This window comes from Harpegnathos saltator, unplaced genomic scaffold (genome assembly GCF_003227715.2).
Source record: "Harpegnathos saltator strain DR-91 unplaced genomic scaffold, Hsal_v8.6 scaffold828, whole genome shotgun sequence".
NCBI lineage: Eukaryota > Metazoa > Arthropoda > Insecta > Hymenoptera > Formicidae > Harpegnathos > Harpegnathos saltator.
In genome coordinates, this window is record NW_020230680.1 from 44,542 (window position 1) to 188,720 (window position 144,179).

General features: G+C 43.7%; 3 protein-coding genes across 15 annotated transcripts; all 3 read right to left on the reverse strand.

The window, feature by feature from the left end:
* Positions 1 to 5,788: 5,788 nt before the first annotated feature.
* LOC105186194 (uncharacterized) lies at positions 5,789 to 11,431 on the reverse strand. 7 transcript variants are annotated; one of them, XM_025307023.1, is made up of 7 exons: positions 11,267 to 11,431; positions 10,970 to 11,050; positions 8,489 to 8,656; positions 8,219 to 8,411; positions 7,505 to 7,740; positions 7,251 to 7,407; positions 5,789 to 6,269 (listed from the first exon to the last, which is right to left on the reverse strand). In XM_025307023.1, exons 3-7 carry the CDS (start codon positions 8,501 to 8,503, stop codon positions 6,163 to 6,165), a joined length of 708 nt encoding a protein of 235 aa, XP_025162808.1. In that variant the 5' UTR covers positions 8,504 to 8,656; positions 10,970 to 11,050; positions 11,267 to 11,431; the 3' UTR covers positions 5,789 to 6,162. The 7 variants fall into 7 exon arrangements, with proteins under 7 accessions (XP_025162808.1, XP_025162810.1, XP_025162809.1 ...); XM_025307025.1 differs by having other exon boundaries at positions 11,295 to 11,380; XM_025307024.1 differs by having other exon boundaries at positions 11,251 to 11,269.
* A 902-nt stretch (positions 11,432 to 12,333) lies between these two features.
* Positions 12,334 to 13,956, reverse strand: LOC105186196 (THAP domain-containing protein 2-like). 2 transcript variants are annotated; one of them, XM_025307020.1, is made up of 4 exons: positions 13,676 to 13,956; positions 13,306 to 13,523; positions 13,174 to 13,242; positions 12,334 to 12,482 (listed from the first exon to the last, which is right to left on the reverse strand). In XM_025307020.1, the coding sequence occupies exons 1-3, from the start codon at positions 13,772 to 13,774 to the stop codon at positions 13,233 to 13,235; spliced, it is 327 nt and encodes a 108-aa protein (XP_025162805.1). In that variant the 5' UTR covers positions 13,775 to 13,956; the 3' UTR covers positions 12,334 to 12,482; positions 13,174 to 13,232. The 2 variants fall into 2 exon arrangements, with proteins under 2 accessions (XP_025162805.1, XP_025162806.1); XM_025307021.1 differs by having other exon boundaries at positions 13,321 to 13,523; positions 13,676 to 13,954.
* A 5,253-nt stretch (positions 13,957 to 19,209) lies between these two features.
* Positions 19,210 to 88,910, reverse strand: LOC105186197 (visual system homeobox 1). Of its 6 annotated transcripts, none has more exons than XM_025307019.1 (8): positions 88,404 to 88,910; positions 76,242 to 76,283; positions 50,815 to 50,905; positions 48,035 to 48,158; positions 22,343 to 22,517; positions 21,528 to 21,704; positions 21,140 to 21,175; positions 19,210 to 20,761 (listed from the first exon to the last, which is right to left on the reverse strand). In XM_025307019.1, exons 1-8 carry the CDS (start codon positions 88,885 to 88,887, stop codon positions 20,598 to 20,600), a joined length of 1,293 nt encoding a protein of 430 aa, XP_025162804.1. In that variant the 5' UTR covers positions 88,888 to 88,910; the 3' UTR covers positions 19,210 to 20,597. The 6 variants fall into 6 exon arrangements, with proteins under 6 accessions (XP_025162804.1, XP_025162801.1, XP_025162803.1 ...); XM_025307016.1 differs by having other exon boundaries at positions 21,528 to 21,779; XM_025307018.1 differs by having other exon boundaries at positions 48,035 to 48,164.
* Between the last annotated feature and the right edge of the window lie 55,269 nt (positions 88,911 to 144,179).

Consider the following 144,179-nt stretch of genomic DNA (forward strand, 5'->3'; position numbering starts at 1 on the left):
GTTTGCTCTCTCTCTCTCTCTCTCTCTCTCTCTCTCTCTCTCTTTCTCTTTCCCTTTCTCTCTCTCCCCTCTCCCTCTCTCTCTCTCTCTCTCTCTCTCTCTTTCTCTCTAATTGCGAAGGTCAGTTTTTAAAGTTTTAACGTAATACAATATATATATACTTTTTTTTCTAATAGTGTACGTTGCGTTGTTCGTATTGGTTCTTTTGTCTTGCTAATACCATCATGGAGCTCCAATTTTTTATTTATTCTGCGAATATAGCATTGGTACTGTCCGGGTAAGTAATTTACAGCTCCTACGAGTTTGAATGTTTCATTTTGTATTTTTATATCTGTTGATAATGTAGCAAGTGTTAATATTGTAGCACATGCTTCATTGGCGCGAAAAATTTTTTGCTCATCTTTCCATTCTAAAGCTTCAATGTCGATAAAAACATGATTGCCGGTTTTATACGTGTAAGTAAGGTTTTTACCTTTGCATCGAAAGCAGTTTTTAACAGTTTTGACGAAATGTTATTCTACTGCTTTTTGCAAGACTTGCATGTCTTCAGTGCATATCGGCTGTATATCAATGCTTATTACGGGATCAACTGTAACTTTTCGGTAATGACAATCCTCACAATTTTTCTCCTATATCATGGAAAGCTCGTTTTTTAACAATTTTTGTATTAACACACCTATATTCATTTCACAATCTAATTCTCCATTTTTACAAATACGAACTGTAATAGGATATTTGCTCTCATCGTATATATTTTATTAGCTATATGGGACTGACATATATTTTTAGTCAAGTCGAAAACGACATTTTTTTTCTGATTGACATAATCGTTGTACGATACTCAATCGTGATAAGCAGTAATAATGCACTGCAATGCTGAATCAAAGAGACAGGTATTTCTTATTTTTAGATGCCCTCTATTTATTTTAATGAGTGGTAAACTATTGTTATCAAAGCCGAACTATTGTTATCAAACTATTGTTACCATTGATCAACAAAGGTAACTTTGTCTGTATACGTGGTCGCTTATGCATATTTTCTATATCTGCACATGGTGTTAGATATTTTCCACGTTTGGTAGTAATTTTATTAATTCCTCTTCACCCCTCCTTTTCGTTCAGGTAATCTTTACTTTCAAGTTCAGCTGATACAGATGGCGGCGCCGTTTGTTCTTCAGCAACAGAGTCTTCCTTTCTCGAGAGGATTTTATCGTCAGCATTGTTCAGATAATCATCAGTTTCAAGTTCAGTTGCATGTTTAACCGGTGACGTTTGATCCTTAGTAACGGAATCTTTTATTTTTGAGAGGATTTCATCGTCGATAAGTACTTTTAAACAATCAGTTTTGTTATCATCCTTTGAAACATTTAGTTTGACACTCTCATTGTCATTCATACTGTCTAATAAATTTTGACTGCTAGACGGATGATTGTCATGATTGTCAAGAGGCTGACACGATGCATGTAATAATTTTGTTGTTCCGACTAACGATCGTAAGTGAATAATAATGAATTTATCATTGAAGATACACCCACCCTTTATACAAAAATTGCTGCCATTTCTATTCTAGACACAAACGAACTACAAACGAAAATTCCTTCATTACAAATCTCTATGCATTATTTGGCTTCGATTTAGTCGGTTTAGAATGCAGTCCCCCCGATAGGGTTGAAGATACACCCACCTTTCTTACAAAAATTGCTGCCATTTCTATTGTAAACAACTACAAACGAAAATTCCTTCACTACAAACCTCTACGCATTGTTTTCGATTTAGTTGGTTTAGAACGCAGCCCCCCCGATAGGGTTGAAGATACACCCACCCTTATTATAAAAATTGCTGCCATTTCTATTCTAGACAACTACAAACGAAAATTATTTCACTACAAACCTCTACGCATTATTTGGCTTCGATTTAGTCGGTTTAGAATGCAACTCCCCTGAAACTCTCAAAAATGCTACCCTGGTTACATAAGGGGTTGTAACTCTTTTCCTGGGCAACTACAAATGAAAATTCTTTTACTACATATTTCTACAAACGATTTGGCTTCGATTAAATCTGGTTTTAAGTCAGCCCCCCATTGTGAGGGGCTGACCATTTTTTCAACCCCTCGTAACTTGTTTAATTTTTTACTACAAACGAAAAGTCTTTCACTACAAATTTCTACAAATACGATTTGGCGCAATTTTATGCAAAAAAAATTTTTTTATTAAAAGTCGGGGGCTAACTTCACATAGGTGTCAAAGAGCCACTTTGGCGAAATAGCGCCAAACCTGGCAACCCTGGACTCAACAGTTGGACAACATTACTAGATTTTCCACTGAATCTCGCTCCTGATTGGTAAATACTTCTGGGTCTATGAAGAATCTAAAAGAATGCTCCAATCACAGACAATAATCACTAAGCGCTCTCTGATCATTTTGTTCTATTGAACGCGGCCATTGTTTCACCGAACTAAATAAAAATATCATACAATGCTAATAACCTAACAGGCACGCATGAAAGAAACCATCTTGCTTTTTAGCATTTGTGGGCAAATCCTGATTGGTTAAAGAGCAGACGCTATTTTGAACCACTGCGCATCCTCGGGAATGGCTCACCTTTCTTATTACACCATGGGTGCGTTCACGACACTCAACGGTTGAGCAACTGTTGAATTTGTCAACGTTATTGGTCTGAATGTAAGGATCTAACAGTAAGGACCAATAGTCACTAATCGTTCATTGAGCGGTTTTCTCCGCTAGCCGCAATGATTGGCCGCGTTCAGTAGAACAAAGTGATTAGAGAGCGCTTAGTGATTATTGTCTGTGATTGGAGCATTCTTTTAGATTCTTCATAGACCCAGATGTGTTTACCAATCAGGAGCGAGATTCAATGGAAAATCTAGTAATGTTGTCCAACTGTTGAGTCTGCTGAATGCAGCCATTGGCTGCATTCAGAAAACACAACGGTTTCATAACGATTGAATAATTCGTCAACGTTATTGGTCTGAATGTAAGGATCTAACAGTAAGGACCAATAGTTACTAAGCGCTCAGTGAGCGCTTTGTTTTCTGAACGCAACCACTGGATGCATCCAGAACCACGAATGCTCACTGAGCGCTCAATGAGCTTTTACATTTGATTGGTATATTCTTTTAGATTTAAGAATATACACCAATCAGATGCAAGAGCTCACAGTGAGCATTCGTGGTTCTGGATGCACCCATTGTTGACATACCCAGATAGCACAAACACCTTCTAGAAATATTCTAGAAATATTTTTTAAAAATATTAGAATATTCTCAGAAAATACTAATATAATGAAAGTATCTTTTATAGATATATATAGAATATTTATTTGTGACCACTTTTAATATTCTGTAAACGTGAAAGAAATGTTCTTCTGTATATTCATGTAATATGAAAAAGATTATTATAATAATGTAAAGAACATATATAGAATATTCCATAGAATATTTCAGTTATACAAAAGCGAGCATCAGTTATATAAGTCTATGTTATAATTTTGCGTTCAACAATGTAAATGTAATACAACACCCCAGTAAACAAGTAACAGTTATATAACTTAGTTGTAATTTCCCCACTCAACAATGTAACTATTACATAACACGAGTGTTATATAATAGTTACATTCTTGAGTGAGAAATTACAAGTAACAATTATATAACTTACTTGGTGTTTGCTGGGACATGTTTACATTGTTGAGTACAAAATTACAACATAGTGATACATAATTAATACTGAGTATTAATTGATATTTAACATAGACAATTAATGTAATTTTATTTAGATTTTGCTTTTTTGTATAGAAAAAGTTTTAGTTTTATATATAAAATAAGTAGAAAGATGTGACGAAATAAACTATTATGTAGAAATTAAAATTTTCTATATTTATATAATATTAAAGGGTTTCTATTATGTATTAATTTCTATTATGTATAATATAGTTGACGTATAATATAATTATTATAAATAATGTATAATATAGTTATAATAGTATAATATAATATAATATAATATTAGTATAATATAATATAATATAATTGTTATAAATAATGTATAATATAGTTGATGTTAGTAATATTCTTTTCGCAAATTTATAACAAAAATGTATTTAAAAATATAATTTTTAAAAAAATATATTTGTACAAACACCATTCATAAAATAATATTTATGTTAAAAATTCTAAATAAACAGAACATTCATTTTCAGACCGTTCCAAAAATAATGGATGTCTACTATTGAATAGGGTTTTTGACAATATATGGAAAACAACTTATTGCCATTTATGTGTTAAACAAAAATCATTTTGAAGTTCATATACTCAGTATACTACAAAACAAATAATATAAATATATTTAATATTAAATTTTTATGGTATAATCTGTATTATCTTATAAATCTAATAAATCTTATAAATCTGTGAAAAACAATTCTGCACTATACTGGTAGAGTTAAATTTCATACGTGAATGTTTATCCTACGAAGTGATTTATTGACGATATCAACAAAAAAAAACTGAATTGAATAGCAACTAATAAATAACCTTTTTATTGCGACTCTTGCGATAAAAATACTTATTTTGTATATGCGTCTATTTTACCATCATTTTCGGTAACTCGTATCTTTGTAATTCACTTTAAATGTTCACGTATGAAATAAAACTTTTCCAATATATACACATACTATTTGGTATAAAAGAAATATCCTCAATATAATTAATAAATGTGTTATACCTGAACACATTTTACATCATAAAAATAAAATACCTCAGAACAAAAAAAAATTAAGAAATGATAATTAAATACTAATTATTCTGTAAGAAACCACTAGTAAAATATAAATAAAAGAACAGTTTTACGTAAATTGCAGTCTTCTAATAAGTAATATTTCTCGTAGCAAGTCACAATAAAGTCACCACATTTGTCACAATTAAGTAATACTGACATCATAATGACGTGCGAATGTTCGCTTTATATTGGGAGTACAAATTAGTTCGGTCCGTTTTTTTGTATTAAAAGATGTATTTATTTCAAACAAAACAGATCAATTAAAGTATTTTCCATCGCTGGCTACTACTTTCTCCCATTTCTCAGGCAATTTTCGAATTCCACTTCGAAAAAATGACTCGTCTTTTAAGGCGATCCAAGTTTGGAGCCAATTTTCGATATCTGCAAAAGAAATGAACCGGTGACCTGCCAAATCGTGCTATATCCTTCGAAACAACCAGTAATCAGAAGGAGCAATGTCCGGAGAATACGGCGGGTGCGATAAAACATCCCATTTGAGCATTTCCAAATATTTTTTTACGACTTTTGCGACATGAAGCCGAGCGTCTCTCGGTTTCAGTTCATAAGGCACTCAATTTCCTTGTTTTTGAATAATTCCCATGTCTCTCAATCGTACGGAAACGGCTTGTTAAGTCACTCCCAATGATTCTGCAAGCTCTTCTTGCGTTTGACTCTGATCTTCTTCGAGTAATGCCTCTAATTCTTTGTCCTCGAATTTTTTTGGCTGTCCAAAGCGAGGCTTATCTTCGACGCTGAAATCTCTATCCTTGAAACGTCGAAACCATTCCCTACATGATTTATCAGTTGGAGCAACGTCACCATAAACTTCAACAAGTATTCGATCAGCTTCAGCTGCACTTTTCTTCCAATTAAAGCAGAAAATTAAAACCTCCCGCAAATGCTGCTTGGTTAACACAAAATTCGACATTTTCAACACTGTAAAAAGCAAGGTTTTTATATGAAACTCAAAACGATATAAACTGAATATTATTGGCAGATGTCTAACTTCTCTGAAACCGCCAAAATTGGCAGTTACTATGAGCCATTCATAACAGCCGGAGCCATCTTTTGAAAACGGATTGAACTAATTTGTACACCCAATAATATATGAGATGTTGCTGACATCATGATGAAGTAAGAAAGTCTATTGTTCGACCAAGATTTTACTTGATAACGATATAGCGATATTCCTGTAATAAAACGGACATTCGCACATCGCCGTGATGTCGTTATTAGAAAATGCCGTGGTGTTATTAGAATAAAGTAAATTTCTTTATGACCTATTTTGCTATGTGGGATAATTAATGCAAAAAAATGGACACGATTTAATAGATCATAATCAGTAGATATTGCCATAAATAAATATTCTATTATAGTGCTTTTTTTGCATTTCTAAACTTTGCTTTTACAAGCCACATTTTCATTGCTGTTTCGATGTCACATAGTGTAATTGTACCATGTGTCTTTTGTACTGCCTCTATAACAAATATATGTTGTATTTATTATATTTATATGTATATATAATATATAAGGGTGTCCCAAAAGTAACGGACCACCCTAATAACTCTTCAGTATTGAGGTTTTAAGGAAAATGACCTGAATAAAAGTTGTAAGGATTTAAGTGAGCTACCTTATGATGACCTTGACTTTGACCTTGACCTCCATTTTCAAGGTCATTTGAAGGTAAACTTGCGTTTTTTAAATGGGAACCCTTGTTTTTATTACACTGTTTTTTTTCTACTAGTCAATTTGAACAACTTATGCCTAAAATATTTTTTATTTGTCTAATATTTTTTTAGATATTTGAGGAAAACTTGATAACTTTTTCAATATTTAACTTACGATATTTCGCTAACTATTTGGAAGAAAAAGTGGTACTAGACTTTCTTGCTTTATTTAGTCTCAAGAATATATTGTTACAATAGCACCCTGACTCTTGTAAGTTACTGACTTTTGGAAATTCCAAAATCATAAAATTAACAAAAATCAGGGCGCTATTGTAACAATATATTCTTGAGACTAAATAAAGCAAAAAAGTCTAGTACCACTTTTGTTTTCGACAAATAGTTAGCGAGATATCGTAAGTTAAATATTGAAGAAGTTATCAAGTTTTCCTCAAATATCTCAAAAAATAGACAAATAAAAAATGTTTTAGATAAAAGTTGTACAAATTGACTAATAGAAAAGAACAGTGTAATAAAAAATAAGGATTCCCATTTAAAAAACGCAAGTTGACCTTCAAATGACTTTGAAAATAGAAGTCAAGGTCAAAGTCAAAGTCATCATAAGGTAGCTCACTTAAATCTCTACAACTATTATTCAGATCATTTTCCTTGAAACTTCAATACTGAAGAGTTATTAGGGTGGTCCGTTACTTTTGGAACACCCTATAATGTTATATGTTTAACGTTATTGAGTAAAAAATGTTACATATAAATACGTATTTATGAAAATATACTTATTATAACAGCTGCAATACGTAAAAGAGAGAATTTATTTTTTCCTTTAAATCCAATCCAACTGTAGTTTTCTATTACTTCGTTTGAAAATAACAAACTCATTCTTTTTATGGTTTGCTTGTATGTAGTTCCGCCAATTTTTGTGAATTCTTTGATCTATTTGTAATAACTTTTGTAAAACTTTTGTAAAAAAATAACTTTTGTATAACAAAACCAAAAAATGATGTGTAAAAGTTGTATTATATATATATACCATCATAATAGCGTTGTTGTCATCTGCCAAGTAATGTTTTACAGAGTTTAATTCACTTATATTTTTTAGAGGAAAGTCAAACTTATGAAAAATAGTTTCCTCGTCGTTCATCAGTAACAAGTTATCGCCTTGTCCCGCAATTTTTGTTAAAATTGTTTGTATATCCTCAGACATTTGCGTGTGTTTAAAATTAAGTAATTGCAACTGACACAAAACTTGTTTTTTAAATGCAGCATCTAAAAGAATATTAATTAATTTTGTGTGTGTGTGTGTGTGTGTCTGTCTGTCTGTGTGTGTGTATGTGTGTGTGTGTGTGTGTGTGTGTGTGTGTGTGTGTGTGTGTATGTCTGTACTATATTAATTTATGTTATAATTACAAGAAAATAATGTGAAATAATAACGAATAAAATACCTTTATCATCTGTCTCATCGATACAACTCATAACATTTTGATTAAAATTTTGTGCGACTTTTGTCGTTTTTTCACACAATAACTTGTTTTTGTAACTGTTACATGTTAATGGTTCTATTATATCCTCTTTTGCCTTCAGATTATTAATTTTAGATTGAACATATGTTGTTGTAGATGTAAATGGTTTCGGATAAGATATAAATGGATCTGCTTGTATTTATGTGTCACTATCTATTTTTAAAGCAAAAATTATCATAACATTTAGATATTAATCAATGTTATTTAAAAAGAATTAAAAATACCTTGGCAGTTGGGTGGAGTAGGAAATTTTGTAGGAATTGTAACTTCATCATCTGATGAATTCTCATTGGATGGTGCACTTTGTGTTTCATTTATATCATACAAGTTTCTTTTTCTTTTTAATTCTTGTACCTTCAAAATCCGATGCCAAATCTTCTGCTCTAGAAGCTTTCGCCTTTGCCTTTTGTAAATTATCTAAAATAAGCAGCATATACATTTACTATGTATATATATGCGAAATATTTACTATAATAATAATATTAAATATTTACCATAACTATCTCCATTCCCCAACTGTCAGATTTTAAATAAAGGCCATGAACCAAATATTAGTTTCTCGCATATAGTTATGGCATGCGTTCATCTTTTGCCAGTGTATGGTGGCCAATAGCATAAATTATCATGTAACCATGATTTCGGTACAGCTTCAACCACATTTTCTGTAGTAAAAAACATTACAATCCATTCCATAGCGAGTATACCTTATTCTCTATAATCTTATGTTACTTAATATTATAAACATAAAATTTTTTATAATTAGATCAATAATATTATTATATTTAATATTAAATAAATAATAAAATACTGCTTTAATTGCTATCAAACTGTATGACAAAGAGGAAGCATAATATAAATATCATTGTACGGTAAAATCACAAATTTTAAAGAAATATCTTCTACTGGTAACATTAATAATTCGCTGAGATGTTTACAGAATATATATCTAACATAGAAGACTGAAATGGTTCATGAATAAAATTTGTTAGTGACAAATTTTCCTCCAATAATATAATAATTATTGCTTTGTCTTACAAAATTTTCTGCTAGTACTATATCTTCATTTTTTAGATAACAATTATCTCCAAAACGAGTACTGAGTAAAATATTATTAATAGTTAGTTTCTTGTATTGAGCTGAACAGTTTTCTGCTATTAAAGGACCTTCACAATGTTCTTGTTGGACATGTAATTCTGTGTTTTGTTTTTTCTAATATGTTTTGCGATTCATAAATTTTTCAATATTTGTGCTAATGGAATATCAGGTTTTCTGACTAATTTCTTCAAGTGTTGTAGATAATTCTCGAAAGGAAATGCACTATAGTTATTTAGATTTCCAAGATATCTGCAGTCATCGACAATATGAATCAACCCATGCACATTATGCGAAACATATTCCACTCCGTATATAACAATAAATTCTTTGACAACATATTTTAACAATGACTGTGCATAATTGAAATATTTTAAACATAAATTAGCACTTAATAGAATTCGAATAGCACAGTGTAAGGACATAAAATATAAATATTTATCAGTTGGCATGCTTTAAGATAATTGAGCCACAATATAATAAAAAAAATCAAAATTCTACTGCTTTCCAACGTTTAAGTTTATCTAAAGAACGAGTTTTTCTTACAAAATCAGATGGAATAAATGATTTTATGCAAATGAGATAATTTGAAGTATCTTGTGTACATGTTTTTGATAATCTATATGAAATAGGACTAAAAAGTCATATAATCACGATAAGCTTTTTTACAACGCCGAGGCAAATCAAATGCATGTATTCCAAGAGAAAACTGCGTACCATGAAGGTATTGTTTCTAAAACTGAATTTCCTATATGATGTTCAGGTTGAATTTGATCATGAAAATTTTTGTCTGTTCTTTTAATACAGTTATTTTTATGATAACAAACTCTTCCTCTTATGTACTTTCCTTTTTGCATGCATTTAGTACAAGAAAAATATCCAGCATGATTTTTGCAATAAGTTATAAAAGACTTTGCTGGAGCATCGCAAATAAATGCTTTAATTTTATATGGTACGATTGTTGTAAGTAACACCTTTTTGTGATAATTCTATAGCTCCTGTTGTAAAGTCTGATAAAAAGTCATTAGCATCCTTAGGTTTCTCATAACCATAATATATACCAATGATAGATATATTTTGTGGATAGTCAGATACTGAACATAATATAGGATATATTTGGCTACTCGAGCTCTTGCTAAGAGGCAAACCATCAATATTAATTAACAAATCAATCTTTTCCAGTGGTTTGCCTGTTAACTTGATAAGTTGATTGACAGAATTTTCAAATCCGATATGTGAATAAACACCTGGAGCTACAGATTTATATGATGTATGTCGAGGAGTTATGCAGTAAGTTCTAGGGTCTTGAGGTAAATTACTAAGTCCTTTTATTGATTGTAACAATTGTAATAAATCTCGTAAAGCATTGTGTGGAATTTTATGAAATATTGCCCATGTTTGTAGTTTATTGCTAAAACTTTCTTCAGTATTTACTATTTCATTTTGTTTTAAATGTGCAAAATTATTATCTTCATTATTGCCTTCAACGTTATTATTAAAACTATCACAAGACTGTTCACTGGCATCATTATTACCGAAGTGATTGGAAATATTGTGTGTCAAGTTATTAAAATGACTTGAAGTATTAGAAGGACTTATAATATTAATAATTTCAGATTCTTCGATATTTTCCTGATGTTACATTACATTTAGAAATTTTACTAACATTAACAGTGGATGTTGGTAATTTATTGCAGAAATCAGGACAATCATATAATAACTTTAAAGATGTAATTGTTGCTTTTTTTACTTTTCTGTAAAATGTTGCTTTAGAATATCTATTCATTATTATTAGGTGTTTGTTTTCTTTTTAAAATTTACGTATGCCTGAAAGCTACTTCTAATTCTATTTTGGCAAATTTCGACATTGATGTAAAACTAACCTTCTTTTAATAGACCATTCTTTAATGCTGGATTCTTTTTCTTCGTTCGTTTCGTTCGATATTGGCTCTTGCTGTCTAATTCTTCAGAATAAAAATAGATATTACGATTTAAACATAAAACTTAGGTAGATTGATTAAAATTCAACTTTAAAGGTCATTCTACAATGAGGTTGTAGTAGTATGCAGTAGGCAAATTGACCAATCACAGTCGATTATTCTTTGATCGTAAAGAGAACAATCGATCGTGATTGGTCAATTTGCCTACTGCATACTATTACAACCTCATTGTAGAATGACCTTAATAGCTCGAGTGCAGAATAAGGACTTGATTCTCTTCTTCTGTTATGGGAAGTACACACTGGACGCGATGAACAATGTCCAATAAGACCCAGTTCCACAATTTGCTTTAAACTCCGTTTAAAGCAAGTTGTGGAACTGGGCCTAAGAGTATGGGTGCATTCAAAACTGGGCACGATCCATTAAGCCAGCGGCACACGGTGCTTGTTTTCGTGCTGGATTACTTGCTGGATGAAAATACTGCGTTCTGATTGGTACATTTCCGAAGATGGATGGAAATGCACCAATCAGAATGCAGTATTTTCATCCAGCAAGCAATCCAGCACGAAAACAAACACCGTGTGCCGCTGGCTTTACACATTGCAATCGCTTCAAAGTGCCATATGAACCAATCGTGGCTTTCTCTCGGGTGCTTCGAAATGTTCGCAACGTCTAATGGATCGCACTCTACAACCGCTCACTGAGCGCTCAATGAGCGGGTGTAGTACTGATGCACCAATTGTTTAAAAAAATAGAGTTCTTATTAGATATCGCTCATCGCTCGTCGTTAATCGCGTCCAGTGTTAATTCAGCAAAAGGCTCTTGCAAACCAGCGCGATGCGCGACGCGACACGCGATGTCCAATGAGCGTACAGCTTTTTCGAACGTCACATCCGTCGCACGATAGATCGCGACATCGCAAAAAAGTTAACCAAGTTTGAAGATTTGTCGCGTGCGATGAGCGATGCCGACCTAGACTGTGTTCCGATATTTATTGTCAGTACTGAAAATCTATAGTATACGTGACACAAACTATATATTTTCAGTACTGGCAGTGAATATCGGAACTCAGCCCTAGAGTCCCTATAAGATAGAGTCTGGCTAGAGACCATTGAATTAGAGTCTGGCCATAAGGATTCCACTTTTGATTGGTCCGCCAGTTTTGGCAACTCCCGCTCATATTTGAATGACCTTACCATGCGCTTGCTATTAGCGTAAGTATAATTTAACAATACACATAGTTATACGAAATAAGTATACAAATTATGTATTAAAATATTTTCTATATTGTAATATATTGTTGTAATATCTTATCATTGTTGTAAATCATTAATTCTAAATTCGACATTTTTGCTATTACATTTTTATTAAAAGGAGAAATCGCAATAGTTTTAGACATTTTCTTACCAGTAGATGTTTTTTTCTTGTTTCTGGCTTGATAAATATTTAAGAAATCCTGTAAGATATTGCCAGTCATCATTATCATAATTAGTATTTTTAATATCATTAATGAATATTGCAATTAAAAGCTACTGCTGATATGAATGTATCATAAATAGCTATGACAAGAACAAAAGTAACAACGTAAAGTGACATTTATGAAAATTGTAAGAATCTATTTCAAATTAAGAGAAGCATTTAAGAAAAGCATTTTTATATATTTATTAACGATTATTTATGCGTATACATGTTAACAATGGTTTCAAATTTTGACAGTTGAATTCTGAATGTTGCAAATTCATTTGATAAAAAATGTGCAAACCGCATTTAATAATCGAGTGTACAGAATAAAATAAACACGCGCGTATACTCACAAGAAATGCAGTCTTTGCAAATGTGACAAATATGATCGAACAAATAACAACGTTCGCAATATAACAAAATTTTCGTGAGACCGTAATCGTTGTAACCAAATAAAATTTTGTTATTTAAATTTATGCTTAAATCTAATAATCCGTGCAGTAATAATCCGTGCAGATAATAGTGTAATATCATGATATTATCATATATAAATATTTTTAACAAAATATAAAATATATATCTTCGATATGTCATCTATAGTAACTTAGACAAATTGTATATAAGTAATTGTTATATCACACTTTTCTACAATATACTTACAATATACTTCTATAATATATATTTACGTTTTCCATATTAATCTCTTCAGTTTCAATGTCATTAGATGTAGACTCCAAAACATCATTTATAATAACCTGGAAAGAGAGATTGTACAACATAAATTGTTATATCATACATTTGTTCTATGATATACTTATATTTTCCATATCAACCTCTTCATTTGTAACGTCATTAGCTGCTTGTCCATTTGTATCTTCACTTGTGTGTCATTGGTTATTTTATTAACAGTACCATTATCATCTTCCAGGTCTTTCATTACTTGCTTCTTCATGAAAAACCCAATAATCGTTGGTACTGCATCTCGTTTTAATTTCCGTTTGCGGCCAAGTTTCCACATTTCTGGGGCAAAATGAACCTACATATATATATTATAACAATAAGTTACTTATACACTTTAATCATGATTGTAAGAAAAACACAGAAACTTCAGAAAGTTATTAGTTTAAACGTGACAGATTCAATTAACATTACTATTATTTAGTTATAATAAACTAATATATTACTAACCTCGCAAAGAAAACAATTATTTGTTGGTATCCAATTTTCTCGAGGTACATTTTGTACCCAAATAGCCCGGCGTATTGGATCTCGTGGAAATATTTTCATTGATATAACCTTTTGTCGAGGAATTATTACAAAATGGTGCTGCACATCCACCCATTTTTACAAGTTTTACAAGTTTTATAAATGCTTTATATTTACACTTCTTGTTGCATATATATAAGCACATCTGACAAAGCTAGGTTAAAAGAAAGAGATAGCGAATGTATATGTATATAGCTTTCTTTCTCGCAGGATTTTGCCAAAATCTCCTTGTGGCCAGACTCTAATTCTAGGGTCTCTAGCCGAGCCCAGTGTGTGGCGCCCTCTGTACAACCGTGCACATGAACTACGATGGCTGCGTTCAGAAGAACAAAATGATCAGTGAGCGCTTAATGATTCTCGCTCCTGATTGGTAAATACTTCTGGGTCTATGAAGAATCTAAAAGAATACCCCAATCACAGACAATAATCATTAAGCGCTCACTGATCACTTTGTTCTGCTGAACGCAGCCGATACCCATGTTCACGACTCATTACTGATTTCCCCCACTACGCACGCACACATAGCCGGCTCAGTCTATCCATGTGGACCACACGCTCGGCAATCGTCGGCGCGCCGAGCGACAGAGAGATATCATTCCCTCCTCCTCGCTCTCGTGTTCGCTCAGCCACGCGAGTGAGAATATCTTTCCTTCTTTCTCGCTCAGCGACACGAGAGCGAGGCATATTCTTTTTGGGCTATAATCTGACAAGGGCTGCTACTAAACTTGGAGTCACTGATTTTGACGAGCTTTAACAGAAATATAGTATAGGTCCAGCAAAAGCTACTGTTAACCGGAGACGATGCAACACTCAAGCATTTGAGGGAAATTACAAGTTGAAATTTCGCGATTTTAAGTATGCTCAGTTATTCCAACATTTGTAGAGTTATTTCCAAATGACGGTGTAGTGCAGCAGACTGGGCGCGGTGCTGGTATTCGCCAGGTTGCGTGTTCCCGCTTAGTTATGTCTTGTTATTTTTTTAATTTATGTGTTTTTTACTCTTACGAATAAAAATATACATATTACAGAAGATAGGAAGATAAATTCATTATACAAATAACCTTTTCTATGTTTTATGAAGGAGAATTCTCGCATTATAATTTTTATATATTATATTTTCATATATTATGTTATATACTTCAATATCTATATATTACGTGTCTTTATATAACATTACATATATATATATATAAATTTTATATATATACATACAAATGTATTATATATATACAAACAACATACATACAAACGTATTAATTAAAAAATACATGCAATAAACACTAATTATATATAATATACAGGGTGTCCCATTTTAAAGTCCCACCCCAAATAACTCTTCAGTATTGAAATTTCAAGGAAAATGATCTGAATAAAAGTTGTAGAGATTTAAGTGAGCTACCTTATGATGACCTTGACTTTGACCTCCATTTTCAATTTGAAAGTCAACTTGCGTTTTTTAAATGGGAATCCTTATTTGTTATTACACTGTTTTTACCTACTAGTTAATTTGAACAACTTTTGTCTAAAACATTTTTTTATTTGCCTAATATTTTTTTAGATGTTTGAGGAAAATTTGATAATTTTTTCAATATTTAACTTACAATATCTCGCTAATTATTTGTCGGAAGAAAAAGTGGTACAAGACTTTCTTGCTTTATTTAGTCTTAAGAATATATTGTTACAATAGCGCCCTGATTTTTGTTAATTTGATGATTTCGAAATTTCCAAAAATCAATAAGTTAACAAAAGTCCAAGCGCTATTGTAACAATATATTCTTGAGACTAAATAAACTAAGAAAGTCTTGTACCACTTTTTCTTCCGACAAATAGTTAGCGAGATATCGTAAGTTAAATATTGAAAAAGTTATCAAGTTTTCCTCAAATATCTAAAAAATATTAGACAAATAAAAAAATGTTTTAGACAAAAGTTGTTCAAATTAACTAGTAAAGAAAAACAGTGTAATAAAAAATAAGGGTTTCTATTTAAAAAACGCAAGTTGACCTTCAAATGACCTTGAAAATAGAGGTCAAGGTCAAAGTCAAGGTCATCATAAGGTAGCTTACATAAATTCCTACAACTTTTATTTAGATTATTTTCCTTGAAACTTCAATATTATTGAGTTATTTGGGATAGGACATTAAAATGGGACACCCTGTATACCTCTTTTTGAATTGTGTGTCCATTCTTTTTCATAAAACATAGAAAAGGCTGTTTGTATAATGAATTTATCTTCCTATTCTTGTGTAATATATATATTTTTATTCCTAAGAGTAAAAAAGACATAAATAAAAAAAATAAGACGTAGCTAGGCGCAAACACGCAACCTGGCGAATACCAGCACTGCGCCCAGTCTGCTGCACTACACCGTTATTTAGAAATAACTTTGCAAATGTTGAAATAACTGAGCATACTTAAAATCGCGAAATTACAATTTGTAATTTCCCCCAAATGCTTGAGTGTTGCATCGTCTCCGGTTAACAGTAGCTTTTGTTGGACCTATACTATATTTCTGTTAAAGCTCGTCAAAATCAGTGACCTCAAGTTTAGCAGCAGCCCTTGTCAGATTATAGCCCAAAAAAATATGCCTCGCTCTCGTGTCGCTGAGCGAGAAAGAAGGAAAGATATTCTCACTCGCGTGGCTGAGCGAACACGAGAGCGAGAAGGAGGGAATGATATCTCTCTGTCGCTCGGCGCGCCGACGGTTGCCGAGCGCATGGTCCACACGGATAGACTGAGCCGGCTACGATACGTGCGTAGTGGGGGAAATCAGAAAAGAATCGTGGACATCGTAGTTCATGTGCACGGTTGTAGAGAGGGCGCCTCACACTGGGCTCGGCTAAAAGCGGCCCATGACACTTGTCCTTCTTCTTTCTGGTAATAGAATGGTCTGATATCCCCTTCAAAAAATTTAGTATTATTTTAACCCAATATGATAATTACAACTGCTGGAAAGTTCTAATTATAGTTTGAGTCTTGACGAAATATATCGGAGATTGGTAAATTATAGTTCGAGTCTCGGCTAAAATCAAGTTTAGTGACTAAATCAGGTGTTTTTAACTTTCTAGAAGCTAGACCAGGTGTTTCCCATAAACTTTAGAATTCGAATAGTATTCGTCGAATTATGTAAAATTGTGAAACCCTCGAATTTTTCCCTGCATTAGAAATGCTCCAAAATAATTACCTTTTAGTTTTCTAGTAATATATATATATATATATTAAATTAAACTATACATACATATTATACTAAATTAAAATTAAAAAGTAAATTAAAGGAAAATTAGAAGAGGTAATTATTTTTAGATTTTTCTTTTATTTTCATCGATTATTTTCTTTAATGTAATTCATCCCTATTCCTGACTATGATTTATGTTACTTCAGTTGAGGAGTGAAATCACACTTAATATAACGATGTAAGGGAATCACTTAACTTTGTTGTGAAAAAAGGAGCAGTAACAACATATATTTGTTCAGAAACTTTATTTATTACGTATACTAGTCGACTACTATGCATGCGTTAGGGCATTCGGATACAGAGCGATCGCTGATCCAAAGCCTATCGTTAAGTATCTTCACAATAACAGCGGTGTCCATTTCGTAACTCTTGATTTGCTCTCTCTCTCTCTCTCTCTCTCTCTCTCTCTCTCTCTCTCTCTCTCTCTCTCTCTCTCTTCCCCCCTTTCTCTCTCTCTCTCTCTCTCTCTCTCTCTCTCTCTCTCTCTCTCTTTCTCTCTCCCTCTCTCATCTGTGAGAAACGTGTGATTACCGTTCTCATGATCGAGTTTTTTTTAAATTATAGTGCGTTACGTGTGCGTGTATGTATAGCTGGGTGGATCGAAGTCAGACGTAACGTACGCTTCGCTCGATCATTAGCCACGTGGGTACTTGCGGAGATCCCGTTCGAGAACAAGCGAAGATTCCCGACGCGATTTGTCTTTGTCTCGTTTCATGGAGATTCACGTTTATCGTAAGTACGCATACGTCTCTCGAGTTCCATCGGAATAAAATGATAATAATAATGCTCCCAAATAGACTTCTTAACAATTTCCTAACCACCTGCATATGAGGAAATGAACGAGTTCCTTAGCCCGCGCTAATAGTCTTTTAACTGCTCCGCTATAATATTTATTATATGATCATATTTTAAAACGAATGATCGGGGAACGATAAACTTCTTACGTCGAGTTGAAAAATTCCTGGCGAACTTTTTTCAGGGAAGCAAAACACTGCACAAATAGTAGAAAAGAATGAGAATCAAGAATGTCGTGTCGATCAACTTAGGTTTCGTTTTCGCTTGTGAATCTCCGTGAGATGACGAGAATACATAATACATAATTTTTTTCGAGGGTTCTTTCGGGGAGAAAATGTAATAAAGCAATATACTCTTCTTTCGGTTGCCTTTCTCACTCTCAAGATCTCGCCAACTCTCGAATGCGCATACTCGTAGAGGGATCTCCGTTTAGCTCGGCGTATCTCGCGCGCAACCACATTTTATACTTTAATATCATCTTTTTTTCTCTTTATATATATTCGTACATATATATATATATATATTTATATCTTATTTATATTTTTTTATTTATATATTTATATACAGCGGGCGGGCGCCGAGACGACGGCACAACGCGGTAATGACGCGGAGTTCACTCGCGATGGAAATGGAGAGGATTAAGGAAGAAATTAGACCAACGAGTCAAAGCTCTCACGAGATGGTCGTGTAGATTCGTTTCTCGCGACCATGTGCATCTGACCAATGCATCTGACGAGACGCCGTCATTTCGTCACAACCGCCTCGCGTAGAACGTATCTGTTAGTAAAGTATACCTTATCGAGCTAAAACTTATATCGATATATTGCACATTTGACAACAGTTACGTTTCTCTTTAAGTACTTGGATATAGGAAGTTTTCGCTAATAAATCTTTGACTCGCATGCTTCTTTCGTTCTCTCCTTCGCACACACGCACACATACTTCTTTTTGCCGTTTATCGCTTCTCTTTCCTTCATTATCTTCTTCTGCCGTACACATTTGCACCCGTTCGTACTTACCACACGCACACGCTTGCTTTCTTTTTCCCTCCCTCCCCTCCTCCTTCTCTCTCTCTCTCTCTCTCTCTCTCTCTCTCTCTCTCTCTCTCTCATATCACGCGCGCAAATTTAGCGGTCGAAACAGCTTTCGATGCTTGTGTATTGCCTTAAACTTGTAAGTCTTATATAGGGGCGCCTTTTTATGTATGTATAATAGAAGTCTTTGACCTCGTTTCTTCGATGTGTGTCTATATGATCCGTTTATACTTCGTTAAATATCCCGCGGCTTCTCACTTTCTATTTCTCTTACTGTCTGCGTTGTTCAACGTTCGTTGCTGGTAAACGCTCGGAAGGCGATATCTTCGTTTGTCCTGTCACGTTTTACTCTCACACACACACACACACACACACACATACACACACACACACACACACACATACACACCACGCACGCCGCACGCATACATACACACGCGCTCGTACGCAATAGCGCGCTATTGAAAGCGAATATAGCTCCTAATTAGGTATTTTCATCCGTTAATCCATTCGGACTATCGGCCGAATCGAATAATTACGTCTGTCCTTCGCTGACGACCTTACTCGAGAGGAGATTTTCCTCCTTACGAGGAGGCGTGGCCGTGCGCGTTCGTCGACGACGAGATCATCCGCCACAGCTGGTCGATCGATGATTCTTCATTGTATATACGTTGCATCGTCGATAGGCTACTGCTTCGTTGATGAGGATTAAGCTTAACAATTAGTTTCATTGTTCCGTTCCTGCGGCGTTTGCTCGTTCCGCTCGGTGTTTCATTTCATCTCGCTTGGTCTCGTCTCTCGTACCGAGACGCCTCGCGGGTATCGTTCGTTACTATATGTATATGCAATTCGTCAAGTCGTTGTTAAGGATCCGTTCGCGTGAATCTGTGACAAGTCAAAACCCACGCATCCGGCTTGATCGACTCGCGAGATGCGCGAACGTATCTCTGCATTACGGCTGATGGGGGACTTGCTTCGTTTATGCTTCGTTGTGCTCGTGCTTGTACTTGTGCTCGTGTGCGTATATGTGTGTGTATGTATGTGTGTACATGTGAATTTATATGTGTGTACACGCGTCCACGATCTCCACGATCCAGCCTACAAGTGCGGAAACGCGACAGGAGAGTGTGGACATCGAAGACGAGACCGCTCGTCGTTGCGATGATCACCCGCCGCTTCCTGGCCGCGAGATCGACTCCGGATTACTCTGGTGACGTTGCGTTTTCGTCTGCCACGTGTCATCCGTGCGTCGCCGGTGAGGAACTCGTCCACGAGTGAGCTTAGATTAGCGTACTAGTTTATTGTCGGTTGACCAGTCTCAGCGGAGATAAATCAAGAGCAAAGTCTCTAATAATTCTCTCCCCTGGGACGAATCTGCCGACGAGCTGCATCTCCGATCGCAGCGGCTCCGGATAGAATTTGCCTCCGGAGGAGGAGAACGTCAGGAGCTGGAAGGGGGAGGTAGAGGAGAGAACGGAAGAGGTAATTGGGAGCTAATCTCCGCCAATGACACCGGAAAGATCCTTCAGCCTCAGCACGGCCTGTCCTCTCCGCGAGGACACCGGTTAAAAATATATCATTGATCTTCATATCGGTGCTGCCGATTTGTTCGCGAGGATCGCTGTGAAGATCCTCACGAGGATCTCCAAATCGGCCGTCCGAGATCGGCGAGATGACATGCGCCATTTCGAATGGTGCGTCAGTAGCGGAAGTGGAGAATACCGAAACGGACACGGAACTGTCAGTCATTGTTGTAAGTACGCGGCATCGGCGCGATCGTGATTAAACTGAGGCGTGCAGCGTGCTGGACTGCGGCGCCGACGGATACGAGCTGCTCGGTGGCGCCGAAGTTGGCTGCAGACTTAGTTGCAACTGATGCTGCTGCGCTTTCGCCCTCAGGCAGGCGATACTCTCGTTTCTTAGCTGCTCCGTGTCCTGTACGACACCTGAAAGCACGGAAATGAGTATGAACATGGTTGAAACGTTCGCCGGCAGCAAAGGACGTCTGTAACGCTTCACGGTTTCGACTTAGACATTTTCTTAGATTGTGCAAGTGGTACTTGAATGTTCTTGAACAGTGAATGGTATGATAATGGTCTCTCTTGATAATAGTCTCTTGATAACGGGGAATTTTTCAAAATTTATGAAAGAAGTTAAATTACGTAAGATTACACAAAAATAGATCAATCACAGACACATAATGTATGATAGATACAGATGAACCGCACACATATTGTATAAAAATAAATAAACCACACACACAGAGACGAATAAATCGACAGGAAACTGATCTTGGATTCTTCGGTCAACAAAAATCAACTTACTTTTAGCTACGTGTGCGCTCGAAGAATATTGTGTGTCTAAGACAAAAATCGAAAGTATTATTGGTGTCTCTTCTATTTTAGAAAACTCAACAGTGTTTCGAAAAAGGTATTGTAGACATTTTTTAATGCAGAACGACAGTTTTAAGGACTTGAATTATATCAACGTGTCATTATCTCGGCGATATCTAAATATTGCATATCTCGCTTTTAATTTCACCGTTAAAATGTTGAAAACTTTTTGCTCTTTTGTCTCCGGATTTGTTAAGAAAGAGAGAGACGAAACTAATAACATATTTCGGTATGTTATCGAATTTATTTTGCATCGCTGTCCGAACGGCTAACAATCGACGTACTATACATACAATATAGTAGAGACGAAAGGACTTACTCGTGGACGAAGAAGGTCCCATACCATCCTGACTTTCCTGTCCGCTCTCCGAGCTGGTTGGTCCTCCTTGATGATGATTGTGATGGGGGCTGTTTCCGCTTCCGTTATGGTCGTTGCCGCTGTCCTCTCCGCCGGATTTGAGATGCTCCGCCGCCTCGAGCGACTTCCGATGCATCCCTACGGGTCCACAGTCAATCAGTTCTTGATTATTTTCGAAATCTTGGTTAAAGCCGCTTGTCTTAGATGATTGAGCTGATAGAGACGGACAGAAAAAAATATTCGACATTTTTTTGGGCCGTCTTAACTCGAGTCTGTTCTTGTCGGGAGTTCTTGGCGAGGGGAGGGGTATTTTTTCTCGGATCTCGTTAGATCAGCGATAAATGCAGATTTCATTCTAACTTTGATCATTTATCGCTGAGCATTCGCTGAGACGCATCGCGCGATGGAATAAAATTGCACCGATTAGTCCCTCCAGAGTTTTTTGAATATTTGGTAAAATAATTGACGGAAGAATCTCGTAATCATGTTCAGTTCAAGCGATGGATGACATATCTTATGACATTTATAACATATTTTCTGGTGTAATATATTTCATCATTTTTGTATAACGATCCATCTGTGATATAGAGTTGTCAGTGTTGGTGCAATTTTATTCAATCTCCGACCGGTGACTAGCGATTGAGAACTATCAAATCTCAACTAATTTCCAGCTCAAGTTTAAGAGGGAGATTTGAGGACACGTGTCGTGTTCGCGCTCGAGTCGTTCTATCGTAATGACTAATTGAACGATTTTGCCGGAGGAGATTTATCCTTACCTAATAGCCATGGTGCAACGGACTCGTTCTCCTTGGCACTTCTTAAAATGGTTTCCGGAAGTGGCAGAGAATGTCGGACCATCGCCCCGTACAGACCATACTCCGCCATTATAGTACTTCTGCCCCAACACTTTTCCGTCTTGCGCCACTTTGCTCTCCGATTTTGAAACCACACCTGGAACAATGATTGACGTTCACTCAGGGAAGAGCATTCCTGTGCATCTTATATGCGACAGAAAGGAAGAAAAAAATGCGTTGATTTGACAAACGATAAAAGACGAGCTGCGATCCGGTTAACTTTCCAATTAACGTTGAAAGCGTCTCGACAAATCTTTCAAAAAGGACTAAAACATTCAACGTGCTTGATTTCGCCGATTGCAGGGAAATTCTGCCGACGAATTATTAAATCGATCGAATTATTAAATATATGGAGAATAAACGTAATAAATTTTGGAGATACTGTCATCTCGTTTCATGACCTCTCGTTTGGCAGTAAAACCAATTCTTTGGACTCCCACTAAGGGTGGAGGAGAGGAGGAGTTTAAATTCTTCGCCCATCTCAATTGAACACGATGCTCTTTTACATGTAGTATTGTATTAGGAGGTTACATTAATTCGTGCCACTGGGGACAGATGATTCTGGATGTTACTTTAGTTACTTTAGTTCATGCTGTAGCCATTAGGTTTTAGAAAGTTATACAACAAGTGCAGCTGAAGTTTACTAATTGCTTCTGATGTTCTTATAAACTGTTCTTTCGAAAAGAACGTGTAGAAAATGAATGCAACGTTTCAAAGAAGGTGATATTGAAGTTCGAGGCAAGAAACATTCAAGGCAGCCGAAAAAATTTGGCGGAAGTTATTGGATGAAAATTCGGCACAGACGTTCAAAGAATTGTCAGTAGCCCTCGGAATCGACAAATCAACCGTTTCGAAGCGGCTACATGCCCTAGAGAAGATCCACAATGAAGGAAAATGGGTATATCGTTAATTGTCAGAAAGCTCAAAGTTGAATCGCTTGAACATTTGCATTTTCTTGCTCGCTAAACATAGGAAGAAAAGCTTTTTGTGACGTATCGTGACTGGTGACGAAAAGTGGATGTATTACGAAAATCCGAAACGAAGGAAGTCGTGGGTGAACCTCGGTCAATTTTTAACATTAACACCAAAGTGAAATATTCATGGAAAGAAGATGCTACGTATTTAGTGGGATATGGAAGGCGTAGCATATCATGAGCATCTGAATCCTAGTGAAGCGATTAACACCATATTTTATCAACGGCAACTGGAGCGATTGAACGACTGAATTGATGCAAAAAAGTAGCCAGTAATAAGCGGAAAGTGATCCTCTAATATAACAACGCTGGATTGCATATGGCAAGAACGGTTAAAGAAACACTGATGGACCTGGAGTAGGAAGTTCTCCCGCACTTAGCGTATTCCCCCGATCTTGCTCCTTCCGATTTTCACCTGTTCCGCTCCATGCAACACGCCTTGAAAGATACGCACTTCGCCAACTTCGAAGAACTCTGAAAATGGGTCGATGATTGGACCGCCTCAAAAGACAGGTCTTTCTTTCGACGAGGAATCCAGCTTTCATCAGAAAGATTGCAAAAAGTAATCGAAAGCATTGGTAATTACTTTGATTGATATCTGATTGTAACATATTATGAAAATAATAAACATTCCAAGTAAAAAAACGACATGAATTAATGCAATCCCTTAATAAAAAAATATTGCCTCAGTTAGGAGACGAATTTAAACTAATTATCGGCTAAAAATTGTTTCTCAGTAATTAAACATCAGTGAGAGGTCCCTGATACATTGTCTTCAACGTAATTAATTATACCTTGCAGATAAGTGAAGAAAGTGTGGCAGTATTATAGTAACAATCATCAATGACGACCATTCAATGTGCCAATGTGAAATATTAAAAAAAAAAAATTAACGACCCGCGTGCTAAAATGGTCTCGATCGTGCGGATTACACATTCGGCCACGTCGGCGTTGTAGAATGACCTGCACACTCACGTTATTCTCCCGTAATTAGAGTAGTGGATGATCGGCTACTTTATTCAATTAGCGGCGCGACACGCGCCATGAGACGCTGTTGTGTAGTTAAGCATTACGCTCAAACGACTCAACCGCGAGCTATAACGCTGTTCCATTTTGTTCATGCCCATTAGGTTACTTGTTAGCGATCCCGGGGCGACTCGGCCTCCTACAGCGAAGACGCGTGTCGCGCTTCCTCGGAGCGGCGTTCGTGTAACGAAGCCACGTTTCCGAAGTAACAAGCCCGATTCCGTTCGGGCGTATTCCATTGCGCGTATTTGTTTACGAGCTGCTCGTCCGTGCAGTTGCCGAATAGTCGTTGGCCGTGGCCGACTCTCGCAGATGCTTGCCGCTTTCAGACACCTCGGATCGTCGCTGAGAACGACTCCGTTGTTCATTCGTTGACGAAGCCCCCCTCTTGATCGTTATCGACAATTATCACTGTGGAAACCGAGATCAAGACCTTCCCCTCGCGGCGTTATTTATTCTCGCCGGTTCCTTTCCGTTGGCAGCGCGTAAACGATCGGAGAGTGGAAGCGAGCGGAAACACCGGCGCCGCGGACGAATCTCCGAATTCGGTTTTCCGTGTTTCCCACGCTGGCCAATCGAATCCTTGTTAATCCGCATTACCTTCGCTGCCGTGCCAAGGTCCACCGGCCGGTGCAAATCTTTTTCCGTGGCGCTCCGCCTGTCTCCTTGACGATCGTTTGTTATTTACGTTTGTTATTTAAAAGGGGCCGTGAACGCGCATCAAGTCGTCCCGTCTGTTCGCTCATACGTTTCGCGCGCGCGCATGCAGAGGGTGGCCGGAGGCTAGGGCGTGGACCAATTTGTAGCAACAATGCCAAAGTCACTGGCAGAATCGGCGCGTAATTCGAGTGAATGGAAACGCGTCACCCTGTCAATTTGTGCTGCCACTCCGAAATTATCTTCCGCTTAGATTTCGTCGGACGTGCGGTTTTTCGCGCTCCGTGCGCACGCTCGCCAAGAAAGCTCGAGGACACGGCGTGTCCTCGCGATGATTAAGTCGCTCTTTAACTCGTAAAATCACGTGTTATGTAACTTTCCCCAGCCGATCGCATCGTTACTTTTTTCTTTAAAAGCGATTATATCAAGTGAGCAAAAACAGTCTGGGCTTTCTTTTGCAAAATTCAATCTTTTTTTAAAAACAAACAAAAAGATATTAATCAGCGAAATATTCTCCATTTGCGTCGATGATCTTCCGGGCAGCTTACGAATTCCTTGATGATAGAAGCTCACCGGCTTTGAGGCGACAAATCATCAATGCATTTCCATATCTCCTCAACTATCACGAAATGTGTATCAGCCAAATAATACTGCAGCGATCGAAATAAGTAGTAATTGAAAGGCGCCATGTTTGGGTTATGTCGCGTACGGAAGAAATCCGTTTCAGTCCTAGCCTAACGTTAAGATATGCTCCTGAGTTGCTTTCGCAACATGTGGTTGGGCATTGTCATGAAGCAAGATCACTTTACGACGTCCTTGGCTAGCAAATGGCCTCTTTTCCTCCAACGCATCGCTCAAATTGATCAATTGTTGTTGATAGCAGTCTGTCGTAATTGTTTCGCCGCTGTAACAACTCATAATTCAACACACCTTTCCAATCCCATCAGATGCAGAGCAAAACCTTCTTAGCGTGGATATTGGGCTTTGGCGTCGATGTCGAAGGTTGACCAGAGTCAATCCATGATTTTTTGCGCTTGGGGTTATCATAAAGTATCCAATTTTCATCGCCTGTAATGATTTTATGCAGAAAATTCTTTTTCCGGAATTTTGAAAGCAAAGTGAGTGCGGTGTTACGCTGTCAATTTTTGTTGTCTTTGGACAGTTCATGCGGAACCCATTTGCCTTTTTTTTAATTTTTCCCGTTGCATGTAAACGTACGGAAATGGCTTGTCATGTAACACCAAGCTGCTGTGCAAGCTCCTTTTCAGTTTGTGCAGAGTTTATATCTAACAATGTTTGCAGTTTGTCCGTTTCAATCTTTTGAGGGTGTCCAGCATGCAGTTCATCTTCAAGACTAAAATCTTCTTGGCGAAATTTTTGATACTACTTTTTACACTAGAATGTAGAATGAATTACAACGTTCTCATCATATCGTTCGCAGCACAAATCATTTCAATGACTTCAGCAGCATTTTTCTTCAGATGAAACGCGAAGTGGATGGAAAATCATACATGCTCTTTCTTATTGCCACCCTGAGTATTACTAATTTTTGAGATTATGTGCATCAAACGTCAAACCGTATGGCATTTTAAAAAGCCAAATGTCAACGCTTTAAAACCGCAAAAGGGCGGGAGAATAAGTAAAATAAATTGTGGTTTCGATTGTATGAAATCTAAAACCCAAAACTTTTTTGCTCACTTAATATTAACGGAAGACCCATCTTTTCTTATTATGTGCACATCGCCTCTCCTCTTTTCTTACGCAGATCCTTAAGCTATCGTTAGTTCCCGTCAAGCGACAATAAGAAGACGCGCGAAAATCACGCACCGCCCGCGTTGATATATTAGCCGCGTCGAAAACGCGTAAACGAGCGGGTCGTGCGCGAGTTCTCATCTCTTCGTCGAAACATGATAACATTGGCACCGTCTCGCTGAAAAGGTAGGGCCTGTTGTTTAATAAGTGTCTAAGAGACACCGAATACGCGTCGTGGCCTCGACGTCGTCGTTTGAACATAAGCCGGAGGAGCTACGAGATATCGGTTAAGATGCTGCCAGGGCGAGAGTAGGGAAAGAGGAAAGGAAGGAGAGAGCGGCAGGAATAGAGGGCTGAGGGAGGGCGAGAGCGCGAGAACCCGGGGATGGAGGAGCAGGATTCGATATCTCATTATCGGTCGATCGTAAATTGAAGTTACCGGTAGGGAGTAACGAGATCTCCAATTATCCTTGGGACAGTGTCACCCTGCCTCATCATGTATATATACGTCCTTATAGTACGAATCTTGAAGAAAGGAAACAAGCGACGTTGAGCGCTTCTTAACCTTCGTCTCTTTCGCCGCCGCTGCGTTCCGCGCGACGCGATTAGCAAGGTTCTCTTGATTCTTTCCGATTGTCTCTCTCCGTGATCCTCCGCTGATCGCTCTATCGTGAGATTATCCCGACGAGCGACTCAACTATGTTTATTCCTTATGATCAGTTCGCACGGATGGCAGTCAGGCTGATCGACGAGCCCACGAATTTCATCACGTGGATTCTCTCGTAGTTTCGCGAGTGTGAAGAGCAGTTCTTGCATGTGGACGAATAATTTTACCTTCTGCATCGCGTTAAGCGATAATGGCGGCGCTCTGTATCGCAGCATGGAATTCTCGCGACACTTTGTGGACCGAATATGCGATTGAAATATTTTATTGGAACTTGAAAAACAATATTCTTTAAAACATTGTTCTTTATAGGAGGGTGTTGAAGAAAATTGGCAAACGTACCGTGTTTCAGCCCTCCAAGAAGCGAGTCGACTTTTCCGGTCAACGTTCAACATTCCAGAAACTAAAGACGTCGATGTAGTATGTGAATATCGTTTCTCTTTCTGATATTTGGTAAAACGCTGCGAGATGAGAGGTTTGACGTACCTCGGTCTGATCGTGACACAACGAATCGCGAGATAAACGCCAAGATATCCGTCGTGCGACGTGCTGAAATGTCCGAAATCGACCGGGACGTCAGCCAAAAGATCACGACCCCACTTCTTCCGTCTCGCCTTTCCACAACGGACGAGTAAAAAGCTCGTGGTTAGATAGACCTTCGAGGGTCCTCGTTCGAGGTAGTACCTGACGGCGGACTCTTCAGCCTCAGTTTCAATACACGTTGCTGGCATCGAATTCGAGTGTTGCGGCAAGAAGTGAGCAGGTGAAGACTTTGTTCTTCTTGTCTTCCTTCTCGTGTCTGTATCGCTCTTTCTCTCTCCCTCTCCATCCGTCCATCCATTCATCTATCTATCTATCTATCTATCTACCTATCTATCTATCTATCTATTTCTGTCTGCCACTTGCCTTTTCCAGCTCCTCTCGAGTCATACCGATTTTACAGGCTTGAGCCAGTGTATGTATCGGTAATCCACGACAAGTTACTATAGGCTCGTCCGTCACCGCCGTCCATCTCTTCTATCACCTTCTCTTCCTCGTCGTCGTCGTCGTCGTCGTCGTCGTCGTCGTCGTTCTCGTAGAGAAATCCTCCCTGTTTGTTCGTCTGTGTTCACGCACGGCTCCTGCTAGGAATAGCTTTCCCCGTCCCTCCGCGACAACATCCCCTCGGCCTCACGCGGCACGACGTGTCCCGCCCTTCCTACTTTTCCGGCTATCTCCGTCGTGCTCTCTGCCAGCCGCTACGTTACCCTCTCTTTATTCCCATTTCCATTCTCATCCTCTTGTTTTGGTCCAATAGTCAGTCGCCGGTCTGATCGATGATACGCCAACAGCCGGTACTGCGCATGGCCGACTAAATACAAACTCGCTCCTTATTATACCGGGTGTGCCAATAAAGGTAGTATAGAATGGAGAAGGAGGAGGACAAGGACGAGAGAGGAGGTGGATAGGGTGGCGAGACGGGATCGAGAGGGAGGGAAGAGGGAAGGGGGACATCAGGGGGGAGGAGAGAGAGAGAGGGAGAGAGAGAGAGAGAGAGAGAGAGAGAGAGAGAGAGAGAGAGAGAGAGAGAGAGAGAGAGAGAGAGAGAGAGAGAGTCGGGTTCCGTCGCGGAGTTCCTCGTTCCTTCGAGCCAAGACTATCATAAAGGATCTTCTCTTCCTCCTCTCCGCCTGGAGCTGCTACCGCGGCGATGCAGCCTCGTCGCTGCAGCCTTTCCTTATACCCTCACCCCTGTCGCTGCTGTTGCTGCTGCTGCTACTACCCTAACTCCGGCGGCGTCGTTCCATCTCGCCGTGATATACCGGGAGATGCCAAGGGATAATCCGGATACCCGATTTCCAATCCCGACGCTCGCGTCGCGAAACGACACCTCCGCGCAGCACCATCGATCCTCCCTTTACGGATCTCGTCGGGGACGCTTTTCAATGCGACTTTCCGCCACCGACTCTGTGCTATGTTGCTGCCGTTTCTGCTACTACGGCTGCTGCCAACGCTTCGGGCGTTCTCGGCACGTTTCATGCATTCGTTTCGTAGATGTCTTCGATATATTGGACGTCTGCTGCCTCTCTCTCTCTCTCTCTCTCTCTCTCTCTCTCGGCTGTTCATCCTCTTCGCATGCTTTCTTTATTGGAGGACGACTGTTTGCGAACTTGAAATTCGGATTGCTCGTTGCTCGAGGCTCTCAACTTTGATAGGCTTAAACGCACGGTACATTTAAGGAGTAGCGAACTGTGGTCATTAGAGTAATTTGTGCGACAAACGCGGTCGAAAACGTTACGGCCGCGACAACGTTACGCGATCGAGGATAGATTAGCAAGAGGCCGTAGCGTTGTCGTGATTTCTCATCGAGTTAATTCAGCGAGTTAATCATCGTATCGAGATGAGACAAGAGCGTAAGTAATTACTCACCTGCCGTTAGATAAAACACGATTCCGATGATACGTTGATAGTAACAAGCACGTCAAACGAGAGAGGTTGACGCTTGCGCAATTAAAAATCCGAGGGAAAAAGAGAAAAGGGAAGAAAGAGAATAGAAGAAAAACGTTTGTGAATCCGTATATTTCAGTTGCCAATTGGATTCCTTGTTCAAAAATGCTTAAAGTCGCATCTCGCTTGTTGGGTGAAAAATCATTATCTTCGCGTGTGGAGTGCGTGACGAATGAGAAATGAGGTCTTAAATAATACATACGTGCGGCGTGCGCGTAGGTACTAATAGAATGATAATGGCGATGCCAGTGAAATCTCATTATTTGTGGTAACGTGATATTATGCGCGGGAAAGATGACTCCGATGTGGCTGATGCATAAGCGTAGCATATCAGGATATAATGAAATACCTAAATAATTTACGGCCGTATAATTCTCTCGTGTTATTATATTAGCGCCGGCGTTATCGAACTGTGCGCGAATGATGTATAAACGGCCGTTATGTAGTCCCGCGCAAAATTACCACCGATTTCCGGCGCATTGTAACATCAAATGGAAGGAATTTCTCTCAGCGCCGGTGAAATCGGCGCGAGTAACGTCGTCAGCGGCGTCAGTCGACGCGATTGAGGCGAATTAAATGCAGAACGGCTCAATTCGATGAGCATGAATTTGAAAATAAATTTTGAAGTAATAAAAGAATCGCATATATAGAGTGGCGCGAGAACGAGTCCTCGAGAAGATCGATTTTAAATTCCGATACGCATCATCGTCGAATTTGTCTCGACAGTGATCGTTGAAGATTATCGACAAAAAGTACTACTGCGTTAAAAAGACAAAAGAGATCGCGATGTTTTACGCGTCGTCTTTTCATCGCCTTGACTGAGCAAACTCGGCATAAACGATATCCACGTTTTTATAAATTTATTCCAATAATATTCCGTTAGAATCCATAAAGAAACGTAAACAAATGTTAAACTGTTGCCTATCCATCTTAATCCGATCGCCAAACGGTTCTCACAGTAGCTTCTTTGCTACTTCTCGTTTATCACCGACTGTCAAAGTAAACATTTCGATTTTTACAAGAAACTCCAGAACTACCAGAAAACTGCGTTTGTTCTCGCGAATTCTCAATAGATGGGACTCTAATCTTGGGAACCGGGAATTAAGAAAACTCCTTGACAGTGCGCGCGCAATTCGGATTCCCACAATCCCCAGATCGCAGATCCGTAAGCCAATTAATCCCGGCAAATAAGTGAGACTATGATGAATGAGAGGGTGCGAGTACAGCGTTATTCTCTCCCTCTCCCCCCTAGAGATGCAAGTCTTATTTGCCGCATAATGCGCGCGCGAGGACCTGAAGGCCAGGCGGGTCCCCCTTCACCCCCTTCGGCTATCGGCTGGTAAATAGTCAAGTCGGACGGGGCCCCATGCTGCGATGTGGCACGCGTCGGGACATCATTACGTGAGACACTTGCCGAGCCGAGGGTGGCCCGTGCGTGAAGGGGATGTTCTCGTTGGCCATCGGGAGCGCGGCGTCGATAAGCAGGAAATAATTCAGACGAACGAGCGTATTAACAAGTGAACTCGGCCCCGATCGCGCTCCGGGTAATGAACCGCGATAAATTAATGGCGTCTCGATCCGCCGCACTCGCCGCTGCGCGGAGTTGTCAAAGGGAAGAATCGGAGGTGGTTGGGCGCGCGGGGGTGATCGGACGATGAGGGTGAAGGAAAGGCAGGAAGACTGTTGCGAACGGAGTTTGCCTAATTCTTTGCGTAATTCTCGACCGAATGCAAACCTGCTTACGGTGTTACACGGTGCTCGCGTTGCATCGGACCCCTGCAAGGAGCTGGGAAGCAGCATCGTTTTTGCGATCAGGATCACAAGATTCGTAGTTGATTAAAATCGATGTTATGTTCGATCGATTCTTGAGTCCGCGAAAGAGAACAGCTGGGTGGTTTGAAATATACGGCAGAAGAGAGAGAGAGAGAGAGAGAGAAGGGGAGAGAGAAATTCCACGCGGGGAGACGCAAGAACACGCGTCCAGTCCGAACAATACACACAAAGAGACATTGTACACAGCAAGAACGAGGGGGTTGAAAGGAGATTCTCTTGTTTAAAATGGAACGTCACAAATGGTAGATGGTAGGTCACTGTGTGAAGAGTGAGTTCTAGTGAGAGCGGCAAGAAGAACCTTCGCGTTTAATTCAAGCGGCTTCATAAAGCTGTCCGTGGCAGGCTCTGCGAGCTAAAACGTGCGAAACATCAAGAATCGATGGACGAAAATCGTCGAGTTTCATCCCGGAATACAGGCTACGCTTGGCTTATCTCCAGAGCTGGCCGGTGATAACCGAGGTGATTCCTCGTCGCCGTGCGAGGCGCTTTCGCCTAATTAACGTTACGCTCTCGCGCGATACATCTTCTCATTATTGAGTTCCCTTTTTAGCCGGCCGCCACCGGGCGCCGGCGTGCCTCCGCCGTTTCTCCCTCGTGTTCCCGATTTTCACCACGCAGACTCGGTTTCAATAGCATTTCATCGGCGGCGTGGGCGTGGCGGAACTTCGGCCCATGTTTCTAACTTAATTCGGTTAGGCGAGATTTATATCCGCTACCGGCAGTATTCCCTTGTTCAAAGTCGTCGTTGTCGTCGTCGTCGTCGTCGTCGTCGTCGTCGTCGTCGTCGTCGTCGTCGTCGTCGTCAACGTGTCCCTCCTCCTCTTGCTCGTTCCTAAACCCCGGGCGTACCCATATCCGCCCCCAATCCGCGCCGATTCCGACCGCGAAGCGGGGCTTTATTAGAATTTATAAGCGGTCCCGCTGACAGTAAGCGCAACGCCCAAATTGCTGGATATATTCCGCGATTCGCGTACCCGATTTTCCCCGGATGCTCTTATTTATCAGCGTCAACCCCGACGCGCCACGCCGGCCAGCCTCGACCGAGAGGGACACTGCGCGATGTGCATTATTGGTCAATTTTTGGGGTGGAACGCGCCCATCCGGAAATCATCGCTTTGTTTGCCGGCGGTTTTACGACCGCGACGCGAGTCTCCGTCCCGAAAATCGTCAAGGAGAATCCCTCGCGCATATTTCACGAGGATGATTTTGTCCGTGGGACTGTTGTCGCGCTCGTAACCAATTCGCTCGTGGATATTAATTCACAATGTGTGTGAGCGTGCTAAAACAATCGAACGCACAATGTGCGAAGAAGAAACCTGTGCAGCGTCTACAGTCGAGTAATTGATGTATCACGTCGTCTGTCATCCTGAGCAAAAAATTATTAGGGTCATCCGTATGAAGCATAAGGCCCTGATAAAGCTGAAAGTAAGATGCCCTAAAAAGAGATGCCTCATCATTACCATATCAAGCTCCGAAATTGATCTTTTAGGGGCACTTTAGATTTTACAAAATAAGGCTGGATATGCAAAGCTTTAATTTGGAAAATGTGGGTCTTAGAAAGATCTTTTAAGAATGCTTTAGATATACAAAATCAAATTTTTTATAGAAAATTAATAAGATCTGAAGCGTGTAATAAAATTGTCATAATTTAGTTTTAGTAGGTATGCTCTATCTGGTTCTTTTAAAGATTTTTTAATTATACCGCAATTAAAAACAAATTTTATTAGTTTTATTAGTTACCATATTCGTTAGTCTCTTCCAAAGATTTTTCTAATATTGTCTTCATTTTAAAATGCAGCAAATTTTAATAAAAACAGTAGCAGGATTTTTATGTAAAAAATGCTATATTTTATTGTAAAGTATGCTGTATTTTTAAAATAAAAAATTCTTGTTGTATACTAACAAGGTCATAAAGAAATAAAAAAATTACAGTCTAAATTTCTTGGAATGTAAAGAAGGAATATTTTTACTGAAGCAATAATAAAAATATTTCCTTATAAGACCCTATTAATATTGCCTTATTAAGGTTGATATTACCTTATAAAGCCCTCAGTATTGGAATAGTTTAACAGGCCCTTATAAGGACCTGTTAAACTATTTGTTATACATCTTATGGAATCCTTGTCTTTCTATCCTTACTAGGACCCGATTAATGTTAGGGAAAAATAATCAAGCCTTTACCAGAGCTCTATTAATTTTTCTACTCGGGATGTCGGCCATTGACGAGTGACCGAGATGTTTTATTAATAATGCGGCGTATCTCATCAATTTACCTGTGTATGGAACTTGAAGACTGAGTGTAAAAGAGTTGAGCATAAAGAAAAATGTCGACAAATACATGTGTCGCAAATTCCATTGATTTGACGCATTCTTGGTGAAATATATACTACTGTGATCAAAAAATAAGGTGAATTTGTTTATAAAATGAAAAATCTTTATTTATTCTTCCAAATCAATTTCATCGCCTTCAAAGTATTCCCCGTCCGACACAATGCACTTATGCCAACGTTTTTTCCAATCCTCGAAACAGTCAGAGAAGTCTTTTTCCGAGACGGCCTTCAATACTTTCTTCGATTCGGCTTTTAGCTTCTCAATCGAGTCGAAACGGTGTCCCCGGAGCGGTCTTTTGAGTTTGTTGAACAGCCAGAAGTCGCACGGTGCTAAATCAGGCGAATACGGTGGTTGTGGAACGATATGGGTCGAATTTTTGGCGAAATGTCCTCGAAGAACCAATGCAGTGTGTGACGGTGCATTATCGTGGTGCAAAAACCAAGAATTGTCTGGCCATAATTCTGGCCTCTTGAAGCGAATAGCTTCATGCAAACGACGCATAACACTCAAATAATATTCCAACAGCAAATCTTTGATTTCCTTGACGTGGCTTTCATCGGTAGATGTTGATGGTCGTCCGGGGCGCTATTCGTCTTGAATTCGTTCTCGGCCTTCTTTGAAGTCTTTGTACCACTTGTAAACATTTTTTTGCGACACAGCCTTATCACCAAAGGCCTTCTACAACATCCTCAACGTTTCCGCGGCAGAATATTCATTCCGCAAACAAAATTTAATGCAAATTTTTTGCTCAACAAAATTAGACATAGTAAAAATCGAAAAACTCATTTTTGTATGTTTACAAAAACACGTATAGCTCTGCAGCAATTGAATATATTGACATGAAACTCTGCATAGATGTAAAAGACAGTGCTACCAACCCACAAAAAAATAATTTCATGATTTTATAGTATCCGCGAAGTTTAAATGAAAAATTCACCTTATTTTTTGATCGCAGTAGTATATATATATATATATATATATATATATATTCTCTTTCTCTTTCTCGTCTTACGTGCGTTATGAATAAATTTTCTTCCTAGAGACGAGGAAAATTAGCGACGAGAATTCGGCCGGGGAGAAATGAGCGGCACGCACTTAATGGTCGGTCGGACAACGTGAGAGACTGCACCCCCGTGCGCTCTCTCGCTCTCCCGTACGAAATTTCTCGTTCGTGGTATAAATATGCGGGAACGAGAGCGCGACGTCTCCCGTTGCTCCGGGATTGCCGGGCGAACCCCCTTCTCCCGCGCGAGTCGTCTGTTAATATAAATAATAGATGATCGCGTTGGGGGATGAGGGGAGACGATGCCACTTGTCGCCGTGGCGTTAAACACGCGAGAAGTCGAAAGGGCGCTCTCCGTGAAGATCATTTAATCATTTCGACGAGCGAGCGATAGAAAATTCATGAGCCCGCCGACGTCAACGGCAACGGCCGCAAACCCTATTAACCGAGGGACCGTCATGCCGCGCGTATTGGACGCACGCGCGCGCGCGCGCGCGAGGGTGGCTGACGCCCTTCGGCTCGGCGCGCGAACGGCGATATTGCCGCAGTCGGCGACATACAGGCACGAATTATGACGGGCTCTCGTCGTGGGAATGCCAGCGCGCTGAATCACTGGGATCCTCTAATTCGCTTTTAATTCGATTCGCCGACGCGCTCGCGACATCTCGCCTACACGGCGTTCTCGTCGTAAAGCCCCGATCCACTTTTCTACCGGCGAGCGGGATCTCGCAATTAAACCGCTCTGACGCAATTCGGGGGCGTCGTCGGGAGGAGGGAGGGGCGCCTCCTCCCTGCTCACGCGGTGTGTGTAATCTTCTTGCCGAGTGACTTTGTAGGTATTGACTTGGTCGGATCTCCATTCCACCGTGAGCTGTCACGGCCGGTGTGCGCGTGCGTGTGTATCGCGTGAAGGGGTTCGATTGATATTTTCAATCCGACGTATCTTGAGACATGTGCAAATTGGGTGATAGATCTCAGTTCCCCTTGCGACTGTCGGACTCGGAAAAAATTGTCGCTCCTCTCTTCGATTGAGCTTTGGAGGGGCGCGGATCGTGCACGCGTTGAGCGCACGGCGAATACAAACAAAGTATCCTCGCACGATGGAGATATGTGCGCGTGTTTTTTCAAACATTTACACATCGCTCAATATGCTAAATTTGCAAAGCAACAGACTCATTTTTCCAGACTCATGCGCGCATGACGCTCTTTTTTATCGTTTGAAGTGACGTTGTAGAGAGAATAAATCGGAGTGTCGTCGGGCGCGATAAATTTTATTACATACGTCGTGGCGATTGTTACGCGTAATTTTGTCGCATACAGCAGAATTTGCGCTTTTCTAATTAAGCAGAATTCTTCGTTATCGCAAATTTGTGTCCGTCGTATGCGCCACAATGATAATGACGCAATGCATCATTCGCTGAGTAACCGAATGTCTCGAATCGCCAGGGTTTTAAACAATTGCAAACGCACACAACATCTTTGTGTACTCCTTGTAGAGAAAAAATTGCATGTCGCACTCTTGTGACGCGGAAGCAAGAAGCGAGCGCAGATCGCGTCGCGGACACAGGTACCGTGCAAAATGCCCGAGTAAAAAAAGAAGGGAAAACGGCGAGACGAGAAACGCGAGGGTGAGGAAACTTGCGCAAAAAGCATACGAGTAGAGAACTGAAAAGGACGAGAACAGAAAGAGAGAGAATCGCAGTGTATTTGCGAGATACTGGCCGTTCGCGCCACAAAGATCTCCGCGCGGGGTGACACGTTCAGGCTGGAGAACGAGCGAACGAGCAAGCGAGAGAGAGAGAGAGAGAGAGAGAGAGAGAGAGAGAGAGAGAGAGAGAGAGAATGAGAGAGAGGGAGGGAGAGGGAGAAAGCCTTTTCGTTGGATTTTAGACGTAATCAATTTAGGAGCCGCATCCCCACGCACGCGCGTGTGCGTTATCGTGCGTGAGGATCATCCGAGGACTCCACGCTCTCGAGTATTTAATGCATTCGTAGCTTTGTCACCCCTCGGCATCGTGCGCGCCCACACGTATGCGCACGTACGCACGCACGCACTCACGCACGCGAACGTACCAGCCATGCGTCTGTTGCGGGCATCCAAAAGACAAAATCAATAATCGGTCAGCAGCGCCCGAAACTTTTCCCCTCCCCAGAGGTCGTTATGCGTGGACACGTGGTCTCGTTTTCGCACCACATGAAACGCGCATCGAGGACTTTTGGCAATCGGCGATCACTTTGGCCTCGAATTTTTGTCCAACTTGTTAGCGGAAACAGGGGGATTAATTTTGGGGGATGACGTGTGATAAAGATCCTTCCCCCACGCGATCGACGCATCTCTATCGCTATCGGTTTTTATGGACGTTTCGTGGATGTAAAATCACGATGTTAATCTCGACATGATGAAATTGCCGTCATGAATTGCAACGTCATGCGATCTTTTATCAGAACTCCGAGTTTTGTCGCCTGTGTCAGGGGCGCGAGCACGATTTTCTCTCTCACATTCCTTTCCACTGTTCGAGTCTCATTAGTAATCGCGAATGTGTTCGATATTCTTTTGTTTCTTCAATGTTTTAACAGTCACGATATGCAGATATCACAGATATGCAGATCAGAAATTGCTAATACGAGCAGCAACGAGGCGCAGTGATGAACGGCTCCAACGAGTTCGAGATAGCGGCCATGCTGCGCGCGATCATCAAGCCATCACATTCAACCCCGAAGATTTTCATAATCCCTTAACAACGGCCCGACGTGAAAATATTTATTTTAGTCGACCGGGAATAGCCAATTTTGGGTCTCGGCGCTATTTACTCAGCGTTAGGCGTCCCGCCTTTGTAGATGTTGACGTCTTCTCCAGATACTCTCGGCTCTCGAGTCCTTGCGAGGTCCTTAGCTAGAACATCCACCTGTCACCCGCGCGTTCGCGCCGCTTTTCGAGAAACACTCCCGACACTTTTTCGTTCCCACTCGTGTGTTGAGATGACTGATTGCTTGCGACTATCTATGACAATCCATGATAACATCACGATCAACCACGATAAAGATTATACGACATGCACCAGCTGACAAGCTCGATCGCGCAAACCTCAAGACTTTATTCGAAAACGAAAGGTAAAATTGTGAAAGCCATATTTGGCAGAAAGAAGAAGAAGAAGGGGAAAAGAAGACGGCACTAAATAGTAACCGCCGAAGAATCGGCGTCTTTTCCTCACGGATGTCGCGGGATATCGATGATGGAGAGAAGAACGACGGAAGCGGAGTCGGGAATTACCATAAATTCCCTGTGCGAATGGTAATAACTTGGCATAATTCACCACGACTTACGACGGCGGGTGCCTACTAAACATAAACACGAGTAGCAAGTCGTCCCGTCCGCCCGCTGAAAATTCGCGGGTCATTTGAGCCGTTTCCGCGCCATTACCCTTTCTTAGCGCGGCTCCGCGAGGTTCTCCGTAAGGATCAGGACAAACCGGAGGATCATAGGATATAGTAGGAAGAGATCCGAGGAGGTAGAGAGAAGACGACGATGAGGGAGAGGAGGACGACCGAAAGAGAGAGAGAGAGAGAGACTCGGGCGTAGCAGAGCGGACAAGATTCGATTCCTTGTTACGTCTTGCACGATGAGTTTTCTTCTCTTCTCTTTCTCTCTCTCTCTCTCTTTGTCTCTCTTTCTCTCTCTCTCCTTCTCTCGCTTCTCTAATGCCCTGAATGTCGACGATATTAGAAGAACCGCTCATTTGATGCAACCGACGCACCCAATATATTACGATTTTGTTATCGTAGTCACGAGACGGATACGCGGCGCGAGTCTACGTAAGCTGCTGAAATTCCGTGGGAGAAAGGTCATAAAACTTTCTCTCGCACTTGTTTACACATTGCGAGGCGAAGGCGTGTATCGACATTTTTACTTTTGGAGACGTTGAGACTGCAAAAGCGGGTTCGCGTCTTTTTAGCGGCGCATCTCTAAACCTGTTTCTCGAAATGTCTTTCTCAAAAGGGGCAATGTCTTAAGAAATATCACAACAAGAATGACTGCTGGTGCGTTTATTTTTTTCTTTTAATTGCACTTTCAATTTCAAGTGTCAATGTTACAACTGTATATATGCGGCTTGAGATCAATGTTCGCGATACGATTGTCGAGCAATACGTTTGCAGAGTCAATTTTCGCGCAGAGTAGGCGAAGATGATACTTATACATGAACGTGTAAAAATAAATGACGAGAGAGTCTTTGAAAAGGTTCTTAAGGTATTCAGCTTTATAGTGGGGAACGCGATGGAGACGCGAGTCGCGCGTGCCAACGGATTTTGAGACTTTACACGTGCATGGCGCGCGTACCCCGCGAGAATATGTTATACCTCGTCTATAATTACATATTTAAGCACCCGCTCGCGTTCTCTTCTGAATCGTCGAGTGCTCGTGGATACTTATCGCCGCGCGGCGGCGCATTGATTTTTCCACGTGCGGCTATTATGCGGGAACTGCAGCGAGACACAACTATAGGAACAGAATTCCACCTCACGGCTGCCGCTTCGCCTCGATCTCGCGAATAATACAGTAGCTACCAGCCGCGCTGAAAACGCGTACGACGTAGGCAGCTACGTACATACCCGTTCCCACCTTCGACAGCGCCGAATTCGAACGAGCTGTTTTCTCTCTCTCTCTCTCTCTCTCTCTCTCTCTCTCGTTGGTCGTTTTACGAGCCTCGCCTCCGCAAGTGCCAGGCCAGAGCCGCCATTTTGTAGATTGCAACCCCACGGCTGTTTTTCCTCGGCGCGGAGAAGACGTCGGGTCTTTCTCTCTCTCTCTTTCTCTCTCTCCCCCCCTCTCTCCCCCCTCTCTCTCTCTCTCTCTCTCTCTCTCTCTCCTTGCTGATGCCCGCGCCCGTGAGACGCATGTGTGACGTTAAGCTTTAACGCAAGCCACGTTACAACGGAAACCTGACAAAGTCGGGTCGCGTCCTCGAATTTATTCAGTAACCGTGCGCGCGAGAGGTCGCGGAGGTCCCTTCCGACCTAATCGGCCGCTCCTTCCTCGATTTACTCTCATTGTTACGTGATACCGCAGTGCGCGTACGTACGCAACGCGTTACGCAATATTGCATGTTATGGATCGTGACGGCGGAAACACTGGGGATCCAATATCGACGCCGCCGAGGTACCGAGATAGCGGGGAAAATAGTTGAAAACTCAGAGACGCGTTAGTGGTTGAACAGCGAATAACGGCGAATATCGTGACATAGCTGCGGCGATCGTGTCAGTGAAAGAAAAGAAAACGAGCAAAGCAGCTAAGCGACATAAAGGGTCGGCTTTTCCGATCGCATCGTCTGCCTTGCCGTGTTTAACGGATTTAATCGCCGCGACTCTTGCGACGATAAATTTCTGATTGTCCGGAATCGCCGATTGGCATTCGAGTGACTTTAGTCTTCGACTCGTTCACGCGGCACGTCGAGCACGGCACGGGAGCGATGGCGGGATCGCGCGTTTGGAAATTGCCGAGCTGAGCGGGCGCGCGCGACCGGGCAGCTCGAAAAAACGGAATTAGGAGGCGCGGAATTGTTAATTGCCGCGGGGCGATACGGAATGCATCGTAGAGCGTGACGGAGGATGATCGCGCAGAATGAGAAGGAAGGAAATGTCGAACGGCTCGTCTCTCTCGGAGAAGCGACTCGCGCCTCCTACCTGGCAGACCGTTCTAACGAATTCTCAATGGCGCCCGAGCGCAAACGGGGCCTTGACAATGGGGCCTTGTTGTCAGGAAGGGGGATTCCTTCAGAGGCACCTTTGTCAGGAGAACTCACGTGGAACCCACGGGTGAGAACCCTCGAGTGCACCATGGATGACTTGCGTATCGCGAGCCGCTCGCTGCTACTTGAAGTCAATTTTTTTTCCTCCCCGACTCGAAGGCGGCTTTCCATTCTTCTGCCTTCCTCGGACCGGCGGACGCGTGACGATTGTGTGAATCACGTCAAAATTCCTCGCTAATGGGACGCTCGTGCGAGCCCGCCGCGCGCTGCCTCTTCTTTCGGTAACGAGTTTACAACCTCGTTACGCGCGATAGATCATTCAGAAATCATCGCGACGCGACGCCGTCGCCGTCGCCGTCGCCGTCGCCGGCGCGCGATAACGTCGCGATAATGGTTACGGAAACTCTCGGAAGCGTCGATCGGAAGCCTCGGTTCGATCGCGACCGAAGGTTGCGTGCGACCTTTCCTCGTCCGCGGCGTCCATTCCACGACGCGATTCCATTTGAATGCCACCAGGAGACGTCTCGAGAAGAGTAACGCACGTCGTTCATCTCTCACGTGCAAACGCAAGGACAGATAAATTTCTCCTTCCCAATGCATTTCCCAATTTGATTATTATGCTGTGTGTAACACAAAGCCACAGCGATCAAGTGCATTTTCATTTCGGGACAATGCGATTCTTTTAAGTACCTGCTCACACTTGGGTCGACACGTGTCTAGACGCACTTTGCAGACATTTGTACAATGTTCCTGGAAGAAAGGAGGAGGGCTGCTTTCTTTCTCTCTTTCTTTCTTCAGGAACAGAAGATACTCGGAATAATGTCGAAACGTTGCGGACAACGAGGCGAAATATTAGCCGACTCGTTCAGCCGCAATGCTCAGCTCGTGCAGCGTTAATCGCATAGTAACTTCAATACCGAGTCCTGTCATAATTTACTTCGAATCACTCCGCGACTTGGGGCCCCTCTCGCGTCTCGCGTATATCGATCGCGTTGAAAGGACCGCCGGAAAGACAGGGTGCAATTTTCGCGCCTCACCCTCCCACCCTTCTGTCCACCCTCCCGTCCGTTCGCCCGCCCCATAAGAAATCATAACCCTCCGATCGCCGAAATTACGTCCGTTTGTGTACGATTCTACCCGCCAATCAGGCGCAGCCTGGCTGCGAGCGTGATCGCTATAACGAGTCGTCAACTCGATCGCCACCCTCGTGTCATTTACAGGGAAACCGGTTATATGCCAGAAATGCCGAACACTTAATCCAACCTCCTCTAGCGATATAATATAGCGAAACGCGCGCAGACAGTTATAATCAAGCTAGTCCATCGGACACGCGAAACAACTTCTAAATTATAAGAAAATGATGAGCTCTCTCTCTCTCTCTCTCTCTCTCTCTCTCTCTCTCTCTCACTCTTTCTTTGCGACGCGAGAGACTCTAACAATGTCAAGTGTGTTTTCAGCTTTTCATTGGCTGCAATTTATTTGTTGCTCGCCGTAAAGGCTGTTGCACGATTGTCGCATAGTTTTGCTGCTCTCGTGCGGAAAATTCTCCCCGCTTGTACGACACTTCTCTCAAGTTCGCGATTAATCGAGCATTCTTTCCGATACGCGACTTGACATTGCGCTGTCGAAACGGTCTCGACTTCCATAAATTCATCGCGGCATACGCGCACACATACACACACACACACACACATACGAATGTGAAATGTCGCGCCGGAAATTTAGAGTGCTGCTATGTGGCGGAAGTGTCGTGCGAAAACAGGGGAAAAAGTACCATTACTTTGTCAACACCGCGAAAGCATTTCGAGTCTCTTACCGAGTCTTTTTTCGAATTCAAATTGCTTCGACCGAGACAAAAATCACGTCATTGTATGATCGCCGCTTTCGAAATTTCCACGAACCTGTCTCGTTATACGCTCGGTATTTTACGCGCAAAGTTCTTCACCGATTACACAAAGAGCCAGAGTCGGCGGTCTGCCGAGGACATTTCGATTAACCTCGCTGCAGGAGGTTTTCAGTTCGGCTGCTTTTTCCTTGTGCATTGCGACGCGGCAGCGCCGAACAGTGGAAGTAACATCGTCTAGAGCACGCGCACACGCGCGCGCGAACAAAACTATTAACTCTATTGTAATTATAGCGATACAAACTGGCGCGATGTGGGACCGACGCGCGAAAAACACGCAGGATTCGACACGGGAAAGACACGAAATTACGTTTACTGCTACTGCGACTGCACGTGAGCATTTCCAAGCTTATCTCTGTTACGTCACTATTACCCGCTATTACCGTTTGGATTTGGCAACGCACGATATTCTTTGCATAAGTGCATTCCAGTTTGACGGAATCTCAAAATGCTGCAAATTTGGACTTTTCCACGAGTAACGATCCGAAAGAATGTAGGAAAGCTCGTGCAAAAGATGCTCCTTTGAGCCGGCCGTTTTGAGATATGGCAGAGATGAGAAAATGGCAGTGTTACTTCTTCGACAAATTCAACAGAAGATGCTGTAGTTCGGAGAGTTTCTTTGGAAAGAGGGACTATATTGAACGAATAAGAAAACGTCCAATTCGACGGAAGAGTCTTTTAGGTCCGATACGAACGAGAAAATTCCATCGCTTCCGGGCGTTAATCGGCCGAAAGAAGAACGATGCGAGAGCGAAATTGACGATGCAATTCGTCGCAAGAAGACGAGATAAGGTTAAACAACCGGTGTGTCAATGGTATTGATGCAAATGGCGGGAAGCTGTACATCAAATGCAGACACATTCAGTGCAAACATTCAAGTGGCCACAAAGTCCGAGATGTCGACAAAGAAATTTCGAGTACGGATAAATTCTGTTTATAAAATATTAATTGGACCTTTCCATGTGTGTGATCGCGTTACTTCTTTTTTTAACTTATTAAAATGGCAGACACGCTATTTTCTTCTCGAAAGACCTTGTCCCAAACCTAAAGGGGTTCGAAACTATAGTTTACTGCTTTAAATATGGTAATAAGACAATTCTATTCAGAAGATTCTTTTCAAAGATTCCAGAAAGATAGACAAAATTTCTTCTTTTAAAATATAGATATTTACAAAATCCATTAAAACAATGACATTGTCATTTCGTGACAATCCATAATATGTACGATGCATCTGATGAGTAAATTTTAAAAATATGTATTACGCATGATTACGGGATCGTTACATTTTTCATTTCTTGAATAAAAATTTACGAATGAGAAATATTGATACAGCGCTCTCGGCATCGTTTGTCAAGATATAGTTTTTCCGCATAGTGTATATATATAGACGAACTATATGGTGAGGACCAGCAATTCGTAGAGTTCAATGAGCATAACTAAGTAATTCGCCCAGACACCAGGTCGATCTATCCGAAACCGTTAATTTCATCAAGTAATAACACTCTAGTGCATTCGAACTCGACAGGTACCCACTGTCAAATTGCCGAGTGGACGTGGTAATTCCGTTAGCGGAAACGCCCTTTTCCGGTTGTTTCTTCAAACGTTAACGATCGTAACGTCGGACGGAAAAAAAAACACTTTTAACGTAATCCTTTTAACGTGAAAAGAAAAAGAAGTTGATTCAATTAATCTCGCCCGATCAATCGTCATTAAATAAACCATACGATGATATTAGCAAGTGTATCGGCTATCGCTCACGAGATCACAAGTGCAAAACATTTCAAAATTAATTGCAAACTTCGCTCGTTTATTTATTTTTTATTTGTCCATCTAACTTGACCTCTAATAAATACTTTTATCTCAGGTGATCAATAATTGGTATCATCGATATAAATCTCATGTTTTTATATGTCCAAGTAACCACGAAAGTAGTACTCGGGTACTCGAACTCATGGATACGGAGAGATATCTAGATGTCCATACTCACGAATGCTACTCAAGGGTACTCGCTTATTTAAAATAAAACAATTTTCATAGAATCAGAGCTTTTTCTAACATTTATACACGTAATCTTTATTTCAATTTATAAAAATGTTGAGATAAAATCGATGAAAAGTGAATGCTTTGATGGATAATGTGTAGAGAGAAATAAAAACGATAAAAATAAATAATTGGACATTTTCGAACACTCGACTATCCGGATAATATCTTAAATACCTAAATGTACAGGGGCGATCCTTGTAGATGACATAATTTCTATTGGGCGAATTTTTAATTGCTGATTGTCGATTCAAGGTAATAAACGCTGAAGAGAAAAGATCAAAGGAGAAAAATAAATTTGAGTTTTTGCGATATAACTTGCAGTAGCGGATTAATCAACAGCCTCTTGACAGACATATAAAATTCGTAAACCACGGACTTGTGTGGCGATCTCGGGGAAGACGTCGAGACCCGTAAGTAACTCGCGAATCCCGTCAAAGAGAGACAAAGACAGCCACAGAAATAAAGAGCGCGGCGAGGGAGTCGGAATGAGGTGGGGTGAACGATAAACGGGGAGAAAGACGCTGTACTCCCTCTCTCATTCTCTCTCCCCTCTCTCTTCTCTCTCTCTCTCTCTCTCTCTCTCCCTGCCTCCCTCCCTCCCTCCCTCTGCCTCTGTCTCTCTCCCTCCGCGCAAAAATATCCCCGTTAACGATTATCAGCCCCTCTTTCCGTCTCGCGTCTCGTTATATTGTGTCCCCGTCGCGCGCGCAAATTTAGAAACAAAAGACGGGTGGAAGGCGCGTCCCGATTGGCCGACCGGTCTCTGGCTCCTCTCTCTGATTGGCTCGCGGGACCGCACCCATCCTGTAATGGCCGCTTTGTCGTTCCACGGCGCTCTGTGTGTACGCGCCTGCACGCTTCAGGCAGACTCGACAACCCCGTACCGTCACGATCCCCAACCCCCGCCAACCACCCTACTCCTACTTGGCCCATCGACCACCCCCGCCGCTCGTGGCGGCCGCTCTCCGTACCTCGAATTATATCAAAATATAATCACACGGGTTGCATCGTAGTGTGTACGCGTGTACACACTACAAACTCGCGCGCGCGCGCGCGCGCGCACGCGTATGTACGTGTGTTCGTGTGTTCGTGTGGTAGGTGAGTGCGCATGTGTCGGGTGCATACACGTGCGGATATCTGTATGCATGGAGCGCTCATTCACTTACGTGGACACGTGGAGGTGTCCGAGTCCGTGGCCTGCGGGCCATTTTCTCCCGCTACGTACTTCCTCTCTCCCTCCTTTTCCTTCCTCCGAGGTCCTCCTCCCCCCTCCTCGCATCTACGACGCGAATCGACAAGCGTGATAAGTTAGCGACGATGCGGAGGGAGGGAGGGAGCGTGCGAGTGCACGAGCGGCGTGAGGGGGCCCTCTTAGTTGAATCCACTCGGGCACCTCTGACGTGCGCGATACGTGCGAGCCGCGCTAATGCGCGTGCACACGCACGTGATCGCGCGCCGTGCCGTCGAGGGTGAGTCGCCGCGCATGCCGTGACACTCGGCGGAGGTGTCCTCCCGTTGTCTCTCTTTCACCCCCGTTGTCGCCGCACCCGCCGCCGCTGTGGGTGGAGAAGTACGAGGCCAGAGTCCGGATTTTCGGCGAATTTTCGGGATATACGCGTCGAGCCCTTTAACGTCGGCCGTGATACGCGGTTCAATTAACGAGACGGACGAGCGTTGAAATTCTCGATGGAACGCTCGCCGCCGCGAGTGATATGTTTCTTTAAACAATATCTTCGAATAGTGGTGTCAATCTTGTACCACCAGAGTATCTTCCCAGCATATTTATCCTTGTCAATGTGTCTCCCTATCGTACCGAGTATATTTAATATTTTTCTCGGAATATGTCAAAAATATCACAGTATAAAAAGATGTTTATTATAAAGTAAATTTAGTATAAAGTAACATCTACTTTTCTTTTCATTTGATCTCGATATTCTTATACGCAGATTGACGAGAAGAGTGCATTCATGCGAAGAAAAACATAATCCCGTTAAAAAAAGGTTTTTTTACTTTTAGACACTGAGATACCTGGAGTAACACTTGAGAGTTTACATATCCGAATGTTGCACTACAATACAGTACAGTGAATATAAAAATATTCGGATTATACACCGAGACAGAGTAGTGACTTTGAATGCTCAATATTTTCTCATAGTTGTGACCTCTTTCATACAATCGCATATTACTAAAGAGGATTAAGAGGAGAACAATGAAAAATTTCCTCTGTAATAAATATTACAATATATACGACGTGTTTACCGCAGCACGCGCTTCATTAGGTGAAAACGAATGCCGGCTGGCCGCTCTTTTGTAACCGCATGTAATTTCAACGAGTCTCACACGGGACTCCTTTATCGCGTTCATTGCGCAACGCATCGAAGAACGACTGCTCAGGCACCGGCCATCTTTCTGCTACGCCACATGGGATCTCGTCGGGGCACTCGCGGTGACCCTCCACTTACGGTGCCATTTGCTCGTCGAAACTGTCCCAAGGAGCTTCCGCACAATAGTCGGGATGAAAGATGCAGCGCCTCGTGCATCTTTCACACCTCTTGTGCATTAGACACCGCGCGGGTGTTGCTTCGTGGCGTAATAGAGCAGAATGGACGAGGAGTCGGCGCATGGGGGAGAAACGGCTGGGAAGGAGAGTTCAGAGAACGAGAGGCGTAACGAGAAACAAGGGGGTGTAAAGAGATGAATATCACGAGAGGAGAGAGAAAAGAAGAGAGAGAGAGAGAGAGAGAGAAAGAGAGAGAGAGAGAGAGAGAGAGAGAGAGTATGTGTGTGTACGCGTGTGTGTGAGAGAGATAAAGGGAGGGCGGGGAGCAGGGAGGAGACGCGTGAAAAGAGAAAGAGGACCTTGTTCCGAGTCCGCCATGCGGAAAGCGATCTCGGCCTGCTGCTTGGTGAATCCGCGGTAACTAACTGTCAGCTCCGGAAAATTCTCTCTCTTTCACGGTCGCGGCTTTTGGCCACCTCCATACTCCAGTGGTCTGGACGACGAAGCGTCGGCTATCGAAAAAAAAGAAAAAAAAAATTCGGCCCCGCCGAGTCTGCTTGTGAGCTCGTGTATACGTGTGTACACGCGCGTGCGCGGGATACGCGCGCTTCGGGTTTGTCGTTTTCATCGTCATTTCGAACGATCGAGGACACACGTCGATACACACGTGGATGAATGTTTCTAAGCTTTCGCTCACCTGTATCCTGTCCTCAGGTAGATCAGTCCTCAGACTCAACATCTCGCGGGCGTAGACGTCCGGATAATGGGCCTCCTTGAAAGCTGCCTCCAGCTCCTCCAGCTGTTGTGACGTGAAGATCGTCCTGGAGCAACAACCACATGAACCTAGTTATATGCCATTACAGCTTTTCTCTTAAAACTACCCTACGCCCGTAGTAGGTCGCACGTCGAGCGAACGCGTTTCCGCAGCTCTAACAGACAGATCAGCCCGGATTAACGGAGTTAATTTCGAATCGCTAGAATTGCTCAGCTAGAAGCGAGCTGGAACAAATGTCACACGCTTGTGACAATTAGCCGCGAGTTAGCGCTTCAGTGAAACCCCTCAAATCTCCTGCAGGCAAGGGGGAAAATTTGCAAATCGTGTTACCGAGATCACATCGAGCAAGCACATCTCTTCCTTTTATCGACGAGCACCAATCGAAATCTCCCGCTGCTTCGTATCGGCTAATTATTCCAATCGTCACATTTGAGATAAAGCATGCGCGAAAATACTCGAGAGAGAAATTATTAGTTACGTATTAATGACCTGCGTAACCGCGTTCGCACGTCGCAAGGCATGTTCCAGCGAAAAGGAGCCTCTCAACACGGTGGTGGTGTTGCCGCACGAAACGAGTAACAAATGTTACTTCATGTTCTCTGAACACGTTGTTCAATTATCCTTGAGCATGTGACGCTAATGTCAACGTTCAACGCGTGCGCATCGACTGGCGAGAACAAAGGCGCTATTTTCCGCCGACTGTGCCCCTCCGCCGATTATTGATCGAGGTGTTAATTGAATCATCGTCGCGATAATACTTGCGAGGCCATTCCCGTTCCGCTGGTCAACGCATCGTGTCCGCATCGACGTCGCCGCTAAAACAGCCGCGAGTGGCCGCGACTGCGTGTATTCCTCCCCGCCATTAGCTCGCAATTAGTTGCAAACGCCGGGTGTACGCGCGTCCCGTCGTATATATAAATACACGAGAGACCGAGGCGCAACGTCCGTAACCGATGATTATCCCGCTTCTTTTCTTGTTTCTTTTCCTCCTCTTTCTTCCTCCCTCTCTCTCTCTCTCTCTCTCTCTCTCTCTCTCTCTCTCTCTCACTCACTATCTGCCTTTCTTTCCCTCTTTTTTTTCTTTCTCTCGTGCATAAGCGAGATGCGTAACTTTGTCCATCGACGCGGCTGTTCGCGCCGCGGTGGACGGTGCTTAATGGCACGATCGAGCCGATCCCCTACGCCTTCCAGAAGGAAGGCGCGTGATACGACAGAAACCGGAGAAGCGAATTTGACGGCAAGATGTCCAATTAGTCTTGCGATTCGACAAATTGTAGGTTGCGCCGGAGCGAGCGCGAGCTGGCGTCCCTCTCTGCCTTTGTGGGCCGTACGAAAGCTCCGAAACTGAAAGTCATTTCCCGGACGATCGTCGGCTCGTTAAGCGGACACGCGAAAATCGCCGGCGGATTTTGTCTCGGTTTAAAGACCGTCCCGCGTAATCGTCTCGAATTCCGCCGGACTCGGATTGATTTCCCGATCCTCACGAATCCGACCGAAACGCTCGTTCCCCGCTGCTGAGAAACGTCGAGCGCGGCTCGTCGAGGTCGGAGCCTGCCGGAGGAACTTTAAGCCTTACAACCCCTGGCGAATGTGTTTTTAATTATTGCGGTTGCAGACGTTGTCGCGCAATAAAAAGAAAGGCAAACACAGAGAGAGAGAGAGAGAGAGAGAGGTGGGAGGCAGGGAGGGGGAAGAGAAAAAACTATTTGCTTGTTACACTCGCGCGGAGTGTAATTACATTTCGTTTCTAAATTAGTTCCTTTCATGTTAAAATGACTGTGTCGTGCGTTTGTAAAACGCGGGAGAATGCGCGCAATTACGGTGTATCCTGCTCTCTATGTGAGGCGCCGATGCGTTTCTATAAATAACGAAATAATTCTCTATCGGCTCTTCGGATTTTCAAATGGAAATTATCCGCCGCGGAGTTGCGCAAATACGCACGTTAGTCGGTCGGTCGGTTGGTCGGCTGTCGGTCAGAATTAATAACGTTAAGCTCGCGTGCGTACGACAAATCTCCGGGATGTCGCTCGTTAACGCGAGACGATTAATCCGTCGCTGCGCGAGCGTCCGACGGTCCTCGGGATAATTAGGTTCTAATACATGAAGAAGATACCGCTATTTCGTGTCTCTCGAGCGTGTACTTACAAGTCGTTCGCGCGCGCGCGCGCACGCGATCACAATGGGACTTGTACCGTTTAATTTATCCGAAGAACGCAATTTAGCCGTACGGTCTCGTTATTGCGCTACGCAATTATCTTGGCGATTGCGTCGGCAAGGTATTGCACCCACGATCGACGATTCTAGCTCTCTTCATGCTCATCGAACGGATAACGGGATCGACGATGCGATGAGGTGCGAGATGGAGCTTTTGACGCGATATTTTATTCGGCGCATTTCGAGTCGCGTTCCGAATATTGAGATTACTTCGCGCGGCTGCCAAATCCTGCGTTTTACTTGACCGGAACAAAGAGACGAGTCAGAAACGATCGATACCGTGCACGCGATGGCGTCGTGGAAGACGGCATGATTTCAAGCTGCCGGGATTGATTAGTTATCGCTGCGCAAAAATAGCGCGCATGCTTCCGTTCAGTCTGCGATCAAATTAGTCGAACGAGGTGTCCAATTTGAGCGCATCGGCGCGTGACGAACGGCGACACGAGAGACACGAGGAGAGAAAAGCAGAGTTTCTGTCAGAGGCTCACCTATGACGGCGTTTCTTCTTCTTCTTTTTGCTGAAACCCGAGAGTCCATCCACCGTGAAGTCCTTGCCCGACTCTATGTTGTGTCCGACACCTGTAACAACAGGAAAACAGATCGAGGATATTCTCTGGCTGTTAGGAATTGCTGCTGCAACGCTGTAACGAAATTATGAGGGAGTTTGCGAGTAACCACCAAAGTAGCCGCGATGCGTGAGTGTGCGGCTGTCAGTGCGTGTGACGTTCACAGCACCGAAACAGAAGAATTAGTGTTGAGTGCGGTTGCGCGAGCGATCGGGATTTTCTGCCGTTAAGGCGTGCCCATTAGTCGCGAGAAAAAAACACACTCCGATCGCGAAAACGGGACGAAAACGGGCCAAATTAACGGAATTAAAGCACGCTACGCGCAAAACGCGTGGGATCTTGGGATATTAAATATTAACAACGCGACGACGATGGTAATATTTTAGTGAATTTGCGCGGCGGCTCATTATTTGGTGTATAGCATTATCGGTATAATTGATAATTATACGCCCCTGTGTGTTGGAGCGGCGCGCACATTGCGTATCAAATTACCTATTATACCAGACTTGCCAATGATTCGGGCACCCCCGGATATCTGCGCCCGCGTTGCGTGCCTAAAAGCGAGCGAGTTTTGCATTTCCGTAATTGATTTTTCGTCAATTTATTTTCCTCCGCCTCGCGGAGCGAAAAAGGTAGAGCGATCCGAAAATGCTTCACCCTATCTCGGCTTGGGGATTAATGCGCTTCTGGTACGAACTAATGCACTTCATTCCGAAATAAAGGAAGCTTTTCTTCGGAGGTTTATACACCTCGCCACTTTCTCACACGATGGACAATAGATTGAGGATTTTGCAGTGTGAGTGGGTGAAGCCACTCTTCTTCCCAGTCAAGAGCAACAATGCTGCAACTCTCGCGAATTTCCAGCATTATCTTTGCGCTGACTTGGCTGGCTTGTTGTTAGGTAGTGCTAATTATGAAAAACGCCGAAGTCCCAGCACGGGAGGGGGGACTTTACGGGACGGATCTTACATTTCAGAGAAGAAACATTCGCAGCTCATTGTAGAAAAGTAACCAATACGACGAGAATAATCGCATACAGATTGTTCGTCTGCGTACTCGAGCGTTCGAGCGTCTATAAACAATTTCGTAAAATCCTCGTGAACCGGAAGAGGTTAATTAATAGATCTCTCCCCTCCCTCCCCCCACCCCTCTATCCCTTTCTCTCTTCCTTCAGCGCATCAGTCAGCGCTGCGCTCGCGATACTTCGCCAGGAAAAATTCGAGCATCGCAATTAGGAAGCTCCCGCGGCCTGTGAGGTATTTCTCTTTTTTTCTCTCTTTTCCTGAAACGAAACTGTCTCGCGGGTACGAGCATAAACGGCAATTTTTCGTGCGCGCAGCCAGGCCAAAGGGGCGACACGCGGCGAGCGCGGAAGGGAGCGGAGCTCGTCGTTGGCGCGCGCACAGTGCTGCGAACAGAAGCCGTGGTCCGAAAATAATTATCAATTGTAAATTAATGCCAAATTAACGAGCGTAAAGCAGCCCGGAGCGGCGCCTGTGCGCACAATGAAGCTCTTCCCTAAGGGTAACTCTCGTTATACTACTGTTCCTGTAGCACCATCATTGCCGCCGCCGCCGCCGCCGCCGCCGCCGCCGCTGGCTAATTAACTAGTAATTAAGAGCTTAATTCCAATTATACGTGTCCCTCAACTAATTGGAGTCTGAAACGTTCGCTGACGTCACCATTAGCGCGTGCGAAATCGGTCCACGCGGATTCTCCTTGTTCCACCGATATCTCCCGATGGCATTCTTACTTTTTGTGGACACATGCACGTGTGTGTACACACAGCGCCAAGTGTCCATTTCTTTTCACATAAGCTTTTCAATCGACGTCCTTCCAAGATTCCTTCTTAACGTCTACGATTCACGTGGTGCTCAGCGTCCTCGCCGCGTACGAGATAATCATCGCGCGATTACCGCGTACAACATAATACTGGAAAATTATCTTTCTCACGCCTCGCAATCGAGGATACTCGCGCTCAAGGGCACACCTTGTTGATTCTTCGTGCGAGCGTGCATTTTTCCACGCGAACGAATCGTCAAGAGTGATTTCCCGCGGCTATGTTGCATTCTGTCAAGCTGATTGCTCGCTGCATGATAACGCGATGCCTCGAGTGCAAGAGAGAGAGAGGTCGCGTTCGTCGATTTGCATTTGCTCGACGCGCGAGTGAAGCGCGTCCGGAGAAGCACTCCGGCGAAAGATAAGGGCCGCTTGCGGCTTCCACGTAGCGGCTTCCTTATTATTGTTTATCGTGGATAAACGACACACGCGGCCGGGCCGGCTCTCCGCGTGAATTATCGCGGCCGATCGAGAATTAACGCAGCCAGCCATTGGCGATGGTGCGCAGCGGCTGAGCAGTATTGCTGAGTGCATTTGTAAGAACACGTTGTAAGAACGGAAAAATGGCCGGAGCGAGGGAGGGAAAAATAAATATTTCAAGCCCCGAGTACCGCGCGCGCGCGCGCGCGCGCCCGGCGACGCTTACGGCTCGCAGTATGCATTGTTTTCGGTGCTGCAAAGAGGCCTCTTTACGCCCCCTCCGCCGGTGCCACGTTGCCTTCTTGTTCCGGGTTTTTAAGTGCGCTCATTTACCTCAAAGCGCCGAATCAATCTTCCCGCTTTGCGTCGGCAGCACAACATGCCGTGCCGAGGCGAATGTCTGCGTGCAGAAGGCAGTTTCGCGGTTTTTCGCGCGCTGAAGAGATGAAAACGCGAAAGAATTGTGCAAACAATTTGTTCTCTGTTTCTCCTCTCGATCGACCGTACGGGAAAAAATCTTTCTGTGTGATCGAACAAAATCTGAAGGCGAAAACTCGACGACGACGAATAATATTTATCGCTGTTGTCGCGGCCGCGACGAAAATGCCCGTCTGTGCATGCAGTTGCGTTAAAACTCACGTGGAATAATCCAAAATATTTAGCTGAGTAGAAACTACCCTCTGCAAAAGTTGTTCCTATAATAAACAAGTCTCTCCTTATTCATTTTTGTTTTCGCTATGCAACAAACACTCGAAAAAAAAGTAACTTCAGAATGAGCGGAATCATCTGAATTTTAGAGGATTTTATTCTTATATATGGCCTCAAAAGGATTCCTCTAAGATTAAGAGGAAAATATCATAAACACATTATTCTTAAAGTCAGAGGGATTATATGTTATATGTATAAATCGCAAATCTTATTGATTTTAATATAAATCTCTTTTTATACACAGATTATTTAATCTTTTTCTAAGAGGATTATTATTTATTCTTACTGTACTTTATTTTTACTAGTTATACTGGTTAATTTGAAAAAATTATTATATTATATAGAGAAAAATAATATATATGGATGTACTTCTAGCTCCAGTTTTACAATAAGTAGGCACGAATGAAATAAGATCATTGTAACAAATAAATTTCCAACCCGAGTTTTGTTATAAACTTCATAGCTGCAAAGTTACAAAAGATGTCCATCATAACCAATTCTGTGAAACATAGTTAAAAGAAAGAATATATTATTCAACTTCTTGCAATAGATTATAAACTGCATTCGGGTAAACTAATTATGGGTAAATTATTTTCGTTATATGTTACTGCGACACACATACTTTTTTTAAAAAGCGTTCCATATATTCTGACCCATAAGCATATGGTTATTTTTTCGTTCATGTCTGGAGGTAGAGCATAACTGAACAAAATAAGTGGACATTCAAATCAACATATTCCTCTCTATATAAGAGAAAAATTAATTGATATAAGAGGAAATCCTCTTGACATAAGAAAAAAACAGTTAGAGTAATATCTAATAAATTTTAGATGAATGGTTCACTTTAATCGCTTTATCGAAAGAGCAATCCTTTTTCTGTAAAAGGCTTCGCTTAGAGTATGAGACAATGGAAAAAGTCACTTTACAAACAAAATACTTTCTTTTGGATGAAATATAATTGCACTAATGGAGTCATATTTTTACCGACTCTCTCTTAAAATATTGTTCGTCTCAAGAGAAATGTCTCAAGTGCGAGAATTTTAGAATTTTAAAAACAACACCTCCAGCACACACACACACAGAAAGAGAAAAAGAGAGAGAGAGGGAGAGGGAGAGGGAGAGGGAGAGGGAGAGAGAGAGAGAGAGAGAGAGAGAGAGAGAGAGAGGGAGAGAGAGAGAGAGAGAGAGAAAGAGAGAGGGAGCACTGAAACGAGCGACCGTTTCTGGAGAACGTTAATAACTAGCGGCTTCTGGAACGTTTCTCTTTGCAATAATAAGTAAATCCTCGTGTTATCAGCCATAGCGTGCGCGGCATTGCCGTCGGCGGTTATTTTGATCGGATCCGATGTACCGAACGTTTATGGGAGTCCCGAAAACATCGTAGTTCATTCCGAGTTGTTTTCGTTGCCGTCCACAAGCGGCCGACACAGCGTGCGTGGTGATCGATATCGCGGCGCGTCCTGTCGAGGTAACGGCGCGCGTCGCTTAAGTAGTAGTCCGTAACCGAATCGATTAGTCAAATCTAGTTAGCTATTAAGCACGTGTACGTCGACGCGCGCGTCAATACGCGAAGCGTTAGCCGGACCATCTAATTCCTGCCTGCCTGCCTGCCTGCCTGCCTGCCTGTTTGCCTGCTTGAACCTAATCCCTTCGCAGCGCCCTCGGATCCACCGCGACCTCCCTCTAGAATTTCCCAAAGGGTCGCCGCGAGCGAGCTCTCGAAAAATAATTACTCGTCCGATCCGAAACGGTGGAACGGCGGTTTCGCGATCAGCCCGAAAAATGCGAATGCGCCGATCGCGTTTCCCCAGCTTGTCCGTTGCCGGTAGCATCGCGTTACGGCCAATTTCGTGTTTATTATACGATCGATCTTGCCTAACGATAATTATCCATTGCTAACGCACCGCCGCTGAGCGACTCATCTCGATCTCGATGTCGTCCAACTCGATGAGATTTGCGAACGTTTACACAACGAACGAATGATGGTGATGTCTGCGCCTCTGTTAATTCTGTGCGTCAGTCCGATCATAGCTGGCATCGTTGTTGATGCAAACTTCACGAGCCATAGCTTTCTAATGGCGATCCCTCTATGATGATCTAGCCTCGGCAAAGTCTATTATCTATTATGATTCAAACGGCCTCGAAAATATTAACAAATCTCTAATGATATTTCTGAATGCGAAACTTCACTCTGCTCGTATCTGTCATCAGGGCACAGTTGATGGCCTGCGACCCTCGAGAGGGACTTTCGAGGTGAGCGAGGAGATCGAATGTCTAGCGTGTCCATACCATCGTCGAAACAACAACGATGCTTTCACGTTATTCTCTGCGTTTCTCCACACATACGGAGAGACCCGGGAAGCGCGCGTGGGCGCGACGAAGGGATGCACGCGCGCATAGGAAGCTACGCCCGACCCGAGGGTTGTGTCGGCACGCTGTGCGAGAGATCTTCTCGATCCCGGAGGAGCAGAAATATGTTATCTCGAGTCGAGTGTACAAATATAAACACGCGGAATATTTAACTTTGTATATCAACTTAATAAACGTTGTTTAATCATTGCACCGTCTCCGTCCTCTTCAAAGGGGCGTGAAGGTTCAAAGTGGCAAGGTCGTAGCAACTTTAAAACAGCGAAATCGCGTTGCTCTTGCCTGTCATTCCCCGGGATAGAGGAAAGAATAACTTCGTTTTGAACTCATCCTTCTCAGGATCACTCGTACACTAGATATATAGCCAAGTATTGCGAAAGCCCTCGCGCGAGAGTGCCCGCATTTCGGATTAAATCACCCGACTGGAAATAATCTTGTGACAAGAAGGCAAGCGGTGCGAAATATTTTCGCACCGCTTATAATTATTGGTGGGGTATTTTTGTGTGTTTATAGATTGGACAAATTTTACACCGTACACCGGATGGTGCGGCACACGGCGCGCCACACGGTCTGATGACACGATGACAGTGATGTGTCGGTGGTAGTGTCGATGGTGGTGATGCTGGTGGTGGAGATGCTGGTAGTGGAGGTGGCGTTGGTGGAGATGGCAGTGGTGCTGGTGGTGGTGGTGGTGGTGGTAGTGGTGCTGGTGCTGGTGGTGGTGGTGGTGCTGGTGGTGGCGGTGGTGGGTTACGCTCGTCGTCGCGTGCGATGCATGCGATGGTGTGCATCAGCAACGACGACGGCTGCTGCGGGGTGGTTGCCATCGGTGGGTTGCACGTGTGTCGGTGGCAGCCCGGTTACCAGGCAACCGACGATAAGGAGCGTGGATGGCCAATGGCGGCCCTCAAACTACCCCTTCGTCTAACACGGCTTGTTGGCCGTGGTTAAGAGCGAGACAGAGACCGGCTTTCGCTTTAGTGGCTGTTAAGGCCTTAAAGCCCGCTATATGTGCCGACTGCTCGCCCCGAAGTAACCGGCTTCGCAGCCTGGCTGCTGCTCCAGCCGGCTCCTTCGGGATAATTGATATTCTAATACGATGCGCACTGTATTCGCGCGCCCTGCCGATGATTGTTTTCCTTATGCTAGGACGAGACGGTCTTTCGGTAATGTCCCTGGAGCTCCGGCGAGGCCTGGCAGTTATCGCACATCCAACTGATTGTTAGCTCGACGATAGGCGATGAACGGGAGAAGAGAAGTTACCGGGTATGGGGCCCGTGATGGAGAGGTGGCGTTTAACTCGATGTTCGGGTCGTTGCTTTTGAGAAAAATGACGTGTCCGACACGATCGTATTTTGCTTATCGATCCTCTGTTCGTTTTTCTTCATCCACTACACGTCAGGACAAACGTCACGTTCGTGACAAAAACACGCTGGGATTGAAACTATTATTATTACGCACATGCATACACACACACACACACACACACACATAATTGTACAAAACTCCAAGCGTGAAATACTTGAGCGTGAAAAAATTCGCAACGTTTGCATCACGGTGAAATTATATAAGATCGATGTTTGTAGCAATTTTCTGCGGTCAAATATTTAGTCGTTTTGAAAGAGAACGATTTCAAGGACTCAGTTCATGGTTGCGTATGATCCTATTGCAGTGTACACTCACGAGTTAATTTTACCATAATATTGTTTTTCCAAACGAAAAGATATTCTTCATTTCTTTCACAGCACCTCACGCACGCGATCTGAATTTTACATATTGCTTCGTTAGGATAAGTCCAGGATAGATGGGTATAGGGGATAAATGGTCAATTGCTATAATTTTGTTAATATATGCTAGGCGTCAGCGCTGATCGGTCAGTTGTGAGTTGGAGATACCACGAATGGGTGTGTCTCTTTCTGATGCAAGAACACTGTTATTACTGTGAGTAAATAAATGTTTTATGTTTCTAGTAACCTCCAAAATGTTTCACACGTTGGAAAAATATTTTGCGAATATGGTTCATTTTGAATTACAACATTACACCTGGGCTTAAACGATTAAAAAACATCATATTTGCGTATTTAACCTCAAAATTCGACACCGAGACTACTTTTACGCGGTATACGCATCTTTACGTACTCCAACTCTCCAAACGAGATAGATGGTTTATTTTTATCAGAGTTAGATGGACAGCCTACTCAGCGAGAAATAGCAAACAATGGACATCGGATCGACGTTTTCTAGATGCTTTAGACATACAAAATGTGTCGATCCGAAATCTATTCGATTATCATTTTTTCTTAGGTACATTAAAAGCTTCAGTACATTTTAAACAGCTTCTTGTTTCGTTCAAAGATGCCAAATACATTTCTTTCTCCTTTCTTTCTTTAATAAATAATGTTTTCCTATAAGGTCTTTCTCTGTGTTGCCATTTTTCAACCTTCTCTAATGTTATCCTTGATTCCTATAAGAAACTTGTGGGAATGTTTTATTTTATTAATAATTAATAAGAGGATTAATAAAAGAAGGTTAATAATTAATAAAAAGATGTAAAATACTAAAAGAACAAATAAGAATAAACAAAGAACAATGAATAAAAAGTACTGATTTTGGCCCATCGTGGAGAACGAACAAAATACATCATTTCTATAGAATTTTGACAAAATGATAGTTGTATATGCCACCTTTGAAACTATACAACTTTTGTCTGAAACATTTCTCCCTAAAATGTCGCGTTTACAAAACAATCGAGTGATACGGGTGATCTGTGACATCGTATATTATTTGTTAGCAAATTTTACATAAAAAGAGAACATCTTCAACTATTAAATCGGAAATATTTCTAAATCGAAAATCTGAACTGTCTTCAGCTAATTTAGCTAGTATATGAGTTTGCAATAGCTTCAAAGTTTATACAAAGGCTTCCTGGGCCATTCGATTATTGGATGGTAAGTCCTCGGATTTGAACATGTTCCCCGGAGTTTAGAGGAAAACTAACGACGGCATCGTGTTCAACAGGTCAAAATCCTGTAGAAATTATGTGTTTTATTTGTCCCCCATGATGAGCCAAAATCGATACCTTTTACCCATTGTTCTTTCTACATTATGCATGTCGAACTATCCCTTCACATATAACCATTTAACCCAGACACCTGACCATCTATCCCTCACAGAATATTTTTAATATTTAGTTATTATTGGCGTCCCATGAATATTTTTTCACAAAAATTCTTCTGTACCTTAAACATTATCCTCTATTCAGTGTGCTAATATGTTGTTGATTATTTATTGTAATAATAAAAATGTGTTATTTCCAATTGAAAAAAACTATGCCCATCTGTCTCGGATTTTTTACCCCAATTGTTTCCCAATTCCGACATAAATTTCAACATTTTTCCTCGCGAGTGTAAGTGCCACTGTTCGGCTGGCATTGCTACGTGACCGCAATCGGTTTGAAATAATGGGATAGCGAAGTGCATGTCGCGTCTTCTTTGCCACTTTAGGAGCGACAGCAGCTCGCAACAGATTGGATACATATTGTATGCACGAGTATCAACGTCCTGATGAAAGAGACAGAGAGAGAGAGAGAGAGAGAGAGAGAGAGAGAGAGAGTGAGAGGAGGGGGTCTGGGAGGAGAAGAGGAAAAGATAGAGAAAAACAAGGAAGACAGACGGAAAGATAGAGAGATGAAAAAAAGGAAAGTGAGAGGAAAAGGAGAAGGAGCGACTGAGTTTACATCCAGCAAATGGAAACACGTGAAGTGTTACGAGCGAGGGGGTGGACGATGCATCGTAGTCGTCACGTCGTTACCACACAGCGGGCCCGTATGTATGGTAGTCCCATGGGTGCGGTAGGGGGAACCGAGGTAGGTAGCGCGTAGCACACCCTTGGGATGTCTTCTGCTATCACTTGTCCGCATTAAACCCGGGTACTAATCCCGAAATTTAATTTGGAAATCTTTTCAGGACGACTCGTTGCAACCGTTCGCTCGTGCGCGCGCGCGCGCGCGTATACATGCGACGAAGACGTTTTAAACTGGGAATTACCCGCCCTATTGTACGTGGTAATTGAAAATTCGTTTCCGTTCCCCCCGTACCTCTCCCTCTTCACATCCCGGTAACCCCGGTGGTAGTCTCCTCCTCACCTTCATTGGCGGCCCGAGGAAGAAGGGATAAATGCCCTTTCGTGGATTGACGTGGAAATTGCCTCGTCGTGAGGTGAATGAGTCAACTCAAGCCGGGCGAACGTTCTCATTTTCTCCTTCTGCTACTTTATATCTACCGCAAAATATGACACAGCTTACGTAATGTAACGCACATGGGACAAATCAGCGATTTAATTAGCGAGCTCGCGACTCTCTGAGCCGGCGAGTGAAATTTCTGCGTCTTTCAGAGTGAGAATGAGTGAGAGAGAGAGGGAGAGAGAGAGAGAGAGAGAGAGAGAGAGAGAGAGAGAGAGAGAAAGACATACGACATAGCTGTTTCTCCGTCTCGCTCTCTTTCCTTCTTCCTTTCCTTTTTGTCGTAATCGAGATATAATGATCATCAGGAGTGATTATCTAACGATAATTTCAGATGCATACACGTACGGGCTACGAGTAATGAAGGAAGACATTAGTTAACTCGCGACAAAGTGAGAAAATTAACGACCATCGTGAATCTGATTGTTACGAGTAGAATCCCGGAACGAGGAAGAATGAGTCGCATCAGTTCGCGACAGTCCCAAAGTTCATAAGTCATCGTTTGAGCTGTTTGCGAAAAGTTGCGCTGCCCTAACAGCCCCTTCTATCCCAACAAAATCGCATTACTCGCTGATTCTCCACGCTGCCGTTGATTTTAGTCACGCCTCGCTGTCGACGACGCCTCTCGCCTTTTGCCTTTCCCGCGTAAGAAATAACAGTGAACCCGTTCTTCAGCTTTCACATCTCTGCGATAAGTGAATGCTCTGAACACAAAAAGAGAGATTTCTCGCACCACTCCCCGGTAGATAATACACTTTCATATATTTCAATTCGAAAGCAGCCGTCTTACCCTCCGTCCCATCTCTGCTGGAGAAAAATTAACATGAAATCTGCAAAAGAATCGACTGCCGCTTAAAAGCCAGCTCGCTTGCAGAAAAATGAGATTCGATGTCAAGTTTGTCGGAGATCTACCGTCGTAATGTCGTTAAATACGTCAAATATGATTCTATTAAATAATATGCACAACACACATTGTGCCAGGGACACGTGGATTAGTCTTCGACTAATGAGAATTGCAGGTCACATGACACCATTCTCGCAGAGCGAAGGCGCCAACAAGGCGCCAATCGCTGAATTGGGTTTCTTAAAAATGCATCGAGCCGGGAATTATTTATAGAGCGCATGAAACGTGTAACGCGGTCGTTTACATAGTCGGAAGGGTGAATGGAGCGTATTTTCGAGGCTGCAGTCGAAGCTTAGATACATCCCGAGGGATGTTTCGGTAGATTAGGGACCCTCTACCCTGCCGGTTTTGCTACTACACCATGCAACAGCGTGTAAAACACTTGTAGTAGACCGACCGGTGGCGTTTGGGGTAGGCTGCTAATGCGTCTCGCGATGTTTTTGGGGTCGAATTAATTCGGTCGATTCGATCGTCGGGCTCTCTGGAGAGTCGCACGCCGCGCTAAGGTTCGGTTATCTATTTTTTTTATTCGATTGCTAAATACGTTCAATGAGATCGAGTTTGACATAATGATGGATATTCTGTCGGAGGAACGAGAAAACGATAAATCGCAGCTATTATTATAAATTTGTACAATTATCCGAGAGATCGCATATTGATATATAGAGGGTATTTATGACCATCCGTCCACCCAAATTTTTTTGAAATCGCGATATTTTAGGGAAAAATGTTTCACACAAAAGTTGTATGGCTTAAAGGGGACGTAAAGAAACTATATCAGTTTGTTTACAGATGGCGCCACTTTCGCGATATTCACTGATCATTACTTTTCTTAGATGGAGAGTCCAATTTTTTATTATATCATCTTTTTCTACCAATTAATTTGAACAACTTTTGTCTGAAACATTTTTTATTTGCCTAATATTTTTTGAGATATTTATGGAAAACTTGGTATTGGTAACTTTTTCAATATTTAACTTATGATATCTCGCTAACTGTTTGTCGGAAGAAAAAATAGTATTACACTCTTTTACTCTATTTGATCTCAAAAATATATTTGTTACAATGGTGTCCTAATTTTTGTTAACTTGTCGACTTTGACAAATCCCAAAATCATCAAATTTCAACAAAAGATAGTAGTCAGTATATTTGCAGATTATCTTTTAAGATAATTTCCACGTCAAAAATATTATTTTTATTTAGATTCAGGAAACAATCTTCGCTTATATTTTCATACCAGTGAATTTGTCTATGTTAATCTCCCACTAATTGGATAAATGAGTTCGAAACTAAATACGTTCGTGTTTAGTTTTACTCGAAAGATACTGTCAGCGTGCTTATTGGTCGATTCACATTTGGAAAATATGGACCTTCTGAACGCAACGTGATCAGAGAAAGAGAGAGGAGAGCGCAAATAGAATAATAATAAATATCAGGTCTAACAAGCGCGCTATTTCTCGGAACCTCTTTGGCCTTTTTCAATCTCTTCAACGTTTCGTCTCGTTTCGTTTTTTTTCTCTTTCCCTTTTTCTTTTTTTTTGTCCACAACAAGTTCACACCTCGCGTGCTTTAACGCATGCAGTTCAGTCTATTCTCGTTCTCGCGATGGTCATGCTCGAAATTTGAGCCCTCACGAACGGTGTGAATATTGTGATGTCCAAGCATTCAAGTGTCAGACAGGAACAAAGGGCGAAGTGTTGATTGCCAGAAAACAGCATGTTTTTTGCCAACGTTCTTAGATTCCATTTCATCGTAGTAGTGAGTCGGCTTGTTGTTCCATCCCGTAGGAGAAAACACAAGGACTTTATGGATTGCTTATCCACGTGGTATCGTGTTGTCTTTTCGACCAATTTGGATATGCACGAAATTAGAGGCGATGCGTCCCAACGTCAAACTATTTTATATCAATCGTCGTAAAAAACTCTAAAATACAACTGCAAAATTGTATCGAATCAGATATCGATTCAAATCATTGAGAGCTAATCGACGCGATTAGCTATCACTATTCAACCTGCCGATGACATGATGCGTATGTCTTTCTCTTGATCGCGGAACAAAGAAAGACATAACAGAATATCGGCGCACCTGACGCGTAAACTTCCAGGAAATTCAAACGAAGAAGGTAGGTGACGTGGTTTTCAGCAAATCGTCATCTAGAAAACGATGGATGTTCGCGCGTTTTGACATTTTGACAATTCCTGAAATAAATTTATTTCCAACATATGTGTGCGCGCGCGGTAGCTACAGCGATACGTAGGGCGTCCCTTATGTAACATACCAACGGGGTGAGTGAGAGAGAGAGAGAGAGAGAGAGAGAGAGAGAGAGAGAGAGAGAGACATAAAGATGGAGAGATAGAAAGAGATAAGAGATGGAGAGATAGAAAGAGAGGACGAGAAGGACACAGACTATCAATGAGAGAAGAAGAGACTGAGAGAGAGAGAGAGAGAGAGAGAGAGATAGAGAACAACGCAGCTACCCCTTTCGACTGGGCAGTACCGGCATAAGTCAGGAATTCCTGGCACGCAGTATATTGCGCGGGGGTGGAGGTGCGGCGGTTATAAGCTATAGTCCCAGGCATGGCATGGCATGCACAGCCATTTACTTCATTATGTCATTAAGCTTAATGGCCCTGGCCCTAACACGGCTCTAGGCTATAGCCACTTCTACAGTCCGTCCCCATTAATTCCTCTCACTCTCCTCGTCGCCTTCCGCCACCTCGCTACCGCCATCACCGCCGCCGCCGCCACTGCCGCCGCCTCCTTCTGCTGTCCACCCACGGTATACTGTTGGGAGCCATCCTCGCGCGCTGGTCTCGCAATGAGCATTGACTTTACAACGATGACCGGGGAGAAATTGTCGACAGCTTTCGTATGGAGAATTTAACGTCGTGACCATGACGACGCGGACGCGGCATTAGATATATTTTCCGCTTGCGAACGCAGACTGTCGGAAAAAGGTCGCGCGGATGGACGCAGCGGGAGTAACGGTTTTGTGCGCACGCGCGATTTTTGCGGAAACTACATTTATCAAAAATTAAGTGAAGTTTATGCGCTCGTTTTTTATGCGCTCGTTTATGCGCGTAAATTTTAAGATTGCTGATACGATAATTCCGACTGAATTCTAATATGGGATTGTCACTGTGTGATGTTCGCTGCTTGATAACATGTCAATTTAATAAAATGTAAGAATGTGACTCTGGTTTAAACGCTCGCTAAGAGTCACAAATGCGCGACAATCGAGACAAATAACAAAGCTTTGGTAATTAATGTCAGTAAATGTCGAAGACTGGTTGAACAATGAATGTACAAATTGAAAATGTTTCATGACTCGGTAAATTCATAATAATTCGGATAGTGCATGCTCTTGTTCACCATGCACCGTTAATGTCGTTATGCAGCAACGTGGCAGAATTAATTAATTTACTAACGCGAGAGATACGTTAATTTTAGATAATTTTATACTTATATATGATTTCAAGAGGTTTCCTTTAAGATTAAGAGGAAAATATTATAAACACATTATTCTTAAAGTTAGATTATATGTTATATGTATAATGTAAATCTTATCGATTTTAATATAAATTTCCTCTTATACACAGATTATTTAATCTTTTTCCAAAAGGATTATTATTTATTCTTGCTGTACTTTATTCTTACTGGTTATACTGGTTAATTTGAAAAAATTATTATAATGTATAGCGAAAAGTAACATATATAGATATACTTTTGGCTCCAGTTCTACAATAAATAGGCACAAATGACATAAGATCATCATGACAAATAAATTTCCAATCAATTTTATTATGGACTTCGCAGCTACAAAGATGTCCATCATAATTGTGTGAAACATAGTTAAAAGAAAGAATATATTATTCAACTTTTTGCAATAGATTATAAACTGTATTCGGGTAAACTAATTATGAGTAAATTATTTTCGTTACATGTTACTGCGACATACATATCCTTTTCAAAAAGCGTTCCAAATATTCTGACTCATAAGCATATGGTTATTTTTCTGTTCATGTCTGGGGGTAGAACATGACTGAATAAAATAAGTAGACATTCAAATCAACATATTCCTCTTCATATAAGAGGAAAATTAATTGATATAAAAGAAAATCCTCTTGAAATAAGAGGAAAACAGTTAGAATAGTATTTAATAAATTTTAAATGAATGGTTCACTTTATCGAAAAAGGAATCCTTTTTCTGTAAAAGGCTTCGCTTAAAATATGAGACTATGGGAAAAATCATTTTACAAATAGAATACTTCTTTTGAGTGGCATAATGTCTTACGTGAAAGTATGATGATGTAAAAGTTCAAGTTATTTTCTTCACTTATCATTTCTTCATGTTGTTTTCAGTCTATCAATTCCGTCTGAGTCTAATTTAATATGAATATTATACAATTCTTCATTTCTTGCGACGCACGCTGCAGTCGCGCTATTAATAGATGCTTCTTGCACTCATTCTAAAATTTGTATCTTTATCCCTTCCGTTTCTCGAAATAACGTAGAACGCGCTCTAGTGAAACCTAATTATTGCCCCCCCTGCTCCCTTATTTGACTGGGCCAGACAGCCTTGTGCCAGACATTGCGAGAAATTCTCTGAGAGCGGTCTGTCCCAGCGCGGCGCGGGCGTTCCGGAGGCATGTGTAACGTTTCAGGAAAGTGTTGACTGCCGGCTGTTTTCGATGTAACCTTATATTTCTGAACTTGTGCTGCATATTTTGTCCGTTGGCGCCAGACAGAGTTACGTTCGCATATGTCGGTCTAAATATAGCCGGCGTACCGTCAAGCGCCGTGAAGCTGGAGTGACCATACAGGAACTTTTCGTTTGCTCACCCACTTTTCTTCACCGAAGAAAATACGTTAAACGGCAACGATGAGCATTCGAACGTTGTTATTAACTGCCGCGAAACTGGGCGAAACGATGTTAACTTTTTGCCGTTGCCGTCAACGGACTGGAAAACAACGCATTTCGCACGGATAATCGCGCGAAACCCGTGCGCGTAGATTTTAATTGCCGATGTCGACGCGCGCAAGCGTCATGGGTAATTCGATAGTTCAAGGGCATTGCGTTACGGTACGTTATGTTACATTACGCTACTTGCGCGATTCGTGTCGATTGTCATGACGGTTTATTCGAGATATACGAAAGTTGTCTAATTTTGGCAGAGGACACCAGCAAGGGGGTGCCACGGAGGAAACTTAACGATCGGACGGACAAACTCCTCAACGTCTCGTTGACTCCCCTCAAGGTCGATAAGAAGAGTCTAATTGTCCTTTCAAAGGGAGACGAGAGAGGGAGAGAGAGACCTGGGAAGCTTGGGGAGAGAAACTTTTTTCCTTACAAATTCATGACGTCTCGAGGAATACATTTTCCAGGCGATCCGAAATTAGCGCAATTAAACGCCAAGGTGAGCTCGAGAAACCAGCCGTAAAAAACGCGACTCTCTCTCGGTGATAATTCGCCGCGTATCGATCGATGCTGAGTTTGACGGTGCTGAGCTGATTTGCTTCGTTCACGGCCGTAGAATTTTGCCATTCACAAAACCGAGGATGGAAGGTGCGATTTAAAAAACGCGGCTACTACGATAAAATTGTGATTGCAGGGTTGAACGTTACAGCCTAATAAAATTTTCACGCAGGACAATATTCTAACGATGCATTCAGAGGGACGAGCTCTTATATATTATAAATTTCATTGCTCTCACATATCATCGAGAGAAAATTTTATTATCATTTTTATCGATTATTATTATATTATTATCGAGATGTGAGAGCGATTAGCAACCACTATAATTTACCAGCATCCCGAAATTACATGTTCCTACCCCTCCTCACTCTTTCATACAGAGAGAGAAAGGCAGATACATGACGTCTCTCACTGCGCGCTTTCGTTGGCCCAGCGATTTTTCCTACGACTCGCCTTCTTCCGCTCAATGGAACGCGCCCATCGTGGAAAATCGCGTCGGTGAAAAGGTGTGAATCTCCGGCCCTCGAAGAAGCGCGACAATGCCCAATAGTGCCGGACGCACAATGAACCCTAAATCCACAATGTAGTCACTGTATCCGCTCAGAGGGCAGGCAGGCAAGGGTGGAGAAGGGTTTTCCCTGCCTCTCTCTCTCTCTCTCTCTCTCTCTCTCTCTCTCTCTCTCTCTCTCTCTCTCTGTCTGCCCGTCTGCCTATCCATCTGTATCTCTCTACTTGCTCTACCCGCCCGTGTCTACCTTTCTTCGTGATCCCACCTCGAGGAGTTGAGGATGGCTCCGGACGTGCTTTCGACGGCGCATTTTCAGGCGCGCAATATATTTATACGAGAGTATCACCCTAAAGCGTCAGCCACACGATGTGTAACTCAAAACTCTCAACACCGCAAAAATGTTATCCCGTGCGTCGTCGCACGCAACCACCGGCCCGCCCGATCGTGTCAAAATATTTCCCGATACCGGAGATACTGCCCTCCTCCTCGCGTCCTTCTCCTTTAAGCGCTTCTTCATCCCTCGTATCGCCCATCTTGGGACGATAGGTGCTACTTTCTCGAGGACTTGGCGCGTGCACGAAATGTTGACACGCGAGGTGAGAAGACAAGAACTCGGAGCGAAATCTGGTTACTTGCGACGCAAGTTTCAATGTGCGATCTCGAAGAGGTGTTACGTTGCGTAAGCTATGCGTGTAATCTCCACGCTCATAACAAGATAATAACTGGACGACAATATCAAAGAGTATACACAGCTCGTAGAGAAGTTTCTTCGCCAGCAGGAGGGGGGAGAATGATCATCTCCTTTCGTTATGAGGGAATTTACACTTGCGTAATTTACACGCGACTTGTACGTACGGAGGTTCATACCGTTGGAAAGGGTTCACAATTCCTACACGTGTACCGTGGAGACGTGTGAATAAATACGGCTCACGACGGTTGTGCGTGGCACCGACACACGCGTGTACGAATCGTTGTCTCTATTGTGTGACGGTCGCGGTACAGGACATGGCGTCCTGCTATTCGAGCTGCCTTTTGTCGCGACCAGCTGAGCCAAAATGGCCCCCGGCCGATGACGTCACAATTTCACGTGTTTCACGCAATGCATACGTGGTCCTGCCTGCAGAGAGCCAGCCAATAGTTTCATCGGAAGCATCGCAGTAGCGCGGTAAGGAGAGACAGAGAGAGAGAGAGAGAGAGAGACAGAGAGAGAGAGAGAGAGAGAGAGAGAGAGAGAGAGAGACACCCGCAGAAAGCTTCTTAATTAAATCTCCTGGATTCTCGATTAATCAATATTGTGAAAATATGCGATTTTTATCCGGAGTGAAAATGTATCGATTAAAAATCCGAGGTCGTCGGTGCGAAAAACTCCCTAAAGGTACTCCCGTGATCTCGCGGTGAGAAGAAACCTCGGGCTGGAAGCAAGTTCTCACAAAGTGGAATTGTAGCCGCGCGTTGCAATACGACATGTATCGCGCTATCCTCGAGGCCACGTTTCGCGACAATTCGATTTGTTCCTCCCATCCGTTCGTCTCGACACAGATTCGCGCGGATTTCGCGAGACGCAGTCGGCGACGCGACGGCGCTCGGGAAGTACTCGATTCAACTTCTTCGCTCGCGTGGTCTCGCGTGGGTGCGCTACTTTTTTTCCATCCCTCTCCCCTTCTCTCCCTCTCTCTCTCTCTCTCTCTCTCTCTCTCTCTCTCTCTCTCTCTCTCTCTTTTAATCGCGTCTCGTTTCTCGTATTTACCTTGCAGCTCGGACGAAGTACCTCGCCAACATTCAACGGCGGCGGATCCACGCTACAGATTCCGCGCACAGACACGGAGACGCTCCGGGCGACGGTGACTGTTACTAATTAAGGGTAGTTCCAGTACGCGTGTTAATTCTTAATTAATATCTTTGTCGCCTTCTCCGACGCGCGGTCGCCCTCATGGCGTACACTCGCCTCTCTCGCTCCTCTGCCAGCAGTTTTCTCCGTCTCTCCCTTCGTTCCCACCCTTCCTCCCCCTTTATACTTATTTCCGTCTCTAGTACGGCACCCTCGCGCTGTGGCATCCTCCCTCTCGCCGGATGAAAAGAAGCGGCTGCGAGCGAGAGCGCGCGCATGTATCTCGAGTCGTCATCGCCGTTACAATCAGCCACAGGTGACCAAGAAGAAAGCCCGGTCGGGACAACAACGGGGATGACACTCGCAGCGGGGAGGCTTTCGGATTCGGAAGATTTCACCTCTATGGCGACACCTCTTTCACGAGTTTAACGCGCTCGCCGCTCGATCGAGAGACACGCCTCGTGCCACGTTTTGGACCGAGAAATGTGTCGACGAGCTATATTAAAACTTCGTTTGCGACCGATGCGAAATCACGCGCGCTTCTCGAAACAACTCCTTATAATAATCAAATTTATACGAGGAGAAAAATATACCTCGTCTTTGGATTATTATCGACGATCTCGGACAATCACACGAGAGACCGGTAATAATTACAGAGTAATTATTAGTAAAATATATTAGGTGTACAAATGAATAATTCAAATTTTTCAGCTAAATTCAAAGTTTATTTTAAAAGAAAATAAAACAAATTTGTCAATCAAAATATTCGCCGTTGTTTTCTATAACTTTAAGTCATCTTTTAGGCAGCTGATGAATTCCATGTCGGAAAAATGTTGTGTCTTTGAACATGATAAAGTCGTCAAGCCCTTTTCGGGTCTCATCCACTGATTTGAAGTTAGTATCGGACAAGGCATGTTGCATCGACCGAAACAAGTGGTAATCGGTAGAAACGATGTCTGATGAATATGCCGGATGTTGCGAGATGTACCAGTCAAGACTCATTATGATATCTTTTGTCGTAGAAGCAATGTATGACTTATTAGCGTTATCATGCAACAAATTCACAGGACGTTTTTTTTGCTATACAGGCGTTTTCATTCTAATTTTTAACTCAAACGGATTAATTGATGTTGGTAACGGTCCGCAGTAGTTGTAAATAATTGTTTCATTCGATTTTAATAGCTCATAAATCACGTGTGTGACCTTCGTGTCTCACTAAATGATCAGATCAGAATCTGCTTCCCGAAGTGTTGCGGCTTTGCGACCGATGTTGGTATTTCGTCGGGATTTACCCATGACTTTCGGCGTTTCGGATTGTCATAGAGTATCCAATTCTCATCGCCCGTGACAATTTTCCAGAAGAAAGATTTTCTATGTTGCTTGTTGAGAAGAGAAAGACACACTGCTACTCGTTGATTTTTCTTGGCTTCAGTGAGTTCATGCGGAATCCATTTTCCTTTTTTTTGAATCTTCCCCATCTCGTGTAAGTATTTAGAAATAGTTTGTTACGTTACTCCTAACTGCTCTGCAAACTTTTCTTGCGTTTATGCTGAATTTTCAGCGAGGAGTTGCTCCAAATCATTGTTGCCGCACTTTCGAGAGCCTCCAGGACGTTCTTTGACACTTAGACTGAGATCGCTTTTAAACCAAAATGCACACACATCGTACACGATACAACATCTTCGCCGAGAAAGGAACAAATCGATTCGCAAGCTCTTGCAACATTTTTTCCTTGTTGGAATTTGTAAAGAATGCAGTGTCGGATATGCACCTTATCTGCCATTTTTGACTGTACTGAACTGAATAATTTTTGAGATTATGTTGAGCCTTCCGCCATAGTAAATATAATTTCTAATAGCTATATGTCAACATTACATAGCCGTAAAAAAGCGGGAAAGTTGATTATTTGAAACTTAATTTCTTAGCCGCTTAAAAAAATTTGGATTATTCATTTGTACACCTAATAAAAATATGGCCTCTCGTTCTGACATAATTAATTAGTCGTGGCGCGCAGCGTTCTCTTGGAATTCAATCTTATCCGCCGTCATCAGTTCTTAAACGGAAGAGAGATCATCCGGAAAGATGGAATCATTCGTCACTCTTGTGAGGCGGCTGACGATCGCGAGAGCGGTCGAATCTTCGCGCCGGCACGATGACTTCGACGCGTGGCCTCGGCTGGGCCTTCCTCAGGAAAGACGGCCGTTCGCGATCGAAAACGTCGGCTCGAGGCTCCCAGCGAGCTAGCGCTAGTAATCAGGCGCAAGCTCCTTCACGGCTGAACGCATTTAATTTTTCATGGAAGAAAAATACGAGCCACCTTCTCTCCCGTTTGTCCCCCGTGCCATCACCACCACCGCCACCGCTGCCGCCATCGCCACCCCGCCGTCGCCGCTCACCTCTCGCGCCGACTCGCGACTTCGATTTTCGCCGTCCCTTCCTGGCTCTGCCAACCGTTGTCCCGCGCTTCCGCCTCCTTTTTGTTCCGCTATCCTTGTCCCGGGCTTCTACTCGCCCGGTCGGTCGCCGAGACGCACACAATTTCAAAATCGTTTATAGAAACCGGGGCTTTATTCTCTCTTCCTCGTCGTCGTCGTCGTCGTCGTCCTTGTCGTCGTTGTCGTCGTCGTCGTCGACATCGTCGACGTCGTTCGCCGCCTCCTCTCTCGCGAGTCACCCGCGTCGTAATTCCCCGCTCGTCGGTCTTTCCTCCAGCCCCCCGGCCTCAAGCGGCTGTCTCGTGCGTTTCTTTTCACGGAGGAAATTTCTGGCGGACGATGAAATCGATACGAGAGGAAACGAGATGATTGCATTGGAAAAGAAGGAGCGTTCTCTTCTCTAAGCGTTCCGTGGCGCGCGGCCCCTCTCGACGAGACAATCGCTGGCCCGTTTGAAAGCGAGGGCTCCTCGCGCAGCAGCGTGTTTCGGACGCGGTGAGCGTTAACGACACGCCGAATCGCGGGTACTGCGGCTGCAATAACGCGATTTTCTTCGTCGAATATCTCGCGGATGATGAGATTGTGCAGCGTGGAAAATCGAGGAAAAGTACTCGAGGTAGACTTGAGTGTGTAGTAGCGCGACATGGTACGGACAATAAAGTAACAAGTTCGGACGAACATTGCGTTCTTGGCTTGGATTGATTATAGCAGACAGATCAAAACGCACGATGGATCAAAACAAGGCACACACACTCGCAAGCATCGGGCGGGCCGAGCTGAAGATCCACGAGCACGTCGGTGTACGATGCTCGGGAATGTGAACAACGATATTGAAAACGAGAAACATCGCGTACCGGTAAACGTACTCGGCTGTTTGCAACGACAGCGACGGACGCTATAATTGCGCATGCGCCTGCGCAGATCAACGCCTGGCGAGACGAAATTCGCGCGATCGCGCCCGTATTTTGATACAACGATACGCACATGCCGCACATTTCGGTATTATCCGATTGGAACAGAGCGGAAGTTTAAGTGAGAATCTACAGTGGTAACTACCGTTATCATCGATCGAGCCGCGATCGAGCACTGTGAATAATCAGAAAATCATTCTTGTTGATTCGTCGTAATTGGGAATGTGCGCTGTGCCATTTGACGCGCGAGTCATACGAACCGGTGAGTGTGGTGCAAATATACAAACGAAACACGCGTCTCTCTCTTTCTCTCTCTCTCTCTCTCTCTCTCTCTCTCTGCTTCTCTGTCTCTGTCTCTCTCTCTCTCTCTCTCTCTCTCTCTCTCTCTCTGCCTCTCTCTCTCTCTCTCTCTCTCTCTCTCTCTCTCTCTCTCTCTCTGCCTCTCTGTCTCTTTCCCTCATTCCATGCCCGTGTATGTGACCAGTGCAATTTCAGTCAATGAAAGTCGACGTTTAAACGAAAGCCGTTATATATTCTGACCGAAACTCCGCGTTGAACCGCGACGAGTAACTGATCTGTCGTTGGCGGAATATTTCGCGGTTTCGACGGAAAGTTGGCCATTTCGCTCGCACGGATGATTCTCGAGAACTAATATTTACGTGGATCTACGTGCACGTGCGCGTCTCCGCGAGGATCGGGAATGTCTTCTTTTGCGGACGCGAGGTGTCTTCCATCAAAATTAGAGAAGTCGCCCGCGGCAACGACAGACGAGGGCCGGTAACGAGGGGCTTTCCGTCGGAATTGGTTGTTTTAACAACTGCGCAGCACTTTGAGATTCGTGAACGAGAAAGGGATGAGGGAGGGGGGGAGGAGCAGGAGGAGGATAAGAAGGTGGTGGCGATGGTGCGGGAGGAGAGGGAGAAGGAGGTGGTACGTATCAGAAAGGCAGAGAGACAGAGAAAGGGGGTGGGAGTGGAGGCGGAAAATAGCGCGAAGGATCTCCCAAATAAGGAATGGGCGAGAAAATACGCCGTGTTCGCGCGCGCGCGCGCGCGAGAAGACGCGCGCTTCTGAGGTACGAGCTACGAGCGTGATAGTCCAATTTACCGGCAAAGGAAAATACCGGAGGATCCTGCGAGTGAAAGGAGGATTCGCGCGCGTTGCCGCCCCTTCCCCGGGGATGGAGCGGCAACGGCGTTACTCGGCGAAAAGGCTGCTGGAAAATTGGAGACGCGCGGAAACACGAGGAAGGGAAGAAGCTATCGCGCGTCGCTCGATCCTTCCGCGAGAGACGAGCCCGCGGCTTTCCTTCTCGCAGACGGCCTGCACGGCCCGCAGGATTGTCCGAAATGGTCGCGCGCTGCGACCGGATGCAATTATTCTACCATCTTGAAACGTCAAATGCTTTGTCTTCGGTCATCATACGCTCTATTGAATCATCAAGTGGCAAAGTTTAAATTCTGCGCGCAGTATGCGCTCCGATATTTTCGATCATAACCCCCCTGCAAAATCGACATGTGCTCTGTGCGGCAAGATGTATAGCGTTTCACGTCAAAACATTTTGAGGAATTGGCGGACCACGCCCTGCCTGCTTTTAAACGCTAATCGGTAACGGGAAACTTTCTTTACTCGAAATTCGAGCGCGTCTCCACGCCTGCTGTCGGATCTTGAGTCGCACCCCTCGGCGGGGTGCCTTGTGCTTTCCACGGGAGGTCAAATGACGTGTGAGACACGCGTCGCTTTTAGATTAGTTAAATCGATCGTTATGTGTCTGTTTGATCGCGATTGATAAATTATGAGGATACGCGTGCGAATCCGTCGAAGCGATAACATTGAGTTTACCTGTCTACTTTGATTTTCAGAAAATTAACGGCGCTTGGTCAGACAGATAATTGTATATTTGAAGAGAATCAATTGAAGAAAAAAGTCGAGCAACCACAAGATAAAATTTGCATCGAGAGAGCTTCTTCGAGCGAATCATATCCTGTGTTTCCAAAGAAACGAATTTTGGGATAAATTATAAGCGACGATGAATCTTGAAGAATGGAAATTTCTCTTTTTTACACGGTATTTCGATATTTTTTACACGATCTTCTTCTCGCTCTTTTTATGTTAAATGCAGAGGAGCAGACACTCACGCGGAGAAACGGTGCGATAATTTCCGCGAGTATCAAGAAAAATACTAGCAACGTTAGAGGATTAACGCTAACGGAGCACGCGTATTCCATAGAGACACCCGAGAATCTCTAACGATAACCAATCGCTTAACTGTACAATGTGACAATGGATACACATAGTATGCGAGTGCAGGAGCTCATCCCCATTACATGGGAAGCTCATACTCGGTAATCATTTTCAACCTGTCGTCTCTAGTTTCGAGCGACATCGCTTTGCGGGCCAAACGGGCCGCGCTTAATGGCTCGGAAAAATCGAAATCATCGCGCGCATGAATACGTAAGCAGTTTTTTCTCGCTTCCCGGTGTGCACATGACGTCATCATATGGCGCGGTAATGGTTATCGCGCATCTGCAGGAGAACTCTTTGCCGAGGAATTACGAGAGCGACGATAGCCGCGTATCTCGCTCATTCTTGCCGCTCTACTAATTGTACTTCTTCCCGGAGAAGTTCCGTTTCCCCGCGCGTGTTCTCGTATTAATAAAGTGCGCAGATGAGATTTACATTCCTCTCGTGATCTAGAAAGTAATATACCTCGCGGAAAGAATCCCGATATATTTTTCTCTCTCCCTTTCCTTTCTCTCTCTCTCTCTCTTTTCTTCTCCTTCTTTTCTTTTTCACTGTTTTCTTTTCTTTTCCTTTTTCACCGCCTTGCGCTTAACGACTGCGAAATTATTATCTCACGTAATCGTTTGCCTGAGAAAAAATCGACTGACGCGAGTTCGCCGTTTGCGTGACATTGTAGGCAGAATACGTGACTCGAGGATATTGCTTTTATTATGCGGCGGTGGAACAAGCACCGAATCAATTTTTCACGGCTCCCGCATCCGAAAAGCGTCATAAATTCGACGCGACGGCGCGAGCACGTTTACGATTTTGGTAGTCACTCGCCGCCTCCAGAAGAGAGAAGAGTGAGGGAGAGAGGGAAACTGGCGAATTTTCGTGCACGCCACGCGAAACCGAGAGCGGAGGAGAGCTTCGTTACTGCGTTATAAAAGCGTTATATCGTTGCGTCTTTTTACCGCTACCTCGTCGAATTCCGCGTGAGTTACGATTTTCCGCGGGGAAACGTTCGCTCCGTCTCGATAAAATATACGAGATCGTCAGAGCCCTCTTCTTAAATTCCCCCTTCTTTCTCCCTTCTATTCGTGCGCGTGTTTTATCGGGTTTCTTTAATAGTAATTCACTTTCGAACGAGAATCTCGAATTGGGGGAAATCGAAATTAGTATCGTTTGTTATATTACACTTTTCCTTTCGTGCTTTGTAACCGAAAAGCTTAACCGAAAAGCCAATCTCGCAAGCAAACGAGTTGTTTCTCGCCTGCACGTCGACATTGCGATTCACGCCAATCAGTCGCGCCTTATTTCTCTATCAAGTGACTAAAATCACCTGTAGGATAAACATGTGCATAAACATCACATCCTGTCTAGTCGATTAAATGTCCTATGGGTATTTCCTAGCGGCGATAAAACGTCACAGCAGTATCGTAGTGCAGTATCGTAGTGTAACTTGTGATATATCTTGATGGAAAACTCACCTGGACTCGTGTTCGGGAATGATCCTTTCGACTGCGAAAATCCTGAAACAAAAAGAAAAGGAGAGAATATTAATTTAGCATGTCGCCCCGTGTTACCCCGTTACCGGGCCACATTTACAAGCGTATAGCCGTTAATTAAAAAGAATTCGTAAGTTTGTCGCTAGTCACCGGGGACTGTGCTCGTTCTGGTAGAGTCTCGCTAGAAACTACGTCGCTCGGTTAACGCGCGGTAAACAAGAATCTCCGCGTTAATTGGGCGCGCTAAAGCACTCTCTGTCGTTTTACATCGCGCGAGTGTTCCGTTTGGTCTCTAAAGAGTTACAGGGCAAGCGAGCGCGCTCCACCAGCCGTTTGTTCGCGCCATCGCTCGAATATTCTAATTAGTTTTTATTCGTTACAAATTTCCTGAAAATTTCCAAGACGTATATTTTCTTCTCCTTCCCTTTCTCTTTCTCTCTCTCTCTCTCTCTCTCTTTCTCTCCCTTCGAAACAGTCCTTTCAGACAAAGACGCAAACTTCCGACGGCGCGAGAGTACTTCGCCGATGGGGAGATAAACCGGAAGTGTATTAAGACGCTTCGGGACTTAGCCATTTTCTAATAAAGTCATCTCGTGAGCGCGCGTGGCAATGCTGGGGTAGCGGAGAACAGGGATTGAAAAAGATTTGCCCGCCTTCTGAGGAAGTCGGGACTTGTCGTGCGGGATAAAGAATGAGAGAGGGGAAGAGAGAGAGAGAGAGAGAGAGAGAGAGAGAGAGAGATAGATCTCGGCGCGACGATGACGGTGGCGGAACTGCACCCTCAAATGACTTTAACGAGCCGACGTCTTAAAACCGGGGGTTGCCAGGCTTGACCCGACGCGTTCGCGCGTTTGTTTGATAAATTAACTTTGGGCGAAGAGGGCGGCGGGGTAGCCTAACACGGTAGTCCGACCTCTAGAGAAGCGGTGTACGTTTCTCTGAGGGGAAAATTGCTCCGGCCGAGGACAGTAGCGAGCGGATTTAACTACATTTATGCGAAAACGATTGGCGTGCGCGTTTCTCAAAACGTTCCGATCGATCTGAACCTGTTCGAGAAGGGCGAAGAGGGGAGGAGGAGGAAGAGGAAGGGAGAAAGGGAAGGAGAAATGGAACTTTGACTCTTTCTGCGCATGTACACGTCTCGATAATATGATCACTTGGACGGAGTAATCGAAACGAATAATCATCCCCTTCGCTTCATCATCGTCGTCGATCGATCCCCGGGAGTGTCGTGGCGATACTAACGCGATAAATGGCATCCCGTCGTTTTCCGTTCCACTGGAGGCATCGATCAATCGTCCCAAGAGAAAGGGAGCAAAAGAGAGAGAAAGAGAGAGAGGGAGAGAGAGAGAGAGAGAGAGAGAGAGAGAGAGAGAGAGAGAGAGAGAGAGAGAGAGAGAGAGAGAGAGAGGTCATCGTGTCACACACACGCGCTACGCTACGGAAACCACCCCAAATAAAGACGTTTCGTCGGAAATCGAGCTTGCATTCAGCGCGATATCGCGCACGTATCGTGCGCACCATTTGGAACTGTTCACTTTGGAATCCGAACAGAGTGTGCAACGACCGGCTCGATCCAACATTCTTTGGCATTTTCCCCATTCGCGTTTTTCCTTTCACGGCCGTCGAACGTGATGAAACTTAAACCTCAATCGCGCGCGCCCGGCTGGAAGGTTTCAAATTTTTTGAAAACCCCCGATAATAATGTGCTGTCGTCTCTCTCTCTCTCTCTCTCTCTCTCTCTCTCTCTCTCTCTCTCCCTCTCTCCCTCTCTCGTGCCGGTCGACGTTCAGGAAGGAAAGAGGGTGGACGAGAGGGGACGGGCGGGCAGGCCTCGCATTGAGAAAAATCCGCTTCCTAGGCTCGTGTTACCCAGCGTATTTTGACAAGATCTTATTGTCGTCGCGCGGCTAAGCCCTATTGACCCTATTATGGCCCTATTAGTATTATACTAGGATTTGCGGTTACTCCTTCAAAGGCGTCCTCCACGGGTCGCTCTTACACGACCGAAGGTGTGCAGGCGGACGGACGGATGGATGGACGGGACACGTCAGGCCATTCAACACGCTGCTCGAGCGTGTCTTCTCGATAGTCAGTTCTCGAGGTACGATTTCCATCGAAAGGTCCTCGAGTCGACCTCGAGACGGTAAGCGAATTTCCTCGCGGTTTCGAGGAAGAGCTCACCGCATTACGAGCTCGGACATGGTCATTTCTGAGTGAACCTCGATGTTGATATCGCCTAGTAGTAATCAATGAAGGGCACATGTATATTATGGATGACAATGTTACGCGTTTGACATGAAAAAAAAAAAAATATATATATATATATATATATATAGAGAGAGAGAGAGAGAGAGAGAGAGAAATATGAGTGTACATGAGCATGTGTGTATTGAATAACAAAGGGATGAACGGATGAGAGAAAGGGTAGTAAATATGTACGCGAGTGAGGCAAGGCATCAACGAGGAAGGGATGCGAGACAGAGAGAAGGAGACGGCCATATGACGAGTGCGAAAGAGAGAAAGAGAGAGAGAGAGAGAAAGAGAGAGGGGAGCGAGACTTGAGAGAAAAGCAACGCAGAGGAAGCGTGTCGTAGCACAAGGAGGAGCAGGAGGAGGAAGAGTAGATGGTGGAGGAGGAGAAAGAGAGGGCTAGAGGCATGGAGGAGAAAGAAGGGACAACAACGACGCGCGTGTGTTTGAGGCGTGAATTCATGTATGCCCGCGAAGCACTCTTTACCGAGGACAATTGAGGTGTTGGGCTGGAAATCCGTACCAATTTGAGCGACTTACGCGCGCTCGCTTGAAAGCTCAGCAACGGCACACGTGCAATGCGCGTATTCGCGGAATGTGCGTGCGTGCACGTGTGTATGCGCGTACACGAAGTGTCGCAACGAGTGCCACGATGTGCGCCAACCAGCAACAGATAGAGTCTTGTGCTCGGCTGCATCTTCGATGGCAATCGATCGGCATGAAAATCGCGTTCTACTCGATTTCTATCGAGCTTGTCCAACCGGTAAGTAACTATTTTACAGAGAGCAGTGATTTATACAGGATTGGATAATAAGCAATTTCTCGCAATTTCTTCCAAACAGATTTGCAACACAGGAGACAAGAAAATTGTCAACAACTCTTTTGTTTGCGGGGAGTGAAACTGAAAAATATCATATCATCATATCACACCACCCACCACATGAGACCTGCTCCTTGAAACGAGGGCTATGTTAACCGTTAAGACACAAAAGTACCGTCGATGAAGGGGCACAGGCCGCGCGTTCTGCGCGTAGAAAATTATGAGAATTACTATTTACACAGATTTTTTCTCATTCCTTTTTTTCCCGATTCGTTCCGTTCGCAGCAGCAGCGGCCCTCCGAACGGCCCGGCCTTCAGCGTCGTAGGGCGCCGCTCTATACGCTCGCGGAGCGCGGTAATGGACATAGTTTGTCGGTAATGTCCGAGACTAATTCCCGTGTTATTTCATTAACGTCCTGCAGATCCCGAGGGGTTAAGCGTCTACTACGGCAACGGGTTTGTCGGGCGTCGCGCCGACGAGCGCGCACACCGCCATCGTCGGTCCCCGCCGCCGATCACCTCCTGCCGGCTGCGGGGGCTCTCCTCGTATTGGGCGCGTGTCAAAGGGTGAAAATTTACGAGGTGAGTGTCTCGCGCGAAAGGGCCGATTGATAGCCGGCCGTATGTACATGCTGTATGTATGTACTTATACCCGCGTCGCGCCTTGAAACAATGACGGCAACTTTATGGTATAGTGAGCCATGGTTATCCACCCTGCCCCGTCACCTACCCGCGCCGTTAGCGCGCATGGAGTATCTAGCTTCAAGAGAGAGAGAGAGAGAGAGAGAGAGACAGAGAGAGAGAGGCAGTAGATCGATAACCGTTTGTGTCAATAACGCGTTGTCAAATCGGAGATTCATAATCGAACGACTGCGCCGTCGTCGGTATTAAGCGGTATTACGCGAAAGCTTTTTCCTTTGGCTCGACATAGCCGCGACGAGCGTTGATCGAGTGATTATCGCGTGCCGCATTGATCGCGAGCAGATCGATAATGCGCAAATTGTGCAACGCGAATTCGCGACTGCCAATCAAACCTCGCGCGTGGCTGATTTCTTGAAGATCTTTCTATTATCACGTGTGTCTTTGGAGAAGTGGAATTTTGAGTTGCAAACGAGTTGCACAGCATCGAGCAACTTTTTATATGTTGAGTTTTGGACTGTATAGCCCAATTCACATACGTTGCTTATGGACGTGTCGTTTGTTACAATCGGACGCCCATTTAAAGATGTTCGTGACAGTCCATGACTGCATTTCTCGTGAGAAATAAACGCTGTTGTGTCCTCTATATCCGTCGTATTGTTCGACGTCGCTTTCTGTCGAAGAGTGCAAATTGAATATTGTGGATTCGTGAGTGATTCGAAATTAGTATTTGACGGATACGCAGCGCGCACAATCATCGGTCGACCGAATTTGGAACTTCGACGTCGTTTCGCATCAAAATGTATTATGAGTCCGTGCGAATGAATTGGGGCAAAATTCGCGCAAAATTCCGCATCTCGATGTCAGCAGCGTAGTTACCAGGTAGAAGCTATAGAGAGTGAAGCGGCCGCTTTTGGCCGCGGATACGAATTGATTTGTTGGAGCGGATTATACGATTAGGCGATTAGGTGAGCTACCGCAGCAGCAACGAGGGTCAAATGATTGACATCGCGACGAGAGTGTAATGAGAGAAAATCATTTCTCTGCCTGAACCGGGAAAACTAGTGGTAATCAGTCGCGATGGGCAGAGAGAGAGAGAGAGAGAGAGAGAGAGAGGGAGAAAGGAGGGGAATACGAATTGAATCGTTAGGTTCAGAGAAAGAGAGGGAAGATATATATATCGTATAACCTGCAATAACATCACAGTGAGAGATACGAATCAAGATGATTAACGTGAGAACATACGCGCACGCGCGTGCGTGTGTGTGTGTGTGTGTGTGTATGTATTTGTATGTGATATAATATACTTTATGGATCCGTGTAAAAATTGCACGATCGTCAACGCGTTGAACATTTCAACGCGTAATTTGTAACGCGGTTAAATTTCGCGCCGCCTACTTTATAATGTTGATTTCAGTGGACCTATGTCGTTTTAATTACATCATACATGCGCGTATTAATTACTATTAAATGAAATAATACACCTTGAAGATAAAATATATGCCGTAAAAAATAATACACGCTGCGCAGTAAAATGTAATCATTAAAATGGGTATTGTCAAAATAAATACAGAGTTTTTGCTCCCGTTACATGAGAATTGAATAAATGAAACGACGTGCTACAAACGTTATCGCGGAAATAATTTTAACATCCCATACAAATCCATAAATATATCGTAAATTTCATCGTGATTTTTATCCAGCGAGTGCACGTGCGAGCGCGCACTCGTTCCCGCATCGTGTAAAATTAAAAATTAAATATCCGTAAAAGGTAAAGTAAAGAGGAGGGAGGGGGCAATAATATCGTAATTAAGCTTGCAACAAAACTCGATTAAAACGATTATATATACATCGTAACAATCCGACGTGGTAGACCACAGTTTTGGCCGGTCAACATTTTTCTTGTACAATGTAGCGCATAGGGTTATTATTTCCGTTATATTCGCGTAAACGGAAATCTTGCACGAATTTGAATCGAAAATCGGAGAATCATTATTTCCAGTGGAGCAACGCGGGTATGTCTGTAATCGGCGTCCACAAAGAGAGAAAAAAGGAAAAAAAAGGAAAGGGGAAGAGAAAGAACGCATTGGTTTACTTTCGATCGTACGAGAGAGAACGCGCGAGTCCGCGCGAGTCTCGCGGAATTTTTCTTCGCGAGAGAAAAATCGACGGAATTACTCCGAGCACGTAATGTGAATTGCGACACGTTTAAAGAAAAAAGAGGGAAAGAGCGAAAAGAAAGGGGGCGAAAGAGGCAGGGAGGGAGAGAGGGGGAAGGGAGCAAGAGAGAGGGGAAGAGAGAGAGAGAGAGAGAGAGAGAGAGAGAGAGAGAGAGAGAATGAGAGAGTGAGGGAGGAGGGGTGAAGGAGGGAGAGAAAAGAGAGACGTTCGCGCGCTGGAGACTAAATTTTCCTCCTTCTAGCGGTGAGAGTACTGCCTCGGCAGTGTTATCCAATTATTCTAAGTTGTTAAGGCGAGTTAGGGCGCTTAAGGGACTAAATTAAGACATTCCGCGCGACAAATCTCCCAAGAATCTCAATTAACTTCTCCGGGGGCGCCGGTACTTTAATTAACTGTTTAATTTCATTCAATTTGCATTCGCAATTGCATAAGACCGGCCAGGCGGCGCGACCGCGTTGTATTTTCCAGCGAGATAAACCGACGGAAAGAAAGCCCTCGGAATATATTTGAATTATATCGAAAATGCGGGATGCCCGCCGCGCATTTTACACCGGAAAAACGCCGTTTTATTTTCTCTGGTGCGAGCGCCATACCGCGCGCGGCTTCTTCCTGGACTCTTCAGATCTCACGACGTTTCTCAACGCCGAGCTGTTTCTTACGAATTTCAAAGGGAGTTCCGAGCGCGCGGCGTTAAACTCTTTCTTTTTCTTACGCCGTAGAAATTTCCCAAGTTACTCCGGTGGTTCACGCGGATAAAAAGGACTACTTTTTTATATTCAACAACATTTCATCCACGTAGGCATGTCGGGGGGGGGGGGGGCGGGGACGGGAAACAACGTATAATGGCCAATGTATGATGCATAATTTTTCTTTTTTTTTCTTTTCCTTTATTATTTTCTTTTCTTTTCAATATAACTTCGCACGGAAGTGCGAAAATACGCGACTGAGTTATCATAGAATTGCGCTCGCATCACGAGATTACGACATTCTACTTTAAACGTACACACACATACACACACACGCGCGTGTACAGGAGGCAGGAATGTCCGCCGAGCGTTTTCGAAAATTGACGGTGCGGCGGTTCTCCGTGTCGCGTCTCCTCGCGTCGGTCGAGTACTACTTTCCCGAGAGTGCAAGAACTCCGACCTACGTCGGTTTTATCGCGAGTAGGCTAATTTGCATCGCGAGCCACTTACTCACACGTGATTGCGCAAAAAAATCGCGTACCCGCGCGCGCAAATGTATGCAAACGTAGTCGACGCCGCGAGTCTCTTACGCGCCAGAGCCGCGCTCGGCACTTTCCCTCCCGAGAAACAAAGCGCCAACGAATTTATAACCCGCTAATTTGTTCTTGAGGCCGCAGTACTCAGACGCGGATATACGCGGGCGAGTCGCGCGGATCGAATCGTTTAAATGAGCCGGTAACCTTGGTGCTTCGAGTATACGAATATTTCATGTCGTTTAGACGCAAAATACGCGCGATTCACTAGCGATATCTCTAAGTTGAACTGCTAGAATGGCCCAAATGTCAAGAAAAATACTAATGAAACATCCATCAGGAAACTGAGTCAACCACTTTCTGTTTGCTTCATTCATATGTCACAACATATTGTCTAATTCGAGCTGGAATTTTGGCCTCGAAATTTTGTCGAACATGAGGAACCAGTATAGAGTCAGCGTATGTAAAATAAGCAAATATAAAATATTTAATTATATATATATATATATATATATATATAATATAGATAGTATGTAATATATAATATATAACGTAATAGAGAAGTAACATATAGCATAGAACGTGTAAATAAACTTTCTACGTTCATGATTGTTATAATGTTGCAAATTATTTGCCGCCTTTATTTGAAAGCTGCGATTATTCGAGAGATTTGATAATTAATTATCGATTTCAATGGCTCGTGTACTTTTTGCGTATTATTTCATTATATTTCGGGCCGACGATCGATACGTACACCGCGGAACGCGCGTATATTGGGTAATCAGTTATCAATCTTCTATCGAGTATGATAAATAGGAAAAAGAATAAATAATATTCTGTCGGTTCTGGAAATATTTTGTCGGAATCTTGTCGGCATTACGTTATCTGAAACACTGTGTTTCTTCGATTATGAATCGCATTTGCAAGAGTATTAGTATCAATGCTAATGTTAGCGTTAGCGTTAATATCAATGTCAGTGTCAATGTCAGTGTCAGTTCCGACGTCAATACCAATGTGTCATTGTCACGGCGGAAGATTTGGGAGTCATGCTGAATCGGGGAGCCAGGACGATGAACGTGCGAAGTGATACATCATATTTTCAAGATACACGAAATATTATTTATTATTCAACATCCAAACAATGTTATGTGTCTGATTCAAACTTTAGCTAGGCTAGAGCCCAAATTCCAATCTTGAACTACCAATATGAGATTAGTCTCTACGTATTTCGTTACTCTGATTTCATAAATGTTCGAGAGAAAAATTGTCTTATTGCGTGACGATTGACGCAAAAGCGTTCGGTTGGTCGGGCCTTAGTCGCGATACAATGTTATGCGAGGGGGAAGGTGAAAGAAAAATGCAAGTGAGAGAGAGAGAGAGAGAGAGAGAAAGAATCTGCGTGTAGAAAAGCAAGCCGTGCAACGCCGTCGACGATACCAACGAGGTATCGCGAGCGAGCAAGAAAGGAAGAGAAGGGCACGCGGCGGTCGGGAAGAGGAAGAAAAGCGACGGGTGAGAAGGGAAGTGCGTGTGAACGGGCTTCTCAGGCGTTGATAGGCAATTTAGTTGATTGCCGACTTCAAACGACCCGAAAAAGCAGCTCTGAGACGCGACGCGACGCGCCGTATGAACCGTTAGGAGAAAAGCAAAGGCGTGAATCAAGCGGTCGTGAATCTCGGAATTTTTAGAACAATGAAACGTCTCTCTGCCTAGTTTTCGCTTCCCCGTTCCGCAACAGCTATAGGACGTTTCACGCGACACGACGCGATCGTTCACCTACGTAGGGGAGCCACATGTTGTCGTTGTCGTCCCGTTGTCTCTCTCTTCGTTGTTTCCTCGCGGTGTCTCTACGACTTCTTTGTCAATTTTACGTACGTGGTGTTTAACGGACATTTTGCCCTCTCTCTCTCTCTCTCTCTCTCTCTCTCTCTCTCTCTCTCTCTCTTTCTCTCCCTCCCTCTCTCTCTCTCTCTCTCTCTCTCATCGCGAAATGCGATACAAATATTTTTTATGCACTACGAAGGATCGCGAAGGACGAGTAAATTTGTGGGGCTGGCGAATTTAAAATTATACATCGATTGAGGCACAACGTACAATTGTATGTCGTGTGTCGCGGGCGAATCGAACGGTCGGTACACTAACGGTAGTTAGATTCCGGTCTGTGCTCTCGTCTTTAAGTCCGTCTAAGATTTAAGACAAAAAGGAACGAACCGAGCACACCAAATAAATGCTGTAAGACGAGGTGCCAGAGTGACGTTTGAATGGAACCGCAGATCCTTTGTGCCCCGTCTGGAACCCGACACCCGAAAATCGTTCTCAAAATTCATTTCGCGCCGTGAAACCGCTCCGATTCGCTTGAGTAGCGATAAAATGACATGTTGAGAGTATTCGACAGAAATTGATCATGGACAATTTTCGCAATGCAGCGTGACCAAAGAAAGACTACACTATAACCTAACGCTATAATTTTACACATGGTAGAATAACTTGTAGAGACATTTTGAGATTTGAAATTGTATATTAAAAATTCACACACACACACACACACACACACACACATAATATGCAAACTCCTCGCATTTGTGTATGTATTCAAAGAGAGAAAAGAAGAAAAGGATATATGCGGCACGTGGAGGAAGAATCATAATTTTTCCGCGTGTAAATCTCGCATAATAAAAATATGTAAATCTCTAATAAATCAGATTAAATCTAAAACATTTAGCTGATATATTGCTTTAAACGAATTAGATTACAATCGAATTTCAAGTAATTCATATTCTGCTTCACGCCACAACCGATAATTTCAGCTTCTGCGTTTATTTCGGCATAGGCACGCCGCGCAATGCAAGTTGAGAACAGTCGGCTGGCGGACGGCCATTTTTACGTTTTGTCGATGCTCTTTGTGTTTTGGTGAGACATCGCGCGGACCTGCCTCTAACACTCAGCTCATTATATCACTAATTATTCATAACGTCGGGGATTACCCCGACGAAAATAATCATTTCCCACAGTGCGGCCGCGCCTCTCCGCCGCATCCTCTCTTCTAACGTCAACATGCGTTCAAGACTCCTCTCGATCGAGGTTGTTTACCACCTCTTTACTTTCCCGTTTCGGACAAACACGTGGCATGTTTCTGTTAATTTCACGAGCGCGCGCCAATGTCATGAGTCCTTGCCGCGTTCAAATGCGCCAAGAAAAACGAACGATGTTTCGTTCGTTCGATACAGACACTTTTAAAAAAAAAGCTGCGCAGCTTGTAAGTATGTGTTCATTATTGCCCGCCGAAGCACTCGTGGATATTGCAAATCTGTCACCGTTAAACGTCCCGATCTCGCACATTTTGCGACCTTATCATCAATTATTACGAGTTACGCGACCCAACGAATTGCGAATACACGTTGTGGTAGTTCGTACGTAAACAAATCTTCACACCGACGGTGATCCTTATTTGTGGACGCGTTATGGGAAACGGGAAAAACGGACTCGAATTACATGGAGAGAAAGGGGGAGGGGGAGAGAGAGAGAGAGAGGGAGCGGCGCCTAGACTTTCGACTCGGCTAAATGCGATGTCGCTCGAGTCAACGGCAAATCGAGATAGCCGGCTGATAGAAAAGTTTGCAGCTTTCGCGATCGAGTGCGCGATGGAAGCCGCTCAAGTGCACTCTCTTTCTCTCATTTCCCAGCTCGTGAACGATTGCATCGGCGAAACGCGGCGAGGCAGCTGACGGCTGAATGCCATTTTCCCAAAAATTCCCCCGGATCCGCGAGAGCCGTGCGTACGACACAATGTGTCGAGAGGCGCGCGTGGATGCGCGCGACAAAGGTGCGTGTATCGATTTTCGGTAACACGATCTTGAGTGGCTCTCTGTTAAGTGATAGCTGTAAGTGGCGGTTAAGTGCTCGTTTCACGCCAGGACGACGATACGCCTATTAATTTACTTCGGCGGCCGCGTGCGGCGCGGAGGGTCATAAGTTCCATCTCGTACACGATTAGCGCGTGATTCCTGATGTTGCGTATCGATACATGTGGTGTGTATCGCGTGCAAGAAGCGCCATTTATCGATAGCACTGCCATGCATCACGGCAGATAATCGAGTCCCCAGTTCGCTCAAGAAGTAGTTGCTCGTAAGACTATTAACAATTCTGATCTCGTCGATTTATTCACGCGGTACATTGTAGTCTCAATCATGCTGTCGATTAAAAAAAAAAGAGAAATACGAAAAAGAAAGAAAAAAATAAAAGAGAGAGAGAGAGAGAGAGAGAGCAGAAAGACAATACCTCGAGTACCAGCATCATTAACATTTACGCAACGACTGGTTACTCGAATTTTACAATCACAACAATATCAGACGATTCACGACTGCATCACTCGGCAGCCGAAAGATCGTACAGAGTGCACATTATTCCCTGGAGGGCCGGCAATCCTCGCAATCGTTTTAACTTTGAGATGGTCTTGTGTATCATCTGCATCATACGCTACGATATTCGAGATTGTACAAGAGCGGTTATTATACTCGATTAAGCCGTGTCTCGCGTCACACACACACACACACACACACACAGAGAGAGACGGCGGATACTACACCGCTTAAATAACTGTCGTCTTTGCGGATCAATCATTTATGGCTAAGTAGATAACGAGGGGCGTGAATGATTAGGTCATGCGTCAAAGAAATAAATGTCTCAAGTGTGAGAGGGCAAAGAGGGGGAGGGGGGGGGAGAGTGGAGGAAGGAGGCAGACAGTAAGTATGAGAAATAAATACTCCTGGAGTATCTGCGAAAATCCGCTCGATTCGCTTGAAACATTGTTGCTTCAGGAATACATGCGCTTCTCAAATTGGTGCACGGTGTTGCGCAGCAGCTGTCTGCAACGATCTGCTCAACTATCCAATGTGGCATGTGAAAATTGCAATGTTCCATCCCGTTGCTCGATTAAACAAGGAAAAGATAGCGGAGTAAGCGGCCCGACTGTATGACTCGAGACGAGCCATGAGCAGTCGAGCAGCAGAGGACATCAACATCGTTTACTCACCATGAGGCGGCGTGTGTTGAGTCGGACTGTGCTGATGATGATTCGTGGTGACTGCCGTGCCCGGAAGTACGTGCTGCGCATGTGCCGCGGGATGCAGGTTGACGCCGGGTGGCGATGCCGGAAGTTGGCCCGGTTGATGTACCTGATGATGCGGTACGTGGTGCGCCGGGTGGGGATGAGGCGGCGGTAGAAAGGCGGCTGCCACGGCCGCTTGCGCGTTCAGGTAGGCCATCCGCGAGGCCGTAAGATTGCCCAGATTCCCCAGATTCCCCAGATTACCAAGATTGCCGAGATGATTCAGGCTGGGCATGTACTCCCATAATTTGGAGTGATGGGGCGCCGCCGGCGCGTACGAGACGGCCGACACCCCGGCGGGCGGCGAGCCCTGCGGGGAGCCGCGATCGGTACCGCTCCTGTTGCCGGTGCCATCGAGGCCCAGCAGCTCCTGAATCGCGAAGGCCGAACGCTGCTGTTGCTGCGGCATCTTGCAGCGCGCGCGCGCGCGCGCGCGCGCGTGTGTGGCGTACGTGTGAGTGTGTGTGTGTGTGTGTGTGCGCGCGCTGTGTGTGCTGTGTGTGTGTGTGTGTCTGTGTGTATGTGCGTATGTGTTTGTCCTGGCGGGCTGGCGGGGTCGCGCGCGGACTCAAACGCGCAACATTCTCAGCCACACGCGTTCGCGAACGGATAGCCCCGAGATCTTCAGCCGATATCTCTGAACGTCGCGGAGCGTCGCGATAGCTTAGCGCCGGGCTAAGCGTCCTGAGTAGACTGAGATGCTCGTGAAGAAAGTGGGCTCTCGGTCGTCTTGGGGCTACTGGCCTGACTGGCACTCGATGCGATGCTTGGTGCGAGCTTGCGTCTAATTGCGTTCTCGATCGCACGTGTCTAGGTCTAGGTCTCTCTTGGTTCGGTTGTTAGATCGTTGTTCCGTTGTTCGTCCTCGGGAGACCCCTCGGCAGTGCTCGAGCCTCGAGACTCGAGGGCGAGCACAGATCGTGTGTGCACGTCTCGGAGGTACCGTGATTGTACAGTGAGTGTCCCGTACACGAGAATACGAGAGCACCGCGGTGGATATTGTCCACGGTGGAGCGCGTGAGTTTACGAGGCCGTCGTCGGCGTTGTTCTCGATGGGATCCCACGTAAAATCGTAAGAACTGATCGCGCTGTGCTCTCGAGTCCCTGATAGGCCCTGATATTACGCTCGCCGTCCGACGGTGTTTGTCGTGCGCGAGCGTTTCACCGGACTACGGAATGTTCGTTCTGAGGCCGTTGGAAGTCGGTCTGCCGCACGTCGTGTCGCGACGTGGAAGTTTGTGCAGCTCCACTGCGGGTGCCAGGTGTTCTCGAGCGTATCTTCATGGAAACCCTCGGAACCCCTTCGCGCATCGACACGGGCTTAATGCGCGCGTAATGTTTCGATGTCGCTCAATGTCGTGTGCTGTTTGCGCGCCTCGAATCTTCTCGATTCTCGACTACGTTGTAGCGAGTTAAGTAACGTGGTGTGTCGCTAGGAACTACCTTCTTGAAGAACGTGGAGGTTGACGTTCGTCTGACCGTCGGTAAGGCGAACGAACGCTGCGCGCTCCGCGGCTCTTACACGCGCTCCTCGCGAAAGCTCTTATCGAGAATTACACTCGCGGCGGTGCGCGCGATCCTTACTTACTCTTGTCCCTGTCTTCTCCACTTCGATTAGAATGAACGTTTCGTTGTGCTCAGGTACCGATTGCTTCGTCTATCATTCGTCACGAACGCACTGTCCCGCGCGCGCATACGCCGGTCTTCGATGGACGTCTCTGATGTACGGAGCCGAAAGCTTGCTGTTCCCGACGCGAGCACTGGACAACACGCGTAGGGAAGCTCGCATGCCTAGTTAGGCCTCATTTAGAGAAGTGCGCGCGGAAAGCTTGTCGCACCGCGAAAGCCTCCTCTCCTTTCATTTCTCCACTTGAGAAGGGATTGCCTTTCAAGGATTATCTTAGCCGGCTACCTTGCACCTTCTCTCTCCAGCTAGAGTGATCCAGCTCGTGGATGACGCTGACTGCACCGGAGACTCGGTTAGGTTCCGTCTCAGAAAGATGTGATCGCCAACTGAGCGATCACTTGGCGACTGAATCCGTTTTACGAAGTCCCGGTTGGCTTTGTCGACTTTGCTTTCTAGAGTGTACGCGCCAATTGGCATGCGTCTGGCTCAAGTCACTACTCCACCGTCTCGATCACACACCTCCGGCGCATCCTGGACACTTTTGTCGCGCCTCTACCTGCGTAATTATCCCCCCCCGTCGGCGAACCGGCTTCACTCGATTGTCACGCGTATCTGCTAACAGACGTTAGCCCGGTTGGTTCGGCGTGTTGCGTTTCCCCGGAATGTCCTGGACGTACGACCGGCGACGGATCGCCGACGCGCACGCGATGAACTCCCGTCGCGATTGACACCCGACCTCCGTGGCCTCCGTGACCGAAGAAACGTGGACGATGGAGGCGATTGTGAGTAAGAGGTACGCAGGCAGATATAGGCTGACAAGTAGGGTAGGCCCTTCGTCGAGGGATGGTCCCAGTGAGAGAAAAAGAGAGACAGAGAGAGGCAGAGAGAAGGGGAGAGAGAGAAAGAAAGAAATAGAGAGAGGAAGAGAGAGAGAGAGAGAGAGAAAGAGAAAGAAAGAGAGTAAGCGGCTGCGGCTGCGGTGTGTGTCCGCCCGTCGTGGCGCAACCGTGTCGTCGTCGCGGCGTTGGACAACTGAGCTGTCGAGCGCAGCGCGGGGTTGCTCGGCTGTACGCGACGGGTAATGAAGAAGGGAAACCCCTGGGGGCGGCTGTACGACGTTATACGCACCCACACCCACACCCACACCCACACACACATACACACACACACACACACACACACACACACACACATACACACACACACACACACACATACACACACACACACACGCGCGCACGCACACACACACACACACACACACACACACACACACGCACATATACATGCATACACACGCGCGCGCGCGTACATACACACACACACATAGCAGACAGACACACCCATATGCACATACGTGTACCGCAAGGCGCGCGCGGAGGGTAGCTTTTGCCCCATCCGCGCGCACAACCTGCTTCTGCCCTGCTGCCGTCGCTTACCCCCTCTCTCCCGCCCCTCGCCCCACCATTTCCTTCTCATCCTCCCTCTTTGCACCTACAAACTCGCTCTCCCCGTTTTTCTCCCCTCTCTATCCTTTAGCCCTGCCGTCCTGCGACCCCTTACAAACCCAGTGCGACAAAGGCGCCTCTGCTACTTTACGCGCTGGCAGTGGCCGTCTCGCATCGTGGATTGGTCGGCTTTTTGAGACAGCCAGCCGGGTAGACATAGCCCTAGTTACCAACGAGAAGGTGGGGTTTAGCAACGTCGACGCCTCAGCGTGGCTACGCCTACGGCAGAACGGTTCACACCATGGAGAAAAGAGGGACTCTGGCTCTTGGCACGACTCTGAATGTTGGCTCGTAGGTGCTCGCTGAGCCCGAGTGACGCGCAGCCAGGTCAGCCGTGAATGAAACCACGAATCCGGATCATGAGACGGCTGGAGTGTACGAACAGGGCCCGTAGTGCGACTCTCGATATTTCTCTTCGATTCTTCGTCGTTGTATCATCGCACATATGCGATGACGCGTGCGAGTACGCGTACATGTGTGTGTCTTACTATTTTCCCAGAATTTTTACGCAATTGCCAAAAGTCCTCCTCTTCCCCGCAAGCAATACGAATCTGAATCATGAGAACTGAAACTTAATGCGGATGCCCCTTAGACGAGCTTAACAGTGCGATAAACTTGTGAAGAAGGCGGATGTTCGCAAAATTTCAAAAAAATGAAAGAAACGATTATCACTTGGCACAAGTGTCGAGCGAAATATTTGGTGTGACATGCAGTCAGCCAGGCGGATAATTTATTAATTTGTTATTACAGCGCGGCATTGATAATAGTTAGATTTATTAGATTATGAATTCATGACGTAACGAAATTGTTTATTTAATTAATTGATAACGTGAGCTGAAAATGATGTGGATCATATTGAATTCATTGCACTGCCATTATATCATAAGCTATCGATGTTTCTGGGTAATTATGTGTGTGGGCGTTCCCTCTCTCATTTCTATTGTTGAATAACGTATCGGTATTATTACAATTGCGAATATCAAATGATTGCGACGTGTTCCATCGCGGTCAGGCACTTTTCATAATATTAACTAATCTTTTGTCGTGCAAAAGTGTGATATTGATACTTCGAGAGATTCTCGGTACATTATGACAATATTATCTCTATTTACTTCATAATAGACGCAAATATTTCTTTCAAATACTAATTATAATTTGATGATTTTTGCTTTTAGTCTCCCGAGTAATTAGTAAAAGGGTAGTTATGTTTAGAAAAAATGGCATTAACAGATGAATGAGGCCGAGATAACAATAAATAATTATTTAATTACATGTACAATGCACCTGTTGCAAGCTACAAAATTAAATAAATAATTACAAGTTACAAAATTAAATAAATAATTACAAGTTACAAAATTAAATAAATAATTACAAGTTATAAAATTAAATAAATAATTACAAGTTATAAAATTAAATAAATAAATCAGTTACCACAAAATCAGCAGTTTATACCACATGTATAGCTTTAGTTATAGGTTAGTATCTGCAATCTCATGTTACAATTACAATCACGATATATCCAATGCTTAAACACTGCACTGGACAAAAATTATTCATTGTTCCATGAAAAAAAGAGTTTCGTACAACTAAGGACTCATCTAGACACGTTGCATCTTGCGAAGCAATGATTGTGGCGTTGTGAAACCGGCTTTCGTTCGTAGCCTTTATTAACACTGTGGGAGTGGTCTTGGTACCGGCCAATCCGAATGCGCCACTTGCAACCCTCATTGGCCGGGACGCAAATCGATTTATAACTCAGCTCGACAGCGAACGAGCGCGGATACACGCCCTTAAGGCCGTACTGCTTAAGGTCGACTCTTCTCGCAACCCTGTTGCGATTTTCAACACCGCCAATTCAATCTTAGGAAGCTAGTGGTAGGTTCGGTGGTGGCTACTGGCGAGATAGTGGTGGTGATGGTGGTGGAGGTAGTGGTGCTGGTGGTGGTGGTGGTTGAGGTGGTAGCGGTATTGGTAGTAGTAGTGATGGTAGTGGAGGTAGTGGTGGTGGTGATGGTGTTGGTGGTGGTGGTGGTGATGGTGATGGTGCTAGTGGTGGTGATGATGGTGGTGGTAGCGGTATTGGTGGCGGTAGTGATGGTAGTGGAGATAGTGGTGGTGGTGGTGGTGGCGGCAGCGGCGCCGGTAGACCGCGCAAAGTTGAAAACTTCTAATTCCCAACGACGAGGTTCCCGATAACAGCAGCGCATATTTTTCTCTTAATGTACCGATCGGATTATATGATCGAAATTGAGTCATTTTCGAAAAAAAACAAAGCTTTTTCTCCGTTTCCACACCTGTATTCCACTCTCTTGTTCATTCGTTCATCCTTTCTCTCTCTCTCTCTCTCTCTCTCTCTCTCTCTCTCTCTCTCTAGTTTTAACTTTCACTTCTCTACTTTTTTTCACACATATACAAATAATATGCCTATTACACGGGATGTCTCGCGAGAAACAAACAACAATCGATTTAATCCTTTTTCTATGTTTATTTTTCTTTTCTTTCTTCTTTCTCTTCTCTGTATCATCTTTTCGTTTCTCATATAGAAGTTGTGAACATCGTTCAAATTGGCGGTCTTTCGTGCACGAGCATAATCCAATTCGTTGGTGCGATAAACGCTGACACTACGACAAATGGGATTTGCGAGATGGAAGGTCGCCAACTTGAACGATATCATTGAACCCGACAACGAATGGGAATAGACTGCATGGTTTATATGATCATGCTTGCATGTTGCAAAATGATCTGGCAAACATAATGGATATGTTACTCGATTACATAACGAAATACCTTTATATCTTCGTGGTTTGTTCATGTTGTCTTTATCAATCACATCTTTATCTTTATAAGTATATGCATCTCTCAAATTTTTGCAATAAATTTAATTCATGCAGTATAAAAAATCTCAATGAAATCAATAAATTGTAACAGTTGCAGGTAGATCACGCGTAACATTTCCCGGCCGATTTGTCGGACGATACCATCAGTGTCGCGCGATCGTCATCCCCCAAATTAACGCGAAAGACTTTCCATTTCCGTTCATCACGTCCATTCCTTCGTCGTTCAGAAACGTTATTTAACGTACTCGTAAATAATCGCGAAAAGCAATTGTAGCGCGATATAATGGCACAATGTTGAGCGTCGTCCAAACATACAGACGCGGAGAGCGGCTCCGCCGGCTTCTTTGCAGCTTCAGGGCAGATGTCTCGTGCGCGCACATAGCTTTGTTTCGCTGAAAAATCTCCGAGTTCTTTTCCTACCTATCTTCGCTCGTTCGTTCGTCCGTTCGTTCGTTCGTTCGTTCGTTGGTTCGTTCATTTTCTTAGTCTAAGGAAAGTACAGTGAGTGCCAGATCCTCCTTCGCGACCCTCCCTTACTCACTACCGAGCATCAAGGGATTATTGTACACTTTGTGCGACGTTGCGTTTGCGAAAGCCTAGCGGAGGTGCTTCTTTTGCCCCTTTCTCCGTTAACGTGGTCGCTGTTTATGCTCGAGACATTTAAGTTACCGACTCAACGGTACCTTCGGCACTTTAATCGCTATTCCGACACATTGTCACGGCCAATGAGATCGACGTAATTTCGACAGGTACGCTACTAACGGTATTAATATATATATATATATATATATATATATCGGGAAACGAAAAATTATGGAGATTAAATAGATCAAACTGAGAAGAAAAGTCATATACCATTTTATAAAAAATCGCAATAGTTATTAAGTTATCGCAATAGTTATAGTTATTAATGATTGAAAATAACCATATCTAAAGCCTCTTTTAACTAATAACTTGAAAATTTACGTAATTATTTGCAAAATGATAAAGGACTTTTTTGTTCAGAATGACCTGATCTACAATTATATGGCTATTGTGTCTAGCGTGTCTATGGCTTATAGTGTCTAGCGATAGATATGAGTATATTGAACTTTGAACTTTGAATCTTGAACTTGTCGCTAGGCATAATAGCCGTCATATAATTGTAAGTTAGGTCATTCTGAATAAAAAAGTCCTTTACCATTTTGCAAATAAATATGCAAATTTTCAAGTTATCAATTAAAATAATCTTTAGATGTGGTCATTTTCAATCATTAATAAGTTAATAACTATTGCGATTTTTACAAAATGATACATGACTTTTTTCTCAGTTTAATCTGATTAATCTTCACAATTTTTGGTTTCCAAAAAATTCCTGACACTCTGTATATTAGGTTGGTGCAAAAATAATTGCGGTCTTTACGTATCGAATATAAAGACGCATAAATCAGTTAAAAACTATATTTATTAATCAAAATAAAGGCCATTAGCTTGCACACATTTCTCCCAACGGGAAACAAGTTTGTTTATTCCTACAAGATAAAATTCTGGAAAAGATAACGGTACCTAGAAAAATCGGCCTTAAATTAAAAATGATAAAAACCGCAATTATTTTTGCACCAACCTAATATATATATATATATGTATATACACACACACAGTATATATATATATATATATATATATATATGTGTGTGTGTGTGTGTGTATGTGTGTATAAAAGAACATGAAAACTCATAATTTTGATGTATAATGAGAGTATAATTCTTTCAATATAATTTCAACAATTCACCATACATGTGTGCGTTGTTATGCCAAAAGTGACAATTACACTTATTAGTATCGACGAAATAATAAATATCGCTATTGACACTCCGTATTTTGCGTTATGTAAATTTTTACACTACATTATTAACATTACTAACATTACATTATTAACATTCAACACGCAAAAGAAATAAAGTTGCTCGTTTCATGATACGAGACACACGTTAACGGTGAAGTTAACAATGTTTAAACGACAACGACGGTGCTATTATGTCCGAAATTTCGACGTTTCTAAAGTATTACGACTAATTTCATACTTTCCGCGAGCGTTTGACTCGAATTTCCTGCCGCGTAAAGTAAATTATCCAAGCTGCTATCGTAATTATATAAATTAACAGACCGTGAGCGGAAGCGGCGTGTTTGCACGGAACACCGGGCTATATGCGCAGCGAAGTGAGAGGACTTGGAGAGTCCAGTTAGCACGAATCTACTGTCGCCACCTAATTCGCAAAGTAAAACACTATCATCGAACGACGTTTTTACGTGTTACACTACGGACGATTATTGATGACGATGTGTGTGTGTGCACGTGTGTCGCGATCGCAAATACTTGTCTATCATCTAATTTACATTCAAATTACGTTTTCTCTCGTAAACAGACCTCCTCCTTTCCTCCTTTGATGTTACTAAACATGTGTTCACGTTCATAAAATTAGCAGTTGTTCATCACAACTGCTAATTTTATCGATCCATCGTAGTTATTATTCGTTTCATTATTGACGTAATCGTACGCCTAAAGAGTGAATGTGATTTACATGACAACAGTTTCATTTCTTTCGTCACATGTCTCGAATAAATGTCGAGAAAAGTACGACGAAAATTTCTCATTTGAATAACGTACGCGATTCTTTCTCACCAAGGCCCGCATTTTTTCGCGACGCTTCCGGCGAATTTTGTGAGAATTCTGTTGCTAAAACGAATGCTCGAATCGTAAAAGCCCACGATCCCGTTGTAGGAGATTTAAACTTTAAAAGGGCGCACAATCCGCCTTTCGCGGAAGATATTTACTCATCTGTGCCACGCGTACGCGCTCGTGTTCGCCAGATTTGAACAATACGCCGAATTTAGAGCGTCCCGTAATCTGTTGAGACAAGTAGCGGCCAGGGGATAAATTTATTGCGCGTCGACAGACGAGGGGACCGCGTTGGATTCTTGTAAGATCTTTCTCGACTCGAGAACGACTGCGCGCTCTCGGAAATCGTTGTGCTCTCTCTCTCCCTCTTTCTCTCTCTCTCTCTCTCTCTCTCTCTCTCTCTCTCTCTCTCTCTCTCTCTCTCTCTCTCTCTCTCTCTCTCTCTCTCTCTCTCCTTCTCTCTCTCTCTCTCTCCTTCTCTCACGAAAAGATCGTTTTCAAGCACTCTCGTTCTAAAACGTCCCCAATCATCTTTTCCTCCTTTTTATTACGATGTCGCTTTGTCTCATTATGCTGAATCTAATACGCGCGTCCAGAAAATCCTAAGCCTGTTTGCGAGTATACTGCACCTTTACAGAGTGATTAAAAATAATCTGACTTTCGAAAAAGAAAGAGATCGTGAAAAATGTTTGCGCGGAGGAATTAATTTTTTTCCTTTTCTTCCTTTTTAACCGAGGTAAATTGGAATACACGTAAGAGTCATAAGTGTTACATCAAAACCAAACTCGTTTGCGGGAACACTCAGCTACACTAGTATTTCAACGTTTCCTGCGCTGCTTGTCGTGCGAAGCAGGTATACTCGCATTTGCAAATTCCCGCGAGAAGCGAGCATTTACGTGCGCATTTATGAGAAATTTCTGCACGATCGCCATTTTAGCCAACTTACTCGAGACCCGTAGAGTCTCATAAATTAATTTCTCAAATCAGATTCCGATGAAGAAACTCGCCGCAAATATCGATAAACTACATTTGCCTCTTTTGCGCGCAATACACACTTGAATAATCAAACACACACATGCAGATAGAGGAAATAAGAAGAAGAAGAGAGAGAGAGGGAGAGAGAGAGAGAGAGAGAGAGAGAGAGAGAGAGGGGGGAGAGAGAGAAATATGTGTGTATGTTAAGAGATAAGAAGGAAAATGGAGAAGGAGAGAGACGAATGCAGATCCGCGGAGACGCCGTCGAAAGGATCTCGTTGCCTTGCCAATCCTCTTTTCGAGAACATTTTCGCCGAGTCTTGCAAAATTGTTAATCCCAAGCTTTTCCAATTACATGGACTCTCTCCTGCCGTCGCCCATCCACATCGTCGCGCCAGCTCGTTCGTTCGCTCTCCCTCTTCTTCATACCTCTCCACTCCCTCCTTCCTCCCTCTCGCTCTCTCTTTCTCTCCCTCTCTCCCTCTTTTCCTCTCTCTCTCTCTCTCTCTCTCTCTCTCTCTCTGTCTTTCTCTCTCTCTCCTTCTCTCTTCCAGCTCTTTGTAAGCGAAAATACTCAATTCGGACGTTAAATTCAATTACAGCATTCCTGATTAATCCTAAGTATCTTCTACCCAAGGAAGGACGCCCACCGTTTCTCCTTCCACAGACTCCTTCCTTCGGACGAGCTGGATCTCTTTCAGCTTAGTTCGTCCTTGAGTTGAATAACTGTTGCGAAGGATGTTCGACTATTAAGATTCGCGCGACTCGTTTTCGCCGCAATGGATACCCGATTGTATTGCTATTCAAATTAGTATGCCCCACGCGGTCGGACAGAAATATTAATGAAAATAAACGATACTCTCGACATGATATCTCGATATTTTGTAACAATGAAATTAAATACGTGGAAATTGAAATACGAAGATTGATGGGGCATGCTTACTCGAATTCTTGTTCGTATGTGGACGAAAATATTCATATTGCCATTCTCTCTCTCTCTCTCTCTCTCTCTCTCTCAATCTCTCATGTAAACTGTTTAATAATAAATCTTACAAAATACAATTAGAAGCACATTCATGTCAGAAAATAGAGGCGCATTTTCTCAACTTGAAAGTTACGTGCATTTTCGTTGATCTCTATGTTGTAATTATATATTCATTTATACATATTAAAATTATTTTCTTCATATTAAAATAAAATTAAATTTTCTTCATATTAAAATTATTTTCTTTTTTGATCGACTCGATGCGACCTCCGGGAACGCGTCATTTTCACCTGTGTAACCTCGTGTGTCAGACGTAAATTGCAATTTACTCGTGATTATGTTTACACTCCATTGTATTGTAATCGACGATCAAGACGCATATCTTGCCCCTCTTGTACGTTCCTCTCTTTTGTCAGTAAAACGGTTCATTAATGCTGGCAGCGTATCGCAGCTTGCCGATGCGAAAGGGTCAGACCACCCTGGAGATCGTCCCGAGACACGACAAGATAATTCTTGCCTCTCAAAAAAGTCAGCCAGTCATCGCCTCTAACTGGTAGTCTTTCTCTTAATCCTCGCCCCCACGAGTTCTTGAGTATCCGCGGCCACTCGAGAATTTTCACAGTGCTCCACACAACGGCGTCATCATGCCTTGAATCTAGTTCCTGATAGTTGAGGAATTATGATTTCTGCTGCATCGGGCGCGACCTAATGAACCATCTCCGCGGAAAGTCTTAGACCATCTCCGATTCCGTTCTAATAGTCTCAGTTAAATTTTTCAAGTGCTTTCCATCACGCGAGACGTTAGTTTCGAACGCCAACTACTTACTTCCGCAACTTAATTTTTCTTTCAAACGCATGTTTCGCTACGAATTTGAGTTTCTGTTTGCGTCGTCGTCGATCATTATCAATGCGAGAAGATTAATCATATGTTAATGTCGCAGTAATATCGTTAATTAATTCTTAGACAATCGATTTGACGAATGTATTAAACTTGTAAATCTTCGAAGAGAGCGAGAGAGGGAGGGAGAGAGAGAGAGAGAGAGAGAGAGAGAGAGCGAGGAAGAGAGTACATAGCTTAAATTTCGTCTTTTAAGGTTACGTTAATTACACACCTTGCACGCTTAATCATATCACGCTACAGTTTAGCAGTTATTGGAAATAGGAAGAGTATTGTTCAATTAGCATAGTATTTTATAAATCGTTGCTGGCATAATTATAACTGTGGAATCGGGCTTACCAGTGGGAAAAACATTTTTCGAAAAATGTGCGGAGCGAACAGCGAAGAATGTTAGCGATTCGACTTTGTCAGCTTTGCAAAAGGCAGGGTTCGTAAAGGAGGCAACAGATGGCAGCTTATGCCTGGTCGGTAATTCTGGATGTGCTGCCGTCTGCTTGCTCGAGAACGAACTGAAATTCGGTTAACCCTTCCTATTCCGTCGCGGAGCATATACGATGCAAGGTATTTCCTTGAGGAAAATTACGAGGTAACGATAACATTTATTACGATACGCAAATATGCACACGCGTATGCACACGTGTACGCACACACGCCGCACGCACGCACGACGCACTTAACACGCACGCACGCATGCACGCACGTACGCACGCAGGCACGCACTCATTCGTCGTCGCGTGTGAGTTTTGCGCGAAATGTGTCCGACCGGATAGCGCCCGGGAAATTTTTGCGCGCGGACAATGCAGCAATTTGCATCACTTTGACGCTCGACATTTGAATATTTTCTCGCGCGATAAACGATCAGTTTGTCAGCGTTCGTTACACGCGGATTAACATCTGTGTAAAAGCGATTTTTGCAAAATGGATGGAAAAAGCGTGATTCGTTAATTATTGTTCAGCCCGCGCGGTCCCGATTGCTTCTGATGCACGTCGCGATTATTATATCGTCGTAAATGGTTTTGCATATTTTACTTTTTGCAAGGGCCTCGTTATTGAAATTTCCTTAAACTGGTGCAGCAAAATGCGCTGCAAATGACAGTTTATGCTTTGCATAATTAGATAGCCTCGTACGGCTGCTCGACGTGTATTTACTGAAGCGATTATTAATTCATCCTTTAACCGACGTGTTTTGTAACAATACTATAAATTTGCTCTTATGAACTGCACTATGCTTAAATGATCGGAGAGTGCGTTATTATGCGCGAGAGCGCGTTTGTGCATTTATGATATATTCTTTCTCGTTTATACGGGGCACTTTTGGAATGTATCCGTGACTGTTTCAAATGTGCACTTTGACCGTGATAATAATATTTCATCATTAGATGACGATTGACAGTAATCGAAAAAGAGATCAATAGGTTTCTCTTGTCTTTATCGTCGAGATTTTATTGCGCATATAATACTTATTTTTTTTGTAAAATAACTCAAGATCACGGAATGATGATCAAATCACGTTATCTAAAAATATTCAGCTATTCTATTACTTTTGATTTTTGCGTCGGAATCGCATTGCGTTGGTTTCTTGTTAAATACATCAAGATCACTTCTGCATCAGTTACACTTTTGATATGAGGATAAGATAGATAGATAAAGAGAGAGAGAGAGAGAGAGAGAGAATTTCTTTGCTGGTCTTCTAATTCGTGAAAATACAGACCGATGTTACCGCGATTAGAAAAGTTGTCTGGAATTATCCATCAACATTGTGTAGCAAGCTGCAATGAGAAATTTCCTCTGAAGAGCGTCCGTTAACAATGAGATAGTAACGTAAGCTACGAAGCTAAGACGAATATTCTGAAGTTCATCAAAGTTCGAGAAGATCGTGGTCGCTCTTAATGGCGCACTGGATACGGCTTCAAAAGGAATTACGTAATACTTTTTTCTTCACGGGCCGGTCGCGCGGGAAGGATGAAAAAGGAGAGGGAAAGCAGAGAGAGAGAGAGAGAGAGAGAGAGAGAGAGAGAGAGAAAGAGAGAGAGACTGCACCCTCGTTAAATATTAAACTTTAAGGCTCGCTCTTCCATGGCGCTTCTGCGGCCTTTACGTGGCCCGCCTACCCTCTCGTTTCTTCCATAACGACATCGCGCGATCGTTGCGAAACGAGACATTTGAGAGATTATGCCAATCGCTTCAGCGTTCGAGCTTCCTTGGAACGAAGATACGAGCGCTTGCTCCTTCGTCCGAGGATCCGCCGTTTATTCTTGATTCGCTGATGTTGCTCGGTGATGTTTTACATTTAACATGTCGCCTTTGTTATGTATACGTATTCAATAAATACAACTTTGAGAGGGAGAGAGAGAGAGAGAGAGAGAGAGAGAGAGAGAGAGAGAGAGAGAGAGAGAGAGAGAGAGAGAGAAAATTGTTTCGGACGCAAAGAGAGAGAGGTAAAAATGTTCTTGAATCTTTAATCCTTTTGCCAGTTACTTTCAGATGGCTCCGTCGTCAATACAAATTTCTTGTCCGTGACGAGTATAGCGATTCTTCATTTCATCAAACTGCTTTGCTGTTCTCGAAACACGCTAATCGTAGAATCATCAGTTATCTCTATCGAAGATATACGCGAAAGAGATATTTGGATCGCATTTTCTATTTGTAAGAAATATTACACAGTGTAAATTACAACTATTAGGTTGGTGCAAAAATAATTGCGGCTTTTATCATTTTATCATTTTGGCGTCGATTTTCCTAGTTGCCGTTATCTTTTCCAGAATTCTATCTTGTGGGAATAAACAATCTGGTTTCCCGTTGGGAGAAATGTGTGCAGGCCAATGGTTTTTATTTCGATTAGTAAATATAATTTTTAACTGATACATGCGTCTTTATACTCGATATGTAAAAACCAATTATTTTTGCACCAACCTAATATATCCTCTTCTTGTCGTACCTCGACTATCGACGGATCGCAATCGTAGTAAAACTACCGGCTCTCTGATAATTTGTATCAAATATCACTGCGTCACGTCAGTGTCTAAAATCCAGTCTCCGCGATATTCTGTCGTTGGTGCATGACTTGCGTTGATGTGCTCAAATACAGAGGCGGAAATTCTGACGTGGCACTTGAATCACGGTAGGATCGCAAGCAATCCCTTCGATATTTCCTTTGAATAAATTTTGCGACTCCTTTCTACCATGAAATATTCATTTACGAAACTCTCGTGTTACCTTCTTTATGTAGAAATAGTCGCGGAAAGCTCGAGACAATTTTGACTTGACGTAACGAGTCACAAGAGGTGACAAATGTGTTCTAATATGTATATTACTACATTGTTCTGTTATTTGACACTTCACCTACCAACCTACTTATACCAACCTACTTACAACGTAGCGAGCTTATTAATATGATCCCGACTGGTTAACATAGCGTTAACATAGAACAGCAGAATAAATACCGTGTTGCAGCATGTTGCCAAATTATCGCAGCAACCACGAATCTCGCATACACGTGATAATCGCAGAGATACGAGCCTATTATGAGCGTTGGCGAGTTAACGAGGACCACTTCGAGGTATTCGCGACTTTGTTTCGGTGTCGCATTTCTGCATCGTAGCCGACCGAGCTGACCGAGTCAGCCGCTCGTCCTCGCTCGTCTCGGCGATTGGCCTGATTTGTCGGGTGCCGTGTCAGATCTTGGTCTAAGCACGTCCGGTATTGGCCATGGATCGGCACGTCATTCGCTCATTATACGATCCAATTAGGGGGCCCCAACTGCGATTGCGACACGGCAACAGTCACAGAGTCCTTCTGTCCATGCGTGATTAGCTCTATTCGGGAGACAACGCGTTCCTGACGGCCGCCCGGGGCTGCGCGCCGGCGACCGAAGTCGCGCTTCCTCGCCCGATTCCTCGACAGTCACGGCTTCGCAGTTATTAAATCGATTCTCCGCCCTTCGTGCGCAATTGCGGCGCATTCTAATTCTCGGCGCGGATAATCGCGCGGTCTAGATCGTCCTCGCGTATCGAGCCGTTCTCTTAGCCGATATTACTTTATTTCGCATTCGCACTTTGTAATCGCGTTGATATCACGACGTTGACACGTACGTTGATTGCCGCGACGACCACTGTGGTCATCTCATCGGATTTCATTGAGTTACGTGCAAAATATGATCGACTGCACTTTCGAAACATCGCTTGTACGATGTTGTTAACATTAAGAAACGACGATACAAAGACAAATTTGCACCTTGAATTCTACTTGTTTATCTCTGGTAACTTTGATAATCCGAAAATAATCCAGAGATAATCTCGGCGAGAAACTTTTGTACAATCAACGGAAGCAAATGACGTTCTTCGGTTTCTTCTCTTATCGTCATTATTCATTCTGACGATGCTTGTCTATCCTTTGGTCGTTTGTCGGTCAAATTGCCCCGCCGATTGACGGTTCACAGAAAAAAGAAGCAGTTGGTGACAAGTATTAGGCAATTTTTTGAAAATCGTCGTTCAATGATGTATTAATGTACTATAAGCTTATGTAAAAGAATATCCGAATATTCGATAGAAAACAACAGACGTGCGTTTTGGTGTGCTTGAGATAGCCGATCAACAACATGTTTAAAGTTTCTACTACGTCAGCAATCTGTTTATTGTTGTATCGTCCAGTGGGAAATCGCGTTTTGTCCGCGTTGTAAATAAACGTAATAGTTTTCTCGTTTCATTTAACGTTTCACGCGTTAATGAGAAAAAGTACTTAGGGCTGCAGCTTAGGCATAAATTCACAATCCGCGACATCGTGCAATCTCCGGCTGAATTTTTGACGCGCGCGACTGGCGAGCGGGCGATCGATGTGCGCCCATGTGTGCATCTCGACACTAACTTTTTACCGTAGGACAATCACGCTGAGATACTCGAGATGCTTGACAGAGAGAGAGAGAGAGAGATAGAGAGAGAGAGAGAGAGAGAGAGAGAGAGAGAGACGCGCGAGCGCGGCATTCTATATCTTAATCGTCGACTCCATTCTACAAACAAAGACACTTTGCGAAGAGGCGCGAGGTGAAACGCCGGCGATTGTCTCAGCGACGATGACCGTTCCACCGCTCGATGCCCGACGTGTCCTTTCTCTTGCGCGCGCGCGCTCGCGCGCGCGCGACGATATCGCTTTATATCAGCGGCTCAGATCCGCGGAAACATCTAATGGGAGTCTGCATTCCGGCCGCGCTCTCATTATCGCGTCCCGTGCCTTTTTCTTCGGCATTTTAATTGCAGCAATGGGCTGCACGCTGCCGCCGCTGCCGCTAAGAAATAATTATGCTCGCCACGACACGTCTACAACTACAGATATGAGTGCGCGCTCGCACGCACACACGTACACACACACACATACTTGTGCAAGCGCGAATACACGCACGCATGCACGCGTGCACGCGTGCATGTACATGTACACATGTGCGCACATCGATGCATGCCCACACACTCACACATTCGCACACCTATGCGCAATTACGTCGCGTTCGAGCGATCCTCTTCAGGGGTGGAGAACCCCCCGCCGAAGAGTGTGCATTTCTTATTCGCGCGAGCCCCATCGGGTACGATGGTATCACACGTGCCACGCCCCCCTAACGACAAAATTATAGCGGCCATGTTTGCCTAAGATCAAAGATCCAGGTGGGAATGTGCGGGGAGCTCGGATGAAAGAAGAGACGCGCGCGCGCACGAGAGAGAGAGAGAGAGAGAGAGAGAGAGAGAGAGAGAGAGAGAGTATGTGAAGCGGATACCCCAGCCGCGCCCGAAACTCGCGCTTTTTCATCTTCGACACTTCGCGGATACGTCGTTGGGGCCATTGTCGTCGTAACGGTGAGGTGATAATGATAATGACAAAGCGAGGGCGAATACAGAATCCCCTTCTCCGTCGCTGTTGCGTTTCATGGTCGAGTCCTGACGACTCTCCGAATTGCACGAGAAATCGGCGATTATGCGAGGGATATCAAATTTCAGGGTGTCGTGTGTTTCACCGTTAATTTGCAGCGTTTTGTGCATTACACGCTCAAATTTTTGGACCGACAAAATTTCCAACTGCCTCGGCTTCTTCAGACATTGTTGACTATTTTAAGCTTCAACGACACTGTCTGTTATTTTTCATTATTCCTGTAATACGTTGATATATTATTCTATCACGTATCTGCTGTTTCCAATATCGTCCGTGATCTCTGCTTCTGGAGATTTTTCGCCGTCGACATGACAACTCATGAATTGGCCGGTGAGGTTCAGCTAGCAAAATGCAAATTTTCGTGCGACCGGTCGTCATGTGTCAAGCTTGCTCGGGTTGCCAGCGTGTACCCTCTTTTCTTACGTGCATTAATAACAAGACATTTGCGTCTTTCGTATCGAAACATCGCGACATTTGCTCGTTATTAATACTCACTCTTGTCCGATGTCCTGTGGCTCACAACGTGGCTGATAATTATGGTGGAGTATAACGGACAGTGAAATCGAAGAGACAGGAAGACCACATCATGTTCGCCCCGACAGTTTTCTGCGTTCCCTAATAACTAATCAAATAGTCGGTCGTGGTAATTGCATCTTCCCCGAAGGACCTGAGTCGTCATCACGCGCCATCGCCTTCGATCTTCATCACGCGTGTCCATCATCGTCGTCGAAGATCGGGTTTAGAATCGGGAACTGTCGAAAGGCGAAAGCGTTAATTTGATTCTCATACGCGGTGGACGCTGTGCTCCCGTGTGTGTGTGTGTGTGTGTCCGCGTTCACGTTCCTCGTCGTTATATATTATCGTTGTTACCGTATTACCGTGACGAGCATGGCTGGATGTGTTGTTCAACGGTATGCATGTAACCTCTGTGAAACCGACGAGTCGCGTGAAGTGTGACGATTAGCCTGCGCTTCGCGACCGATGAATTTCGTTACACATTGAGGCCGTAAGTGCGTTTATTAAGAGGACGCGCGTCAATTTAAATTAATCAAGTGGAAAACAAAACACAATTCGCTCTAGTTTAATAATTGTATCGGCCAGCCGCGAGCAATGTCCGCGTAATTTCTCGTAAACGAACCGTCGATACAGGATGCACGATACAGAGCACGAAGGAAACAAATATGTCGCTCACCCTTGCGCAAAGGAGCGCTTTGATGTCTAATGATATTTTCTTTATAAAAGTCGATTCGATTTTTTTTTTCGCAGCACGAATGTCTCAATAATCCTTGCGCATGATTTATTAGTCGCACCGTAGCTGAAGTCACAATCCCGCGATGATCGAACGCGAATTTTTTCTCGTCTGCCAAGTTTGTACAGAAAGCTTTCTTACACCCGAGATGTACACCGTTCACCGTCAACCTGCTCGGTCACAATCGTGTTGAAAAGCCGTGAGCCCAAAAGAGTGATGGGTTACTCCGATGAGTTACAGCGTACGCCCGCACAAAATTAATAAAATCTGCGTGAAAACCACGTAATTCTCCCACGTTTGCGAATTACGTCACATGAGAGTGCTCGTTCGGAACGACAATCTTGACGCAGTGGCCAAGAACGATGATTTGTGTTGACGTCTCGGCTAGATTAGAGCCTCGGACGACGACGACGACGTATCGCGGCTCGAGAGCTTCGAGAGAGGCGGTGAGGATCCCTGTCGCTTTCGGCGCTTTCCGACATTTTCTTTCCCTTTCCGGACGATAGCGGGTGGCATGGGTCCGCTCCGTATACACACCTCGGCAGGACGGGGCTTCTTCAGCGTGGCCCGAGGCTAGCAGAAGATGCAACAGGCCTCTACTAACAAACCCGGAGAATCTCGTGGCACTTCTACTCTACTTCTACTCTAGTAGCCTCGACGCGTGTAGTGTCATACATGGAAGCACGCTAGTTAAGCTTAGTCGCAACGCTGTTCCCTCTCTCCCCCCTCCCCTTTCGCCGCCACTTTCGTCAGGGCGGAAGAAACTCGTCGACTAGCCGTCGACGATGCACCTTGCAAAAAGTGCAAGCTGCAGTGGGCGTTCGGAAGCTTTTTCGAACGCTCGTTCTCAACGCGGTTGCTCGTCACAACACACGATGATCGAAGTGGAACGCCGTGTTCTTCATGGTATTTACGATATAGCACGGATAATTGTGATACTTGAGCAGGGTCGTGCTGCCGAATACCCTTGGCCTCGTTCGTGGAATATCATTACGAAATAAGCGAACGTCAAGATTGCACGTTCATTGGTTGACGTTACTTTAATCGATTAGAATGAACATGAAGATAAGATCGCGCGCTTTTTGCCGATCAATTTATGACTGGCTCGCCAGGTGCAAAGTCAAATTATATTTTTCTTTCATCGGCAGTTACGCCGATTATATTGAACAGTACATCTTGACAGTTTACTTTCTTACTCCCGACAGCACGAATATTCTGCACAGGATCCTCTCCACGTTTAGCTGTTGAAACTGCGCGATTCTCGAGGATCTCGATGATCTGAGATGGATTAATTTCGCAGGAGTTTCCTCGCCTAATAAACGTCGGCGAGTGGCTATACAGACGCGGCAACGCGACCGGATTATCGAATCCGATCGATTAAGCGCGCGATTCGTCTCCGGACTATTTGTCGAGGAGGAGGTCCCTTCGGCCTTCGGCACCACTTGAGGATTATCCTTTGCGAGATCCCCTTTTGACAGGCCAGCAGTTTTAGCATATCCCGGTCAGAAGGAGAACGCAGAGCGCGCAGGAGGGCAAAAGAGGCATAGGAAGGGTATGTTTGTACACCTCGCGTGCTCGAGGAATTTCGAAAGTGCAGTTGCACTCCACATCGCCATGACGCGGAGGAAGCGAGGCATGTGTCGGGATGCGGAGCGATGGAGGAGAGGGATCGAAACGCGCCGCTCGCGCTCGCGTTCGCCAGGCATTCTCGCTATGAATATTGATGTGCTGAAGCAGCTAAACGGAAGAAGAGCGCAAGGGCTCTTCGCTATCTATTAATTCTCAACTCGCGTTCCTCTCTCTCTCTCTCTCTCTCTCTCTCTCTCTCTCCCTCTCCCTCGCTCACTCTCTCTCTCTCTCTCTCTCTCTCTCTCTCTCTCTTTCTCGCTCACTCAATCTGCATCGCGCAGGCAGCCATAGCCACTCGTTGGTCGCGTTTATCTCGTCTCCCTCGACCCCGGCCGGGGTGAGATCACGGTTGCGGTAACGATTATAGGAGGAAAGGGCCGGGGGATCCACACACCGGGCGGCCGAGCGGGAAATCCATTACGATATTACGTGTTCGATCGATCGGAGCTTTTGTGGCTTCGTTACGCCGTCCTCGGCGGATCCGCCGATTCTCGACGTGCGCCACCACGACTCTCGGACAAAAGTTCATTCGTTTCCGCGAGTCATTGTGCCCAGGCACGATGACTGCCGATGATAACAGAAATAGCTTCTCTATTGTCGCTGGGCCGGGCTTCGTCAGGTGTCGGCCATTGGCGAGTTCGACCCTCGCGGCTACTTCCCTCGCATACCGAGGCTTTTAGAGCTTTTAAGACGGGGAAATGCAAGTCTCCCTCTTTACAGCGTGGATGAATATACTTGACCGGAAATTTCCGCAAGTTTGGTGCCTTTTCGGGAAAGCGCAAACTCTTGACAAAATTGACTTCGATATCGCGAAATATCGAGACCCGCGATTACGGGTCCTGCTGCCTCTCTTCCTGCTGAGAATGTACCAATTTATTCCACCGACTCGTCACTTTGAACATGGCGACTGTCACTCTAATTTCCACTAATTATTTCAAAATTCGTCACCGAGACTCACGTGGTATACGCATCTTTACGCGAACTCTTCAAACGGGATGGATGGTTCATTTTTATCAGGATTAGATGGGCAGCCTATTCAGCGAGAAATAGCAAGCAATGGACATCGGATCGATGTTTTCTAGACGCTTTTTTAGACGTATAAAAGACGTCGATCCGATATTTATTCGACTATGACTTTTCCCTGGGTACATAACATTAAATGCCAAACATTTAATGTCAAACTTCGTACGTCGTCTCGAGTGAGAGGGAATCCATGCTTCTGCATTTCCTTTACGTGTTTTACTAACCTATCTTTGTTTCCTCTCTTTAATAAACAATGTTTTCTCATAGGGTCCTTTTCTGTGTTGCCACTTTTCAACCTTCTCTCCAATGTTATCTTTGGTTTCTACAAGAAACTCGTATAATGTTTTATTTACTTGTGTAACATAATAACTTGTATAAATGTTTAATTTTATTAATAATTAATAAAAGGATTAATAATTATTAAAAAAGGTTAATAATTAATAAAAGGATGTAAAATACTAAAATAATAAATAAAGATAAACTAATTTCTACGTCATTATAGGCGTGCTCAACTGTCCTTCACGTATAATCATTTCACCCGGATATTTGACCATCTATCCCTCATAGAATATTTTTAATATTTCGTTATTATTGGTGTCCCATGACTGTCTTTTTCATAAAAATTCCTCTGTACCTTAAATATTATCCTTTTAAATATTATCCTACTGAGTGTGTTAATATGTTGTTGATCATTTATTGCAATAATACAGATTATTTCCAATTATAAAAACTATGCCCATCTATCCCGGACTTACCCTGTATGAAGTTGGTTGTATTTTACACGCAAGTTGGCGAGACGTGGTGGACTTCTTGTCAGTGTCGCAGTAACAGTCGACAGAATGTACGGTGCCCCTTGACGCACCCAGAGTCCTCGTTGCGAGCAACGAGACGTTAATTTTCAGCCGCGACCAAGACCATCAGTTGTTCCGCGTGTATTCTCGTCGTCGCGCTCCTTGTCGCGTAGACTAGACCATTAATTTCGACGGTGAACGCTCGTGTTAATAGCTCGAGAGAGAGAGAGAGAGAGAGAGAGAGAGAGAGAGAGAGAGAGAGAGAGAGAGAGAGAGCGCGAAATGGGCGCGCGAGGAGCGGACTTGCAGTCCGCACATTCATCCGAAAGAGTTGGCCAGGGAGAGGGCGAAGTCGTCGGTGTTATATGGTATACGACACGGATGCGCGTGTCTCGCTCTCTCTCTCTCTCTCTCTCTCTCTCTCTCTCTCTCTGCGCGTAAACGCGCGCGCGCGCGCGTGCCTCGGAAAAATATTTTTCCCATTTTCCCGCTTCCCTGCCGCGCGCCCACCGCCCGCCCCCCTTTCCCCTGTCCATTCGTGCGTCCGTCCGTGCGTCCGTCGGCCTGACGGAGGCTGCTGCCAGGTGCAGCTTTCCGCATCTATTATGCACGTTACACTCGAGGCAGGCGCGACTCTTTCCTTACAGTTACGTGCATTTTATGCATTCGTCCGAGTGCGGGTGGCTGCAACGAGGGGGGTCACCGGGGGACGAAAGAGAGAAACGAAGAGTTGGGTGGGGGCTGGGGGGGCCAGTGGCAAGAAGAGGGAGCGAAGGGTAGCAGCACCCAAAGGGAGAGAGGGTGCAGAAGGGGAGAGGACGAAGCCAGCATCGGCTGGATGGATAGACCGGAGGTCGCGGAGAGGGGAAGTGCTATGCTATCAAGAGGCTACATATAAAATCATAAGGCACTGTCGGCGTGGCCACGCCCACCACCCCGCGCGTCCACCAATCGGCGCGGAGTGCATTTAAATCGCAACCCCTCGGTTGCATTGTCGACTCGCTCGTTTTTTTTCCACCGCGGGCGGAGTGTCACGGCCCTGAACGCGCGCGTCTGTCCCGCAGGCTGTGCCAACATCAGGAATAGGAATATGAATATTCCCTGCCGGCGTGCCGCGTCGTTCGCGGTACCGCCGCCACTCCCTCCTGCTCCCTATGCGTTCACCCACCCCCTTCACTCCGCGCGCGCTCTTGCAAGCTGGCTCTCGCTCCCGCAGCCCTACCATCCGCGCTCAACCCCCGCTCGCACGGGGCCGCTGATACTCTCCTCCCTTTGGCACCAACCCCCTTTCACGGGCGCACACGTGTCGTACTCACGCGTGTACTTATTTACCTGTGTATGCGAATCGGCCATTCCCATTCTCGTTCCCTTCTTATGGCGAGCCGTAGTATCTGCCGTGATAGGGGAACGTTGGACGAGAGGAGGCGGAGGAGCATGCGGGGAAACGCTTTCCTAGGAGCTCTCGATAGCTGTCGAGGATTCTTAAGGATGGCGCGCGTCTATGGAATCCGAAAAGGGTTGATAGTTTGCGTCGGCGAGGGCCGAGGGAATGCGGCTGAAGTGCGAGAAGTAAGGCAAGGTGCAAGCTCGCGCGCACGATGCACACACACGAGGCATGCGTTTTTATTCGATTCTTCCTTATGTCATTCCTCGACGAGGTTGCGCGCGTGCGCGCACCGTAGTTTAAACATTCATACGGGGTTTGATGACGTAGAGAATACGGTACCGGCACGTCGCCGATCATCTTTCAAGAACGCGAACAAAGCAATATAAGCAATTCTGCATTGCTTCATATCTCAACGTTGACACGCGACATATCGTAATCTTTTTATCGTTCTCGGCGGTTTGTTAGTTCTCTTCGAAGGAGAGGAATGGCGAGGTAAAATATAAATGACGAGATACTCCCCGTCGGCGGCTCTGTACATACGACAAATATTAAATCTCACTGTCGTTTGTATTTGAAGTTATAAAACGATAAAAATGAGCTAATCTATAGTACAAGTATATGTGTATTGACGATAGAGCAGCTGCGGAAACATCTTAAATATCTGCTTCGACTAATACACAATTAATTTTAGTTGCGGAAAATATATCCTCGATTTGATCATCATATATAGGAGTGACTAGGTGCTTCGCAGTGCCGCCATTAGAATATCTTACAGATCATAACATTATTTGTTAGACAGAAATATTAGTTTGAGCGCGTCGCATTCGCGCAAGAGGAATGTTAATTGAGGTCATTCGGAAATATTCTAACGACATATCATTTCAGAGAATATACTGAAAAGTTAACGAAACAACTCACTGCTGAGTAACACAGTTCGCCATAGTCGATTTGTGCGCAAGGCAAGCGCGTTCTCGTCTCTCTCTCTCTCTCTCTCTCTCTCTCTCTCTCTCTCTCTCTCTCTCTCTCTCTCTCTCTCTCTCTCTTTCTCTCTCTCTCTGTCTCTTTCTTTTTCTCTCATGACCGAAAATGTTACGAGTGGGACCCAATGAGCATCCAAGTGACCGTAAAGTTGATGAAGTCAAGTGAACTTTGGGGTAGTTTGGCAAGCCAGCGAGTAGGGTAGGCCAATTTGATTCATTGACCGCATAATCTTGTTGTGACCGATCTAGCATCGACGTCTCCAACGCGCGTCGCGGCGCGACGCGATGTATGATTTTTGGGCGCAATCGGATTTTCCGTTCAACGTTTCGCGCGAATGATCGGCGAAGATGGCGAGCGATAAAAAACGGTGAAATATTCTGTAAAATTATCGGAAGGGTGAGCCGGAGAGTGCCGAGGGAGACCCTTATCCCTTCCTCGCCGCTTGCCTATCTTTCAACGCATCACCCTGAGGCTCCTGCCGCCCTCCTTCCTCTCTCCCTCTCCGACTGCTACCCTCAGCCGACGTTAGCCACCCTCTCGGCATCCATCGTGCGTTTATTTGATTTCTTCCTCGTGCGGAAATGGCTGAACAGTCATTTGCGCAAGACTTCCGGCCGACTGGAGACAGAAATGGAGTCCCTACTTCAAAAATGGATGGGCGACCCCGAAACGCCGTGCCACACGGTGGGAGGGCGAGGGGGCGGAGGGGGAGAATTGCCGTTTTGCCGAAAATTGATGATAAATTCGATGAAGCTGGTTCGCTGTGCCGATAATCGAATGAGACAAAATACCGAGATATCTTGTGGACACACACACACACATATACGCGCATAATATACATATGTATAAATTGGTGGGATACCGCGCTTCTCTCTCGGCTCTCGGCTCTCATCCTATTTACGCTTATCGTCGTTGATGCTCATTACATTTAACATACATATACGCAGCCGCCGACAGAATTTATATTAAATTTCGGAGCGTCTCCCGTCGCAATCGTCCCTCTAATTGAGGATTTCGAAAGCTTCTTTATAGGCGCAAATCGCGTTTCTCGCTACAACAGTACTATTTTATTCGCGGGCAGTTGAAGGGTGAACACGAATGTGTGTGAATACCGCGTTACACAATGCGGAGGATTTCACGTTTACGTTAAATTGAAGTATAACACGTAACGTTGAAATGCAACATGCAGCTGCGAACGACAGTTTGGTGTTAACATTACAAATAGCGCGAGAAACGGGTGATATTAATTTCTGTAGGAGTTTTGTGTTTAATTTGCGACGACGAACGTATTGAAAATTTACAAGCAACTTGTGTAAATTAAGGAATGTTCAAACTTTCTCGCAAAAAAGTTGTCAGTCGAGATTGCGAGTACAGCAATTCGGAGAAAGTTAAAACAATGTTGGTTAATTTATTTTTCTTTTCTTTCTGTGCTTTGTAAATTTTTGTGTCGAAGTTGCGTCGCATCTTTTATCCCGATCAGCGAGAGACTAACGGTACGCACGATATTCCGGTATTGTCGTGCCAATCCGTCGCCAAGGGCATTTTCGTACGGTCGCCATTTTGCCACCCTTAATTTCTGGATCCAATCAAAATGATTCACGCGACTTCGTAAGGCAGTTCGACCACCCTCCGGGCACAGTAGTTACGAGTGATGCAATTACGTTTAAACGCTAACGAGCTAACTCTCGATAGAAAATGGCTGTATGCTCCGTTGGCTGCAAACAGTAAAGCCATTATGGTCGCCTCTCACCCTATCGGTTCTTCCCTTCGCTTTTCATAAATTTTTTTTTCTCCCTTTTTTTCGTGGCGCGAAACCTACGAGATCTTTCAGTGCAAGCACAATACATAATTTTTAACTTTGACCGTTGTATTATTTTTATAAACTTTAGGACGAATAAATGAAAATTCAAGCGCTTTAATTCTCCTTCATTTTATTCGTAGGATTGGTTGATAATAATAATAATATAATAATAATGATACAACGCTACACAACAATTATATTTAATTACAAGGACAAAAGTTGTGAAGAAACACTCACGTGTGTAAGATTGGATATTTAAACAAATGTGCTGGAAAATTGATTTTTACAGAGAAAGATAGGTCCAAACATACAAGAAAAATTTTCATGAAGAAATTTTGACTAACAAGTTATAATAACTGAGATAAATAATCGACTACCGATCGTTGGTTATACTCGATATCCTTGTAAATGTGAAATTCCGGTGGAAGAACGGAGAACGAAAGATACGCTTAATTACGGAAAGCTGTAGTACTTGAGTTTAAAAAGGTGGGCTTGCTAACTTATGAAATGGCGATTTAATTAATAGAGATTGGATAAACGTCCTGCCGTGCGCGCTCTTCGTATTCTTAATAGGAATTCCGCGGATCAAGCGACCTTTTTAATTGACCGCTCGATTTCTCGACAAAGAGTCCATTTGGAAAATTGCTCAAATTTTGATCAGCAATTTTCCGGAAGAGTCTATCTACTGGCGAATAAAAGCCGGAGAGATGTAACGACAGAGACGGAAATAAAATGGGAGCAGGAAGTACAGTCTACAGGGTGTCTGAGGGAAATCGAGAAACGTGAAACATTCCTTTTTGACTCGGAATAAAAAGCGAAACATGACGTGATTATAAAGGAAGAAAAGAGAAGAAAAGAATAAGATGTATTTCAAGCGAGAAGGACAATTGATAATTAGTGAACACGAATTTATCCTCATTGTGTACTTTTGTCTTATCATGAATTTTGTCTTATCATGAATGAAAGAATAGCGTGCTATTAGAAAAATATGAGAAATTACGAAAGGAGGAAGAAGATTCGATACCATTGAATATGTCGACGTGATGAGGAAAGATGATGCGAAATATCCAGCACAGACACGTTGCATTAAAATATCCATTATCGTATTTCGCACGCGCGCCGATACCGACGGAACACCCTGTATTTCTGGCTTAAAACTGTCAAAGGTTCGATACGGAAAAGTCGTTGCGTCCTCGCCATTGTCGCGTGTCCTCGTCTGCGGGTCCTAAGGGCGCTATCGTGCCAGCGTATATCCTGCGGCCGATGTCCTTTCGATTCCGTACGAATTTTCTTCTTGCCCCTCGCTTCGCACGAGGGGAAGGTTTCCACTGAATGCTTGTCAGAAGCAGAAGACATCTTTTGTAGCGGGCTAGTGGTCCGGAGAAAATTGTGTGTTGTACTCTTCGATATCTCGCGAATGAAGGCGCCCTTCATTCCTTTCTTCGTCCTCGGTTAAACTCTCTCTCGTGCTTTTCCGACTACTCTCTCTCTCTCTCTCTCTCTCTCTCTCTCTCCGTCTCGAGACGTTTTTCTTTCTCTAACTGTGATTTCGTTATCGTTAATGCCGCTCCTAATACCGTGTATTCAATTTGATCGATTGACGACATATGTCTTGCCAATATGAATGGCCAAATATGCATCAAGAAACTACGTCAAGATTCTTTATCATTAAATTTATTAGAACGACGTTGACAGTCGGAATCATATCGTAAGAAAGGAAGGAAAACCTAATCCTCTTTTACACTCTTGCTTGTACGCTTGCTTGTGCGCTTAAGTTTTTCCGCGTTAGACACAAGAGTCGTGATTACTACCGGTACATTGAAATACAAAGAGATTCAAGTACTTCTTTTTATCATATTATTCAATTTAATTAATCAGAATGTCTTCCAAATCTGAATCTTAGTTTTCCATTGGAATAACATAGAGATGTCGAGGGTTGAACGTGTAGTTGACATTTCTCTTGCGACGCGTGCATCATCAATGCAATCGGCGTGCTTTAGCAAATGCGAACGTGTGAAGGGGCACTGGTTATCGCCACCGGTTTTTCTCTCTGCTGGTCTCGTATGTCGGGTTTTACTGGCATTAATATTACCAAACGTGCGCGCCAGAAGAATGGAGGGTATCGTGTGCGAAAGGGAGGGAGATAAACATACGGCCGGCAAAAGCATGTTGAACATGGTAGGTGAGCGATAATAGCTGCGATTAGAAACGCGATGATGATGACATATGGATGGATGGATGGCGCGGTTTTAATGCGGCTCTCGGATTCGCGGAGGTTCCATATGTACGGCGGGATCCGAGATAAAGATGTCGGTGCAGCCGGTGTATTCCCCTCGTGAGAGGCCGGCGAATTTTAATAATGGATTTATGCGCATATGCTGAGCGCGCGAATGTGCGCCATTATTATTTTCAGAGCGCGCGCGTCAACCGCGCGCGTAATGATACTTATCTGAGGAACGATTTGAAATTCTCGTTCGAACGGCTTTGTCGAAATCGCTGTGTGGTTAGCATATAATTATTTGCGGAGCGAGGAACGCACGGTCAAGCCGCCATCTTGGGACGGCAGCAACCCCTCGGTACTGGTGGAGTACATTGTGAATTTCGTGCAAATAAAAGAATTTATCTAGACTCGAGAGATATTAATCGTTGTTGTCGATGTATGTGATGATTGCGTAAGATTATAATTCTTTTACTGTGACATTGCATTGTTGCAATCAATATTTCAATTATTCGTATAGTACGATTCAAGAGAATATTACGGACTTTTAGCCGGTATTAATAATTACGAGACGTTCTCAGAAGTATTCTCAATTGTTTAACAATTAAAAAGACATATTCATATCATCATGCTGTTATTAATTGCAAAGATGTGAGATAAAAAGACCAAACGATCGAAGATGCATAATATGAAATGCATCTGTCTCTCACCGTCTATACGTAATGTTGACTAATAGAATATGTCGTAAACAACAAGTAAATTCGGCTCATCGATTATCCAAGTTCAATCAGTATCGCATGCGTTTTTGCCATTTCGTAGCCATCTCGTCTCGTTCTTCGACCATCCCTCTACCCCCTTCTTTTGTCTCTACGATCGTCGAACGCAGTGCAAAACCGTTCCGCCATTTTGTCATTAAAGTCTCAAAATCTGCGTCCGCGGGTCATTTATAAGTTTATAGCCCTCGTCGCGCGTTCCGTCGCGGTTCCAAAAGGGTACGCGTTGCTGGTACTCGAAAGAACCCCTCGGAAAACATTTTTCTACTAATGGCTCCGGTCCATCAACCCTTCGCTCGCGGCTCCTTCGGCTCAGGCGCGGCCCCAACGTAACCACCTCCTTTTACGTGCTCCCCTTCGCACGCATATAATTGAACGTGGGTAACCCGCGAAGCAAACCCCCTCGTGCGCGCGTACGCACGTCGGGAGTCAAAGACGCGTAATCTGGCGAACGTGCGTCCCCGGAAGGAAAAGAAAGATGGAGGACGGCGGAACGCCTACGAGAGCGGCATGGTTTTGCCTATCGGCGTTGCGCTATCATTCCAGATACTTTGGGGGTATCAAAGCCACGATATAGAGCCTAATTCGACACTGAAGTGCAACGTTACGTACACTTACTTGCGTTTTGTTCAAGTGTGTAAAAATGTTTGCACTGATTAACACATTCTCTATTATCGTCGACAACAATAATAATTTTTTTCTCTCCATCCAAACGATTGTGTTTAAATCGATTGTGTTTAAAAGAAAAAAGAAAAAAAAAAGAGAAGAAGAAAAGAAAGAAAAGAAACATTAATGCCACGTTGTAATGAATACTTTACTTGGGTGCTTGGAGCTCGATAAAGTTCTGACAATCTTTTCGGGGTTTGATTCTTCTCCCGCAAAGTGAATCACGTTTCGCGGGGTCCGCGAGGCAAGAGAATAATTACGGCGCACGCGCCGGTTGTTTTCCGTGCCGGCGGTGGAATAATTCAGACAAAACGACAGCTCGCAAATAAAGTCCGATTCGATGTCTGGGAGATGTTAAGTGACAAAACGGTCTGATAAAACCGGAGAACACGGAACAAAAGCCGGAAGCCGTTCGTCGCAGCTTCATGCAAATGGCCCGCGTCGCGTTGCCCTCGGCGTCGCCGCAGTCGCCGTCCGCCGTTCGAAGAATTCCCTCGTAAGTCGGCTCGTTAGCTCGTTATTTAGGAGCGATTTGTGCGCGCGCCCGCCCACAGCTTCGCACATAGTTTCGGATCCTTGAGTAATCGCGGCCCTCGCCGCCATTTGACATTTAAATCCGATAATCGCGTTTTCCAGCGCGGCGCGCGGAACGAAGAGGTGAACAAGCCCGGGGCCGCCATAGTAATCCGCATCCTCCCTACCATGTTGATTTTTGCACAAGCGCGAGAGACCCTTGATACGAAGAGCTCTCCCACGTGTCGTCGCGAAAAATTCAGCGCAAGATTAAGGTGGATGAGAGGAAGAGAGGGAGGAAGAAAGAAAGACAATTTTCCATCTCCTGTTTTGACAATTTACTCAATACAGGATTATCGAATCTTTTTATTTCGCCATTTAATTCAATTTCGCACAGCGAATTATTTTAATACTTAAAAATTGCTACTTGATCTCTATGAATTTTTTCTAAATAAAGTGAGATATGATATTTCAGGTTCTGTGTGTAGTACGACGATTCATCTTTCAATTATAAATAAATATAATAAATTAAAAGATGTAATCTAAAGAATATTATTTGTAAGAAACGACCGAGAGAAAAATGGTCTCTCATAGTCTTAAGTATCTAAATTATTGTTGTAAATTTTAATATCATGCGTCTTTATCCTATCCATCTTTACGGATGGGGCCGTGAAAATTATTCGCTTCTTTTATATCGTCGCTATACTGAAATTGGGATTAAGCAGTTAATATCATAGAATAGACTTCTTTTATTACTTTCCGTCTTTTCTTTTCACTCTTATTTCTAATTTCTTTTCTGATTTAATCTCTAACACGCCGCGCCCTCCTCCCTCCCTCCCTCAAACACTACTCTCTTGGCTTTATCGCTTCAGGATCTCTAGCAAAAGTTATGACAAATATGCCCACCTCCTGTTTATATACCCCCGCCCGTTGTAACTCTCCCTAAAAAGGGGGTGCACACAAAGCACGCATCTATCCCATTATTGTACAGTCCACGCAAAGACGAACCGCACTAAACCATGAGGACCGCGTCGACCACCGAGATCGTTCGTCATTCATCCCTGATCGCATCTCGGATTTTTCCGAAAACCACGCTCGACCCTAGTATTCGAGATATCGCACGGAAACGTCGTCGGATATCACACTAGTCGCTGATGGTCGTAAAAGGTGGAAGGAGAATTTGTGAAAGTCGCGGGAGGCGCTTCTCGCGGATTCTCGCCATCCCTGCCGGTACCCTACCGCCCCACCCTGCACTTTTTTTGCATTAATTAAAAGCTCCTGCCTCCGCCAGTAGCACGGCCATCTTGGCATCAGGAACGCCCCTTCTCTTTTGTTTTCGGACTTTTTTAATGATTTCTCCTTTGCAGACGCGATTCTCTCTCTCTCTCTCTCTCTCTCTCTCTCTATTCCTCTGCCCTTCTTCCTCTTTCTATCGTTCCCCTCGCTTCTTTGCCACCCGCCCCTTTTTCACTCTCTCCCTTCCATTCCCCCTCCCTCCCTCTCTCTCTCTCTCTCTCTCTCTCTCTCTCTCTCTCTCTCTCTCCGTCTCTCTCTCTCTCTTCCTTTCTCTCCGTCTCCGTCTCCCTTTTAGCGCTTTACATTTCTTCATCCTTCCCTGTCGTTCCTTTTTCTCCCTAGTCACCAACGGTGCTCTGTCTCTGTCGAAATTTATGCAACCACTACCTCCGCCTCTCGCGCGCGCATTAGCACTCGCGCCCGCGCGCGTGTACGTGCAACCATGCGCGGATGCATACCAATGCGCGGAAATGTGCAGCGCGTGTAAATACATGCACGAGTGGGGTTTGCTCTTGAGAAGAGTACCGCCGTAATACCAATTCGCGCAAAATGTGCGCGCGACAGAGAGAGAGGAAAAGAAAAGAAAGAGAGAGAGAGAGAGAGAGGGGGGGGAGAGATGGAACGGGAGATCTTCGACGAGAAGAAGAGAATCGCGGGCGCGCGAGCTAGCGATCAAAACGAGATGGTAAGAGTGAGAAGGGAAAAGGGAGAGGAGGGAGTAAACGGAGATCAAATCTGAGAGGTAGATTCGGAGGAGAGAGAGACAGAGAGAGAGAGAGAGAGAGAGAGAGAGAGAGAGAGAGAGAGAGAGAGAGAGAGAGAGAGAGAGGGAATGAAAGAGAGAGAGAGTGAGAGCGTGAAAAAGAGGGAGGGCGGAGGGTAAGGAAGGGAGAGAAAAGGTCCGTGCGAGGGCCCTGGTTTTCGAAATAGTTTACGATCGCCGTCGGGCCCTGCTCTTTTCTGCGTGTAGTTTTTTGCCACCAGTGCGTGGCGTCAGGTTACGCAGTTTACACGGCGTTAACACGCTCTCACCTTCTTGTCCTACCTCTTCCCTTTATCTCTTCTTCTCCGTACCTGGATGAGCCGCGAGGGCAGAGCTACCCACCGTCGATCGACGATACGACCGATACGAGAGAATCCTGCGATCGGTACGTTTCGCTTTTCTTTTTTATATTTTTCTTCTTTGTTTCCGATTTATATTGTGCGCCGGCCGGGTTGCAGTTGCTTAAAGACTTTCTCACGATGTCAGATCCGCTGATGTCGGAGGCCGTGGAGAAATTAGGCGCGCCGATATATCGGAGCTTATAGGTGACACGATTTTTACGAGAAGACGAGCGTGAGATCGAAGAAGAAGGATAAAATTTCTTTCGCTTTACTCTCGAGTTCCGAGATTTAACAATTTTCTCTCTCACGGAGTCTCGCGCTATTTTTAATTTGAAGTATATGAGATTCCTATTTTTGTCGACTTATGTATGTTAATTAATAACTGGGAATCATTTGGAAAAATTGTGAGACTTGTTTAATACATAATTACAAGGCTCAATTTTCACACAATTTTGTTTATACAAGAAATTACTTTCTATATATATAATTTTTTCTTTGCTAAATGTTACCTTCTTCTAGTTGGCATAGTATTGCTGACTTTCTACTTATTATTTCTTCGAGTTTTGATTAATATAACTGTAAAGGGATGTAAAGGAGAGTAGAGAGAACGAGAAAGAAAGAGAGAGGTAAAGAAGAAGAGAGTACGGTCGAAGTACTTGTTAGGATGCGCAGCGTAATACGACACGAGGTGAAGCAAAAATTTCGGCTTTACTGAGGAGAAGCGGCCTGTTAGTTTTTTCGCAAATGTTAAAACGCGTTTTGGCGTATTTCAAAAACTTTCGGCACAACGCGGAAGCGGCGGTGAATGGAGCGACGCGACGCGACGCGGTAGTAAAAAAGCGAACGAGGGACATCTGCGCTCGACAATGTTTGGACACGTCGTCGACGACACGCAACTTTTGTCCATTGGGATTTCAATGCGGACAACGCCTCCACTCAAACTCTCGAGAGCATAATGGAATATGTCGTAAATATGAAAATCCGAAACGTTTCTCGTGGCCGTGGAGAGAAGACGCGCGACGTGTTGCCGGCGAGCATCGGCAATCTGTTTGTATCTGTGTGGTATATACGCACATATACATGTACGCAAGTTGGCAGTATACAATATGTAACGTTTTGATAATTATTAGTTTTCTAAATACGTCGATCGCAGAGAAGTACTGTTTAGGTAGAAGTATAATTTACATACATACACACACATAATTTCCAGCAGTCTATCTTATATAGGAATAATTCTCTGACGTGATCATTCTCTGATACGATAAATTCCTGTTATATCGTAAGTTGTACAAATATATAACTTTTTATAGAGGTTTTAAATTGTTTAACGGCCTGCGCGTTATCATTTCGTAGGTTCCTTCATGATAGATTCAACAAAGCTTTAACATATGTAAAAGGAATATATCTGTTAAAATCACTTGTCGTTTTCTTTTAATTATAATAGGCTAAAGAATTGACGTTCACACGCATCTCGCTTTAATTCATTATTTTGGTGAGAAATTCAGAAAATTTGAACAATTGTTACACGCTCTTAGGTATCAGATAATACTTGCAAATTTATTCTCTCGCAACACTTATCTGTGTCTTTTGTAGACTCGCAGACACGTAATCATTAGTCACGTGTGATTACGTTTGCTGTATATTATGCATATTTTGCTCCAGTGTAAGAACAAATTTAAAGCATCACAGAAAGTTAATCGGAGCAGATATTTGTGCTGAGAGACGATTAGTATATTGCAATTGCAATTTCGCGGTTTTTACTTACTTCGATATACGCAGCAATGCTGCAAGATTGAAATAGAAACAAAAACAAAACAAAATATTGCCAATTTAATATTTTATAAAGAAAATCAGCGTACAGTTCAAGTGGAACGAACTTGATTCGCCGATAGAACCTTCGTTATGCGACGGCACTCGTCAGCCGTCGGCGCGTGACCCGTACTCGTTCGCGCTCTCATCCCTCTCTCGATCAAATATATCAGTACAATTCGGTGTAATTCGTTAAATAACCGAGTAAAATGGCATTAATGACATAACGGGAATTTGCGTTACAATTTACGTCACAAAGAAGAGAAACCGAAATATCCGCGATGTAGCTGCCAACAATGATGTATTTTCTTAACTTATGTCTCACACTTGTGTTTTACTTTGTTTTCTGTACTGCCGCTATTTTTCTTAGACTTAGATTGGATAAACGTGACGAGGGCTGACCGTTATTAATTCGTGGCAAAGATTGAAATTCCATTCGATAAACGAACATGAATTCTCGTGTACTTTATACAAATAATATCAATCGCGATCATATCAAGAGATTTCTTCTCTCATTTCGCAGAACTCAACCTAGAATGTGATGAAAAGGTTGAAGCAAAACTTATTTTGTTATCGTCGAGTTCATTAGCAGCGTTTGACCTTCCTTACGCAATATCGCGTGTACGTGTATAGACAGAGAGGTAAGGGTACTGCGTGGCTGTGTAATTAAATTGTTACGCACCACCGTTTTCGACGTTTCGCGCGAAGTGACGCAATGAGGGAAAGTTGAAAACATGAATCTGTCTGTACCTGATAGTATTTGTACCAGTCTGCTAGTTAATCTTTAGTACCGCTTTCGATGAGGCTATCGGTGTTATTGTATAAATATAATTAAATATAATTGAAACGACTCAAGCACATTGTCCAATACGAAAGGTCACGTTTGTATTAACGAATGTCGAGAGAGTCCGGGAAGTTCGTTGCTTTTAATTCACTATTTATGGGAATATCGGAAGAAAATAAGCGGTCTAACGAAAAGAAGGTCTCCTCGTTGAAATCCTGAAATCGACGAACAATGATTTTCACGACGTTTCCTACGCAAGAAAAGAAATACTGATAAGCTCCTCAGAGTGGCCCCGATATCTTTTTCGCGGCGCGATAAAATTCAATTTCCCCATTTTCCTATACACCGAGACATGCGGCGCTGCAAGCGAGGAAACGCGATTTCGTTGTGGATTTATGTCGTCAGCCAGAAATCTCGCGATCAATCTCGATACCCCGAAAAGCAATTTACGCGAAATTGCATTTCCGCACGCTCTTTACGACTCATAATTTATCGCATTACAGTGAAATTCGAGAAATTTCCTTATAGACAAAATTTACGGTTCTTCCTGTTGTGTCCGTTGTGCGTTGTCCAGACGCCGGCAACTGTGTCGTCCGATAAATAGCGGAGCAATGACGAAGTTAATCCGCATGTTTAAATAGTTCGATTGCGAATATATTCTTACACACATCTTTTACTATACATCTTTATGCAAACACAGATGAAGAGATAAGGACGTCCCACGATTAATTAATTAATTCTCCTTTGTTTCTCATTTCAACAGTTGAGATTATTTTTTTAGAAGTGGAATAGCGGAGAGAGATGCAACCTCGATTGCTCGGTCATTTTTCGACGGTCGTTGAATCGCGGATAACAAAATTCGTCCGCAACTATAAAAAGGATTTTTCCGGCAATATCTATTAACATTAACAGAGAATAACGTGTGTGTATGTGTGTGTTTGTATCTGCGCGCACGAATTATATCCAACGCTGCATTTTCATGTAACACATTCGACACTTGCGAGGTCATCGACTACTGGAAAAAAAAAAAAACCGGGAAAAAGAGAGAAAGAATGAAACGGAGGCAAATTCATTCCGCAGCTTGCGAGTTTGTTCGAAAACCAGTCAGAAACTCGACTCCTCGCTTCATCGTTGCCGGTTCACGGTTATGCCAGTTCCACGCGTGTTTTTCCTGTTTTTCTACCTGGCCTTTTTGAACACTCCTCTTTTCTCCGTCGATGAAATCGACGGAAACGTAGCACAAAAGTCCGCGCACGTCCCACGAACGCAAATAATCTAATGAAAATAAGATCCGCCGTTCGAAGGACCCGCCGCCCTCCACGATGTGTTGTGCGGCTAATTTACAAGAAGAATCGAGTTTTGAAACGCGAGACCGAGCCGAGTTACCTCGGACAGGCCACGAGAGGCTACGAACACCTCCGCGACTCGTCAAGAACGCCCTTTTACGCTCCCTCTCCTTCTCCAGCGGCTCTAGTTTGGCATTCATTTTCGGGGCCGGGGGACGCTCAGAATCACACCTTGTGTGTGTGTGTACATGCGACATATTTTGAAATTCGAAATCGTCCAATGCATACGGCGACGTCAATCGTCGAAACGCGTCTCTTTACGATCCCTTCGAGCGCGTCGATCAACGAGTCCGTCGTGGCCCTTGTGTGACATCCCGTCGATTCGCTGTTTCACAATGCCATCGCCGTGTGTTTGTGCATTTTATGAGCCTCCGAATGCGCAAACGATTTCTCTCTCTCTCTCTCTCTCTCTCTCTCTCTCTCTCTCTCTCTCCCTCTTTCTCTTTCTCAATCTCCGATCACAGGGCAAACGGTGATACCTGCCGTTGTAGTTGTTGTTAGGTCCGCCACTCTGTTTTGATGAGGAGAAGAAACGCGAGCAAAGGAAGAATACCGAGGATCAGTTGTGACCGCGAGGTTAATCCAAAATAAATATTAAACTACTTTTAAATACACGCGAGGGCAGAATTACGCCGTTCAATGCTGCATGATGAGACAGTTTCGAGAAGGGACTCGCGCGCGAGTTATTCTCCGTTGACATTGTTGCGAATATTGTTGTTACACCTTTGCAGTTACGTAGGCGAATTTAGTTACCCACGATTCGGCGATGGATTCGCGTCGTGATTCACAGTCGCGGCTGACATCGCGAGGTTCTTGGACGAGGAGTTTGAAACAAATATCGCGAATTTATTATTACTTTTTTTCTCTGTCATCAAAGGATCGCGAGCATGTAGATGTCACGCGCCGAGTGAGCTTCTAAAAAGCTCACTCGAAGTCACTTGAAGCGGCTCTCGCTGTTCTTGCGTTCCCGCGACGAGATTCCGAGCCTTTCCGCAAATTCGAAAGGGGAAAAGCCGCGACTGCACGAACAAACGCACGCTCATCGGGAACAATGTGTTCGAGCGGGGTTGGGGCGGAGGGAAAATTACCTGGATGCCACTTTCCGCGCGCCCGCCAAGTAGACGCGTTGCAAGAACGCGATTCGCACGTACCTACACTACGTGGCTCACAATACATGACACGCACTCTCTTGTCGTTAGATACCAGAAATGGTCGGCTATTGTAACGCCGGCTATTCGTAACGTCCACCGACTTTGTCGCGTTAAAACTTCCCTTCCACTCTCTCTCTCTCTCTCTCTCTCTCTCTCTCTCTCTCTCTCTCTCTCTCTCTCTCTCTCTCTCCCTTTCTCCCCCCTCTCTCTCTCTCTCTCTCTCTCTCTCTCTTTCTCTCTCTTCCTCGATCTCGCGAAATGTGCTGCTTGCTTCTTTTCCATCGTGGCCTCGTATCCACTCTCATCGTGTTCTCCTTCCAACTGTCTGCCACCCTCGCGACGAGCACGAGCAGGAGCGCGCGCGGAAAACAACGGGGCCCGTTGTTGCACCTCATTCGGCCGATTCCCGACGGTGTTTACCTCGCCGCTACCTGAGAAGAGCGTATTGGAAGTGCAAAGCAAATTGCGAGCGCGAGTCTCGAAAAGTGTGTTTGCGTCCGTAGGAAAGAGAGACTCGCGCTCGTCTCCTCGCGGAGCGGACAAGTTCCGCTCCCGCCGTCTCGGAATGCCGTCTCGTGCCCGTCGCGCGGCATTGCGCGGGTTTCTCGTTTCCTCTCCTGTTCTTATTCCATTCTTTCTTTTTTTCTATCGCATCGTAATCTCGTGTACGTGTGGGCGATTATGTGGATAATTGCTACCGCTTGGCGTCGGGCGCACGCCATTTTCAACGGCGAACTCGCGTGAGCGTGAGTGCGTTCAATATTTGGACATGGAAGACAGACGATCGTCATCGTAAAGACGACCGCCTCCCTTGTCACCGTCGTCGTCGTCGCCGTCGTCGTCGTCGCCGTCGTCGTCGTCGTCGTCGTCGTCGTCGTCGTCGTTGTCGTCGTCGTCGTCGTCGTCGTCGTCGTCGTTGTCGTCGTCGTCGTCGTCGTTATGATGAAGGATATACTTAGAGCCGAATGACGTCAACCAAAGTCCCGAGATCTCCTGATTTCACAGAGATTTCGTTAACCGCTTCTTGCAAAATCCATTTCCCCAATTATCTCGTTATCTTGCTTCATCTCGATTGATGTCTCAGGATCGTAGTCTCGATTGGTTCATTACTTTATTGTATACTTGTTATTGTCTCAAGCATGTTATAATGCTTTCGAAACACGGTCATTACGTGTGACGAGATCCTTCTTTGATTATCGTTTCCATAGCGATTCGCGACATCGAGGTTAAGAGAGTTACGACAAGAAGATTTAATGAATTATCGCAGAGAGAGAGAGAGAGAGAGAGAGAGAGAGAGAGAGAGAGGCAGGAGGGAGAGGTATTTGGTATTTTAATACACGTTAAGATTATCGTCATTCCCGATAAATAGATTGATTTTGGCTTAACAAAAAGATTAATATTCACGAGCGTAATATTTTTGAGTGTGCTATCTTCTGCTTCCTTTTTCTCCTCCTCTGCAACAACGCCTACTTCTGTGAACCAACTCGAAACGAGGAATACTGTTATCAATTTAATAAAGACCAGACACGCATTTTACGTCAAGATGATGATAAACTACAATCGCTAGTCTCAAGTCTTGCTTAAGGACAAGCGGAATGCTGGTATTGATGATTCATAAATAAAACTCAATTTAAATAATCACTCTTCAGTCAACTAAATGCTTTTATTATTAAATACTTAAACACTAAATACTAAATACTTTAGACTAACGTTAAATACTAAATACTTTTATTACAATGACGTTGTAGCTGTATACATGATTATTATGTAAGACTGTGCTCAATTGATACTTGTTGAAGATCATTAATCGCACATTGCATTTGTGCAAACGGAAGTACCAAAGCTTTAGATATCAAGGCTGTTGATAGCTGTTAATTGCTCTGTCTTAATTACTGTTTTAATTATTCTTTGAAATATGAAATTAATGTTGGTGTCAATCGGTCGTGGGGTCGGCAGTGTCAAACAAACATAAAGTTCAAACACGTCTACGAACTTTAATCCAAAATCAATGAATGCTTGTTCCGTCGCACGTTCGACCGCTGTAATTATAGCAGCCGAATGACCCTTTAGCCGGCGTCATTTAAGAATCAATTCCAATTGCAGCCAACTGTCCGCGTCGTCGCGTTGCCATTAGTAGTTTCCGGATCACAATTTCCGCTGGTGGATCGTCTTGATCCTTGAGGTGGAGATCGGTGGATCCTTCGGTGTGTTTATTCCTTCCATTCTCTTTTCCCTTCTCTCTCTCTCTCTCTCTCTCTCTCTATCTTTCTCTCTCTCTCCCTCTTCCCATTACCACCAGCTTCCCCTCTTTCTCTCGCGCACCCACATACACGTACACAGATACACGTACGTATCTTGCACGGAGTTGTCCTCGTGTCTCGACCATCAACAATCAACACCCTCGAAGAGTAGGATGGCGCAAAGGGGCAGCGGGGGAACGAAGGTGTTAGCTGGATAGTGGCGACGGAGGAGAGGCTTGGAAGATACGGAAAAATGTGTATGTAAGTGTGCGTGTATGCGTGTACGTGTATGTGTGTGTGTGTGTGTGTGTGTGTGTGTGTGTGTGTGTCTGTCGGGCTATTCCGGCGGTTCGTGGGAGAGCTCGTTCGATTCTCAGTGTCTGGAAATAATTAGAGGCCGAGGTGGCCCGGGTGTTGCCACGGCAACCGCCAATCAGAGGGCAAAGAAAAATTTTTCCCTTTATAACGCGCATTTTTCTGTGCTCGTCTCTGCATGGGCGCCCGGCAGAGACGCGGAGGGTTTGCGGCGGCGTTCGCGAGGATTGGAACGGGGAACCAACGACGGCGACGGCGACGACGACAACGACGATGTCGACGACGACGACGACGATGACGACGATGGGGGCTAACGGGGGGTGACGGCAAAGCCGGGAGTAGCGCAGCGATGGGCGGAGGTGGAGATAATGTATGCAGCGGCACGAGGTGAAGCTCACACAGATGTAGAATACAAACATAAACACACGTGCATACGCGTGCATACGCGTATGCACGCACGCACTCACACTCCGCGCTGAAAAATACCCGGACATTTTTCTGCGCTCGCCCATCTCGATCCATCGCGTTACACATCACGCGCGACTGTCTCTGCGGCTGTCCGCCGATGGCAATGCATTTAAGAACGATAAGAGATTTTTCTCCGGGGAAGAGTCCTTTCGCAGGATGTTCCTATACTAGTATAGGACCTATACTATAGTATAGGATCTATACTAGTATAGAACTACGGATATAAGAAATAACAAAAGGAAAAAACTCGAGAATCCCACGAATAATAAAATAATTTGTAAACGAATTTCATACATATTATATATATATATATATATATATATATATATATATATAATAGGAAGAAAGTACATTCGTTGTTTGTCGAATATTTTGTTAGTTGCTTATAAACTCTTTCTTTCATAGCTTTCCTTTTTATATAATGCATATATATAATATATAACATCATTAATGTGCGATAAGGAAGTCTCCGTTATTCTTTTTTCATGATACTATCGGCGAAATTGTAATTTGAGATTAGATTAATAATTGGACATGTGTACAGATACATTTATGGCGAAATTATCCTTTAATTCCTTCTACGAGTTCGGATCGTCTGGGAAACATTGCAAGCAACAAACTGTTCGTGGAATAATTATAGTGGAGAAATTTCTATACAGCGCGCTCAATAAAGACGTTTTCACCCACAGGAAGAGCATCAGAGTAACATTGTATATAATTTTTCCCATTTTTCGAATCCATCGAAACGCGCATAAGAGATAATCATTGCTTCTTATAATATTTTCATCAGCATCAAAGGAAACTACACTGTCTCAAGCTTCTACACTCTTGACACGTTAAAGCGCTAATGGCGTAACTAGCTAGAAAATTTGCTGTCTGTTACACTTTGTTTCTAACAAAGCTCGTGGATATGATTTTTAGGAGATGCAATTTCGACGAATGCAGATGCTGCACCGACGATTCGATTCGATTCGGCTCGGCTCGAAGGTAGGTTTATCCTAACTTTGTTCGCACTTTCGCATCGAATCTTTTGCGATCGTATATAAATCGAATCGTATATAAATTCAGACATAGCTGTCCAGATAAAAATGATCGAGGTACCATAATCGCACAAGTTTAACACACTCGTATCCACATGTATGTTTGTTGTTAAATCATTAGCTCTTACATTTAATCAATAATGCTGTGTCATTTGTTGCAGATTTGTAGCAGAATGTAGCTGAGCCTGAGTTTCCGTTAATCGGTGAGTCAGAAACCAAGATTTTGGGTGTTGGGTTTATCGTTGATTGGAGTTTATGAAAAATCAATCTTTGGTTATTTAGTTTCTAATTTATCGCATATGTACAATGAGAGAAAAATTTATTGATCTTACTGCGAATTAAATTTATATTTAGCATCAACCATATTTCATCTTATTTTAGCAAAAAGGCAGTAGTAAAGTTCTTATTACAAAAGTTGATTTCTTGACTATGATAACTTCATCTTATAATTACAGTAACAAATTTCTATAGGTGTAAGTTTTTACAAATATGTTCGTTCATTATTCAATTGGAGGATCGCTTCCTGCAAACAATTGTCTTTTATTTACCAGATTTACCTAAACCTGAACTCTGTCAGATATTGTTTTCTTTTTTAAATTCCCTCGGTTCTCAATATTTGATCATCAATTCAACGTGATCCCCAAATTGTTTCAAGCGATACGCATCGAAATTATGTATTGCAATTGTGGACTAATGCGCATTCCAATTGTGCAACAAAGCTGTATATCAAAATTGTGCATTATAATTGCGTCAGCGTATGCGGAATTCGTGATTATTTCTTTCTGCTCGTGATAAATGTTGTAGTTTCGTGATCGCCAATCTTGCGCTCGCCGCTCCGAGTTTAGAGTTGGAATTAACATATAGAATTGTCGCCAAACATAAGCGCCTCGTCTCTTTTCTCCCCTCTCTTGGCGATATATATATATATATATATATATATATATATATATAAACATTCGCAGGACAAGATATCTTATTTTACTGCCTCAACTTTATTAAAAGTACCGTGATCTCCGCGCGATTCGCGACTCTTATGAGTATTCGAGGCATTAACTTTTGTCGTATAGTTTTTCCTCGATTTGTTAAAAGTTGATTTCTTAAAATTATCGCGATCGCCAATGGAAGCCAGTGAAGTGAAATATAATAAGTGCGACCGACGATTGAACGGTTACGGAGACTAAATAGCTGAGGGTCTGGACCCAGTCGTATAGTATATTAATGTTAACTTAATTAAAGTGTCATATTATATAGTGTATGCAATATATAGATATAAATCACATTCATCACCAATGAAAAAGTTATTTTACGAAACGCGACAGTGTTCGATCGATTGTTTAAGGAAAATTTGGAAAGATTGTGGCACGCAACTGAGTGCGTTTGTAGCATTCAGTGTGAAAAAGAAGAAAAATAAATAAATAAAAGAACAACACGCGCACGAGGGTGGATGTGCTACTTATTGTTAGGTGCTGCGTTCTCTCGTGAGAGAAATCGGCGGAATCCTTGTACCGAGAGAGATTGCTGCTGTTGCTGTTCTTGCAGTAGCAGCAGCAGCCATCTCGTTAGAAGCGAAGTGCGGGTTATTATTTTGTTTGCGCGATGAAACGTCGCGTGTCGAAAAGTACGCTTTGATGTGCCGCTTCTTCTTCCTCCACCCGCGACATCGGCTTTCTCATTTAACGCGAAGAAGGACTGTTCTGTACGAGCATCCAGCACACCCAGCTCCTTGCTCTCAAAAATGACTTTCGTGCGCGCACGAGCGTACGTTTTCGCGTTATTATCCGATTTCACTAGATCGCGATTTATTTTTTTTCCGTCGTGACAAAAACGATCACTCGTACTTGAGAGCGAGCACGGCTTGTTAACGAGTGCGAAATTATGGCTCAAAATTTCGAACAAATTGCCGAGGATTTTAGAGCCTTTGTTCACTAAGCGGACATTGAAAAAAGACTCACGACGAGTATTAATTTTTCTACAAATTTTACATTTTTTCTTTTATCTTTGGTAAGAAACAAATTAGGGTGAAGATAATATAAGAGGAGGAAGGGTGAATATAATTTATGTAAAATGGAAGGTACACGTGTAAAATTTGTTTCAGTATCAACAACAAAATTTTGATTGATGAGTGCATAGAATCTTACGATCTAGGCGAATGAATCGACAAGCGAATCGTATAGTATTTTATCCGCGCACCAATGTGAGACCAGACGTTTCTGCTGGTCTTGCGTGAATGTTTCACGATAAAACTCGCCATTTCCTCTCGCTCAATTCCCTTCTCGATAGTTGACATCGTACGAATGACTGGCCGTTTGATATTTCCGTGAGCGATCGCTGCGATTCTTCGGACATATGTCGACGAGAGACGCGCCGTATGAAAACGAAATTGAAACTAGCAGACGTGAAGCGTGTATACAAGGAACGGTACATGGACAAAAATTCGAAACAGTGCGACATTGGACAGAAGCGCGATAAATATCGTTTTCTCCTTCTCTACGTCTTATTTACCTCTTGCTCTTTCTGCTTCTTCTCCTTCGTCACCTCCTCTTCTTCTTCTTCTTCTCCTTGTCTTCTTCTGCTTCTTCTTCTTCTTCTTCTTCTTCTTCTTCTTCTTCTTCTTCCTCTTTTTCTTTGCATCTTCTCTTCTTCTTCTTCTTCTCATTTTCAAAAAAAGGGACTCCCCTCGAACGAGCGAAGTGTGGGTGTCGCGGCTGCTTGAATGCTTCTTATTTTGGTCAGGTTTGGCAGCGAACACCTTTGTTTCGGACCGAATTGCGTGCGCATGAAAACCGTACCTGTTCTAATTAACTTATTCAAAGAATACCCAGCCGGATATGTAATGTCACCGTCGCGGACATTTAAATGGGCCTCTTGAGATACATGGCAGGTCACACGACGATCCCGCATTACATCGGGATACTAGACGCGTCGATTGTCTTATTGAGCAGTATCTCGGTCATGTCATTCTTGTTTCATAGACCAGGTTTCATAGGTGAAATTTACTTCGTCTAGGCGGACGTTTGCCAGATACTTGACACGAGAGATGATATGTAAATATCGTTGGAAAGAGAGAGTCGTAATTCGTACGCCTCTCGATTAAAAGGTGACGTGATTTTGCTTTATTTCTGTCGAAAGATGAAGCATTGTTGTGCTGCTTGACATCTTAATGGACATTGAAACTTCAACACTACTCTATAGGCATGTACAAAACAAAAGATGAAGAGGACAAAAAGTGGGAGAGACAGAGAGAGAGAGAGAGAGAGAGAGAGAGAGAGAGAGAGAGAGATCGCGCGATACCTTCCGAAAGAAAATCTCACCGACCGGAACCGCTCACGGAAGTTTCGGCTGCGCGTAATCCTTTCACATTGATCCGCTGATCGATGGAATCTTTACGATATGACCGGGACGTGAATCGAGGATCCGCGGATCCTTCCGCGTCTTGAGTTTCTCCGCGGTCAAAATTTCTTCCGGTGGTCTGCGCGCAGAATACCGTGCGTAACACGACACGTATCCCTTCTACGCAAGCACGTGGGAAGAGAACCGGCCGTGGCGAGCAAGCGCGTCATAGAAATCCAGAAACTGCCGCCGCATGAAAGAAGTGTGTTTCAAAACATGTCAGCTTCAATAAAATCGGCGTTAGCAATCGATCCGAATCGCTGGTCGCGCGGTCGTCGCAACGGTATTCCGTTCCCGAGACCCGGCTCCTTCTGCGACAGACGATATTTTTCCCCTCGTGATTTCTTATGCCTTCCTGCGATGTCTCTCCTGTGCTGTAAGCAACGTGATTTTCGGGTAAAACCACGAGTAAACTGACAGACAGATATTAGGTTGGTGCAAAAATAATGTCGGATTTTTAGTGACAACTTTTAACGTATATAACTTTTAACAAGCATAACTTTTTTTAATCGAAGTAAGAACCATTAGAATCTACACATTTTTGTCAATAAGAAATAAGTTTTGTTATTTCGGTTATTCATTTGATTTTGGTCCAATTCGTGTGGGACCCACATTTGTCCAGCTTTTTGACCTTCCTCATTTTCTTCAAATGCCGAACGATGGTCAAGTGATCAACGCCGTGTTCTTTTGTAACTTCTCACGTGGTTTTGAGCGGATTAGTTTCGATTATTGTTCTCAATTGGTCGTTATCAACTGTCGATGGACGTCCCTGACCTTTTTCTTCATCAAGGCTTTCATCTCCTTCATGAAATTTTTCATACCAACGTTGAACTGTGAGCTCGTTTACGTGAGTTCCTTGCCCAAATGCGATATTGCTCTTGCGCACCGTTTCCGCTGTTTCATGGCCATGTTTGAATTCGTATAAGGAAAATGCACGAAATTGTTCTTTATTCATCTTTCCCTCGACACCTAAAACACACAACTAATTATCAATAAAAACAAATGTATGCTGTCGAAAACATAGAGCGAAGACTGCATTTTAAAATAACATATAATATGACCACTTTCATATAAAAATTTATTTAGGATTTTAAGCGGGAAATTTGAATATACAAAAACCGACATTATTTTTGCACTAACCTAATAGATGCTTTTTGCACTAAATTATGCGTTGAAAATAACAGATTTATTTTTGGCGTCGGAGAGAGAGAGAGAGAGGGAGGGAGGGAGAGAGAGAGAGAGAGAGAGAGAGAGAGAGAGAGAGAGAGAAGGGGGGAGAGAGAGAGAGGAAGAGAGAGAGAGAGAGAGAGAGAGAGAGAGAGAGAGAGACAGGGAGAATCGTGCTGTCTAGTTTATTAACATTTAGCAACATCTATGTCTAAATAGATATTTAAATAATTACTAACTATGACACGTTGTTGTGACGTATTTTTTATCATAACGGTAAATTATGATACATCATGCTTAGCATTAATTTTGCTAAATGGTCTGCGCTTACCTTATCGTAGTGAGCTGAGTCGATATAATAATCGATTATAGAACTTTAAAGAATGATATTATAATAGTAGTACTCTTGCTCTCTTATGCTTACCTCATTCATCGTCATCTCGTCTTTTGCTGTCCGTTCATCCGTTATGACGTATCTTTCTCTGGAAAGTTTCAACAGTCAACCCTTTCAAAAGGCGTGCCAATAATATTCGCGTCGTGCCGTCACCGATTAATTGGCGCGATTGATCGGTCGCCGTTCGACCAATTAATTAAGTTCTTGCTGCGGTCAATCCTGTGTATCCCGTTCCGGATGCATTTGCATTCGCGTGATACCATTAACAGTAAATAACAGCTCTCGGCCGATCGCGCGTGCAGCTCATTCAAGATAACTTTTCAAATCACAATCGCGATCCCCCTTCGATCTTCGACCTCTCATACCGTTTGAGAAAGACACGCGCAGTGACACATTACGCAAGCATCGAAACGTCTGCGTAAAATAAGAGAGTAAACAGTGATCTGCCGATTAGAATTAATTACGTAGATTATTCTGAACGTAAGGATATCACAAAGTACAACCGTTAAAAAATGCAACACACGAGATGCTCCACACATTACGGCGGAATGCAGCGAAATAAAGCGTAAGGTATGTATCTCATGTATTCAGTCCTCGATGATATCTTTTTACGCGCACAACAGTGCACACTAAGTATTGGACGCTGATGAAGTCATGAGAAGACGGTCGATTAATGGTCGAGGAAAATCGCACGATTCGTATTTTTAACGGAACAAAAGGGACCCTCGTCTCTTCGCCGGCACAAAGTCACGTTAACCGTAAGACGTCTCCGATGAAAGTCGCGCATTTTCCCTTGCCGCAAGACGGCCCTTTATGCGAGCGGCACATAATGCGCTTAAAAAAAGTTACTCGAGATGATAATTTCGAGTGCCCCACGTGGTGCATGTACGAGCGCACGCGCGCGCGTCGCATGTGTGTGTGTGTGTGTGTGTGTGTGTTGTGTGCGCGCGCGCGCGCGCGCGCATACGGCGGCTGAATGGATCCGCCTCTGTCTCCAGCATCTAAACGGTAACTGCGTTTTCGCGACGCGCCGGGTAACGCGTAATATTTTTAATTGGATCTCGCCCTCTCCGTCGCGGTGCGCATATCTCCTCGTCTCGCGCCCGGCGAAGGAAACCGCTCCGAGCCCGGCCGAAGTGCCGTATTCCCTCGCTCCGTCTCGCTCCGATGGAGCTCGCAATTATTTTCTCGCTTCTAGCGGATTGTTGCACTGTAAAATTCCCCCGCCCACCCGCTCCCCCCCCCCGGCGTTCCGCCGTACTGCGACGAGGCGAAGAATACACTGTCGTCGCCTGCCTTCCTCCGCGCGGAGCGTCCTTCTTTTGCCGCGACGATCTTCCGCTCTGCCCGTCGCTGTGCTGCGCACAGCATTAGAAAACCGCATATAGACGCGGCATTAGCAAGCAACAATTATATCGACGAGAGGGTGCGCGGATCGCGCGAATCGCGATCATTCTCGCGGTCGACACACGCGATTTCGTACCGTTTCATCGTGGATGAAGAAGGATCAGCAGAGAGATCGCTGTGATCTGATCTGATGAAGAAGGATTGTAGACGCAAAGGACGCTGAGAGAGGTTTATGATCTTTCCCGCGGAAATGATCACTTTTAATATTTCCCGATACGTAAGCGAAATTTATCGCATGATATTTTATATCTCGGTAATTTCCTTTCAAAACAACGATCGAGGTATGTAATATTCGACACATCGAGATTTACTGTTTGAATCATTTTCTTTATCTTTCTTTTTTACATTAGCTTTGTCGTACTGACACGGAGCGACACAGCCGGAAGTGCGATTCGCGAAGAACGTTCGCTGTGGGCACCTACAAGGATAACAATCGCAAACGTGAATTAACAATAATCCTGGCCGCGCGAGCGCGCGCGCGCGCGTTGCCTCGGCTCGAACAGCTGTATACACTAGCAGTTTCCTTTCGTCCGTATAATTTACAGCTCTAATGCATAATGCTTTCTAATGATCCGTTCGGGGCTAGAGGCGAGGAAGATCATGACTCTGCATCCTTCGAGACGAGCTCGAGGATGTAGATAATTGCACCGCACCTGCACGTCAGTCCCGATTGACGTTCAACGTTGCGCCCGATACCGCGTGTTTCCAGCTGTCACTTATGACGTTATTGTGATAATGGCAGGACGGCGCAATCGCTGTTTCCGCCGAGATTCCAATAAATTCGGCCGACCATTTAGAGCCGATTTATTCCCAGCGAGTAATACGCCAAAGCGACGCGTGTCGTTATAACATTGGAAAACGCGCAGGTGTTCGTCGGTCGGACTTTGTTATATTCACGACATTTATTCGCGACGATTGAAGCGCGACGAAGCGATAAAATGACGATAAAGTCGATTTTTCGATTTTATCGCCGCATCGAGCTCTTTTTAATTTATACTGTAGGAAGTTACTGTATTTACAGACGCAAAAACTTCCCCGGGACGTTAATAATTAGGAAACAATGAGAAAAAGAAATTTACAAGACTGAACTTTGTACATTTTTTTCCTCGTCAAATGTCTCCGTCGCGATTTACGTTCGTGGAACGCGCCGTAATTTTATTACGGCCGTCTAATATAATAGCCATCATATAATTGTAGATTAGGTCATTCTGAACAAAAAATCGTTTACCATTTTACAAATAAATACACAAATTTTTAAGTTATCAATTAAAAAAGTCTTTAGATATGGTCATTTTCAATTATACGATTTCAGAACATACGATTTCCTCATAAACGAGAATTTTAAAATGTCCCCATAAATATAAATCCAAGAGATTCAGATCGTGCGAACCAAGCAATGGGGCCTCCTCTGTCGATCCATCTATTGATGTAATTATTATTCAAAAACTCTCGAGCAATGCGATTGAAATGTGCTGGAGATGTACTTAAGAGGGGAATTAATTATTACACGGGAGGCCGTTTTCAAGGTTATTTTTACAAATTTTTTCAGAAACGATAGGATCAATGGACTTGTAATTTTCACAGTGTATATTCATTAATGTTCAAAGTATAAAATAAATTTTATTAAATCACGAGAACCAATCCAATTTGTAATTGTAGATAAAAATGTAGTCATCCGTTTGCGAGCTCCATGTTTGCTGTCGACATAATTCCGGGCTTCTCACTATTTTGAAACCAAAAACTGAGAAAGATTTTTAATATCTACGGTTGCCATTATAGCCCATATTAAAATAACATATTACGGCATCGTAACGCCATGACTCGCGCATTAATATCCTCTCGTTATTCCGCGGAAATCGAGCGAGGAGTTACAGATACGTATTTCGGTTTGTTATTCGCGTGAGAATCGAACATCTGCTGATGGCGACCGCGGCGTGCGCGCTTTTCTGGATAAGCATCTTCAGTGGCTGACAAAACACGTCGCGTCGTCGTTACGCTACGTCAACTTATGAGGGACACCGTTAGCTGCTTTAGATCATTCTCGATAGGCACTAAAGGTGCGAAACTTTGCAGGGTGATGTGACGATAAGGCCGCGATTGCACCTCTGTGCCTCTTGACGAAATTCACGCGAAAGTCGAAGAATCCTCCTTGAAAGACTTTAAGACTCACGCAGGCCTGTGGTGGAGATTGTGGATACGAGATGAAAAAATGGGGCTAGCATCGAAAATAATATTGCTACTATGAAAATCAAGACAGTAAGAACCTGCGAAGATACATTCAGGTTCGTCGAAGATACATTCAAGGTCACGCCAGATTTTCCTCCAATTCTGACGTGAAATACTAGTATTTAGGGAAAAATGTAATCAATATTAGAATCGATCTCCGAATAATCGACGATCAACGAAGCGAGACTGATAAGAGCCCTCCCTGATCGAATCCTAAGAAAAGAAGAAGGCTGTAAAGGACACTTTTCTCAATTTTTAATTACAAATTATGACAGAAAGTATAGGAATTTTTCTTTCTCTTCAAGAATAAAGAAAAAAAGAGAAAGACAGAGGTATCACGATCGTATCACAAGATTGCTGTTACAAACTGAAGACTATATGTTGCGCGATTACGGGATGTTGGAAATGTCGGAAATTTATCGAAGAAGAGCAGCCTCAAACAATTCAATATATCAATCTCGAAGGCAATCCGATTATGACGAGTGCACTTAAGCTCTCTGATCCGTCAGCGCGTTTCAAACGTTTTTTCTCACTTTACTTTCAGATACACATCACACCTCTCTCTCTCTCTCTCTCTCTCTCTCTCTCTCTCTCCTTCTTCCTGTGTTCACATTGTTATATTGCACATAATTTGTATTGTCAACGTCCACCATTTTGAGCAATGCGGGCAATGTCCCATTTTCGAGGGGTTGGATCGTAGGTCCACTGTCCTGCTCTCCCTGAGGCACCCCTTGTAGCGTGACATTTATTTAACAAGGTAACGACGTTAGGTTAGATTGTTAGGTCATATTAGGGGATCCCCTGATGTGAATTCGAGGGTCCAACGACCAATAGGATTTATTGTTGCTGGTAGCGCTCGATTTTCAGCTACGATGATTTCTCACGATGGCTACTAACAGACTTCGTCTGTTGCGCAACCGCATGCACGCGTCTCCGAACCCTTTTCCGTGTCCGTTATTTTGCAAAATCTATGATTGTAGTGTCTGGTTTTTAGCTTTAGAGAATTGCATTTATATTTTACTTGTACAACATTCAGGTTCGTCGGGAGAAACGTCACGGCAGTTTTCCCTCTAACTCTGGCATAAAAATATTTGTGTGTTTACGATATGATTAGTAAGTAATTCATCACGTCGTATTTTGTTTCCATCCTTTCTTCGTTCGTTATTTTTGTTCTGGTCCTAGTGATTATTCAGCTCGAAGCGAACTGTTTTCTCGTTTCTCCTCCATCACGATACCATCGTCGATGATATCGCTGCTATCTAGCAACAGTAGCAAAATGTATTGTAACCAACATTTTATATATTCCTCCCCAGCCTCCATAGCTCTATAGGAGTTTGGCTGAAAATTTAAGGGGCGGACGCGTATCCATTTACTTAAAAACATGCGCAAACACGTGTCTCGAAGCGGCTCAGTGGAAGCGAGTCGTGCGCCATTAGCTCGCGCTCGAGCATCGAGAGGCGGCTCTAATGATTTATTTAGCTGGGAGAACCGATTTCGCGCGTATCTCTAATGCGAATATTTCAGGCTAACAAGTATTTTCGTCAATACAAACAGAAATGGGAATAGAAGGGACTCGGGGACTGAAGAACGGAGGAAAAGAAATGTTTCGCCTCATCGAGACGGGGCGAGACAAGACACGGCGGCGCAAGTAATGTGCGTTGTGTTGGCGTGGAATATCATTATCATTTAATTTTCGCGTCCGACCAAATGATCGGCATGCAGTCGTTAACGTCGCCGATCGGCGGTGACTTCTCTCGCCTCGTCATCGTACGACGCCGTGGCGTGTGAAATTTAAATGTTCTCGCAAGATCGATGCCATCGCCCGATATCCGATCATTATTTTTATCGGGCCGGCGAGCGTTGCGAGATTAATGTATATCCGGGTCCCGACTCTGCGGACGGGAAGCCGGCTTTTTATTATTTTAATGAACATTTCTGTGATCGCAAACGCGGGTGCGCGTGTCTCCACACTATGGAGAACGCGCTCGTGTGGTTCCTCTCAGGAACAATGAGATACTCGCCTGCCGATTATTATTTTTAACCACCGTCGCGCGTTTAGGCACCTCGAAAGTAAACGGCGGTTCGTTAGGACAAGTATGGCCTTAAAATCGACGGGAGACCTCCGCGAACTTTCGTCGCGCTAAGAAATTCGCGGTATTTCTCGATGTTATGAGGAGAACAGAATTTTCTCACATTGTGCTTGTTTTCCACCGGACACGCGGCAATTTATTCTTCGATCGACTAGAGTTCATAGATCTAGAATCGAATCGATGTCATTTATATACATTCATCTTTTTCAACACGTAAATTATGAAATATCTGTATATATTTGTATTGTTTCCTCTTTAGGATGAATTTTCTTCAAAGAAATTATATTAATTCTTGAATTATTTACTCAAATATCTTTGGATTATCTTCAGATAATTACATTTTCAACAAGTTGCTCTTCTAAAAGATCGAGAAAACATTAGTGGAGTCTTGAATACGTGCATCGTGTTTTCGCATTCAACATGGAAATAAATAAAGTACCTATTGAAAAGAAATCAGTAATAATCGGTAGTAACAGTATATGCGTTAACATATTAATGTAGACACAATATTCTCAGATTTAGATAGTAACAAACATGCGAATTGTATTAAAAAGGTGCATAAAATGCGAAACTTCGCTTTTTTTCACTAGCGCGAAATCTTACTAGCGTTATTCTAGCGTTAATTAGTGGTAATTAGTGTTAAATCTACAAGCACATGTTTGTGCTATGGAAATTTTGTTCTTAATCTCTTTTGTACGTCGTCTTTTATACGTGTATCATACATTGCAAGGAAATATAATTTTGTGCGAAATATAATCTTCCACTGGTTATTCAATATTATTAATCGCGACTGTATATCCAGGTATAATCGTTGCAATGCACATGTAAATTAGATCACTACGCCAGGTAATAACATTTGTTTTGGAGTCGCGATCTGCTTTACGTTTCTGAGTTGAAATTTTGCACATTGTTTCCGTTACAAAGAAAAAAAGAGAAATGTTGTAGTGTAAATATTTTGGCGATATTCCGTGGAATAAGGAAAAATTTAATCCCTCATGCTTAATTAAAGCCTCTTACGTTATATAAATTTTTATCTGATATTACCTAAATATTTATATACGAGCGAACGAGCGATATTCAAAATACATAACTAATGAAATCTGTAGGAATCAAAATGGCCGTCTCTTTGCAATAAATAAATGTAATAAATAATGTTTGCTAAGTTAATGCAATGGCTTAATACTGAATAATTATTGCGAAGTATTTATAACAAGAATGCGTTAACAAGTCAATACTTTAATATTAATGCTTCGAGTTAAAATCTGCCTTGCTCGTATTTTCATTTCCCAATAGTAGAATTTTTCGTCAGATCAGAATATTTCTTTTTTGTTAATTAAACAGTAAAGTTAGTTAGTAACAGTTTTTTAGTTAAACAGTTAATAAACTAAAGTTCATTCGTTCTGTTCTTCGGTCGTGTTAGAAATTGAAGAATAAAGGTTTCATTTAATTTGTCGTGGAATCATATGAGTTAAAAGTAAGTTGCCATTTATTCTACCTATTGAATTATTATATTATTTAAAAGTAAAATAATCATTTTACCTATTATTGATAAAATAATAAATAAATTGTAAAAAAGAAACTTTTCTCTTGAGTTGCACTTGAAAGTAGAAAGTTGGTCGGATTCATCGTTAGAAAATACATACTACATGGAAAAATAAAGACCTGTTGAATTTTTCATTGAGCTACGTCCTTGATTCTTTTTATTTAAAAAATATATATATAGGATATAGTAGAGATAATAGGAGCGAAGTCTATTTTATCCGTTCGACATCCTCGATTTTTCATTGGAGATGATGGCGGCTCGTAGCGGAGATTTTAGAACTACGAAAACCACGGGACTGATCTTACCGAGTTATTTAGCTGAGCTGCAAAATTTGCTTAGCCAAGATTCGAACCCATCAGGATGCTACGGATACTTTTTCATGATACTGCTAGGTGACGCTAGGTAGATCTTTTTACAACGAATTTGATGGATCAATATTATTATTTTGAAATCTATTTTAATTTTAATCTTAATTTTAATTCCCATATTAATTTTAATTTTAATCTTGATTTTAATTTTAACTTCAATTTTAATTTTGATTTTAATTTTAATTTTGACACAATTAAAGTCTTCATTATGTCAGGGGCTCTATTCCGTAACTATCTACCTACAGTTGTCGGTGTCGTTAAAGTTATTGGCCGACAAATAAGACAAAAAGCTATGCCATACAACCTTCAACAACAAATATTTAGTGATAGAGATTTAAACGGTTATAAATGACAACAACTATCGTTACTCCCTTTATCGTACATCCCTTAACGCGATGAAAACGCCGTACCGATACATAAGTTTGGACATTTCGGAGAACTTTTGCACTGTATATTGATACATAATAAGTTGCAGCGTGACTATGAAAAAGAATGATTGTAATAAATAACTTTATAAATCTATATAATATAAATATAACTTTATAATTATAAATAACTTTTTTACATACTTTCAATATTATATACGAGGGCGGTCCGATAAGTACTTAGCCTCACCGCCCGATGGCGCCACTATCGCAAGAGAAATTTACTATCGTGTAGTACATTCTCGTAGACGGCTACTGTCGAAATTTCAGCCGAATCGGACTCGTAGTTTTGTTTTGACCGCGTGTGGAAGCGGGCGTGTCCGCGGATTTTAGAAAAATGGAAAAAGAGCAATATTGGTCGGTGATTCGATTCTTGTTTTTGGAAGGGAAATTGCGCAGCGAAATCAAAGAGCGCTTGGATGCTGTGTACGGTGACTCTTCTCCTTCGATGGCGACCGTCAAAAATTGGTTTAACGAGTTTCAACGTGGTCGCACGTCGGTTTTTGATGAGCCACGCCCAGGTGCCCCGAAAACGGCTACCACGGAGGATAACATGACAAAAATCCACGATCTCGTATTGGCAGACCGCCGATTGAAGGTGCGCGAGATAGCTGAGACACTAGGCATCTCAAAAGATCGCGTGGGTCATATCCTGCATGAAATTTTGGGCATGAGAAAGCTGTCGGCGCGATGAGTGCCGCGTTT

What these genes read in the sequence shown, in the direction of transcription:
- LOC105186194 (XM_025307023.1), bottom strand. An exon ending in TACTCCACCCAACTGCCAAG is followed by an intron (nt 7,741 to 8,218) that starts GTATTTTTAATT and finishes ATATTCTTTTAG; the next exon opens with ATGCTGCATTTAAAAAACAA. An exon ending in ACAACAACGCTATTATGATG is followed by an intron (nt 7,408 to 7,504) that starts GTATATATATAT and finishes TATTACAAATAG; the next exon opens with ATCAAAGAATTCACAAAAAT.
- LOC105186196 (XM_025307020.1), bottom strand. Translation starts at nt 13,774, where the DNA reads ATGAAAATATTTCCACGAGATCCAATACGCCGGGCTATTTGGGTACAA. An exon ending in ATAATTGTTTTCTTTGCGAG is followed by an intron (nt 13,524 to 13,675) that starts GTTAGTAATATA and finishes ATATATATGTAG; the next exon opens with GTTCATTTTGCCCCAGAAAT.
- LOC105186197 (XM_025307015.1), bottom strand. Translation starts at nt 88,887, where the DNA reads ATGCCGCAGCAACAGCAGCGTTCGGCCTTCGCGATTCAGGAGCTGCTG. An exon ending in TCAACACACGCCGCCTCATG is followed by an intron (nt 76,284 to 88,403) that starts GTGAGTAAACGA and finishes TTTTTGTTTCAG; the next exon opens with GATTTTCGCAGTCGAAAGGA. An exon ending in TACCTGAGGACAGGATACAG is followed by an intron (nt 22,518 to 48,034) that starts GTGAGCGAAAGC and finishes TCATTGTTCCAG; the next exon opens with GTGTGGTTTCAAAATCGGAG.